Source organism: Callithrix jacchus, chromosome 11, assembly GCF_049354715.1.
Source record: "Callithrix jacchus isolate 240 chromosome 11, calJac240_pri, whole genome shotgun sequence".
Taxonomy (NCBI): Eukaryota; Metazoa; Chordata; class Mammalia; order Primates; family Cebidae; genus Callithrix; species Callithrix jacchus.
The window spans coordinates 35,085,292-35,207,187 of NC_133512.1; the positions used below are offsets into that span (position 1 = coordinate 35,085,292).

Consider the following 121,896-nt stretch of genomic DNA (forward strand, 5'->3'; position numbering starts at 1 on the left):
TGGCAGCTATGGAGTTTATGTTTTTATGTATTTGTGGGGGTTGTTGGACAGCCAGGGGTGATGAGAATTATTGAAGGATAGGAAGGAGAAAAAAATTTGTCATCATCACATTACCTATCATTATGGGGCTAGGCGATAGGAATCCTTGTCTTGTTTATCATCCACCCTTCATTGCTGATCAAAAGATTTGCATTGCCATGATTCCTGTACCCTCTCTCTGTGGTGAGACCATAGGGTATACAGCTGTAGGAAAATAAGCTGCCACTCTGGCATTCAGCCTCTCAGAAGGAAATACATCTGTTCTACCAGTCCTCTGGGAAAATTAGGATCTTGACTAAGAATACTGTGTTAATCGGAGCCCTAATTCACAATGTTAATGCTACTTTTGATTTTCAGGGCTTTCCTGAAATGGAAACCATGTCATACCCATCATTCAGCTTATAAAATCCTACCAAGAATAGAGTTTTGTAGAATTTTTGGTAGGAGATTTCAAATCAATCTCTACCTCCATCAGGATTTGCTAAAATCTGGAAGATCAGCTGATTTGTCCAATGAGAGGGAAAGGTCATATCTACTGCTTCTATTCTCTTATTGTCCTGGCACCTGGGGTTAGCAGATACACCTTGATAACAAAACAGTCTGATAGCATCATGCCTTGTGGAGTGATATGCTGAGAGTTTCAGCCTTTTTGGTAGAAGAGATGATTTCTTTTATCTCCCTCCCTGGACCTTTAAAGTCTTTTTAAAACTCAGAATCATATTGATATAAACTTTATGGGACAATCTAGACTCTTAGATGGATTATCCAGTCAAGAGGAGAGCTGCAGATATTTTAGAACCATTCTAGGCAAAGACAGAAACAGCATGTTAGAGACTGCTTCTGTATTACTCACTGCTCTCAGAAATATTAGCTTACTTGGCATGAGCATTAGGTTGGTGAGACTAAGGTTGTGTGTTTGCACCTCCAGACTGCAGTCATCTTGATGCTGTTTTATGAACTTATATGAGTATCTCAACCCTAACAAGCTGCTTTTGGTCACAAGGAAAGCAAGCAAGTGACTGAAATGATGTCTCATGTTCATGCCTTACTGATCTCCTAGATTCTTACTCATTTTATGAACCAGGGAGACCCTAATTGTATCATGGCTTCAGTGTCTCAAGATTTTCAATTTTTGTTGCAAAACTTGTCAAATTCAGTCACTGCTTACAGGTCTCCAAGGTTGAATATTCTGATGTAACTGAACAGAGATCCCTACTACTTCTTGATTCCAGGCACCAAATTTAGATGGATTCAGAGATTCCTCAGACCCCAGGAAGAGCCTCAAGAAAATTTAATATTTTTAATATATGAAAGAGTGATCTTCCTCAACTGGATGGGGGGTGTGCACTGTTCTTGAAAGAGCCATTTAAGAATCTGTGAGAGAGAGCCAGGCACAGTGACTCACGCCTGTAATCCTAGCACTTTGGGGGGCTGAGGCAGGAGGATTGCATGGGCCCAGGAGTTGGAGGTTGCAGTTAGCCATAACTGTGCCACTCCAACAGGAGGTATTAATTTTACAACATTGCTTTACACTATAATGTATTTTGGGAACAGGATATTAAATCAACTTTTCCTTGTTGTCTCAGAGTTTTGGCAGAGGTTTCAAAGGGCAAAAATAATACAATAGGTATTATCTATTCTCACATCCTAAAGAAAAGGTTGGCTACCTTGGACTGGCCACATTTATTCTGCTGTCATCTGCTCATGACCCACTCCCAGGTTATCTCAGAGGATGGAAAACATTCACATTTCAAGAGATTTAGAAAGCGGGGCAGTGTATTAGTCCATGCTTGCATTGCTATAAAGAACTACCTTAGACGGGGTAACGTATAAAAATAAAAGAGGTTTAATTGACTCAGAGTTCCACAGGCTATACAGGAAGCATAGCTGGGGAGGCCTCAGAAAACTTATAATTATGGCAGAAGGCGAAGGGGAAGCAGGCATGTCTTACATGATCAAAAAATGAAAAAGAAGTCAAGCAGGAAGGTGCCACACACTTTTAAACAACCAGGTCTCGCGAGAACTCACTCAATAGCATGAGAACAGCGAGGGGGAAAGTCTGCCCTCATGATCCAGTTGCCTTTCACCAGGCCCCTCCTCCAACACTGGAAATTGCAAATGGATGTGAGATTTGGGTGAGGACACAAACCCAAACCATATCAGGCAGGTTGCTGTGCATTTCTTCTCCTTCTCTCCAAGGAAGTGGAATTCAAAGGGGAGATACTTCACTTACTTAATATTTATCTAAAGCCAGTGAAATAGGCTGCAATGGAGCCATTTGGAGAACTTGAGTTGGAGGGACACAAAGACTAACATTTGATACACACCCAGGAAGTCTGAAGTTCAGAGGATGTATCCAAGTCTGACAGAGTAGAAAGCACTTCAGCAGGTCAAGAACACAGGCATATTTTCCCTAGGCCAGAGTAAATCTGATTAAACCTGGGCATGGGTTCTATCACTGTCTTGAAATGGGCCATGGTCAAGTGGGCTTCCTGATAAAGATGAGGCAACCATAGCAGGGAGAAGTCGCAGGTGCACTTTCAGACTCAGAGTGGGGGCAGCGCAGTCTGAGGGTACAGAGGCAGAAAGACGGACAGGCAAGGGGTAGGGCTTCACCCAAGATCCCAAAAGCGGTGTCCCAGGGAGAAGGAATAGGTATTTGGAAACTAGCACACTCAGGCCACAACTGTAGTGGTCAAGTGGAATTGCTCTGTCCTTATGCTTCTTCTCTCTTGTCCCAAACCTGTAAGGGGTTCTGACTGCAGCCAGCAGGTGTGGGAAGGGATTGCTGGAGACAGAGAGAAGAAACTGATGCAGCACCCCTGCTACATCCACCTAAGCAGAAAGAAGGGGAGATGTTTTCAATTGGATCAGCGTTTAGACTTTTGATATTTTACTGAACTAAATTATTTGAGAACTGACAAAAGAAAATATTCCCTTATTACCAGAGAATGGTGTCTCCTTTTCCTTTTTTTCATATGCATCAGTAAGTTTTGGATATATGACAACATAATGTTAATATGAGCCCAGTTAAATTATGTATTTTTCATTTCTCCATAAATACCATTTTTTATAGAGAGCCTTAAAAACTCTCCTAACTCCAATAATCAATGATTTTTTATTATAAAACCTAATGGATGGTGCTGTGAATTAATTAGAAAGATTTTGATTGCAAATAACAGAATACCTAAATATAACTTAAATAGGGGTTTATTGTCTTACATTAAAAATAACTATAGATGTGGGAGGTTCCAGAAGGGTTAATGATGCCAATTATGCTGAAATTCTCTTGGCTTCTTCCCATGTCAACAAGATAGCTGCCACCATTCTAAACATTACACCTTCAATCTGACAACACCAGCAAAAGGAAAGGATTTTCTTCTCATATGACTCTCCATTTCATCAGGGGAAAAAAAAATCTGGCTGGGCACGGTGGCTCATGCCTGTAATCCTAGCATTTTGGGAGGCCAATGCAGGCAGATCACTTGAGGTCAGGAGTTCAAGAACAGACTGGCCAACATAGTGAAACCCCATCTCTATTAAAAATATAAAAAATTAGCCAGGTGTGGTGGTGTGCACCTGTAATCCCAGCTACTCGGGAGGTGGAGGCAGGAGAATTGCTTGAACCCAGGAGGCAGAGGTTGCAGTGAGCCAAGATTACACCATTTCACTCCAGCCCAGGTGACAGTGTGACTCTCCATTTCAAAAACAAACAAACGACAACGAAAAACTATTTTGCAGTCTTCAGCAGATTTTGCCTTGTAATTAATTCACCTTCATTGAGTCACATTCTCATCCTTAAAACAATGACTAGTAAAAGGAAAAGAGAATACTGTGATTGGCTTAGACCAATTATGATTCATTCCCAGAGGCAGAATCTACCTTTCTCAGCATATCAGTGCCTGGTACTTGAACAAATTTGACAGTCTAATAGCAATGGAAAAGGGAGGAATGGCAGTTGCACTCCCAATGTCTATGCCAAAGGCTTCTAACAGTGGAACTGTGTGGACTGAGTCACAGTGCTGACTCACTGCACTTATGTTTTGAAGATCCTCCTTAATAACAAATGCCTCTGTCATCTCTGCCCCAAGGCCTAATGTGAAAAGTTGGATTAGAGTTTTCAATTGAGAGAAATGACTTTTCGATTGAGAAAAATAACTAACATACTGTGGTACATGATGTTTTAATATAAAGCATATCATTGTTCCATATTATTTCTACTTTGCTTCAAGTATTTTTGAAGAAAGAATAATGTATTGTTTTTCATAGGAATAGAAATGTGATTAACTCCCTTTGAATATAGCGCACAATTATATAACGCAAAATGGTAAGCACTCTTATCGTGTTTTATGTTTTTGGTGTAACAGTAGCACAGTTATATATAATGATGATGATGATGATACGTGTTGAATGGTGCCAGCCACTGGGCTGAGAATATTTATGCACACACAGGCTCACATATATTTTTTCCAGTTCTCATAAGGCTTTTTATTTTTTTAACTTTTATTTTAGGTTTGTGGGTACATGTGAAAGTTTGTTACATAGATACATACATAATATTATGTCTGCAACAATGTCCCTTCCCCCTGTTATCATTTCCTCCTATTTTGGTAGGTGTCACTTTGGTACCAAGTGACTTATTAAAATCAAGTTGATGCTGCGTTGAGTATAGCAACTCAGACTCCCCTTCTTCCAGGACAACTAGACCTCAGGTTAGGATCAAATAATATGTGGTCAAAGAATTGTCAAAAGTAAAACATTTAGTACTAAAAAGAAGTGGGAAACATTGGGAAGGGTGATGGCAATTATTTACTAGGTATTTTATTTTCTGAATTTCTCAGCAAAGGAATCTAGCTATCTGAATAGGAGGCAAACATATGTGAATATTTCCTATTTCTACTGGTGCTTATGATAACCTGAAGCAAAGGCGCTGTCGCTGTAATGAATTCGGGCAATCTCCTGAGTGTCCTGCTTTTTCTTCTTCCAAAATTACTTCTCCTCCCTATCCCCAATAGGTATATCAGATTATATTTAATTTCTTTAGGGTCTTGTTCTTAGCCAAATGCCATAAAAGAGAGAAATCTGACAAATGAACTCACCCAAAGGTGTTGGTAACCTCCATAACTGCAATTTATAGTGACTGACTGAAAAAAACTGCAATTTATCAAATAAGATTAAAAAATGAATTTGTTTCTTTTTTCTTTTTTTTCTGAGACAGAGTCTTGCTCTGCTACCCAGGCTGGAGTGCAATGGTGCAATCTCAGCTCACTGCAACCTCCGCCTGTTGGGGTAAAGTGATTCTCCTGCCTTGGCCTCCCAAGTAGCTGGGGTTACAGGCTCCCACCATCATACCTGGCTAATTTTTTTATTTTTAGTAGAGATGGGGTTTCACCATATTGGCTAGACTGATCTCAAACTCCTGACCTCAGGTGATCCACTTTCCTTGACCTCCCAAAGTACTGGGATTACAGGCTTAAGCCACTGCACTCAGCCAAGAAATGCATTTCTAATAAGAGTTTAGGCTGGTAGAGATTTTAGGGTTAGGAGACACATCCAAGGCCCCTCATAGCCCACATTGTCTGCTGTCTTGGTTAGAAAGGTCCTGGAAGCCCTGGTGGATTAGGTTTTAGTATATGTACCAAGTTACAACCTGAACAAGGCAAGTACAACATAGGTCTCCAATGGTGAGGGGACAAAGATTCACTTCCTTTATTTTTTCTTTTTTTATTTATATTTTTCTTCATGTGGGGCAGAGTCTCTTCCTTAGACACAAACCAAGCACATTGAATTGCATCAGACAAAAACAATATATTTTAACCTGGATAATAGGAACAGTTATGGCTATAATCTTGTCCTACAATTATTGTTATTTTTTTTTCTGAGGGCTAATGTTAGGCCTACTCAATAGTGCTCAGTAGTGAAAACAGGAAGTTGTTTTGTGAAATTTTTATTATCACAGATTTAAACTCCAACTCAGATCAAAAGATAAACTGCTCTCCTGAAATCACTCAAGCAATTGCCCAAATGTCCACTTCCCCTTGAGCTTTATGGAGATGGCCTAAAAATACTTTAGCATTGGTAGGAATCAGGGGTTCAGATTAGTACTTTTAGGGATCATGATTTGCTAGGCTGCCATTCTGTTCTGGGATAAAATGGTATTCAATTTTAGAACCTAAGACTTTTTACAACTTAACTGACAGACCAAAAGCAATTTTCAGTTTTTCACCAGGATCTGGGGACTAGAATTCCCTACCACACTATTAAACATTTGTTGGCAGCGGCTCATGGGATGTAGCTGACAGCTCTTGGCAGAAGCTATCATAGAATCGTCCTTCTTCCTTCTATCACTCTAGCAATTCACAGTCGATTTATAGTACTTTCTGGGAAAGGCAATTCTCAGTCCTAAGGGACGTCAAAATGAAAAGCACATCAAATGAAGTATTTAATTTCATCAACCCGAGGATTAAGTAAAAAGTCTTTTTCTCCTGTGGGCTCATAATAGAAAAATAGCCTTCTGTTAGAGAGACTCGATTATGTGAGCACTTATAAAATAAATTCCTGTCATAGATTACATGTCATTTAAAACTGTAACAGAGAAAAGCATTTAAATGTAAACATGGTTGTTGATGAAAAGAATCAAACTATAAAATATTTTAAAAGATTTATTCTGAGCCAATGTGAGGGACCATGGGCCGTGACACAGTCCTAAGGAGGTCATGAGTACATGTGGCCAAGGTGATCGGGGTACATCTTGGTTTTATATGTTTTATGGAGGCATGAGACATCAATCAAATATATTTAAGAAATACATTGGCTTCATTCAGAAAGGTGGAACAACTCAAAGAGGGAGCTTCCAGCCTATCAGTAAATTTAAATATTTTCTAGTTGATAATTGGTTGAGTTTATTTGAAGACTTGGGATCAATAGAAAGGAAATGTTCAGGGTAAAGGATTGTGGAGACCAAGTTTTATTGTGCAGAGGAAGCCCTCAGATAGCAGACTTCAGAGAGAGCAGGTTGTAAAATCTTTCTTATTGGACTTAAGAGAGTGCCTGGCTCTTAGTCGATTACTCCTGGATATGGGAAGAGAAGAAGGAAAACAAAGGGGAAAGGGGCTTCTCTATAGAATGTGGATTCTTCCCACAAGAGGCTTCGCAGAGCAATTTCAAGATATGGCAAGGAAATATATTTTGGGATTAAATATTTTGATCTTCTTCCTTGTCTCATAGTGTTATGCCAGAGTCAGATTGGAAAGTAACCCACGATATGTAGGGTTAAAAAACACGCATCTGATAAGAATTTATGGTTTGTAGGGCATGACTCCCCAGAACCCTTAGGTAGGAATTTGGGCAAGATAAAAAACTGGAGCTTAGTTTTCATGGTCAACTCATTCTTTATGGGCTGACATGCATTTTTAAAAACAGTGACAAATAGATACGTTCGTCAGTTTGCTCCTTTCTGCCCATGGACGCCGACGAAGCAGCATCGTTAAAGTCTCTCTTCTCCCTGCAATCATGTCTAAGTCAGAGTCTCCTAAAGAGCCAGAACAGCTGAGGAAGTTCTTCATTGGAGAGTTGAGCTTTGAAACAACCTATGAGAGCCTGAGGAGCCATTTTGAGCAATGGGGAACGCTCACAGACTGTGGTAATGAGAGATCCAAACACCAAGTGCTCCAGGGGCTTTGGGGTCATCATGTATGCAGCTGTGGAGGAGGTGGATACAGCCATGAATGCAAGGCCACACAAAGTGGATGGAAGAGTTGTGGAACCAGAGAGCTGTTTCAAGAGAAGATTCTCAAAGACCAGGTGCCCACTTAACTGGTGAAAAAAAATTCGTTGGTGGCATTAAAGAAGACAATGAAGAACATCACCTGAGAGATTATTTTGGACAGTATGGAAAAATTGAAATGACTGAAATCATGACTGACAGAGGCAGTGGCAAGAAAAGGGGCTTTGCCTTTGTAACCTTTGACGACCATGACTCCGTGGATAAGACTGTCATTCAGAAATACCAGACTGTGAATGGCCACAACTGTGAAGTTAGGAAAGTCCTGTCAGAGCAAGAGATGGCTGGTGCTTCATCCAGCCAAAGAGGTCGAAGTGGTTCTGGAAACTTTGGTGGTGGTCGTGGAGGTAGTCTCAGTGGGAATGACAACTTTGGTCGTGGAGGAAACTTCAGTGGTCGTGGTGGCTTTGATGGTAACCATGGTGGTGGTGGATATGGTAGCAGTGGGGATGGCTGTAATGGGTTTGGTAATGATGGAGGCAATTTTGGAGGTGGTGGAAGCTACAGTGATTTTGGAAGTTACAACAATCAGTCTTCAAATTTTGGACCCATGAAGGGAGAAAACTTTGGAGGCAGAAGCTCTGGCCTCTATGGTGGTGGTGGCCAATACTTTGCCAAACCACGAAACCAAGGTGGCTATGGCGGTTCCAGTAGCAGCAGTAGCTATGGCAGTGGCAGATTTTAATTAGGAAGCAGCTTAGCAGGAGAGGAGAGCCAGAGAAGTGACAGGGAAGCTCCAGGTCACAACAGATTTGTGAACTCAGCCAAGCACAATGGTGGCCAGGCCTAGCTGCTACAAAGAAGACATGATTTAGACAAATACTCATGTGTATGGGCAAAAAACTCGAGAACTGTATTTGTGACTAATTGTATAACAGGTTATTTTAATTTCTGTTCTGTGGAAAGTGTAAAGCATTCCAACAAAGGGTTTTAATGTAGATTTTTTTTTGCACCCATGCTGTTGATTGCTAAATATGATAGTCTAATCGTGACACTGAATACATGTCTTAAAAAAAAAAGTAACAAATAGATCCTAAAATATATCTCAAAACAATAGAAGCTTATTTCTCTATTTCTTTTTTAAATGAATGGGCTATGTTTTAAAGCAGTTTTAGATTTGCAGAAAATTGAATGGAAGGTATAGAGAGTTCTTGTATATCCCACTTTGCAGCCTCCTAGGCCCACTTCCCACCTTCCCCTTCCTTATGATTTACCCTGCTATTCACATCTTTCATTTGTTACACAGTACATTTGTTACAATTGATGAGCTGATGTGGACACATTATTATTAACCAAAGTCCATAGTTTACATTAGGATTCACTCTTGTGTTATACATCTACCAGCAAATGTATGACATTCCTCCACCATTACTATCATACAGAATAGTTTTACTGCCCTAAACATCTCTTATGCTCTCTGTCATCGTCTGTCCCTCTCCTCAAATCCCTGGCAGCTACTGACCTTTTTCTGTCTTCACTGTTTTACCTTTTCCAGAATGTCATATACAGAATCATACAGTATATAGTCTTTTCAGCCTGGCTTCTTCCACTTAGCAATATGCATGTAAGTTTCTTTCATATCTTTTCATGACTTGATGGCTTTCTTTTCATTTTATTGCTGAATAATTTTTTTTTAATTGCATTTTAGGTTTTGGGGTACATGTGCAGAACATGCAAGATAGATGCATAGGTACACATGTGGCAGTGTGTTTTGCTGCCTTCCTCCCCTTCACCCACATTTGGCATTTCTCCCCATGCTATCTCTCCCCAGCTCCCCCTGCTGCTGTCCCTCCCCTATTCCCCCCAATAGATCCCAGTGTGTAGTGCTCCCTTCCCTGTGTCCATGTGTTCTCATTGTTTATCCCCTGCCTATGAGTGAGAACATGTGGTATTTCATTTTCTGTTCTTGTGTCAGTTTGCTGAGAATGTTGTTCTCCAGATTCATCCATGTCCCTACAAAGGACACAAACTCATCAATTTTGATTGCTGCATAATATTTCATGGTGAAAATGTGCCACATTTTCCCAGTCCAGTCTATCATCAATGGGCATTTGGGTTGATTCCAGGTCTTTGCTATTGTAAACAGTGCTGCAATGAACATTCGTGTGCATGTGTCCTTATAATAGAACGATTTATAGTCCTTTGGATATATACCCAGTAATGGGATTGCTGGGTCAAATGGAATTTCTATTTCTAGGTCCTTGAGGAATCGCCACACTGTCTTCAACAATGGTTGAACTAATTTACACTCCCATCAGCAGTGTAGAAGTGTTCCTATTTCTCCACATCCTCTCCAGCATCTGTTGTCTCCAGATATTTTAATGATCGCCATTCTAACTGGCGTGAGGTGGTATCTCAATGTGGTTTTGATTTGCATCTCTCTAATGACCAGTGATAATGAGCCTTTTTTCATATGTTTGTTGGCCTCATGTATGTCTTCTTTTGTAAAGTGTCTGTTCATATCCTTTGCCCATTTTTGAATGGGCTTGTTTGTTTTTTTCTTGTAAATCTGCTTGAGTTCTTTGTACATCTGGATATCAGCCCTTTGTCAGATGGGTAAACTGCAAAAATTTTTCCCTATTCTGTTGGTTGCTGATTCACTCTAGTGACTGTTTCTTTTGCCGTGCAGAAGCTGTGGAGTTTGATTAGGTCCCATTTGTCTATTTTGGCTTTTGTTGCCAATGCTTTTGGTGTTTTGTTCATGAAGTCCTTGCCTACTCCTATGTCCTGAATGGTTTTGCCTAGATTTTCTTCTAGGGTTTTTATGGTGCCAGGTCTTATGTTTAAGTCTTTAATCCATCTGGAGTTAATTTTAGTGTAAGGTGTCAGGAAGAGGTCCAGTTTCTGCTTTCTGCACATGGCTAGCCAGTTTTCCCAACACCATTTATTAAATAGGGAGTCCTTTCCCCATTGCTTGTTTTTGTCAGGTTTATCAAATATTGTATGGTTGTAGATATGTTGCCTCTGTTCTGTCCCATTGGTCTATATCTCTGTTTTGGTACCAGTACCATGCTGTTTTGATTACTTTAGTCTTGTAGTATAGGTTGAAGTCCAGTAGTGTGATGCCTCCCGCTGTGTTCTTTTTGCTTAGAATTGACTTGGCTATACGGGCTCTCTTTTGGTTCCATATGAAGTTCAAGGTGGTTTTTTCCAGTTCTGTGAAGAAAGTCAATGGTAACTTGATGGGGATAGCGTTGAGTCTGTAAATTACTTTGGGCAGTATGGCCATTTTCACGATATTGATTCTTCCTAACCATGAACATGGAATGTTTCTCCATCCGTTTGTGTCCTCTCTGATTTCGTTGAGCAGCAGTTTGTAGTTTTCCTTGAAGAGGTCCCTTACGTTTCTTGTGAGTTGTATTCCTAGGTATTTTATTCGCTTTGTAGCAATTGTGAATGGCAGTTCGTTCTCTCTTTAAGTCTGTTATTGGTGTATAGAAATGCTTATGATTTTTGCACATTGATTTTATATCCTGAGACTTTGCTGAAGTTGCTTATCAGTTTCAGGAGTTTTTGGGCTGAGACTATGGGGTCTTCTAGATATACTATCATGTCATCTGCAAATAGAGATAATTTGGCTTCCTCCTTTCCTGTTTGAATACCCTTTATTTCTTTTTCTTGCCTGATTGCTCTGACTACAACTTCCAGTACTATATTGAATAGGAGTGGTGAGAGAGGGCACCCTGAATAATGTTTCATCATATGGATGTACCACAGTTTGTGTATTCATTCACCTATTGAAGGACATCTTGGTTTCTTCTGAGGATTGGCAATTATGAATAAACCTGATATAAACAGTTGTCTGCAGATTTTTGTGTGGATATGTTTTCAACTCATTTGAATAAATACCAAAAAGCATGTCACCCCATCAGATAGTAAGATGAGTAAAATTTTATAAGAATTGCCAAAGTGTCTTCCAAAGTATCTGGACCATTTTGTATTCCTACCAGCAGTGAATGAAAGTTCCTTTGGCTCCACAAAATCCTCACGAGCATTTGGTAGTGTTAAGGTTTTGAATTCTAGCCATTCTAATAGGTATGTCGTAGTTTCTTACTCTTGTTTTATTGATTTTATGTACTTCAAAGTGTATTAAAACATATTTCTACCTCCTGTATCCAAGTTTCTTAACCTTGAGTTGAGAGATGGAGTTCATTCAGGAACTTTATGAAGTTGTGTTTAAAATTGTGTGTGATTTTCTAGACAATGAGTGGAGCTTATTTTTCTCATTAGAATTTAAAAGAGATTTATCACTCACGAAGACAAAGTACTTTAGTTTTAGACAATTTTATTATTATTATTATTTTAATATAAATCACTTTTAACAGTATTGTTCCAATTTAGATTCCATACTGTTTGAGAAGTTAGACCATAGGCAATTACACATATAATTCAACAGGTTACTGGGGAATCTTTAATGTAACAATCACAATATTAGACATTGGAGATACAGAGCTCAAGAAAATATGGCATCTGTTCTTGGGAAATTCACACTCCTGTGATTTCTGTTAAAAGCCAATAATCAAAGAGGAAGACCAAAGGCTGCCCTGTCACTTTGAAGATTACTTCTGGGTGCTCGGTCCTGGTTGTGCCAGTAGATGTCGTTGTAATGTAGGACAGCTAACCTGATCAGTTAACATGAAGGCATGGAAGTCAGAAATTGCTCTCTTTTTGATGCATGATGTACATTTGAAAAAACATCATGTAGATTTTTTCTTACTGACACAGACACAGAGCTGCCATGAGTATAAAATTATAGTTGTTTAAAAATTAGAGGATATTTTGAAGCATAACTAAAAATATTTCTGCAAAGGAATATGCATAGCCAACAATATTATAATTTAACATACAATGTTTTAAGCTGGCAATTTGAAACTTCTAAGCTTTCAGCATGATTTTAAAGGTAATTGAAGCATTCACATTAAGCAAAAGCCCAACGACAACCATTACTTATATTGGTTAGCACCTGGCATTTCTCTTATAAAACCCAAAGACAAATTGAATACTTCTAGTAAGAGTGAGAGATTTAAATTTTAGCCTCTATGACATGTATCTTGTTTCAGAGAGTTTTCTGTTATGAAACAAGAAGAATTCTGTGTAAGAAAAATCTGAACTAAAAATCAAAAGTCTTGGTTTAATTTTTAAAGTGCTTATTCATCAATTAAATTATGCTCATACCCAATATTTTTATGCCTTGTATTAATATTGGGAATACAAAGATGAATATGTCATACGTTCTATCCACAAAGAGATTATATTCTAGTGTGAGAGACTTTTTTTTTTTGAGAGGGAGTTTCGCTCTTGTTACCCAGGCTGGAGTGCAATGGCGCAATCTCTGCTCACCGCAACCTCCGCCTCCTGGGTTCAGGCAATTCTCCTGCCTCAGTCTCCTGAGTAGCTGGGATTACAGGCATGCGCCACCATGCCCAGCTAATTTTTTGTACCTTTAGTAGAGACGGGGTTTCACCATGTTGACCAGGATGGTCTCGATCTCTTGACCTCGTGATCCACCCTCCTCGGCCTCCCAAAGTGCTGGGATTACAGGTGTGAGCCACCGCCCGGCCTGAGGCTTTTTTTTTTTAAACAAGATAGGGCCGTGCTCTGTTGCCGAGGCTGGAGTGCAGTAGTGCATAGTGTTGCAGCCTCAATCTCCTGGGTTCATGCAATCTTTCTACCTCAGTCTCCTGAGTAGGTGGGACTATTGGCACATGCCACCACATCCAACTAGTTTTTAAAATTTCTGTAGATAAGAAGTTTCACTATGTTGCCAAGCCTAGTCTCAAACTCCTGAGCTCAAGCAATTCTCCCAATTTGGCCTCCCAAAATTCTGCGATTACAGGTGTGAACCACCACGCCCTGCTGAATTTTCTTTTGAAACTAAAATTTGAGTAGCAATTGGATAGACTCAAACTCAATTACATTTAATGTGGGTTTATTTTGACTAGTCCCAAACCATTAAAGACCAATGCGATAAACGAATACACATTATGCTGAGGCATAGAAATTTTTCTTTATGCCAAAGAGCAAATGTTCTGGATTCAATCACTCAATGAGAATGTTTAGCTTACTTTTTGGCATCTATATCCCAAAGGGAGTTTGTCAGTGCAAATTCCTTTTCATATAGAAAGTCACTGTGAAGATGTCTTTTGTTTTCAAATGTTCACGCCAATTAAGTGGGTGGAAATTGAAAAGCTGACTAATTTGTACTAGGAAGGTTGGCATGGGAAACTCATTTTATGAGGCCAGCATTACCTTAAGATTGAAATCAGGCAAAATAAATTACTGGTAAAAAAAATGCAGACTAATATCCTACTTAAACATAGATCCCAAAATTCTCAAGAAAATATCAGCAAATTAGATGCAGCAATGTAAAAGGATAATGCGTTATGACTAAAGGGGGTTAATTGCAGGAAGGCAAAGTGGCTCAATATTTAAATCTAAATCAGTGTAATTCATCATATTAATGAAAGAAGCAAAATTATAGGATCATCATCAATAGATGCAGAAAAAGCACTTAATAAAATTCAATATTCATTCATGATAAAAACTGTAAGCAAATATCCTCAACTTAACAAAGGACATTTATGAAAATCCTATGACTGACATCATTCTTAAGGGTTGTCTCAGTCTGGTTTGTGATATGGTTTGGCTCTGTTCCCACCCAAATCTCACCTTCAATTCCCATGTGTTGTGGGAGGGACCCAGTGGGAGGTAATTGAATCATGGGGGCAGCTCTTTCTCCTGTTGTTCTTGTGATAGCAAATAAGTCTAATGAGATCCCATGGTATTATAAGGGGGGAGTTTTTCTGCACAAGATCTCTTTTTGCCTGCTACCATCCATGTAAGACATGACTTGCTTCTTGCCTTCCACAGTGATTGCGAGGTCTCTCCAGCTATGTGGAACTGTAAGTGCATTAAGCCTCTTTTTCTTCCCAGTCTTGGGTGTGTCTTTACCAGCAGTGTGAAAACAGACTAATACAGTAAATTAGTACCAGAAGTGGGGTGCTGCTGAAAAGATACTCAAAAATGTAGAAACAACTTTGGAACTGGGTAACAGGCAGAGGTTGGAACATGGTTGGAGGGCTAAGAAGACAGGAAAATGTGGGAAAGTTTGGAACTTCCTAAAGACTTGTTGAATGGCTTTGACAAAAATGCTGATAGTGATATGAACAATAAGGTCCAGGCTGAGGTGGCCTCAGATGGAAATGAGGTACTCATTGGGGACTGAAGCAAAGGTGATTCTTGTTATGTTTTAGCGAAGAGACTGATGGCATTTTGCTCCTGTCCTGGAGATTGGTGGAACTTTGAACTTGAGACATGATTTGGGGTATCTGGCAGAAGAAATTTCTATGCAGCATTCAAGATATGACTTGGGTGCTGTTAAAGGCATTTAGTTTATAAGAGAAAGGGGCATAAAAGTTTGGAAAATTTGCAGCCTGATAATTTAATAGAAAAGAAAACACCTTTTCTATCTGCTTTTCTTTCCCTTTTCTATTTGCCAGATCTGATATCTGGCAAAGGCACTCTTTCTTGTTTGCAGATTTTCTGAGGAGAAAGTCAAGCTGGCTACAGAAATCTGCATAAGTTACAAGGAGCCAAATGCTAATCCTGAAGACCATGAGGAAAATATCTCCAGGGCACGTCAGAGGTCTTCATGGTAGCCCCTCCTATTACAGGCTTGGAAGTCTAGGAGGAAAAAGTGGTTTTGTGGCCAGACCATGGGCTAGACCCAGGGTCTCTGTGCTGTGTGTAGCCTAGGGACTTGTTGCCCTGCATCCCAGCTGCTCCAGGCATGAGTGAAAGGGGCAAAAGTACAGCTTGGGCCATGGCATCAGAGGGTGCAAGCCTTGGCAGCTTCCACCTGGTAGCGATTGAGTAGCAGTTGGATAGACTCAGACTCAATTACATTTAATGTGTTTTTTTTTTTTGACTAGTCCCAAACCATTAAAGACCAATGAGATAAACTAATATACGTTATGCTGAGGCACAGAGGGTACACAGAAGTAAAGGACTGAGGTTTGAGAACCTCTACCTAGATTTCAGAGGATGTATGGAAATGCCTGGATGTCCAGGCGGAAGTTTGCTGGAGGGATAGGGTGCTCACAGAGAACCTCTGCTAGAGCAGTGCAGAAGGGAAATGTGGGGCTGGAGCTTCCACACAGAGTGCCTACTGGGACACTGCATAGTGGAGCTACAAGAGGGCCACCATCTTCCAGATCCACCACTAGCTTGCAGTGTGTGCCTGGAAAAGCCACAGATACTGAACACCAGCTTGTGACAGCAGCCAGGAAGGAGGCTGTACCCTGCAAAGCCACAGAGGCAGAGCTGACCAAGACCATGGGAACCCACCTCTGGCATCAGCATGACCTGGATATGAGACATAGAGTCAAAGGAGATCATTTTGGAGTTTTAAGATTTGACTGCCCTGCTGGATTTTATACTTGCATGGGACCTGTAGCCCTTTTGTTTTGGCCAATTTCTCCCATTTGGAACAGGCTGTATTTACCCAATGCCTGTACCTCCATTGTATCAAGGAAGTAACTAACTTGTTTTTTATTTTACTGGCTCATAGGCAGAAGGGACTTTCCTTGTCTTGGATGAGACATTGGGCTATGAACTTTTGAGTTAATGCTGAAGTGAGCTAAGACTTTGTGAGACTGTTGGGAAGGCATGATTGGTTTTGAAATGTGAGGACATAAGACTTGGGAGGGGCCAGGGGCAGAATGATATGGTTTGGCTTTGTTCCCACCCAAATCTCATCTTGAATTCCCACATGTTGTGGGAGGGACACGGAGGGAGGTAATTGAGTCATGGGGCAGGTCTTTCTTGTGCTGTCTGTATGATAAAAAATAAGTTGTATGAGATCTGATGGTATTATAAAAGGTAGTTTTTGTGCACAAGCTCTCTTTTTGCCTGCTGCCATCTATGTATTACACGACTTGCTCCTTCTTGCCATTCACCATGATTGTGAGGCCTCCCCAGCCACATGGAATTGTAAGTTCATTAAACCTTTTTCTTTCCAGTCTTGGTTATGTCTTTATTAGCAGCATGAAAATGGACTAATACAGTCTGCTATAACAGGATACCATAGATTGAGTAGCTTAAACAATAGACATTTATTTCTCACAGTTCTGGAGTCTGGGTAGTCCAAGATCAAGGTCCCAGCAGAGCTGGTGTCTGGCAAAGGCATTCTTTATTGCTTGCAGATGGGTGTCTTCTCACTGAATTTTCACATGGCCAAGAGAATGGTGAAAGACTAAGCACTTTCCCCTAAGCTCAGGAATCAGTAAAAATTATCTACTCTCACCACTGTTATCACATTATCAGAGGTCACGGACTGTGAAGTAAGGAAAGAAAAAGAAAGGAAAAGAAAGAGATTTGAAAAGAAGAAATAAAACTGTCTCTATTTATAGATGAGAGAATTTGTAACATAGAAAATCCCAAAAGAATATGCAAAATGGCTACTGCAACTTTTAAGGGAGTTTAGCCAGGTTGTGAGATACAAGCTCAATATTCATAAATCAATTGTATTTATATAGATTCATAGTGAAAAATTGGAAATTGAAATGTAAAAATCACCTTGCAATAGAACTCAAATTATTACTTATGCATAAGTTTAACAAAATATGTGCAAATGTGCAAATTTTCTGTGCTGAAAACTAAAATAGTGATGATAAAATCCCAATCTTTAAAGAAAGAAGTATCTGCGTTCATGGATTGCAAAACTCAGTATTGTTACGGAGCCAGTTATTCCCAACTTGATTATAGATTCAGTGCAATCCTAATGAAAATTTCAGCAGACTTTTTTCTTTTATAGACACCAGCAAACATGCCCTACATTTATATGGGAAAGCAAAAGATAGTCAAAACAATTCTGCAAAAGAAAAAAGTTGGAAGACTCACACTGCTAACTAATTTCAAATCTTACAAGCCACAATAATCAAGCCAGTATGGTATTGGTGAAAGGACAGACACAGATTAATGGAGCAGATAAGAGCAGGAGCTGTCAAACTGTGGCCTCTAGGACTAATCTCACTTGCTGTCTGTTTAATAAATAATACTTTATTGAAATAAAACAATACTTTGTTAAAATACAGCCATGCACACTTATTTCCATGTTGTCTATGGCTGCTGTTGTACTATAATGGTAGAATTAAGTAATAGTGACAGAGACTGTATGGTCTGCAAAGTCTAAAATCTTTCTTATTTTTCCCTTTACTGGAAAAGTTGGTGAACACCTCAAACAGAATCCAGACATAGAACAACATATACATGCTTAATTGACGTTTTTTTTTTTTTTTCCTTCTCTTGAGACAGAGTTTCACTCTGGTTGTCCAGGCTAGATTACAGTGGCACAATCTTGGCTCACTGCAGCCTCTGCCTTCCAGGTTCAAGTGGTTCTCTTGCCTTAGCCCCCGGAGTAGCTGAGATTAGAGGCACACACCACGATGCCTGGCTAAGTTTTGTATTTTTAGTAGAGATGGGGTTTAACGATGTTGGTCAGGCTGGTCTAAATCTCCTGATCTCAGGTGATCCACCCAACTTGGCTTCCTAAAGTGCTGGGATTACAGGCTTGAGCCAATGTGCCCAACCTGTTAATTGACTTTTGGCAAACATGCAGACATAATTCAATATAGAAAGGATAGGCTTTTAAAAAATGCACTGGAACAATTAAACATGTGTGCAAAAATATGAACCTCAATGCATACCTCACACTATTCAAAACTTAAGTCAAAATGGATCTGAGCCCTAAGTGTAAAACCTAAAACTACAAAACTTCTAGAAGAAAACACACATGAAAATCTTTGTGAGTGGCCGGGAGCTGGCGGTGGCTCACGCCTGTAATCCTAGCACTTTGGGAGTCCAAGGCGGATTGATCACGAGGTCAAGAGATTGAGACCATCCTGGCCAACATGGTGAAACCCTGTCTCTACTAAAAATACAAAAATTAGCTGAGCGTGGTGGCATGCACCTATAGTCCTAGCTACTCGGGAGGCTGAGGCGGAAGGATCACTTGAACCCAGGAGGCGGAGGTTGCAGTGAGCTGAGATTGCACCACTGTGCTCCAGCCTGGAGACGTCTCAGAAGAAGAAAAAAAAAATCTTTGTGAGCTTGGGTTAGGCAGAAATTTCTTAGCATCCCAAAAGCACAAACTAGAAAAATAGTAGACAAATTGGAGTTAATCAAAATCAAAAACATCTACTCTTCAAAGGACACTGTTAAGAAAATGAAAGAGACGCCAGAGTCTGAAAGAAATATTTGTAAAACACTGTATAATAAAAGACTGATATCCTTAATATGTAAATAACTCAATAAAAAGAAAATGGGCAGGGCACAGTGCCTCACACCTGTAATCCCAGCACTTTGGGAAGCCAAGGTGAGCAGATTACTTAAGCTTGGGAGTTCCAGACCAGCTTGGGCAACATGGCAAAACCCTGTGCCTACAAAAAAACACAACAATCAGCTGGGTGTGGTGGCACATGCCTGTGGTACCAGCTCCTTGGGAGGCTGAGGCAGGAGGATTGCTTGAGACTGAAAGGTGGAGGTTGTAGTGAGCTGAGATGGCATCACTGGACTCCAGCCTGGGTGACAAAGTGAGACCTTGTCAAGAAAGAGAAAGAGAGAGAGAGAGAGAAGAAAGGGAGGGAGGGAGGGAGAGAAAGAGGGAGGGAGGAAAGAGAGGGAGGGAGGGAGGAAAGAGAGAGAGGGAGGGTGGAAGAAGAGAGAAAAGGAAAGAAAGGCAGAAACAAAGGAAGGAAGGAGGGAGGGAGAGAGGGAAGGAGGGAAGGAAAGCAGGAAGGAAGAAAGAAAGAAGAGAAGAGAAAGCAGCCTGGGTGACAGACTGAGATGAAAGAAAGAAAGGAAGGAAGAAAGAGAAAAGGAAGGAAGGAAAGAAAAAGAAAGAAGGCAGTCAAGCCCATTGAAAAAAATGGACAACATGTTTGAGCATTTTATGAAACACAAATGCCACAGAAACAATGAAAAGATGAATTAGTCATCAGAGAAATGGAAATCAAAACCACAAAGAGATATCACTACGCATCCTTTAGTGCTGATGAGTATGCTGTGCTAATGGAACTCTCATACATTTTGGAGTGGGATGTAATAATGGAGCAACTTTGAAAAACAATGTGACTATTTCTTATACAGTTAAACATATTGTATGACCCAAATCATCTTTTAGATTTTTACCCAAAAGAAATAAAAACATATTCAAAGAGCTATATGTAAGTATTTAAAACAGTTTTCACCAAAAAACTGCAAACAACCTAAATATTCATTAGCTTGTGATGGTACATCCATACTGTGTACAGGTAGATTCCACATGACAGAATTTCATACAGTACAGCACTACAAAGTGATAAAATTAGCCAGGAGTGGTAGTGTGCACCTGTATCCCAGCTACTTGGGAGGCTGAGGCACAAGAATCGCTCGAACCTGAGAGGTGGAGGTTGCAGTGAGCATGAGCCGAGATGGCACCACTGCACTTCAGCCTGGGTGACAGAGCAAGACTCAGAACACACACACACACACACACACACACACACACACACACACACACACACATCTAGATTCCATTCACTTTCCCAGCCAGGGACGTGTGATATATATATATATATATATATATATATATATATATATATATAATCACACAGTGTTCAATTTATACCTGACCTGTTTCACTGGTGAGACAATGGTTACCTTAGAAATGAGCTAAATAGAAAGTTGTTTCCTTTTGTGTTTGGAAAAATTGTCTTGTTGCCTAGGAAGATACTTTCTAACCTCAGGCTCTCAGTGAAAGGTTACCACCTCTTCCTCTTTGTTAGTTTATTTCAATTCTGCTTTGAGATTTTCACCGAAATCTAAAGACATGTTGTTCCAAGTTTGTTTGAAATGCCTCTATCTTTAATAGCTTCTACAATTATAACAATAGTTACTAAGTGTCTACTATGCACCAGACACTGTGCTATGTGATTTAGTGATGTGATTTCTTTTCTTTTAATTCCCCAAATCCATATGAGATACAAGTTAGTCTGGTCATTTTGAAGATAAGAAGTAGAAGTTTGGTTAGCTTAAGAATCTTGCGCCGGGCGCGGTGGCTTTCGCCTGTAATCCCAGCACTTTGGGAGGCCGAGGTGGGTGGATCACGAGGTCAAGAGATCGAGACCATCCTGGTCAACATGGTGAAACCGCATCTCTACTAAAAATACAAAAAATTAGCTGGGTATGGTGGTGTGTGCCTGTAATCCCAGCTACTCAGGAGGCTGAGGCAGGAGAATTGCCTGAACCCAGGAGTCGGAGGTTGCGGTGAGCCGAGATTGCGCCATTTCACTCCGGCCTGGGTAACAAGAGCGAAACCCCGTCTCAAAAAAAAAAAAAAAAGAATCTTGCTCCAGGTCTCCTAACCATTTAGCAGAAAAACCAGTATTTATATATTAGGTCTTCCTGACTCCAAAGACCTTGAAATGTCCATAGTCACACTGTCACAGAGTCACACATAAAATAATAAAATTTTTAATGAAAAAATTTAAATATAAACCGAAGGGAAGGGAATAGTATAATAAATCCCCACATAAGCTCACTCAGCTTCTGCAATTATTTAACTCATAGCCAATCTTGTTTCAGCTTTGCCTTCTACTATTTCCTCCCTTCTTCCCCTACTATTAACTTATTTTGTAGCAAATCCTAGACATTGTATCATTTTATTTGTAAATATTTCTGTATGTAGCTTTAAAAGATAACTATTCTTTTTAAAATCCCACTAACCTTAATACTATTATTGCACAAAAGAAGTCGGCAATAAATTCCTTAATATCAAATATACACTGTTCATATTTTCCTGGATGCCTTATACATTCTTTTTACAGTTGATTGTTTGAATTAGGATAGTTAGAGCTAATGTTTTACTTGAGACACATTGTTTAAATTAGTTAAAACCTCATTTGAGTTCAATCTATTTATTATTGTATCCACATGCATAAGAACTAGGAAGAACTCAATGAAAAATTGTGAATGAATTACTGAATCAGTGAGTGACCAGCTGGTCTCTATTTTTGATATAGACCAGGGCAGACAAGGCTGGTAGTCAATCCCATTGGTGATCTGAGTGAAATAAATCATCACATTGATTCCTTAACCAATGTGCAAAGTTTCACAATGTTTGACTGACTAAGACACACCAGATTATTGTGGCTTCCTTGGCTAACTGAGATCAGCAGGGCCTCCCTTTTAGGGACCTGTGGACCACCCCACAAGCATAAAATTTTTAAACAAAAACCTTGAGTTCCTTCAAAAAACCTTTAGGCATCTACCTAGCCCTAAAAAGTAAACAAACAATAAACAAAAATAATAACAACAGCTTAAAACAGTAGCCCCCAAAATAAAAATCACAGGATGTTTATTTCTCTATAAAAAAAAAATGTAACAACTTAACATTATGTCTCTGAGCCCTTTTCAGAAACCCAGACCCCACCAACAAATCCACCGGCACAGAAACCTCAAATTAAATAAAACAAACAAAAAGAAAAAAAAACAAACAAACAAGGACAAGGACTAAACTCTACCACCCTTTGTTCTAAATTTCTTCCTCAGGGCCCTATAAAAAGTCATACCCATGAGCCAGAGCTAACATTCTTTTGTGTTGACCCAAAATTGTAAACAGACCTTCTCTTCCTTTACTAATTGCAAATCAGAAAATCTTTAAATCTACCTAGGACCTGTAAGCTCCCATGTCAAGATGGTCTAGCCTTTTTAGGCCAAACCAATATGTAACTTTTAGATACTGATTTACAACTTTTGCCTATAACTTCTACTTTCCTAAAATTTACCCTGCCTTTAAAAACCCTTACTTGAGGCCGGCATGGTGGCTAACACTTGTAATCCCAGCACTTTGGGAGACAGAGGAAGGCGGATCAGGAAGCAGGTGGATCACAACTAGGTCAGGAGTTTGAGACCAGCCTGACCAACGTGGTGACCCTGTCTCTACTAAAAATACGAAAATTAGCCTGGCATGGTGGTATGCCTGTAATGCCAGCTACTCAGGAGGCTGGGACAGGAAAATCACTTGAACCTGGGAGACAGAGGTTGCACTGAGCCAAGACCATGCCATGCCATTCCACTCCAGCCTGGGTGACAAAGTGAGACTCCGTCTCAAAAATAAATAAATATAAATAAATAAGAGCTGCCTATATTTAGTTTCTACACAACACTAAATCATGCAAATCAAGTCAAAATTCATTTAATGGTGCTCAAGTTTTTGAAGTAGGTAATGCTTGTCTCTAATGCACGCTCTCTTTCTTTACTTCTACCCCAGCTCCCTTGTGGCTGGGGTCCGTGTTTCCCTGTCTTCCTAGATTTCTCTACTAGAACGCTTATTTAGGACTGGTCTGACTCCAAATTCACACCTTCTCCAAAATTGGTCATTCTCTACCTCACCCTCCAACCAAAACCCCTTTCTCTCAGGACAAGCTAATGTGGAGGAAAGCTTATAGGCTCTGGAGTCCAAAAAGTGTGGGGTAGAATCTCTTCTTGACCTCTGTGTGACCTTGATCAAGTTGGTTAACTTCTCTAACCATATCACAAACCAGACTGAGTTGTAAAATAATAAAATCACCCACAGGGTTGTTAAGAAGCATAGAAGCATTTATGCGTCCTGCAGCTTTTTTTTTTTTTTTTTAGACGAGTCTCACTGTTGCTCAGGCTGGAGTGCAGTGGCACTATCTCAGCTCACTGCAACCTCCGCCTCTTGGGTTCAAGCAATTCTCCTGCCTCAGCCTCAGGAGTAGCTGGGATTACAAGCACCCACCACCACACCTGGCTAATTTTTGTATTTTTAGTTGAGATGGGGTTTCACCATGTTGGCCAGATTAGTCTTGAACTCCTGACCAGAGGTGATCTGCCCACCTCGGCCTCCCAAAGTGCTGGGATTACAGGCCACCTCATTGGCCGCATCCTGCAACTTTTAGCCACCTGCCTCCAAGCTCTCTTTTGTAATGAATCACAAAGATGAGTCAGCGTTCCAGACCCTGAAGGGGGACCCAGCAGACTAGTGGTGGAGCCTCAGGGGTGGCCAGAGAGGCAACCAGCTATCAGATAGCATTTTCCTCTTTTGTTTCATTTTCAACAAATACCAAGTTTCATTTGTCAACTGCCTACAACCACTTCCCCAAATCACCAAAGCAAAGTTGTCAAAACTATGCTCCCTCACTCCACACACTCCTTTCAGGCCATAGGTTGCCCTTTTGTAATTGGGTATCCCTTTTTGATCCCTTGAAATATTTACTGAGACCTGATTTGGAGGCAAGAGGACAGGAGATAAGAGGGTGGGACCACACTGTAAAGCTTGCTTCATTTTTCAACCATTAGAAAAGTCTCTGCTTAGAACTAGCCATTCTGGGAGTTGGAGGAGAGCCATCTTCTAAATTTCTGCAGTTATTGGTGTTTCATAGCATGGCCATGGGCAAGCAGAGACCGATCAAGGAGTGTTGCATTAATTCAGCAGATTGTTTTGGGGGCCTTTCCATCACATTTGAAATGGGACTTCTCTTGGCAGCCACTCAGTGAAACAATGAAGTTCTCTACTGTCTGAGAGGCAGGTTAAAAATGGTACTTTGGGGCGGGGTGTGGTGGCTCATACCTGTAATCCCAGCACCTTGGGAGGCGAAGGTGGGTGGATCACTTGAGGTCATGAGTTTGAGACCAGCCTGGGCAACATGGCAAACCCTGTCCCTACTAAAAAACTACAAAAATAAGCTGCATGTGGTGGTGCATGCCTGTAATCCCAGCCACTTGGGAAGCTGAGGCAGGAGAATCACTTGAACTCAGGAGGTGTAGGCTGCAGTGAGCTGGGATTGCACCATTGCACTCCAGCCTGGGTGACAGAGACAGACTCTGTCATAAAATAAAATAAATAAAATAAAATAAAATGGTGCTTTGAGAATCCCTGGGGTTCTGATGATGAGGGAGAAGGAATTGGAGAATGGAGGGGCTCGAGGCCCTCCCCGCTCCACTTCGGGTCTGGTCAGTTGGCTTTGCTCACTGTCATTTGTTAATCTGAAGGAAATTTCATTTGGAAAAAGAACAAAAAGCTTTGCTACTACTACTACACACACACACACACACACACACACACACACACACACGTGCCAGCAAACCACTGTCTTGGATATTCTGCTCAAAGGAAAGTTAAAGAGGAATCATGGGGAGAGGGGGCAGGTGGGGAGCAAACAGCCAGACCTTGTGTGTACTATCATGCTATTATTACTAGTAATAGCTATTCCCAGTGAAGTTAAAAATATATGTGTTCAAGTGCAGTTGGTAGAACCTTTTGATGAATGATTCTCAACCCTGACTGCACACTGTAATCATCTAGGGAGTGTTAAAAAAATTCTAGTGTCTAGGTTTTATCCCATAGTCTCAAGATCCTTGGTTACTAACCCAGCTCTGATCGTTAGTAATTAAAAACATTTATCAGTACAGTAACATTAGAATAATTATATATTATATAAATATAGATTATAAACATAAAATAAACATATACAAAAATTATAGGGAAGTGGCATAATTATAGAGTTGAATTGTTAAGAATGACTACAAATAATGACATTTTGGGATATCTTCTCAATTTTATACTCTTCTTTGCTCATGAAAACACAAGATAAATAACCATCAGCTTTCCTGGTATTGTATCAGAGAACAAGAGATCATGAAATGAACTTTTATAATTATGTATATATTAACCAGAGAAATAATGACATTCATCTTCATAATCTATTACTGCCTCTTAGTTAAATAAAGAACATTTTAAAGGGTTATCCTTTGGGTAAATTATCTGGTGTTAAATACTTTCTCCAAAATGTGACTATAAGAGGTATTGGTCTTGGTATTGGAAAACACAAGGCTGTAAATGTCCACTCTGCTTGAAAAATGTTGCAAGAAAGAATACACATTAAATAGCTTTAGAAACCATTTATAGTAAATTTACTCTAGAGTGTGTGTTATTCTTCAAGATGACAAAATTAAATGGCCCACACCAACTATAATATTAAAATATATATATTTTAGTATTATATTATTAAAATATAATTTAGTAATATGACATAATGTAATATGAGTGATTTTATAAATTAAAATAAAAAACTAGGAGCTTCTGACTTTTCAAGCATTTAAAATGGATGTTTCCTAATTTTCCTGCTTTTCACCATTAGAAATGGTATGATGATAGAGCCATAAAATAAATTGTCCTAAAAATCCTTCAAAACCCATGGGTGTGAAACAAAATATTATAACACACACCCTTCTGAACTCACAGGGTAAAATTATTTCCTCCTTGATGCAACTGCTTTAAAGGGAGGATTCTTTCCTTGGGAACCATGGCCTTTGTTGTTATGCACCAAATAGCTTTCCTGAAACTCCATCTGTGGGTTCTGGTGCCCTTCCATCAGGAGAGCATTGTCTGTGAAAGTGAAGAGCAGACTCCTTATCCCATATATACTGCTTCATTTTGAAAGTAACACAGGTTAAGAGGGGCACTTCTGAAATTTGAAAATGGTCTTCCGGATTCAAATGTGGACAATGTGTGTCCCACTTGAATAAGCCTCTGGGAATTGATGGTTGGGAGAGGGTGGCTGTGAGGAGGCTGAGGGAAGGTAGTAGGGTATTTTTGTACTAGACAAAGTCATCTGTCTGTATTCTTAGGTCTAGAAAAGTTTGAGCCAAGAAGATTCACGCAGAATTTTTCCATTCCTAGTAATACTTAATAAGGTCACTTATAAATGGAAATATTTATTTTGAGAAATAAATAGATGTTCCAAAACATTTCACTCTTGTGCATCAAATAACATTTTCCATAGGGCAATAGGCTGGGGAGGAAATGAACATTTACTGAACACCTGTTGTGGTCCACACACTATGTAAAGCATTTTTATGTGTATTATCTCCTTTAATGCCAGGTAGAAAGGTTATTCTATGGATTACAAATTAAAGTTTCAGAGAAACTAACTTTCCCAAAGTCATCAATCAGAGTAGTTGATGCCAAGATTCAAATTATAGCCTGAATTCAAAGTTCACATTCTATAATTTCACCAAACTGTTTTTTTTTTCTAAAAAGCGTAATGAACTAAACGACATGAACAAATGAATACACAAATGATTGACAGAATCAGAGTCTGATGGGGCTTGAGGAGAGGGCTGCAGTATAGTGTGATGACTAAGTAAATGGACTTAGGAGTCAGATAAACCTGAATCCCGGATTCTTCACTCAGCAGCCCACTGAGTTTGGGCAAGTTATATCCTTCATAGGAACTATTCTAAGTATCAAATGACAAAGTAATAAATAAAATCTTTGGCAGATGCCATCACAAAGATAAGAAAAAACAACTTTGGCAGAGAATGGCACATGGTAAGTGCATGATAAATGCTGGCTATAATTGTTTTCATTTTTAGAAATTTAAAGACTCTGTTCCAACACTCTTATGATAAAATAAAGGTTGAAGTCCAGAGAGTCTAAGTGAATTTCTCAAGGGGACGAGATGAACCACTGACAGAACTAGAATGGGAATTCAGCTCTTTTGTGTCCTGGCATAGTCTCACCATCTTTCTAAATCATTGTGCCTCAAAGGAGGATTTCAAGAGTTTTTGAGCTAGTCATCTTAATGGCCATATTTTGCAAACCACATGGAACAGAATATTTGAAACCAATACTATTCTTGAAAAATCCAGGATGTGAACACTGTTATGATCCCAATAAACATAACTTCCCCTTCTTCCTTTCTAACAGAACCTCAATTTTCTCCATGTATCCATTCCTTCTCCATCTCTAGAAGTAAATTCTATTTAGTCTAAAATGGTAGTCCTCAGACTATCGAATACATGGAAGACTTGTTAAAACTCAGATTGCTGGACCCCACCCTTAGCATTTCTGATTCCATAGACGTTCATTTCTAACAGGTTTGCAGGTTCTCAGCAGCTTAAACTGCTGCTCTGAGGACCATGTTTTGAGAATCATGTGTTTAGGACCATCAACGTCAGTTCCCTGTTCTGGGACAGGCAAGTGTAGTAAGTTGGCCCAATCAGACTAAAGGCAAAGATTCGTGTCCCTTGGTAGGAGGATTTCCTCTCTCCTGTTGTACATGAATAGTGAACAATGTTGCTCCAGTCCTTGCAATTGGCCATCTTGGCTCACTGCAACCTCTGCCTCCTAGGTTCAAGCGATTCTCCTGCCTCAGCCTCTGGAGTAGCTGGAATTACAAGTGCATGCCACCACACCCAGCTAACTTTTGTATTTTTAATAGAGACGGGTTTCACCATGTTGGCCAGGATGGTCGATCTCTTGACCTCGTGATCTGCCTTCCTCAGCCTCCCAAAATGCTGGGATTACAGGTTTGAGCCACCATGCCTGGCCCTGACCATCTTATCACTATGAGAAGAGAACTAGCTTCGGTAAAAAGCCAGCACTGTAGATGGAAGAGCAGAGAGATGGGTAGAACCCAAGGGTTTGATGACATCGTTGAGTCAGTGAATCAGCCAAGCCTGAAGCTTGATCTTCCTCTGTACCTTCTGGTATGAGAGGATGTACAAATGTCCTAGTTTAAGCTAGATCAAATCAGAACTTCTGTTACTATGGTCACTCTTAATAACCTAAAGTCAAATACATTCCTAAGACAATAAAATGAACACGTATATTTAAAATAAGAAAGATTTTAACTTAATGCCAGCTTTTTTTCATCCAAATAGCTGGCAACTCTATCTTTCATTAATGAGATAATACACACTTAAATACAAATCTATTTCAAGCACAGCCCTATTCTTAATGTTTTCTTGATATACTGTGGGCAGGAAAAACAATTCTCTTTCAAAAGATTCAATGTGATTAGTTAGTAGTTGTCAGTGAGAAACATGCTTCAGTGTATTACTAAATTAGGAAACACTTGAAATTCTTAGACAAGATAAATTCCTTCTATGTCAGTTGAGTCACATAATCTTAACTATTGCCAGCTTGTTAGAACCTCTATTCTGTTTAATAAGTCTAAGTAGGAGTAAATAAGTTAATTTAATTCCTTTATGTTATTATATTGTTACTGTAAATAACTGTAACTATGGCAAGGATATTAAAAAGAAAAAATGTTCAAATAATTCAAATAACATACTAGGTCCTCCTTCTAATATCACAGAACTGGAATATATCCATATATATTTACCCAGTCCATTTCTTTCTCAGAGAAACATGAGATCGTTTATGACTGTAAGCAAACAACATATTTGTCTACGATTCTGATACATTTCCATTTTAGGCTTATTGTGTAAAAGGTCATTTTATTGTGGCATAATCATTTGATTCTCTTTCAGAAAAGGTATATTACCTGAGGACAGAGCTGATCTAAGTCTTTACGTCATTTGGAAAGGGATCAATAACAAATTTTGAGCTTTTCTGTTTCCCCTACACCAAAGAACAGGGTGAGTGGTAGTAACATTTGTTGCTGCTATACTCTGCTTCAAACATTGTGCTAAGTATTTCACAGTGATTTTTGTTTCATTCAATCATTAATTCATTCAACATACATTTTTGGAACACCTAATATTTGCCAGTGTGTTCTGTCAGAATAGAAGGTTTTCTGCTAGAATGTTCATCAGGGTGAAAAAGAAGAGCAGTCTAATTTTGGATTCCAGGGCAAAAGTCATATTGCCCAGGATATAGGCAATGAAGAAGATAGGAATCATGTTTCCCTCCTTTTTATTTCCTGAGTTTCTGCTCCCAGCATGATATACTGTGTTTCTCAAAGGGTATTCATTGTAATTTCCACAATATGATGATAATAAATGTTGTTTTAAAATTTTTCATGGCTAAAATTTTGGGGAAGAAACATGGGAGTTCAACTATTAAACAGGATTCTTGCTGCAGAAGTTCTCAGTGCCTTTAATAAGCTTTGGGGCACTCCAAGAAGGAGTCACATTTTGCACTATTTCCTAAACTACTTTTTTTTTTTTAGATGGAGTTTCGCTCTTGTTGCCCAGGCTGAAGTGCAATGGTGCGATCTTGGCTCACCACAACCTCTGCCTCCCGGGTTCAAGCAATTCTCCTACCTCAGCCTCGTGAATAGCTGGGATTACAGGCATATGCCACCATGCCTGGCCAATTTATTTTGTATTTTTAGTAGAGACAGGGTTTCTCCTTGTTGGTCAGGCTGGTCTCAAACTCCCGACCTCAGGTGATCCACCTGCCTCAGCCTCCCAAAATGCTGGGATTACAGGTGTGAGCCACTGTACCCAGCCTCCCAAACTTATCTGACCCCACCGATTCCCCCATGGGAGGGGCTTAGAGTGTTAGGGTTTCACGGTATACACTTAAGGAAAGGGCTGATCCAAGCTATTTTTTGCTCTTAAAAGTTTGTCATTTCTCCTTCCACTTCTAAGCTCTTCCATTCTCTAAAATCTCCAGGTTTTATTCTGCACTACTGCAAACTCATCACCTTCGCGCCAACCTTTAACATTTTCAACATATCTAGTTTTCAGACCACACAGACATTTCACATTTGGCATACTTATAATAGATATTTAGCTATGATACAGGATGCAGAGCAACAGAGCAGGGAGGAGAGACTCTCAAGGGCTAGAGCAAATGAGGCTTTCAGGAGGAAACAAAAAATACCCAGGCCTCCTTTGCCTCACTGGGTAACAACCTGGTAACAACTTTGAACAAGCCCCCTGTGTTCAATGAACAGAACCTTTTACTTTCAGATCTGAGTCTAATCCCTTCATTTTATGGATGACAAACTAGAACATACATCTTACAAGAGCTTTGTGAATTTTCAGCTCAATCCTGACTTCTGGTTCAAGGCTCTTTCTACTCTCCCATTCCTCACACTCTGCAACTTTTATAATCTATCTGGATCTTCTCATTATCTTATTTCAGCCTCGAAATTCTACTTGCTTAGATCTCTGGTATCTCCTAGGCAAGGAAAAAGAGGGATGAAGATTTCCTCTGCAGGCACACATATGCTGCGGACACTAGGCTATTCATCTGAATAAAAAAGATATTCTCAGTTTCTGCAAACACAAGGGGCAAATTGCACAAGAATAAAAATAAGCTTATATTAAAGCCTAGCTACATCTCTTTGGCTGAGCTGGATGGATCTGAAGAACTGGCTCACCAGGAGAGGTCAACTTGATCCATTCGACTATACCACAGGTATTCTGTGTGGCAATCTGAATGGGTAATGTAGGTGGCCAAAATTAGTTTCTACTAGGGTTAGTGATGGCTTGGGGCTGCCTGAGGAATGTAGGGCACTTAAGGTTTCCATGCTTCAGGGCCAGCCTTGGGGAAATTGGGAATTGGGAATTGGTTGACTTTCTTTTAGGTGACCTCATACCCAGACCTTCTTCCAAGCTTCCTTCCTCCCCTTCCATCTCTAGGCCCTGGTTCAGTCACTTTCTCTCTTTGAATCAGGCTTCATTGAATGTGGCCCCACATTTCAGACTGTCCTTGGCCTTCTGCTGAGTTGAGTCTTAACTATCCTTTAGGGTTTCCCTCTCAGTGTGATTTCTGTAGGGGATCTGGTGTCTAACTGTTCAGGGTGGCTACTTAGTGTATAATGTGTTACCCTTCCCAAGTACTTTCCCCATTTCCTCATTCTTGGCTACTCTCTCCACATTTACAGTATCTCAATGTGATAAATAGACCCTGTGATGGAATGTTCATATACTCCAATCAGCCTGTAACATAGGCAGCAAAGGCACACCCACCTAGCATTCCCTCTTGGTTAAGATGCACAGGAAGGCAATTCAGAGCCTCTTTTTCTAAAACAGAAAGAGCCTCCCATCTTTGGACAGATGCCACTGTTGCCATCTTTGGACAAAACTCTGCCAGATGGGATTTGAGGTTAAGTAAACCTATCTGTCCCTCAATAAACATCATGTTACCAGAGGTTCACCCACATTTTCAGAGAACCTGTTCTTTCTATGAAGTATTCAGAGAAAGATCTTTCTGGGAGATTTTTATTTCATAATGTCATCAAACAACCGTTATGGCTTGCTTTTCTTTTGTTTATAAGGACTGGTGTTATCTGTAGCAGTATTAATCATTATCCTATTTTATGGTTGCTAGGTTAAATTATGTAGTTGTAGAAACTGTCATCAAATATTCTTAAGCTGGAAATCTTGAACATCCAGCTGGCTTTCATTCTCTACACTCAATCCCATTCCCACCCTCCACCCTCAGCCCTGCTGGGATGTTCTTTTCCCAGAAGTGCCCTCTCCACAATGTCAGTGATAATATATCCTACAGCAAAACCAGCAGGACAGACCAGAAAACACTTAGTCCAGAAGATAACTTTCTCACCACCACTTTCAGGCCAAGTACATGGAAGCATTAAACGTATGTAGACTATGACTCACAGTAGGGAGCTAATAAATGGTTGTCAGTTTTAAATCTCAGTATGGCCGAGGAACAATTTACAATGAAACAGACATGCAGGGTTGCTTTAAAATTTCAGAGCATGAAAAATTCTGTGTGAGTCATCAGGGAAATGCAAATTAAAACCACAATGAGATAGCACTACACACCCACCAGAATAGCTAGAATTTAAAAGACTGATAATACAAATATTGGCAAGGATGTGGAGCAACTGGAACTCTCATACTCCACTGGTGGGTGTGTAAGTGATACAATTACTTTGGAAAGTCATTTGGCAGTACTATATAAAGGAGAGCATATGCCTACCTTCTTTTCAACAACACCCCTCCTGGATATATACCACAGAAGAGTATGTAGATGTGCACCAAGAGACATGTACAAGAATACTCCAAACAGCATTCTTTTTAATAGTCCCAACTTAAAGCAACCCAAATATCCATCAATTGTAGGACTATCAAATAAATCATGGCATATTCATACAGTAGAATACCTTACAGTAATGAAAATAAACAAACTACAATTGCAATAAGAAATATAGATGAACTCCACAAACACAATATTGATAGAAAAAAAGCCAGACACTACAATACCACTGATTTGATAAATTTGATAATTTTGAAAAAAGAAGAAGAAGAAAAAAGCCAGACACACAAGCATATATCCCATATGATTCCACTTACATGACATTTAGCAGGCATAGATAAACTAAAGCATCATGAGTCAAAACAGATGTTGTATTTGAGAATAAGAGACAGGGTGATGATTGGGAGTGGATCCAAGGGGGCTTCTGGATTGCATTGATATTCTTTTTCTTGACCTGGTCACTGCGTTTGCCTGTGAAGATTCACTCAGCTAATCATATTTTTCTTGTCTCTATTTTCCTATATGTATATTCTACTTCAATTTTTTTTTTTTTAACAAAAGTTGCAGTTGTAGAGCTTGTAGGACTGATCCAGGTCAACATAGCCTGCCCTCTTTGACCCTTTGGATTAATCTTATTTCCTTCAAGAGTTGCCTTGATTCTTCTCAGTCCTGGTTGTGCCTTCGTGTTCATGGTCTCCAGAGCTTGAGTCCTCCCTGGATACTGATCCAGGCTCAGGTATCTACATTTCCTCCCACTGCCCATCCCATTTTCTTTCTTAAAGCTCCACAGTTTCTCAGGGACGTAACCAATTAATCTTAGCTAAATTGTTGATGACTAATGTGGCTTCTCCTCCTGGTGTAATTCAACTTCAAAAAACGCCCTCAAGAGTGACTTTAAGGGTCTTATGGTCCAACCCACAAGAGTGGATGATGCCCTTTCAATGACACAGGGTAGCTGGCCCTGGACATGTCTATGCTGAGGACTTGCTTCAGGTAAGCAGAGAAGATGAGAGAATGTGTGTTTTGCCTCTGCCAGCAAAACAGCGGTTTTGATGATGGGCTGTGTCACCTCCACATGGTGGTAGAGGAAATGGAAGCCACACTTGGTGATGTACTCTCTTGCCGATTTTTTTTTTTTTTTTTGGCCTAAGTAACAGGGTGTGGTCCTGATGACTAAGTAGATGAGAACAAAATTGAAAAAATGGAAGTATTATTTATATATTGGACTCCCTTAGCACAGAGTTACAAACCAGTGAGAGCCAGCTGGCAAAACTCTTTGGGGTTATGCCTCATTCTGGCATATCATCCCTCTCCTTGCAGCTGGGCCCTGAGTTCCCAATCTCACCCTCCCTTCATCCAGTGCTTGTGCTTGTTGAATTGCTTTGTGGGAACCAGTTAGCAAAGAATCCAAGGAAATGTGTGCCTTGATTGCTGCCTCTGCTTTCTGGGTGAGGGGTTAACACATGGGAAATGATTTTGGAACGATAAAAGGTGATGCACAATGAGGTGTTAAACTACAAATGCAATTGAAATTCATTGCATCTGATGAAGGCAGCCAGTGGGTCAGAAAGGGGAGAAGTCACATTTTCCATAAGCTTGGGGACAGTTGTGCAAACCTGAGAAAGATTCAAACCCAAGCAATGTGAGATGGAGGAGGAAAATGGCCATCTTTACATGTGCTCTTTTAACCTGTTTTTGAAGCTCCTCCATGGGCCAAGCACTATATTATTGCAGGGGGTCCAAAGAGGACAAAACAAGTTCACCTTCTTCTTAGGAAGTCAGTTTATCACATTTACCCTCATATTTTCCCTGTCTTATTTTCTGTTCTCTGGGCCATCATTTGTCAGAGAAAATTTGTATACAAGTTCATGCTTCTATACTAAATACTCATTAGCAAGGTCTTTTGCTTGTCAGCAATAACCAGAGCTTCTCTGTGGAATTTATGAGAACATTTTAAAGAATTTTGAATAATGCATTAGCTAAAAGTGAAAGGAAGATGTTTAACTGAGGTTCACTTAGGCAGAATTAACAATAAGCAAGGTACACTCTGCTGTCTCTTCATCTTAAGAAATAATGTGCAATTCTGCTTTTTTTTTTTTTTTTTAAATAAAACCAACACTTGTTTATTGTGGAACATTTGGTAATTTTAAAACATGTAAAAAGAAGAAGATAAAATTCGTCCATGATTGCTTCATGCTTAAATACTGCTGATATATCCTCCTGCCATGAACATTTGCCAGATAGTGACCATGTCATATACTATGCGGTTTGTAACCATCTGTTTCATCTAACGTGATGAAAGAAATGTCTTTTTCCCATGCCATCAAATATTTTTCAAAGACATGATTTATAAAAGCTGCATAAGAATTCTATCCCAACAGTAATTCTTCTAGAAGACATTGGTTAATAAAATGCCTTAGGAGACACACGTGGATATTTGTCATTTCCAATTACGTGAGGGGAGCAGTTAGTCTTTATGTTTTCCACCCCTATCTATATGACTTGCTCATAAATATGAACCAGGTTGGTGCAGCCATTAAAAGACAAGAGAAAAAAAGACTTCATTTCCCTTTAAATATAACGTTATAAAGTTTTAATTTATGTCTTCTTTTTTAAGATGTGAAGGATGTTTTCTTCTTTTGAGAGCTGTTATTCCTAGAAAAATCTGTAACAAATCCTGAAGGATAAATTTCTCTTCACAAAATGCAGTTGATCCAGCTTCTTTCACTGAATGCATGATTCTGGAAATCTATGTACTGGTTTATACAGGGGCAAAAGATATAACAATTCACTTAGAATAGGTGATGGAGATGGGAATTTTGGGAACTCTGGGAACAGCTGCACTTGGACCTCACAGATGCTGAATGCAAACATTGGAAACTGGAGCGATTCAGTGCAGCTGCAGGAAATGGATTATCTCATTGTCCTTTCAACAACAGGACTTCATTGACCCCATTTTTGTTACCGTGACTCATTCCACTGTCTCTACTTCTGCTGCTCCTTTGTTACCAATTACTCCATCATCCACTTTATACGTCTTGTTGCTACCTAATGGCTTCAGTTTACTGAAAACGTGCCCTTTTTATGGCTTCTCAGGGCTTCTTTCTACTGACTGATTTTTTAGCTTTTGCCTCCACCACATGATTTTCTCTTCCCATGTCCAGTTCAAATTCTTGAAAGAGAAAGGGTGTTCATGTCGGATCATCTCTGAAGATTGGCTGCCCTTAGGTTATACAGTTCGTGAAGGGGGTTATATGGTATAGATCACGGCTCAGGCTGCTGCTTCAGTGGGGACGTTGTCTGGTGTAATTCCCTTAAAAAGCGAATCTGATATAGCAAGCCCTTGAACAGCCCTTCAGTCATAGTTTTTTTGTTTTGATTTCATTTCTTTGGTGTTTTTTTTCTTAAAGTATGTTTAATATACCACAAAAGCAACATTTTGATATAATTTTCCTTTTGTTTTTTTTTTTTGAGACAGAGTCTCGCTTCGTTGCCCAGGCTGGAGTGCAGTGGTGCGATCTTGGCCCACTGCAACCTCTGCTTCCCAGGTTCAAGCGATTCTCCTGCCTCAGCCTCCCAAGTAACTGAGAATACAGGTGCTTGCCACCATACCTGGCTAATTTTTTGTATGTTTAGTAGAGATGGGGTTTCACCATGTCAGCCAGGATGATCTCGATCTCCTGGCCTTGTGATCTGCCAACCTCAGCCTCCCAAGGTGCTGGCATTACAGACGTGAACCACTGTGCCAGCCAATGTTTATTTTTTAAAAGACAAAATTATTTTTAATTTAAAACAGTCATGTTATCTATTTCAACATGTTATCTATTTTTACTACAGTTGTCCAATTGACTTTAATAGAAATATAAAATACTTGAACTAGGCTGGGTGTGGTGGCTCATCCCAGCACTTTGGGAGGCCAAAATGGGCAGATCATTCGAGGCCAAGAGTTCGAGACAAGCTTGGCCAACATGGTGAAACCCTATTTCTACCAAAAAATACCAAAATTAGTTGGGGGTGGTGGCACACGCCAGTAGCCCCAGCAAGTCAGGAGGCTGAGGCATGAGAATAGCTTGAACCCAGGAGGTGGAGCCTGCAGTGAGCTGAGATGGTGCCACTGCACTCCAGCCTGGGTGACAGAATGAGACTCTGTCTCAAAAAAAAAAAAAAAAAAAGGAAGAAACGGGAAAAATATCTGAACTGAATTTTTCTTACAGTTTTATTTAATGTCATAGGGACAATGTTTATAATGTTCAGCTGGCACTTTTATACAGTTATTTGCAAGAAGGGAAATGTATTTTAATAGTTTAGGATTATGCATGTGGATATCAGAGACTAGCAAAGATGAGTAGGAAAGATCTGGAATATGTTGACTTTTACAAAGTAGGTTAAAAGCATTTTCCTGTTGAAACAGAATGTTCTCTTAGGCATTTTTTTGGTGCTTTGCTATTAAAATATAAATGGTTCTGTGTAAAACTTAACTGCAGACTGTTATTGTTAGAAATTATTTTTATATGCACAAATTGTGATGGAAAGGAGAGTAGACTGCAAACATAAATTTGTGCTTTGGTTTTACTTTGACTTAGAGGGAACACAGCTTAAATTGCCTTCTATACCATCTTACCACTGCAAAATGGGAAGTGAAGTCAGGCAGTAAACTGCTTCCTGTCTTCTTGGAGGAAGGAAACAAATTATATATAAATATCCCTAGTCAAATGTCAGTTTCTCTCCACTCAATCTATCCTATGCGCAGCCCTGATTTGGCATTAGTAAAATGTTATCATTCCCCTGTTCTCAACCTTGAGTGCATATTAGAACCGCATGGGAAGTTTTTTAAAAACCTGATATCCAGCCTCACCCCCCAATTTTTTTATTTACTTAGTGTGGGGTGTGGTTTGAGTATTAATAATTTTGAAAGGCATCCTAAGTGAGTCTAATGAGCAGACAGGAAGCCACAAGGCAAAAGGAGAAAATCTGAACAATTGAGCTTGTCTTCAAGGTTCTCTGTCGTCTGTCTGCAACCTAGCTTGCCAGGCTTGGCTGACCCAAATTGCCTCCTATGCCCTCTCAACATTGCTTGTGCTCCCCCTCTTGTGTTATTTCTCCAGGCATTCTACGAGTTACTTCCTTGTACATTTTATCTGATTCAATTTCCTCCCCATTTTTGTAGACCCAACCCACTTTACCTCCTTTTTGAAGCTTTCCCTGACTCCCCTTAACTGCAATGCCTGCATCCTCCTCTGAAAACACACAGTGGTTATTGCCTAGAAACTCATTTGAACAGTGAATCAATTATGTACTGCCTTACATAATCTCTCCTGCATTAAGTAATTACTTTAATCTTTGTTTAACTTTTCGTTTGTTTGTTATCCAGCTACCTATACTGTAAGCAAGCTTCTAGCACTCATCTATATCCTTGACAAGCCATGTGCCTTGTACAGTACAGGAAGTGAATAATATCTATCCCTCCCTTCCATTCTGACTTCCACAGGTTTGATTCAAAATTCTCTCCTGGAATCTTTTCCTGGTCTTGGTTGGCCTTCCTGCCATCAGACACTTTGGCTCTTCAAATCAGGCCAACACTTCACTGGCACACATGGCCAAAGGCCAGTAAAACTGACGGGGTGTGTGTGTGTGTGTGTGTGTGTGTGTGTGTGTGTGTGTATGTGCACGCATACGCAAACGTGTGCACTCTTTTGCCCACTCTTATTTCCATCTTATGATCTAGCTGACTGGCTTTCTTTCCTTCCTTGGTCCCTCACTCTCCTACTCAATGAAACTTGACAGCAGAATTTAACTTTTTGACTGCTTCTGTTCTCTAAGATGAATAACATGCTGCCTGGATCTTCCTGTTCCTATTCCTTTGAGTAAACACTTATCCCAAACAGGCTCTGGCCAAGGGGACTTAAATTATGTCAATCCTCCCCCAGCACCCTGGTTTGATCTGTCAAGAGTTTCCTCAAAGAGAATATATACTCCAGCCTGTTTCTTTCTTTCTTTTTTTTTTTGGATTCCACCATTTAAAAGAAACCTGATTGCATTGTCCACATGATTAAAAGCTGCTTGTTGCCTTTAGAAAAAAATCTAAACCTGAGCTATCCAATATGGGGGCTGCTAAAATTAAAATTAAAAATTAATGCTTGTAATCCCAGCACTTTGGGAGGCTGAGGTGGGCGGATCACCTGAGGTCAGGAGTTCAAGACCAGCCTGGCCAATATGGTGAAACCCTGTCTCTACTAAAAATACAAAAGGTAGCCAGGTGTGGTGGTGGGTGCCTGTAACCCCAGCTACTGGGGAGGCTGAGGCAGGAGAATTGCTTGAACCTGGGAGGTGGCGGTTGCAGTGAGCTGAGATCCCACCACTGCACTCCAGCCTGGGTGACAGAGGGAGCCTCTGCTTCAAAAAAAAAGAAAAAAAATTTTTTAATTAAAAATTGTGTTATAGTCAGGTATGGTAGTTTATGCCTGTAATCCCGGCACTTTGGGAGGCTATAGTGGGAGGATCACTTGAGTACTATACCCCAGTCTGGGTAACAGAGTGAGACCTTGTCTCAAAAATAAATAGAGTTCCTCACTCCAACATATTTCAAGTACTTGATAGCCACATGTGGCTAATGGCTACTATTTTGAACAACACAAATAAAGAACATTTTCATCACTACAGAAAGCTCTGCTGGACAGTGCTGGTCTGAATATCTTAGTGTAACTTGCGAGGTCTTTTACAACCTCACCTCAATCTTTTGCTCTAGCCTAATTTTTGGCTGTTCCTCATCTTTTAACCCCATCTTCTTTCTCAGTGTTCTGAAACGGCTCTGTGCCCTTTCACACACTATGCCTTTGAACATGGTGTTCTTCTGAAATGCCCTTTGACTTTCTTCTCTGGCAAACTCCTATTTACCTTTTAAGATCCAACTCAAACATCACCTTCCTTGTGAAGTTCCCTGATTTTCCTAAACGGTCATTTCTTGTCCTCTGTTTCCATTGCTCATTGAACCAATCTCTATTGTACTTATCACTGTAGTTTGTTATTATTTACTTATAAATCTGATCCTCTCTTTGGAGGGGGGATTCTGTCTGTTTTAGCAATCTGCCCTAGTAATTACCTGAAATTGTTTGCTTGATACCCTTTTGATATCAAGTAATGTATCTTCTTATTTGTGTGCTTGTTATTTATGAATTCAGCATGTTCGAAAAGTTCACTTAGTGTTTCTAGAGAAATTCTCCTATTTCTAGTGTAAAGCTAGAAGGACATCCTGTCTTCCAGGGTGGAGGTCGCTTTTTCTTCTAATTAATCCTGACCAGGCTTGAGAAGGAAGTAGTAGGAGGAGTTTGCAAGGTCAAAAACAGCAGGACTGCCTGCAGGAGCAGGTTCAGGTGTTCTCAGGTTCCAGTTCTTATACAAAATATTTACTATATGTTCAGAGAAAAAAACAGGAATGATGGAAAAAATAAAAACAACCCCTATGGAAAGAAAACTGGAGAATCGTATTTGACTATTTCCAGGCTAAGCCCAAAAGCAATGATGTAGTGGGGAGGAAGTTTTTATTTCCATTTTGCAAAAAAAGTAAATTTTTTTCCTCCTGGAATTTGATAAGAATTTGATAAATTCTTGTGAATTTAATTACTGGGAAGTAAATCCTACTGACTAGTAAATTATCAATTTGTTTCTCTTTTCTCACAAAAAACAAATTAATACACTTCACATCACCCGGTAAGGCTTATTTTTTCTGAGAAGGCCATAAGCCCCAACAGCTCAAAATCTAAGAGACCTTCACTGATTGCCATCGCCTAGCGGCCACTGCAAATCTTACAGTCAATCATCTTCCCTCAGGCGCTCCGATCACGCCCATTTCTCAGGCCACGCCCACCCAAGGCGCCTCATGGCTCCGCCCCAGGCGCAGCAGAAGACTCTCATTGGTGGAGAAGTTGTTCTGATCCCGCCCCGGAGGACGGCGATAGGCTGAACCGGCGTGGGGCGGTGGTGGTTGGCTGCCTGAGGACGGGTCCCTGGTGGTGCCTGTCAGAGAGGCTGGCGGTAGTGGCGGCACTCCCAGCAGGGTTGTCAGTCAGTGAGAGGAGGGGGAAGATGGCTCTCCCGGACCCGTTCTGCTAAGAAGAAGGGGAGCAGGTGGTGCTGCTACTCGGGAGGAAGCAGAGCAGCCGCCCTCGCTGGGACCCTCACTGGTCGAGGTCCTGAGGGTGGAGGTCCAGCAGCCGCTCTGGTGAGTCCATCCGAGAGACCCACGCCGGGCCCCCAGAGCGGCCGGGGACCGATAACTTTTTTGTCAGGGAGGAGCCGGGGCGAGGCGGCGGTGAGGAGAGGACCCGGACTTTGTCCCCGGGGCGGCGGCTCCACTGTGGGTAACGGCTCCAGCGCGAGGCGCCGCTGGTGGGCGCGAGGCGGAGCTGGGCGCGGGGGGCGTCGTGCGGGAGGGTGGGCTGCGGCCGGCGGCTGCTCGTCCCGAAGTTGGGCTCAGCCCGCCGGCTGCCAGGAGGACGGCAGCTTTGTGCGCGCGCCTCGGGTCTCTCTTTCCCGGCGAGGAGCGGTCCAGCCTCCTGGCGTGACCCGGGTGCCGCCGCCTCGGCCCCACTGGCCGTACTTCTGCGGGGTGGGCCTGGGGCGGGAGCCTCCCGTCCCCTCCCCGCCGCGGCTGATGCTCCGGCCTCTGCCTCCGCTCCCACCCGCGCTCTCTACTCCGGCGGGGCTGCCGTTGTCCGTCGGGTCTTGTGGCCACAATGGTCACTGTCGACCCCCCGCCCCCTGGAGAGCAGTGTTGGCCTGAGTCTTCCGTCTCCCGCAGGGCGGAGAGGTTCAGAAAGCAGCTGCGTTTCCTTACTTGGTTACTACGCTGAAGATCTCTTCTTGAGCCCTTACCCATTCTTTCTATGAGTATTCCTCTCCCGAGGCTCATTTTAACAAACTGGAATCCTCCGGGGTTTGGCTGAAAATTGTTGCATTAAAACACGCCAAGTTTGTACGCTTCAGCGAAATTGGGTGTCCACCTCTCAATTTGCACATGTGTGCTTTGTGCCTTCAGAGTTTAGACATTCCTGAAAGATTTTAATTTTGCCCAAGTGGTTTAGTACTACACAGAATCTGCTCTCTGAGAAATACGCTATTACAAGCCTGGCAGCCGCGGCGCTCTTCAAGTAGGGGGAGTTTGTTCCACTGTCACCTGCTCCTTACCTTAGAGACTGCACTACCGGCAGTAGAGCCAAGCTGCCCTTTTGCAAATTATTTACCCTTAGGTCACACAGTTTTTGGAGCAGGTGGGCCACCTTTTTGGTTCATATAACACTTTATAGCTTGCGGTTTTCAGCTTTTAAATCTTATTGGCATAAAGTCAGAAAGATTGGTGTAACCTTGAGCCAATGTAATAGTACTGGGAGGCTCGTTTTCCATGAGAACATTCTACTGCTAACATCCACAGGCACCCCACCTTCCCCGATAGTTCTCATTTTTTTTTTCTTTAGGTGAATACATTTTAAGGTTTACAGGATGAATAGTAGTCTAAATCACCATATTTTTGAAGTGCAGGCAAAGGCAAGGAAGGAAAAGCATTTAATATCTGCTTGACCAATAGTAGCTTCAAAGTCAGCTATTCAAATAATCAGTTCAATCAAAGTGGCAAGGGGAAAAGCATCACATATTTAGGAAACAAATTCTGGATTTGGCTCGTTTATCCTTATTCGATTTATTGAAATTACCATAGAGTGATTAGAAGGATTAGAAACCTTCTTAGTCATCAGCATTATTAGCACTACCTGGAAACAGATACCCGATGAGGCATTAGCTGGGTCAGCGTTTATCCTTGCTCTGCCTCCTTTCTGTGTTGTATTTCTGTTTTATGAAATTTGCTTTGAGTTGTACTTTTTAGACTGGTGTCTTTTGCACAATGAGTTTAAATATATCTACTGTTTTGTTCAGCATCCTGTTGCCTAATATTTATTTTATAATGGATCTTAAGAATATTTTTAAAAATCTTAGTATTTAAGATCTATTTTGGGATATCGACTTTATATTTTATAAATAATTGAAATTATGTCAAACATAAATTTATTTTTCCACTCCTCCAGGCTGAGTAGGTACTAGGGATACAGAAATAAATGTCATAGCTCTTGTCTTCAAAGAATTTACTATCTAATGTACAAAATGTTAGTAACATTACAGTAAAGTAACAATTATAATGTTACGTAGTCAGTGGGAATAGGGATATGCCTAGTGTAGTAGGAGAGTTTAGAGTAGGAGATGGTTAACTTGCTTTGAGTGTAGGTGGAGTTCGGAGCACATAGCCAAGTTGAGAAGGATGATATAATTTTGCCAACGGCAGGAGGTAGGTAACTTCTCCAGAGGAGGATGTAATAAATGAGGAGGCAAGGAGGCCTGAGAAACTGTGGCAATTTAAATAAGTCATTGACAATGACAAGTCAGTGTCAGTAGACATTGACAGTTGACAAAGTCAATAACATTGATATTGACATGGCTTGAATGCAGGGGTTAGTAGGGAAATGCTGCCAGTTGAAGACAGTGAGGGTGGTAGAGGGCCAGATCAGGAGATTATATCTTTAGCTAAAGGGATTGGATTGAAGGTGATAGATGAGAAGCCATTTATTGGATTTGTATTTTAGACATTTACTGTGGCAGAGTGAGGGAGAAACTGACAAGTATTAACCACCTATGAGAAGAAAGGAGAACCCAGGACTCTGAGGGTTTGACTTGGGGTTCTGTTGATTGGAAATGAGGAACACATAAATGGAAGGAAGATGATAAATTCTGTTTCAGCTATTTTGAATTTGAGGAAGCAGTGGAACTTCAGGTGAAGATGTAGATAGATGTATCTATAGATGTGAAAGTCAGGATTAGAGAGACGATTGGGGGTTGAACTGAACCATATTGATTTGGCTATGTTGAAATGACTCAGGGAAAGCCTTTAGCATGATGAGAGTGGCAGCCAGAGAACAGAATAAATAGCAGAAGTAGGGAGAATAATAGTCTGAAAGAGGTAGAGGAATAGTAGCTAGAAAAGTAGGTGGACCATTGGGAAAGATGCCAAGGAGAGATTTTCAAATGGAGGAGAACCAGGTTAACACCTTTGAATGCTTTAAGGAGGTAACAAGTTAGGAGAGGGCCCCAGTGACCACTTTGTCAGGAGTCCATAGGTAACTTCAAGAAGAACAGTTTAAACTGAGTGGTGGTTCAGGAACCAGTCTTCAGAAGATTGAGGAAGAATGAGTGTGATAAAGTAGACATGCTTGAGTGAGGCTTTTCAAGAAAACTGAAATAAAGAAGGGAGAAAATGATAGCTATAGCTATCATTGAGCAGTGGTTCTCAACCTTGGCTATACATTTACAGTAATAAAATAATAGTTTACAATAATCTCAGGAGCTTTAAATAATTTTCTTTTCCAGAGGGAACTCTATACCAATTTGGTGAGGGTGGGGGTTGAACCCAGATATCAATACTTATCTCAACAGCTTTTCTATGGAAATGTAATTGACATATAATACACTACATATAAAGTGTACAATTTGATATATGTTTATACCTATAAAATCATCACCATAATCAAAATAATATTCATCACCTCCAAAAGTTTCCTGTGTTCCTTTATAATCTTTTCCTCTTGTCCCCGGGAACTACTATCTACTTTCTGTAACTAGTGATTACTTGCATTGATACTTTTTTTATGGTTCCTGAAGTAATTCCAGTGTGCAGGCATGGTTGAAAACCACTGCAGAGGTATATAGTTTGAAGGAATGTTCTGTTTGTTTGTTTACATGCATAAGGAAAGTGAGAGTAGAGACAAGTAGGAAGAGATTCTTAAGGAATTCTGGAAAGATGAGATAATTTTTGGAACTAAGACCCTGAGGAGATAGAAGTGGATGGAATTCAGAGCTTTGACTAGTAAGAAAGGAAGACATTTCTGGAAGCAACCTCTCTAAGAATATAATGTTAAAGACTGTATTATTTCTTTGTTATCATCATCAAAGTTGGCATATAGTATCCAAATTGGTTCCCTGAAGTACTTGAAGTAGAGAGCATTTTAATATTGTGAAAATAAATGCCCCTCAGGAAAATTCCTTAAATGGAGCCTGAGATCCCTGGCATCATCATGTAACACTTTGTCGTTTTTTGGAGGGGAGCAGATGGAATTAGCAGTTTGACTATTGCTTATTGTTGAGAACCAAGTCCTGCCAGAGCCTTTTTTGGCCTTCTCAGAGTTAGGTCGCATATCTGCACTAAGGAAAAAGAACATTTAGCACTTGAAAGTCTGTTTAAAGTATCTTTGCTCAGAAGAAGTCTTGTTTGCTTGCCCTTTGGATATATTCCTTATAAATACATTAAAGATAAAATCATTCCTCTGTCTCCTAAATGAGAGAGAAGACAAGGAATTCTCAAAGGCTCACATTTTTTATCTTGAGAAAGGTAATATCACCACCTATTTTTTTTTTTTTTTTAATTTCTGGCTCAGGATTTAGATATAGGTAAAATCTGAGTCCTGCTTGTTCTAAAGTCCGGGCTTGTTTCTCAGCCTTGACTCTTAGCTTTCCTAGGAGGCTGAAAACAGAATAGTTTATCCAAATATTATTTGGCATTGTAACTTGATCATAAAGACGAAGTGAAGTTTTGTGTGACTGTCTTCTATAGTTTTGAAAATTTCTTTCATTGTGATTGAAGATTTGAAGTATGATTCTTTTTGAGAGAGGGAAAACATCCCTAATTTTGGTGCAGCCCAAGAGTGGAAATATCAATGTTAGCATGATTTTGGATATTATTGTTATTATAGTCACAGCCATATTGTAAACATTCTTTATTTTCTTAATTACTAATATAATACAGAATCATTGTAGGAAATTTGAAAAATTCAGGAAAGCATAAATGGTAAATAACACTTATAATGCCTTCACCCAGAGATACTTTTTTCTTTTGTAAATTATCTATTAGTGTCCTTTGTCTATTTTAATATTGGAAATTTTTAAAAACTAAGTTATAAGAGCCCTTTGTATATACAAACTATTAAGCCTTTGTCAAATTACATTGCAGATCATTTCTCTAGTTTGTCATTTTTATCTTAATTTTGTTTTTGATATGAATTTTCTTTTTAAACAGATTGCTAACATTTTAATGTGTTTAAACGTCTCAAATTTTTCTTTTATGATACCTCCCTACTTAGAAGAGCCTTGCATTCCCAAATTATATGAATATTCACTTGTATTTCCTTATATTAATTCCACAGTTAAAAAAAATTTACATCTTTTATCTGTTTGCGATGTATTTTAACATAGGGTGATGGTTCAATTATTTAATGCTATTTATTGAAGTTATCTTTTTCAGAGGTTTTAAATACCAAATCATGTGTGTATATCTATAGATATGGATATATGACTTTTTCTAGGTTTCTCTATTCAGTTTCATTGGGCTATTTTTTTTTTTTGCTCTAGTAATTCCAAACTGTCCTAATTATTGTGAGTTTTTAATGTACTTCGCTAAATAGTTGTATGAATCCCTGTCATTGTCTTTGTCAAACCATTTTCACCATTTCTCTTACATTTCTTAATTCATGTTACATTAAATGCAGTTAAGATCCTAAAAGAACCTCATTGGAATATCTGATTTAATTTTCTCAGGAGAGTTGTAATATCTCTATTACTACAATGTTATCTTCTTTTATTGAAGTTACCTTTTATGACTCAAAGATGTAGTGTTGAGTTTTCTTCACGTATTTTAAAGTTTGTAGTTTTCTTCATGTGAGTTCTGCCCATTATTAAGTATTATTTTTGATATTTTAAAACTTATTGATCCTATTGGGAACAGAACATTTCCATTATTTTATAAAGAAGGTAAGATGTACCTGATGGAACATAGAAAGAATGCTGATTCTCATATACCGTTTTCTAACTGGTCATCTTATGAAACTCTTAATTCTGATAGTTTTTATTGGGTTTTGTAGTAACTCAATTATATAGCATGTATAAATGATGATGATTTTGTCTTGCCAAAATTTAATCCTTGTTTCTTTTTCTTAGGACATTGATCAGAACTTCTAGAATAATGTCGAGTTATATTATAGCGGTGAACAGTGAGCATCCTTGGATTTTTTCTCATTTAAATGGAAATGACTTTAGGGTTTCATAGTTGTGTTTTCAAAATTTTTGTTTATGGTATGTTAAGGAAATATAGTTTTCTATGCCTTTTCAGTGGGAACTGAGATAGATATTCAGTTTGATCACATGCACTTTTAATATACCTTGAGATGATCATATAGTTTTCCTTCTTTTACCTACTGGTTGATGAATTGTGTTAGAAGATTTCCAAGTAGATTTCATCAAACAACTGCTGTCTTAGGGATAAAGGCAACTTGATAATAGTATATCTCTTTAAAGTAGTGTTACATTTGATTTGCTGTATGAGATTGATCTTTGGTGTTCCTTTTGTATTACCTTTTTAAGGTTTTGATTTCTGAATATGTTTGCTTTGTAAAAAGAGAGACTGAGAGACAAGCTTTCCATCTTTGTATATGCTCTGGCAATTACTCTCTTCCTTGGAAGATTTGAAATAGTTTGGCTCTAAAAATGTCTGGTCTTTTTGGGCTGAATACAATTTATAAATATCTTAATATATGCTTAAATACTAAGTATTTTGCATAATTAACTTCATTTAATCCCTGTATAACTTTATAAGGTAAGGATTATTATTTCTATTTTATAGATAAACTGAGACTGAGAGGTTTAGACAGCTGTTCACCGTCTATAGTGTATACAGAGTTTAAACTCAATTCCTATCTGATGTATTAGCCCATGTTTTCTAATCAGTACCCTAATGTTTTTCCTAAATAGGACTCTTTCTTCACCCCATATTACTGAGAAGTAAATTTAATCATTTTATTCGAGCATCTCATTAGGTATTCTTCCTCTTTGCACACTTAGTTTTAATTTTTGGTAACTCTATTATAATTATCACTGGTCTGTTCTGTGTTGATGTGTCATATCTTTTGCTATTTTAATAAATACTGTGATCTTGGAGTGAGGTGGAATAGGGTTGGGGGTAACTTAAAATTGTTGTTCTTATAAGGCACTTAATATAATTCACATTTTAATTTGTTGAGTGTTCAAGATCAATTTGCATTCCTGAATCCTGTTTGTACCTTGTAAATAATGTCATGTGAAGTGTACCACATATAAGAGATCAAAGAATTTTGGAAATACAGTACTTTTCCATTTTAGTTTCAATTACTTTTGTTGTGAGTCTTGTATCAGGGTAGCTTTTTAGCAGTAATGTTAAATAATATTTGTTTGGTGTGTGTTTTTTTGAACAAAGAGTGTTTTTTTCTTCTTCTTCTTCTTTTTACTTCCTCTAACATGGATCATAGGAAACAATTTTTTTTGTTTAATTTTTTTCTTACAGTCTTTTGATTAGTTGACAAATGTTAGTTCCTTTCTCATATAAATACATAGAATTTATTCAGTCATTTGTACTTCACTACAATGAAACCATTGTATATGCATTAAACTGTACTATAAAAATTAGGTTTTAGCTACTGGAATATTTATATTTACTCATGTTGAGTGATGTATAGGCTTAGAAATTTAGAAGAATAATGTAAACCTTAAAAGTGCTTTAAATTGGGAAAGCAATTGTAAACTCTATATTTATCTTTTTGAACTCTTCGGTTTCTCCCATTTAAATGTAAATTAATATTTAATTAATTCAGTTAGGGTTTTGGTTATAATCAACACACCCAGACTGCACTCCCCATGCCCTTCCTGTGGGTACAGTCTGAACCTCTTAAACCTGTCAGACACATACATGCTCTTTTGTTCTAAATTTCAAGGTTCCTGTTGATTTGATAATCAGTAGATGTCACAGTAGTGGACGAGGTGATGAATAGCCCCCACAGCAGTGCACACATTAGTAGTTAAGGAGAGGGAGAGACTATTTTGGAAAATAATGAAACTTCAAGTGAGTCCTCATAGTGAAATGGAGAGGAAGGTGAAAATATTATAGAAATGGGGCTTGGGGCTGTGGCTCAGGCCTGTAATCCCAGCACTTTGGGAGGCTGAGGCAGGTGGATCACCCAAGTCAGGAGTTTGAGACCGTCCTCACCAACATGGAGAAACCCCATCTCTACTAAAAATATATATTAAAAAAAATTAGCTGAGCATGGTGCCACATGCCTGTAATCCCAGCTACTCAGGAAGCTGAGGCAGGAGAATCACTTGAGCCTGGGAGGTGGAGGTTTCGGTGAGCTGAAATCACACCACTGTACTTTCCAGCCTGGGTGACAAGAGTGAAACTCCATTTAAAAAAAAAAAAAGAAATGGATGGGGGAAGAAGGGAAGTTAAAAATGTGTAATTCGAATAGATTGTTGGAGAAATGTAGAAAATAGGAAGAATGATTACATGGGTGATAGAACCAGAATATTCAAGTCAGTGAGGTCAAGAAGTAGAGTTTCAGATAGGAAGACACTTGCTTAAGGTTACAGAAAATGAATGGCCATAGAGAAAGAGCTGATAGAGTTGTCATTTATAAGGTCATGGAGAGTAGATGATGAGACCCAAATTTATACTCTAAAAGGGGTTAAGGAATAAATTAATGGTGAGCAATTGGAAGTGGTGGTAGTAGATTAGGCTACTAAATCACAAAGTTAATCAGTGAAGAGTAAATAAGGATGGAGTAACTAGGGCATTAGAATCTGATGAAGCCTCACTCCTGTGTCCCCTATTTTCAGAACTGTAAGATTGTGAAATACATTCTCAATTGTCCTAGTGATATTTTGTTAGTGATGATTAGAGGTATCATTTATTGAGTACGTTTTGTTTGCCAATGCTTTATTTGCATTATTTTTAATCCTTAAAACATCCTAAAAGATAGATGTTATTATCTATCTTTCATAGTTGAGGAAATGGAGACTTAGAAAGTTTAAGTTACTCGTTGAAAAGTGGCATGGGTTTTTTGGACTTCCATGTCAGCATTCTTTTCATTATGCCACGTTGTTTCCTTTATTTATTGAGCTGTATTAAAACACTGGGGGTTGTAAGAGGAATATAGGTGCTATTCCTCAGCTTGTAGAAAGTGGTAGAAGAGGCCAGGCACAGTGGCTCACATCTGTAATCATGGCACTTTGGGAAGCTGAGGCGGGCGGATCATGAGGTCAGGAGATCGAGACCATCCTGGCTAACATGGTGAAACCCCATCTCTGCTAAAAATACAAAAAATTAGCTGGGCATGATTGCATACACCTGCAGTCCCAGCTACTCTGGAGGTTGAGTCAGGAGAATCTCTTGAACCTGGGAGGCGGGGGTTCCAGCGAGCTGAGATGGTGCCACTGCACTCCATCCTGGGCAACAGAGCGAGACTCTGTCTCAAAAATCAACAAACAAAAGGCAGTAGAAGAGAAATCCTAATTCTGTTTGCTGTAATTTGTGTTGATTACATTTTTATTTAATATATTTTTATAAAGGAAATCCTTCTAGTAAGCTCCCCTACTATACTTGTAATATCTAATTTTTAACAATTGCTGTTATTTGGAGATGAGATGTTCTTTTTACCCATGATAATGATGGGTTGAGAGGAAAGAAAGAACAGGCCAAGAAAAAGCATGTAAAGAAAAATAAGGCTAAAACTTGTTATTTTCACTATGAGAACTTCAAATATGTCATACAATTTTAGGTAGCAACTCAGAAAGGCCAGCCTCTTCATGGAAATCATATTGAGCTAGTCACAAGATGGTAATTAGAGCAGATACTCTTCATGTCACCAGATTATAAAGCTCCAAAAAGTTTATCGTAATATAGTGTGATTTATTGAATTTAGATTTCATCAATCAGGAATTAGTTATTGGTGAAGGGGTCTAAGCAGATGTTTGGTTTTTTTATAATAAACCCTTTCTTCAGAAACAATGTATAATTGAAAAAGAAATGCTTAAAATACTTTAGGGATTAAACATTCTTATAAGACTTTCAAGTACTTTGGGAGGAACCAAGATAGAAATTTTTGCTGTGCTAATTTTAGCCTCATATTCAGCTACAAAACAACGTCTGGGTTACATTCTGCTATACTAGTATAAGACTGTATTATTGCAAACTTTATTTTAAAAGTAATTTTATAATTCAGCCTCTGCTAAAACAAGTTGACTCTTAGCCCAGTTAATATGAATCAGCGTGGTCATACTGAACTATTTATTTCTGCTTTGGTTACTATAATGTTTTTAAACCAAGAAAAACAACTATATTCATAACATCCACTGAGTTTCTGATTGGAGAGAATCAAATAGAATTTTGTACAGTCAAGATCTGTTGCTTTTATTATTATGGCCCTATTAGCACGCATTGTTACCACCATTAACTGAGTTTACTTACATTCTCTCATTGCCCTTCCCTCTTGGCCCTACTATTTTCTATTGATGTGAGCCTCTATTGGCAGACTTGATTAACAGTTGAAAGGCTCTTTCCAACTTAATTAAAGAGCAGTGACTCCCTCTTAAGACATTAACTCCCAAGCTAATTGGAATTTGGTTCTCTTAACATTTCTGTCTTCCTTTGTCCCCAACATTGCAAAAAGGAAAGCATTTAAAATGCAAAAAACTTCAAGGAATCAAGGTAAAACTGTGCTTTGGAAAGTATATTTCCATATGCTATTACGTTTGGGAGAGAGGAAAGAGGGGTTATTGATAGCCAAATGAATAAAAGATAATGTTTACATTGGGCTTTCTTTTAAATTCCTCCACATTTTTTTCTCCTAGCATTTATTTTTATTATTTTATTTTATTGCTTATATTCTGATTTACCTTGATTTGTTTCAAAAGGGCTTAAGGCACACTCATTTCTACTGTTTTAGGTTTATTTGTCTCTCCTAATAGACTGTGAATCCCCTAAGTCAGCTATGTCATATTCATTTTTATAAATCTACTATCTAGGACATAGTAGACATTTAATAGTTTAAGAATTAATGGTTGGTATTTAATCACCTTAATATGAGAAAAAAATAGTCAGATTGGTTGCTGGACCCTAGCTTACCGCAGCTTTAGTGGTGTCATGGGCTGCATTAGGTCCCATCCAAAATTCCTAAGTTGAAGACCTAATCCCCAGTACCTCAGAATATAGCATCACTTGGAAATAGGGTCTCTAGAGGGGTAATTAAGTTAAAATGATGTCATTAGAATGGGTCCTAATTCAGTACAGGAAATTTGGATAGGCCATACAGAGGAAGGACAATGTGAAGACATAGGGAAGGGACCACCATCTACAAGCCAGGAAAAAAGGCCTCAAACTGTTCTCTCACAGCTCTGAGAAGGAACCAATCCTCCGGAATCTTGATCGTAGACTCCTAGCCTAGAGAACTGTGAGAAAATAAATTTCTATTGTTTAAGCCACCCAGTCTGGTACTTTGTTACGTCCACCCTAGCAAACATATGTAAAAGGCTTTTATACTTGAATGTAGTAAAATCTCAAATACCCTTACTTTGCCTATTCCCAAGAAAAAACAGTTTGCCAAGGCCAATGTCAAAACCTCAAAAATTTATATACTTTCCCTAGGTAAAACATGGAAAAGAAAAATTTGGATAGCTTAATGAAGAAAGTAATAACTGTTTGCCTCCTCCTTCACATTTCCCAGTACAGTCAATGGCAAGCAACTGGCTAATCCCTTAATTTAATTGAATTTGTTTAGTTTGGCACTGAGAAAGTGTTTACGGGGTTCTTAGGTGTTCGAGAGCCTCTCCCAATAGATCTGGTTGCTTTTTCATGGTAGAAAATGGAAGAGGAAGACTAAATAAAATACTTTTTAATATGATGTTAATTTGAGTTAATTGCTTGTGTATAATCTTAGTCACATTATTTTACTTGTGTTATAGTTAACAGGGGCAAAACAGTATGTCTTTTACATGCCTCTTGCTGTAGTAGTTGCTGTACCCTTTGATCATCAACTAGTCATACTGAGTTGCCTAGCAGTTTTCAGCATTTTTTCATTACATGCTGTAGCCACAAACTATATATATATGTATATATATACAAATCTTATCCATATTTCTCCTTGTCATTTTAAATTGAGGTATATATCAAATAGTGCTGTGTTGAGTCAGTTTTTATAGTACTTTGAGATACTTTGCTGAAGAGAAAATTTCAAACATATACAAAAGCAAAACACTTGCTCTGTTGTCATTTGGAGGCCATTTTCCCTGAGTTCTAAAAGTAGGGTAAACTCAATTAGAGGACTGAACAAAGGTCTCAGCCCTGGAAGTTTAAAAAAAATGTTTGCCATAAAGCAAAGCAAACCAAAACCAAACAGAAAACCTCTGACTTAGGGGCAAATAAGAATTTTGGCATTTCAAATTCAGTCACACCCCTAGGCTTTTGGACCACTTGTGTTACCAGTATGTGGACACTGTAATAAATACCAGTTGATAGATTATTCTCATCTCTTTCCCTTCTTTCAAATTGAGAAAAATACTGGAACCAAGAATTTCCTCAAAATCGCATGCTAACAAGTGGCAGAGCTGAGTCTAACTAAATTGAAGACTTTCTCTTCGGTAACCTGCTGGTCTTTTATGACCCTATAGTTCTCAAACTGGCCACCAAACACAATCACCTTAATAATTTACTTTTCCCTATCAATTTATTTTAAAATGAAAATATCCTACTTTTCAATGTAGAATGAAAATATTAGAGGGAAGAGAAGAGTAAACAAGAGTAAATTATTTATGAGACAAGAGAAAGGCTTTGAACTGTTTTAGGTGCCATGGTAGGGATTGCTGCTAGCACAGTTATTAGAATGGGGTCTCTGGAGTTCGGCTGCCTGGGTTCTAACCCTAACCTAACCACATTGGTAGTGTGTGATCTTGGGCAAGTTATTCTTTAAGTTTTAGCTTTCTTTTTTGTGAAATAGATATTATGCTAATTTACCAGCTAGGATGGCTAAGAGAATTAAATTAAAATTCCCATAAATCACTTAGCATAGTGCCAGAAACGTAAGTGCTTGAGGAATGTTAGTCATTATCACAACATTATCCATGGATGTCTACCATTGCTATGTATGACACATTTGGTCACACTGAGTGTTTTCCAGACTGTATTCCCAATGATGCCAGTTGTGTTTGGACAGCAAAGAATCCTATGGTCAAATACATTTGGGAAAATATTTCATTCTAAATAACTTCCTTGGAGATTAATAATACAAATTTAGTGTATTAAAGGCTCTGAAAAGTCCTTTCAGAAAAGGACTTTTGAAAGTCATTTGATTTTTTAAAAAAAAAAAACTTCTTTGTCTAGTTAAATTTTCACGAGGAAAGCCTTTTTTTCTCCTGTCCTCTAGGGTCTGTCTTCACGGGGCTTCTCATGCAGATGTCTGTCCCTCAGCTCTTATAGCATGGTGGCCACCTTCTAAGTGGGAGTATTCAAGAGGACAGGTCCCATGTGGAAGCTTTTATTAAGCCTTTTCTTGCACCACGCTTGTTAAAGTCCACTGGCAAAAGCATGTCACTTTGCCAAGCCCAGCATTGATGCGGAAGAGGACTACACCAAGGTGTAAATAACAGGAGAGATTATTTGTTGAAGGTCATAAATATAATAGTAACAGTGTACCACATGTTTTTTAAAAAGGTCCATTATATATTAGGTGAAAAATAATCAAGTTTTGATAGAGTGTGATTATATTTTTATGTTAAAATCAAAATATAAATGGACTATGTATACATGTATGTGTATGTGTATATATACATACACACACGTATATGTATATGTTTTGATAGAGCAGATATATTTTGTTTTGGTTGAGCAGATATCTATATAGATATAGATAGGTAACCTATCTTTATAAATATATTGTTTGGTTGATATATTTTTCTTGGTTGAGAAGATATATTTTGTTTTGGTTTAAATAGACTGCTTAATACTTTTTAAGAGTAGAGAGTTTTCAGAACTGCTGATTTAGTTTGAAATAATGTAAAATTAACAGTGTTTTCTTTTGAAGAGTGGGATAGCAGCAGTGAGAAGGATGATTATTTCTTTTTTTTAAGTGCAGCAATTTAAAAAATTCTCCAGTAAAGAAAAATATTAGCAGGGATGGAAGATCAGTTTTCTACCTAGGTGTTCATAGTTTTTTTGTGTGTTATATTTTTTTTTTGGTGGAATATTTATAATCTTTTATAGTTGCATAGTGAGCAGAACCCTGTTTCAAACTCTTCATGTTGATTTTTTGTATTTCTAATAATTTTCTGATGATTGCCCTTGCAATTATTCCTCTAGAAAATGTAAGTTGCTACCTTGATTTATTTTCCTCTCATCTATTTCCTACCTTTCCTTTGCCATCCGGATTGCAATTGCCTGAAAGACACAAATCATATTTTACTATTTGTTTGCTAATACTGCAAACTAATAGAAACACTTCGCATTATACTCAGTAGGCACTCAAGGGCTTGCTGAATTATTAATGTTGCAATTTGAACATATAGTAATATTGACTTTTTGCATATATAAAAATATTGAATGAATTACTCCTTAATATGACCTCCCATTCTATGTTTGTTTTGGCTACTCCTATTTCTTTGTTCTTATTCTGACCCTGCCCAGCCTTCTGTCTGGATAAATTATATGAACAGTTTGTCAACTTGACATCCTGTTCTAGTGAATATGTAGAAAGCATTTCTAATCACTATGCTATTTAATATGCAGTTGTGCGATAATCAATGAATGCGATTGAGGTAATTATTATAGTTAAAGATTTTTACACTGATCTCTTAAAATCTTTTAACATAAACTATAATTTGCATCTTAGTTATCAGGGCTTACTGAAGTTCGAGTCACTGAAGTAATACTTGAATCACTTAGTATATATTAGAATTATATTTTGTAAAAGGTTATACAAACATTTTGGAAAACTTTATGTCAGCAGTAGCCACTCTTGTAGATTTTTACCTAATATTAAATGTAAAATAATTTGTGATATTTTATCTTTAAGGAAATATATAACATATTAATGGACTTTTAAGTTTTCTTATAAAATTCTAATAAGAGGTTTTCTAAGTCAAGAATAACAAGAGCCCCAAGTTTTTCCGAGGTAGGATGTAAAAGCTGAGATGCAAAAGGAAGATTGAGTAGAGAGGAGAAGCATAAGCAAAGATGTGGAGGCTGGAGTGTCATGGAGTATTTTGGAGAATAGTGTTAAGTAAGATTTAGATAGGTAAATTATGATCATATTATAGAGAAGGTTTGATGTGGAAGATTTGTTAGCTCTGATGTAATGGCATGTTCAGGAGGAAAGTAGTTTTGGCAATATTATATGGCAGCAACATGCATGGTGCATTGGAAAAAGGAAGAAACGAGGAGCCAGAAGTCTGTGTGATCAGCACATGCAGAGGAAATAAAGGCCCAGACTCAGGGTGTTGCTGTGGAGATGGAGAGCAGATGGTAAATTTGACAGGCATTACAAAGAGTGAAATTTATTCCTCTATTCAGTAAATATTTATTAGCTCTTGCTATATGTTACTTATGCTTAAAATATCTGAACTGAAATTTGTGTGTACTAATATAATTTAAAACTTTAAAATTATGTTACATAATTTTTATTTGAAAAAAATTTTTTAAAAATGTTGAACCACTGACTCGTGTTATATTAATGTCAGTAAGAAGTGCTCATCTTAGTTCCATGGTCCCCAGAGATCTCACCATTCTGTCTGCTCTTATCTATAAACTGTACATGATCTTAGGCTATTTGAATGCTAGCTCAAAAAAGAGGGAGAATATTTGCAAAGAATCCTTTAGAGATCCAAGACCAGTAACTGCTGGCCTCATGGTTCACAGCATTGTGTTTGCTATGTTCTTTTGGTCAAGATGGTTGTTGAAAAATAGTTCTTCCTAACTTCTCTTATTAGAGTCTAAATCAGATATCCTTTCTCTGGACAAATATTCTTCTGAAGTCCTGGAGGATCTGAGAAGAATAGGAAGATGGGAAATTAGGCGAAAGAACTTCTTACCTTCTAATTCTTCTAGCTTTTCCAACAGAAACACACTGGACTGTTTGCCATAGCACATTGATATCCCAACATGATCTTATTTGTCCTTGGGGTAGGCAAAAGATGCTTTAGCCAAAAACCATTTTATTGAGTAAAAACCTATGTTCTATTCTTGATAACCAGACACTTGTTTTGTGATTTTAGTCTTTGGAAAGACTTCCCAAACATCTCTTACTGGCCCTATGAATTATATACTTCTGGTGCCTTGAGAGGCAGCTTTTTTCACTTGATGACCCAGGTAGGCAGTGTGGCATCAGCAACACTTCTTTTTAAGTGGCAGCACAGATATCCTCCTCCTTCACAGTTGATTGGTCAGTATCTAAGCAGCAAAATCCTAAATCAAATTAATTTTATTCTGTAACATAATCTGAACATTTCTCTCTGCTCTATTTTCCTGAAATTCACCTAAGAATTCTTGATAATCTGCTGGCAGTCCTTAGTTTAACTACAGCAATGGCCTCACTGCATAGGAGAGAAGTTCAAAATTTCGTGATGTGTCACAATCCATTTATAGAAATTTGGTTGCTCTATAAATTTATAGAAACTAGATTTTCATAATGATAGATAAAGCAAATGGTTGTAAAAAGTTGTATAGTAGTTTATAGTTAGTACTTTATGATGAAGGGGATGATGTAAAATAATAGTAGGAATAAGGATGTTTTTAGAGTTTTACAGTGACAGTTACAAGTACTTTAAAAATATTCTTATAAGATAATTATAATGTTATGTGTCTCTGATGACAACACTAAAAGATAAACTTTGGTAATTGGTTATTAAGATTAATAACATAATGTGGGAATTGAAGAATAAGACATTTGACTTAGAAAGGTTTTATTGGCCAGGTGCAGTGACTGATGCCTGTAATCCCAGCACTTTGGGAGGCCAAGGCGGGCAGATCACCTGAGGTTGGGAGTTCGAGACCAGGCTGACCAACACTGAGAAACCCCAACTCTACTAAAAATACAAAAAAAGTATCTGGGTGTGGTGGCACATGCCTGTAATCCCAGCTACTGGGGAGGCTGAGGCAGGAGAATGGATTGAACCTGGAAGGCGTATGTCCTCAGTCTATTGAGTATAAACATGGGTAGAATTTCTGGGTTCATAGCGTATATGTGTGTATCCTCAAGTTTAGAGGACATTGCTAAAGGATTTTCCAAGATATTGTACCAGTTTGCATTCACATTAGCTGTGTCTGAGTATTGATTGCTCCATATCTTTTTCAACACTTGGTGTGATCTGTCTTTTATTTTAGCTACACATATATATGTGTATGTGTGTGTTTGTATGGTGTGGTTTTTTTTTTTTTTTTTTTTTTGGTCAAGACATTGTTGCTTTGGATTCACTGTGGGTTTTAACTGATGTGTCCCTGATAACTAACACAGTTGAGCACCTTTCATGTGCTGTTTCCATATGAGTAAGTGATGGTCTTGTTTTTCCTACAGGATTGTTTACCTTTTTCTTAATAATTTATAAGAGTTCTTTATATATTCTGGATATGAGACTTTTGTCATATATATGAATTGCAGATATCATCTGCCACTCTGTGGCTTTGCATTTTCATTCTCCTAGTGGTATCCTTTAGTGAGTAGAAATTCTTACTTTCAAGGAGTCCAGTTTATCCTTTTTCCCTCCTTGTAATTAGTGCACTTGTGCCTCTTGTTTAAGAAACCTTTGCCTAAGCTAAGATTATGAAAGTACTCTCTTGCATTTTCTTCTAAAAGCTTTATGGTTTACTGTTCACAATTAGATCTGCGATCCAACTGAAACTTTTTTGCATACGGTATGAGCTGGGGTGTCATGGTTCTTTTTGTCCTCTCCATGTAGCTATCCAGATAACCTAGCCCCATTTATTATACAGATCACTCTTTCCTCACTGGATTGCAGTGCCATTTTTGTCGTAAATCAGGTGACCATGTATGTGTGGGTATGTTTCTGGCCACTCTGTTCTATTTGTTGTTTTCTGTCCTTCTGACAGTGCCACCACTGGCTTAATTACTATAGTTTTTGGTAAGTTTTATAGAAACCTTTGCTATCGGAAGTCCAGGTCCCACAGCTCTGTTGTTCTTCAAATTGTCCTTAACTGTTCTTGGCCCTTTGTATATTCCTCTTGCTTTTTTTAATTAAAAAAAAATTAATCTTAACTGGAGAGTTACTTTGAATTTTTGTAGAAATTTTACCTTCTTAGTTCTATGTAACTTGATGTAGTGTGGTTCTAATTTATTACATAAACAGTGAAATTTATACAAAAGAAAATTTTAGTGCATTTATATTGGCTTTGCTTCACAAATGTGCATAGCAGGATAAAATGAAGTAGATACAGGCAGACAGAAAATAAGAGTAAGACAAAGAGAATCAGTTATGAAACTCACAGTATCCATAATATAAAAACAAACAAGTTACTACAAAGGAGAGGTTTTCCTGGTACTGAAAACTTAAGATGTGAATTTTCTACTCTGTTGGCTTTTAAGGAAGATAAATGTGATATAGCAGTGCTTTGGTAACATTTTGGACATAGTTTCAAAGCCCAGTTTATCCAAGCAGACAGTTCTGTCATTCCATATATGTGATTTTCTGTTAGTCTGACTTGATCCAAGGAGAAAATGGGCTATTTTATATTTTAAAAATAAAATGCATATTACTCAAGTAATCTTTTATGAGTGAATGAATGAAAAAAATTTTAACCATGTTTTTTATAAGAATTAGACAGCAGGAACTTTAGAATGTATCTTTGATAAGAACCTGTGTTGTTCATTAAGGTATATCTGTATACTTTGGTAGACAGCTGAGCAGAGTTTATAAAAATTAGTAATAATAATAATAATAATAATATTGCATAGTAATAAAACTTTGTTGCCAGGAACTGAAATAACTACTTTTATTTACATTTTAAAATGTATTCCTCACAATATCTCCTTGCATATAGGTACTATCATTACTCCTATTTCACAGATTAAAAAAAAACAAGGCAAATATCTTGCCCAAGGTTATACTGCAAGTAAGTAACAGAACCAGAATTCATTTCTGGCTACTCTACCTCAGTTTCTACTACATTATAATGCTGATGAAAATTAAGAAGCCTAATGAAGGATTTGTGACTGAATTTGGAAGTTACGAAATTCAGATAGAGCTCAAGTTTACTATCAGGAAATAGTTTCCAAGTCTACTCCCATACAAATGCATGGGTAAAGAAAAATACGTTGTATTTTGGCAAACATTTTGCTTGAGATAAAACAATTCTCCATTTCCTCTAGCTTATTTCTTTAAATTTGTACGCAAGTAAATCCCAATCTTCTGAATAACTATTGTCAAATATCGTCATTTTGAATATTGTTCCTTTTAATTTTTAAAAAATGAATATTACACTTTCAAGACACCAAATGGCTTGCCTATTTACTGCTGTAAAGAACTGAAATATAAGCAAATTAAATTACTTTAATGCTTTCTGTAAAGTGAATTTTGGATGCATGTCTTCTTATATTTTCACAGTTTTGAAATATTTTCTGACTTATTTTAAAGATAAATGTTCTTTTTTGAAATTGTTTTATTGAAACTAGGGAAAAATGTCCATTTTTTTTTTTTTGCAGCTGGCATTCCTAAAAACTAAATGAAAATTACAGAGCCACTTTAGTCATGTTATGATATTTATACTTTTGTCAAAATTCTTGCATTTTAAGGCTTGTTTGTGCACATTGGTTTTGAAATGAATTTAGTAATTTATGTTTGAAACTCATTTCATAAATATGAAGTAACAGCTCTATGGGATTATCTCTGTTCATAGTAATCTGACTAAGTAAAATGTATTCAAAACATTAACATTTTTCTATGTTAATTTTCAGGTTGAAGGTTTAGAACAGATGTGGAAAGATGTTTACTTCAGAGAAAGGAGTTGTGGAGGAATGGTTGTCAGAATTTAAGGTAACATTTACTGTTGTACTGTAGTAATTATATTCCAAAGAAGTTTTATCTGGGGTTTAAATTCCAGTGATTTTTGCATTTTATATGACTGAAAGGCTAAATATCTGTGGGAAGAAATATTTCTATCAAATCTCAATAGAGAGTTATTACACATAGTAATCTTTTCTAGAAAATTGATTCTTTTTTTCTCCCAAGTGGTTCAAAGAGTTTGTTTGTTTATTTTCTTTCTTTCATGGCAATACCCCAAAGTTAAAATCTCTGAATGTTGATGTCACTCTTCAACAATCATCAGTGATTCATTGTCAAAATGTTTCTTCCAATTTGAAGGGCAGTGGAACCAGGCATGACCAACAATGAGGAGAGGATGGCAAGATATTTGCTCCACTTTATACCAGCGGATCTTTCTCTAGTTGACTAACCCAGTAACTATATAAGGGGTGTATAACCTTTGATTAGTTAATGAAGAAAATAAAACTTATATTTGCTTGTCTCATGAACCTTTCTCTAGGATAGCTAAGACACTGTTTCTTAAATCAAGCTAATTACTTTTCTCTGTCCTTATGTGACACATAATTACATGCGCTTGCATGATCATGAACCACGGGAATAAAGAGTTTTTAGGCTGCAACTATCACTTTGATTTTGTCCAGCCCGATCAGCCCAAGACCTTTAGGGATAAAGTTACAGTCTGACAAAGTTGGGGTTATTGGCTTTTTGCAGTGAGAGAGTTTGCCCAACAGATACCATGGGACCATCTCACCAAACTAAAGAAAAAATAAAATTATAGTAATTTGGAGGAAAGGTAGAGTTTAGGTGAAATTTAAATGAACTGGTATTCTAGTAGGCTCAAAAAATAAATAAATAAATAAAGCAGAGCTATTTATAATGGGGTGAACATCTGGTCTGGCCTTCAAAGTAGAGATCTTGTTGTCTTGAAAACTACAAAGTTAAGATAGATTTGAAATGTTGTGTTCAGAAACTCCGTGTTTATATCTCTGCACCTGGGTCGAAAATCAAGGCTGCTTCTCTATGTCAAAGTGACTTAGATGCTCTAGGCAAGAGTGGAATGTTTTGTTCCTACTGATATGTATTCAACAACAAACTTTTTTATAATCTGTAATTTTAGACAACAAGGCTTCTTAGTGAGTAAGAATTTAGTAGTCACTCAAAGAAGGAGATTGTTATGACATTTTTCAGTTGCAGTGTATATTTAGGAAAAGCATTGTTTCCTGTTAATTTAACAGCTGACTTTATCTGTCTCTGTTATCTAATCCTGACTTTTACTTTCTCAGCTTTTATAGTCATGAATGGAGCATCCTTCTGTGGATTCCCTAAGTCATCATGAAGTGACGTAGAATGTTACAGAAGTGCTATCTGCTATCTACATGTTTTAGTAGTTTGTGGTCAGATTAGAGGCTCATGCCTCTAATCCCAGCACTTTGAGAGGTGGAGATGGGAGGATTGCTTAAGGCCAGGAGTTTAAGACCAGCCTCTCTAAACATAGCAAGACCCCCTCTCTAAAAAAAAAAAAAAAATTAGCTGGGCATGTTGGTGCATGGCTGTAGCTCCAGCTACCTGGGAGGCTGAGATGGGAGGATCACTTTAGCCCAGGAATTCAAAGATGCAGTGAGCTATGATGGCACCACTGCTGTCCAGTCTGGTGACAGAGCGAGACTTCAGTCTCTAAAAGAAAAATAAAACAAAAAAACCTTTGATTAAATCTTATATGTATGTGTATTTTAACATTTTTTTTCTTTTTTTCTTTTTCTTTTTTTAAAGAGACAGGGTTTCACCATATTGGTGAGGCTGGTCTCGAACTCTGAACCTCAGGTGATCCGCTAGCCTCAGCCTCCCAAAGTTCTGGGATTACAGGTGTGAGCCACCATGCCTGGCCTTGTGTGGTTTTTTTCTGCATATGTTTGAAATAGTCTGTTATGGCTTTTTTTGTCAGATTGATGGAAATTGTCAAGTTTAACAGTTGAGTGCTATTTCTTCTAGGGCATTCTTATGTTTAATGATGTAGTAAAATATGCAAAAGCAAATATAGCCAGTTATCCATTCTTTAAGATGGGAGTTGTGGAAAGAGGGAATGTTAAAACATGGGTTGTAGGGGTAAGATCAGCTATTAAGGTAAATAACAAAAAACTGTGACTGATTTCCTTCCCTTCCCATCTGTTCACTGACTCCCTTCCCCTCCTGGTTTGCATATATAGACACCTAGGAAGTGCAGTAATGAGGAGGGCCAGAGCAGTGGTTATTGGCAGTAGAGTCTGAGGAAGCAGGTGGTTGGGATAAAGGGTTGCAGAGATGGCATGTAGAAGAGTAGCCAGAATAGTTATATTGGTAGATTGGTTACATTGAGCAAATAAGTTGACTGAACAAATAAGTAAAATTTTGAGGATAATGGGAGTTAGATTTCTGTCTGTCTGAAAAAAGGAATTAGAATCACGGAATGGGGAAAGGCAAGAAAGAACTCTAAGGTGTTGTGTCGGAATCATTATGAACTCATGGGTTCTAAGTATGTATATGTATATGTATATATCTGTGTATGTGTGTGTGTCTGTACATATATGGATACATGTATCTCATAGCTTTGTTCACTGGGAGGACCTAGAAACAATGGCACCCCGGTAGCAATGAGAACCCTAAGCACCCAGATCTTCTTTTCCAAATACCATCTTCTGCTACAAGAAAGCAGAGAATGAATAAATAGAAAGTATTATTTAAGAAATATTTTATCAATATAACATATTATATGGGTAGCAGTATTTAATTAACATTTTAAATAAATTTAATGCAAGCATAGGATACTTTTCCTTTAGGAGGAGGGAGTGAAATCATGGCCTGCAGGAAATAAAATGTAGTTTAAGGAGTTTTTCCTACCCAACCCCAAGATTAAATTTACCCACTTTTAAATCAGTTTGATATTCAAATGTTTTAAATTGTCTTCAAATCTGTGTTGTAGCCAGATCAAGAAAGGGTATCTCCTATTCCTTGGTTAATTTGGTAGGCATTCCTGAGAATTATTTTGAATGTTATTCTAAATTGGGTTAATGTGTGTTGAATTCAGCTCTATGTTTGACAAAGAGAAGTTTATCAGGCAAAATCAGCAGCATACCAGAGGTAATGGAATATAGAAAAGTGCTTGGGAACATGTCTACTAAGTACTTTTAAAATTAGAGTAACATCTCTTTTGAAATCTCTGATCTTAAAGTACACATTTTTGTTCAAATATTTCAGAAAGGAGGTTTTAGTTACATACATATTTCTAGAAAAGCTGCTTGGTTTGATTTACTAACCATGATGCTAATAAGGCTAAGTCATCATGATTGATTAAGTGAGCTGAAAGTCAGAAACCCTTTGATTTAATTCTAATTCTCCTCCTAAGTAGTTTTATGATGTTGGGTCTCATATTTTCGTCAGAAAACTTGAAGTACTATAAGTGGTTTATGAAGATGGTTTTTGGCTCTACACTGTACCATGGTCACAATCTGAACTCCTAACCTCACTCAACATCTCTCAAATGTGTAGAGATGACACAATTTGCTTTGTGCAAATGCTTTATTTAAAATTTTTGAAATTCATGGCATAATCATTGAAATAAAAAAAAAGTGAAAAATTTTCAAAACTGAAAATTTGGTAAAATTGTTAAGTATCTGTTCCAGTTATGGACTCTCATTAGTATTTTCTTTTTTTAAAATTTGAGACAGGGTCTCACTCTGTCACCCAAGCTAGAATGCTGTGGCACAATCTTGGCTCACTGCAACCTCTACCTCCCAGGTTCAAGTGATTCTCATGCCTCAGCCTTCTGAGTGGCTGGGAATACAGGTGTGCACCACCACCACACCCAGCTAATTTTTGTATTTTTAGTAGAGATGGGGTCTCTTCATGTTAGCGAGGCTGGTCTCAAGCACCTGGCCTCAAGTGACCTGCCCATCTTGGCCTCCCAAAGTGCTGGCATTACAGGCATGAGAAATTGCATCTGGCCTAATTTTTTTCTACATGAACTAAATGATTAGTCCAGGATTTCATTATCTTAAGATTTCATGGAGAGTTTAGGATTGTTTTATTTACTAGTTCTTCACCCATCTGTCCATCTTCGTTAATTCTTTTCTGCTCAACCCATATCACCTCCTTACATTTTTGAAAAAGCATCTGTGAAATGATGCTTTAGTATGGCATCTGTCTTCAATTTTTCTTTTTTTTTGAGATAGAGTTTCGCTCTGTTGCCCAGGCTGGAGTACAGTGGTACAATCTCAGCTCACTGCAACCTCTGCCTCCCAGGTTCAAGCAATTCTCCTGCCTCAGCCTCCTGAGCAGCTGGGACTGCAGGTGTGTGCCACCATGCGCAGCTAGCTTTTTTCTTTTTGGTAGAGACAGGGTTTCACTGTGTTGGCCAAGCTGATCTCAAACTCTTGACCACGAGTCCACCTGCCTTGGCCTCCCAAAGTGCTGGGATTACAAACATGAGCCACTGAGCCTGGCCTCAAATTTTGCCAAGAATAATATACCAACATAATTTTCCATTATTACTTTTCAACTATAGTTTTACATCCTGAAATGTGAGAAAGCTATGCTGGCATTTGAGGTCAGTATCTTTGAACAAGTACAGTGCAAGAAAATTTACACGTTTTTGCTATAATAGTATTTAAATTCATTTGGCTCTTTTAAATCCTGTTTTTTAAAGCACCATTTATGAATACAATAGTTACATTTTCTCCCTCTCTACAGACAAAATTAACTGTTCCCACATTTATCAAATGAAATAATGACAGAATTGTGAATAAAATGTAATATTATTGCACTAATTTTTAGGAAACCCTTCCTTTCATTTAGCAGTGGTAGCCTAGGTCCATGGTATTTTCCAAAGCTTGTCTTTTCATAAAAGAGCTGTCTTTTTGCCTTTGGCTGTTTCACAGAAAATGTTTTACCTTGTGAGAATCAGCTAGTATTTAAGCTGAACATTGTAATTCATTTTTTTAATGAATGTTCTAGATTTTACCTAGATCATAAGTATATTGTAATCTTTCTTTCTTTTTTGTTTTTTTTTTTTTTTGAGACAGAGTTTCGCTCTTGTTACCCAGGCTGGAGTGCAATGGCACGATCTCGGCTCCTCTGCCTCCTTGGTTCAGGCAATTCTTCTGCCTCAGCCTCCTGAGTAGCTGGGATTACAGGCACGCGCCACCATGCCCAGCTAATTTTTGTATTTTTAGTAGAGACGGGGTTTCACCATGTTGAACAGGATGGTCTCGATCTCTTGACCTCATGATCCACCCGCCTCGGCCTCCCAAAGTGCTGGGATTACAGACTTGAGCTGCCACGCCTGGCCTGTAATTATAATCTTTCTGTTCACCAACAATTTTCAAAAGATTTATATTTTGATTTATTTATTCTTAAAATTTATAGACATGTATATTAGACATGTATACATAGATATATTAGACATTAATGTGTTTTAAATATATATAATGCACTTTATACATAATTTAGATTTATTTTTATTCAGAGGATTAGAAATCTGTGTTTATTTGACTATTATTTCCTTTTAAATAATTTCCCCAGTATTAGGTTACTCTTGATCAAATGACAGAAATGGAATGTTGCCTGGAGATTTTTGTGTCGTGCTTTTGAAATATTGAAGAATGCCTTAATCTCTTCTTTATGTAAACAGTTACAGTGAAACTTTTTTTTTCTTGCCCCTCTGGAGAATTGTGAAAGGTTTCCAAATAGTTCACATTTGCTTACCCTTCTGGTAAATAAAACTCTCTTATTAAAGTAAAAAAAAAAAAAAAAAAACAGATTCTATTCACTTATGTATCCTAAGGTGAAATATGACCCACTTTTAAAGAATCTATCGAAGTATAAACAATGGCAATTTTTATTTCTTATTTTGTTTTTCTATATTAAGTTCCTTCAGCAAAGATTTGAGTTTGAGGCCTTGTGCCCAGTGCCATGGATGGAGAGATGATAAGGCAGTTCTTGCCCTCAAGGAGATCATAGTAAAGTGAAAATGAATCAAATGTGTTCATTGTAAAAATTTATGTTTAATTTGTGCACACATACACATATATAATAATCATAACCCATATTAAATTTTGAAATACTAGGATATGAGACATAAAGGGAGTAATGTATATTTTAAAATGAGTTAGAAATATCCAGAAAAATGGTATATATGGCAGGATTGGCATTGATTGATTGGTTGAAGGAAGAATTTGGGTGAGTTAGAATAATGACTTAGGAGACGGATATTGCTGAGGAGAAGGTGTGCTCTAGAAGGAAAGGCTTTTATTTTTATAATAATGAAATTTTTTGTTTGTTTGTTTGTTTCAGATTTCCCTACTCTTTTATTCAAAATCATCTGACTTACTACTGGAGTTTTATCTTTTCCCATTCCTCTCTGGTCATGGTGTTCGTTCTGAATAGGTGGTGCTGGCAAGCTGTGACTCATTGTCCATGTTTTAAATGGCGTTAGGAAAATTAGTTTGTTGGCATGTGGATATCTTTTTCTCTAGCTCTTAAAAGGCTGAATTTCCCCCTTAATTGGTAAAGTAGAACAGCCTGCCCATGCTAAACAGTCATGGATGTAACTTAGGAGTTAATTTGATCAGATGATCTCTGGCTTTTAGGTTTGAAATGCTATCAGATCTTTATATGACATGAATATTAAGGAGCAGAGTCAATATGCTAATGAAATTTATAACTTATATAATGCTATAGAAATATATCTTCAGCTTTACACAGAGTTTGTATTCTTATTTCTTTTCTTTCTTCTTCTTCTTTCTTCTTCCTTCTTCCTTCTTTCTTCTTCCTTCTTCCTTCTTTCTTCTTCTTTTTTTTTCTGAGACAGCATCTCAATCTGTTGCCCAGGCTGGAGTGAGTGCAGTGGCACAATCATGGCTTGCTGCTGCAGCTTTGACCTCCCAGGCTCAAGCCATCCTCCACCTTAGCATTTAAGTAGCCAGAACTACAGGCATTTGCCACTATGCCCAGCTAATTTTGTTTATTTTTTGTAGAGACAAGGTCTCACTGTATTGCTCAAGCTGGTCTTGAACTCCTGGGGTCAAGCAATCCTCCTGCCTCAGCCTGCTAAAGTGCTGGGATTACAGGCATGAGCCACTGCACCTGGCCTATATTTACATTTCTAATCCCAAACTATGATCAAAGATGAAGTGTTGATGTTAATTTATGTTCTTGTTGATGATAAGAGGATAAAATACATTTTTTGTTTTATTTTGAATTTTTGTCAAGATATAATTAACACAAAATTTACTATTTTAAGGTAAACACGTGTTGTTTTTTGTTATATTCACAGTGTTGTACAGCTAACACCAATATCTAATTCCAGCATATTTCTATCATCACGAAAAGAAACTTTATACCTGTTAGTCACTCCTAATCTTCCTCTTCCCTCTGCAGTCTCTGGTAACAACTAATTTACTTTCTGCATCTGTGGATTTGCCTATTCTGGACATTTCATAAAAATAAAATGTATTTTTTTAAATTTGTTCAGACATTACCAGAAACATCTTTACCAAATTATGCCACAAATTTGAAAGACAAGAGTTCTTTAGTTTCATCTCTCTATAAAGTTATCCAGGAGCCACAAAGTGAGGTAAGTACTTTTGACTTGATTGATTTTTAATTTTTTATTGTGAAATATATATAAAGAAGTAAGAAAATGTATATGATGGTTAAAGAACAATAATGAAATGAACTCTAGTGTACCATTCCCCAGGCCAAGAAATATAATTTATTACCATATTCCAAAAGGCATCTCTGAACATTTTCTCTTTTTTTCTCTCTTGTTAGAGGTAGCTTTGAAAAGTCTGGGTTGCTACATTTCATTTTATTCATTCAGCAAGTATTTGAGTGCTCATTATGAGCCAACAGCTATGTTAGGCAATAGAGAATCAAATTGAGTAATACCTGGTCCTTATCCTGAAAGAGGAAAGTGAGAGAGAATAAGCAAACACATGGTTTCAAGGCAATCCTTAATTAAGTCTACAGATAAGCACAAGTTTTCTAGGTGGCAAGGTCAAAGAATATTTCATGCAGTGGGGATAGTATATGGAGGCCTCAGAAAATGCAAGGCATTCAAAGAATGGCAAATAGTTTAGTCTGGCTAGTGCCTTTCCCAGTCTTTTCTCTTGCCCACAGTATTTTCTTTCTTCAGATGGCTAAAAAATATATATTTTTAACTTATGTATCTATATGTATAATGTATGTATTAAATACATTTATTTAATACAATGTGCTGGGATTTACAATGTATTTAATACATACATTACACATAATACATATACGTGTGTGTGTATATATGTATATATGTGTGTGTATATATACACACACACACACACACACACGTATATGTATTTTATATACACACACACATATGTATATATTTATTTTTTTTAAGGCAGGGTCTCACTTTGTTGCCCAGGCTGGAGTGCAGTGTGTGATCATGGCTCACTGCAGTCTTGACCTCCTGAGTTCAAGCAATCCTCCCACTGCAGTCCCCCCTGTAGCTGCGACTTTAGTCATGTGCCATTGCACCTGGCTATTTTTTGTATTTTTGGTAAAGACTATGGGATTTTGCCATGTTGCCTAGACTGTTCTCGAACTCCTGGGCTCAAGCGATCCACCCATCTCAGCTTCCCAAAGTACTAGGATTACAGGCATGAGGCACTGTGCCCCACTGCTCATTTAGTTTGAAGATAGTAAAATAATCTATACTCCAGATTCTGGTGCTTATAAATCCTACCATTAATAGTATTTCTGGTGGCATTTACCAACACCAGAATCTGGAGTACAGATTATTTACTATAAAATAAATAATCTATAAATACTAAAAATACTATAAATACTATAATACTAAATACTAAAATACTATACTATAATACTAAATACTAAAATACTAAAAATACTATAAAACAACAATCTATAAATAATATTTCTACTATTAGTAGAAATACTATAAATGGTAGGATTTACAAGCATACTCCAGAATCTGGAGTATAAATTATTTATAGATTATTTAATATAAGAAATACTATTTTATTTTTCATCGTATTTCCAATTTTGTTTTGGAAATACTAAAACAAAATTGGAAATACGATGAAAAATAAAAAGTTACAGCATTCGGAAAAAAGTGAATAGGTTAATGCAGTAGTTAACAAGAGAGGGTAAGGCTGTGATAGGAGCTGAAGCTAGAAGGCTAGGTTTAGGATGTAACCATGGTGGGCCTCAAATCCCATCTTAAGTAGCTTAGACTGTTTTTGTACTGAGGGATTAGGAAGGTGGCTACGAGGAGGATAGATTGACAAATGAAAAAATGGAATACAAGACTAGGAAGCTATGACAATAGCCTAGGAGGGAGCTGTTGAGAACCTGAACACGTGCAGTGTCAGGGGGAATGGAAAGAGGTATGAAAGAAGAGAGGGATTTGAAGTACATAATTCCTTTTGTGCTTGAGTTTGCACATTTAGTGGTAAAGTAACATACCCTGAAGTCCAGTCCAACATGAATCTGTGTATCTCTGGGATGAAACTACTAAAATGAGGCAGAATCTTCTGCTATTTGAGTAGTTAACTTCTTTTGGCAAGGGTGTAGAAAAGCCCACTCCTACTGGTTATGCTATAGTGTATATTATGAATTTTAGGTGATGAAGGGATTAGGGAGTAGTATATTGACAAGCTAACAAACTTTAACTGGAATAACTGAATTGAACAATCATATTTGTCTTATCTCTTCCCTCTCCCCAAAGCTTCTTAATTTGTATAAAATGCACAGGTAGGCTGTTTTCTTGAATGGTTTTACTTTTTAAAAATTTGGGTAAAAGCTGTTTTCCATGTTTAGTTTAGAATCATTTCACCAAATAGGATAAATATAGCCATGTGCTTTATGTTTTTTAACAAATTAAATCTTGTTGATCATTTATTATTTATTATTTTGAGAGGATTAAAAATTATTCCTCTGATGAAGTATGTTTTAATTAGGCTACTTTGGAAAGTGTTTGTAGGATTGGCTAGATTAGTTTATAGCAATTCTTCTATTCACATAACTCTAGTGAATATAGCTCTAGTGGTTCAATACAATATTTCTCAAATTACTAGTGATGATGGACCAGTTTTTAACAAAAATTGTCATCTGTCACAGACAAATATGAGTATCTAAAGTGCGTGACTAACATGCAACTCACACCATGTGTGAGGCACCACACAAATTGGATATTTCCTAACTGATGTATACTTTGACAAATCTATCTGCTGATTACTTACTTGGATGTTGTAACAATATTAAGTGCTATAAATTTTTTTTTTTGTAAAGATCTGGTTTCACCATGTTGGTCAGGCTGGTCTTGAACTCCTGACCTTAGGTGATCCACCTGCCTTGGCCTCTAAAGTGCTTGAATTACAGGTGTGAGCCACCACACCCAGCCAAAATTTTTTTTTAAAATATATATTTTATTGCACTTTAAGTGCTATGAAATTTTCTAAATGTTTCCTCTCAATTTCTACATTTATATTGTTGGAGACTGGTAACAGTTTGTGAATGATCCTCAGACCACACTTTCAGAAGAGCACTGGTTTGGTCTTGCATGTTAGTTTGCATGCTTTTATTCTGATCCATGTGGAGAAGACAGTGTGTATTCTGCATTCTTAAAAAAACCATTCACTCTTTCAAATATATTTGGAAGGGCTTCTAAAATATAACAGTGTAATCTGTTTTAAAATTGTAACCTCCTTTTTGCTGTTTAGAATATTTTGTGTCTCAATTTGAAAATATTCCTAACAAGTTGATATTATTGTTTTCCAGAATTTTAGAAATTTGAGACATTGTTTTTGGTATTATTTGAAGTTCAGCAAATTTGGCATTTAAACTTTACTAGTAATACTTTTTCATTATTTAGTTTTATTCACTTAATAAATATTAAACACATATAATGTGTCAGGAACCACTTAGGAATTATGAGAACAAAAGACTAAATTCTTGATGTTGTAGATTAAAACTTATTTTCTAGTTAGTGAGATAGACATTAAACAACTATCTAAACATATAATACTATGTCAGTTAGTGATAAAGCTGTAAGGATAAATAAAACGAAGTAAGGGAAATATGTGTTGGGACTGAGGAAATTGGTGATTAAATCAAGATCCAAATGAATTAGGGGTTGAGGTGGAATCGGGGCAAGAGCCTTCCAGGAGAGGGAACTGTAGGTGGAAAGGCCCTGGGATAGGTATATGTGATATGTTCAAGAAACTTATAAAGAGGCAGTTTATATGGGGACAGTGCAGTTGGCTTAAATGGCACTTTTAGTTGACTGTAACTTTGAGACAAGCATATGAGTAGAGGTTAATACTGCTTAAGTGTGTTATGAAATCAGCTGTTTTTTGAAAGACCCACATAAAGTCTCCTTGGAGTTCTAGGAGTCGGGAGTCCAGAGAGGGGAGAGGTCAGGTACCGGGAGCTGCTGGTTCCTGAATAGTAGTGTTCTCCAGCTTTTGCGTATCCTTTTCTTACCCATGTTTCTCAGTAATTGTTCAATACAAAAAATCTTGTAAGGTTTTCCTTCTCAGTTTACCCAAACTTGACTCTTTTCCTGCTTAGTCATTAAAGAACGTTTTCCTTACTTAGTCACTAAAGAGAATTTTTGAGTCATATGCCTATTACCACTAGAAATCTCTCTTAGGTTACAGACTTCTTACTTATGAATGGATTGTTGTAAAAATCCATTTGCAGCTAAGTTGTTTAGAACTCAGAATATATTTTACAATGGAGAGATGACACATGGTGACTAGGTTCTCATTAAACCTATAAAAGCACATTTAACACATGTAAATATACTTGAGGTACAGTCTTTCTTAATAGTACTGTAAGACCTAACCACCATAAATGACACGGTTTCTATGAGAAAAAATACACTGAAAAAATGCAACCCAGACAGTAGGTACACAGCAGGTTCTAATGCTCCTTTGCTTGCTTCAAATATAGTCAAGTTAGGTATGTCAAGCACTGTCCATATTTCCCACACTTTATATCATTTTATTCTTTCCTGACACTTTGCAGGTATGTTAGTAAAGAAGTCAAAATACCTGGCTCCAGGTGTGACCCTTGTGAGCCATGTGATTTTGGTCATAGGGGATAGCCTTTTTGTCTCAGTTTCCTTCTGTGCAAAGTGTGGATAATGATATTTTACCTTACAGTGTTGTGGGAATTTAATGGATTTATCTATGTGAAAGTACTTTGCAGTCTGTGATGCACTACACAGATACTGATATTTATCTGTATTAATTTCAAATGCATAATTTTATCTAATCTTGTTGCAGTATATTTCTACTTCCCCTTTGAATCTGTCTTCATTAAGTTATACTTTCATATGGCAAAAACTCTAAATTTTGGATTTTAAATGGGTTACAAAGCCTTTTGAGTATGTTTTCATTAAAATTATATGTTCATACAAACTGTCTTGAATAAATTTCCAAATAAGATTTCATAATTTTGCAATAAACTATCTCATTTGATTTAGCTTTCTGAGGGATTTAGAGATGAGGGATGTTATGCCACAATTCCAGATTATTGATGCGGGTCCACAAAGAAAATTTTAACAACTCCACCCTGAAAGCTAAACATCCCTGACAAGTCTTTCTTTCTTCTGGCCACCTCTAACCCCATTCTTCCAAATTCCTATGCTAAAAACTTTGCTATCTATGAATGGGATGGCTTTGCCTCTTGCCCCTGTTTTTCTGTTATCCTTTGATGACCTCATTGGACATCTGTTGCCCTCTAAAGACCATTCAAGAATGGAAAAAGGATTCCTTTTAGAAGTTTAACTGTCAGAGTTAGGTAATTTTTCAAGAGGAAAGACTAGTTAGTTTGACTTAGTCAATGTTTATTGAAGTATAACTTTTTGTTATACCTTTTATAAACAGTATTGTCTTTAACTTATATTCAGTTTACATATTTCACTTACTTGAAATCAAAACATCCACTGTAAATTAGTTTCTGTTCAATACCATTATTGGTAGTAGAAAAGCTGTTTAGTAAATTTATTTAAATTTATTGCCTTTGAGGCCGGGCACGGTGGCTCAAGCCTGTAGTCCCAGCACTTTGGGAGGCCGAGGCGGGTGGATCACGAGGTCAAGAGATCGAGACCATCCTGGTCAACATGGTGAAACCCCGTCTCTACTAAAGGTACAAAAAATTAGCTGGGCATGGTGGCATGTGCCTGTAATCCCAGCTACTCAGGAGGCTGAGGCAGGAGAATTGCCTGAACCCAGGAGGCGGAGGTTGCGGTGAGCCGAGATCGCGTCATTGCACTCCAGCCTGGGTAACAAGAGCGAAACTCCGTCTCAAAAAAAAAAACCAAAAAAAAAAAAAAAAAATTTATTGCCTTTGTGAAGTATAGTTCATTGGATATATATAATATATAGCCTGATAATTTGCTTGTAAAATCAGTACCTTGTGAGCAGTACCTTGTGAATCTCTTAACATATTTGATTACGACTGTGTGTGATCATTGTGTATGCTTTAAAGATAATACTTACCTATAAGAGGGTCTTACCTTGCCTGTCTGATTTTTTAAAGCCCATTATAAAGATATAGTCAGCTCATTAACTGGATAATGTTGAGAGTGTGGTCGGAGAGAAAAAGGTTATAGGTGACTCCAAATTATGTTTAAAATAAAATTACAGCATTGTTTAGATTATCCGGGGCCAATTAGTCATAGTTACAATAGGGATCTAAATCTAGGGGCCTCTGTAGTTATGTAGCCCCCTTACACACCAGTCATTGCTGTCAGATGCTGCCTAATTATAAACTCAGGAGGGAGATAGGACAGTAACTACCCAGGATTCCCATTTCAATTTCTTCAATCCCATAGTCAATCCTATATATATTGACATGTATTTTACCAGGAAGAAAGGATGTTTTAAGAAGAAACTCCAACAACTTAGCTATTTTAAGAATTTCTACCAATCTGAAAAACTTTTTATACTTCGTGTAGTAGTTGCATTCAAATACAGTCCAGTTCTTGAATTAACATTTTGTCTTTCTTCCAGTTGCTAGAACCTGTCTGTCACCAGCTGTTTGAATTCTATCGCAGTGGTGAGGAGCAGTTGCTTCGATTTACGCTGCAATTTCTCCCAGAACTGATTTGGTGCTATCTTGCAGTTTCGGCCAGCAGAAATGTGCATAGCAGTGGATGCATTGAAGCTCTTCTTCTAGGGGTTTACAATTTGGTTTGTATTTAGTGGGGTTAACAAAATCTTTTTTTGACAAATCAAATATATAACCTGTGCAACTGCTTTTCATTTTAGTAAAGCTAATGTTTATTTTTTCATACATCAAGTGACTCATAGCTCATTCTTCCAAATATAACTTTCTGGGGGTTGGGAGACATACAAGTATACATGTAATTATGTAACCATACTTATGGATTGATTGAAGGTTGAAAATCGACCATTTCATTTCTTTTATAGAGATATCTGAAAATATCAGTGTTGCATTTTAAATTTTGTAAACTTAAAAGTCCATTGCCTATAAATGATCTGTTTCTGACCCTTACAAAAAGTTTGGGAGAAAAGATCTACTCTAATATTCACCAATCATAGTTGAATAAAATCTAGACTGTCTCCAGAGTGTACAACATTGTTTTAACATACAGCTTGCATTACTATAGAGTTTCTATATTAATTAGTATGGTATTCTAGATACTTAAGTTTTGTACCTTTCAAAATGCAAAAGAAATGTAAGGTCATTTTCTTTACATATTTTATATTTAAATGATCATAGCAAATATAACTTGTAACATGAAGAAATTCAAGGATTGTTAAGACACTGTATCTGTATCTCAGCCATCCTGAAAATTATGTTACATATATTTTTTAAGTGGAAGGAGAGAGTTTAACTACTGGTGTTTATGAATAATAATGGATTATCATGGTTTAAGATTTTAATTAAAATTCCTTTCTATTCAGGTCTTTAAAAATTTTTTTTAGACTACTTAAATTTAGTTTGTAAATTTATATGTAAAAATATGTATTTTAATCTATTTTCTTTCACTTCTATAGGAAATAGTTGACAAACAGGGACATAGCAAAGTATTGAGTTTTACAATTCCATCTTTATCCAAACCATCTGTGTATCACGAAGTAAGTGACATTTTGTCATAGTAAGTTTGTTCACCCTAAGTTTTGATATTGCCACAAGTTATAATCCAGTTATTTAGGGAAAAAAATGATCAATTTATTAGTACCTTCAAAAGTATAACACCCACAAAGCATTTACTGTTTCCAAATTGAGATTAGAAATAAAATAATTGAACATCAAACCAAAATCTGATAATAAGAGATCTACTGAAAGTATTCTTTTTGAAATATTTTTCACTCCTCCTGATGGATAGCTACGTGTGTGTGTTTGTGTGTGTGTGTGTGTGTGTGTGGCAACTGTATTTCATGGCAGAATTTTTGAAATTAAACTAATTTTTATTTCTCATTTTTGGTTTGTTTTTAAATTATTTATTAAATCTTTGAGAAGAAAATTTTACAGGTAGCCTAAATATGTTTAAGATACATGATGTTGTTCTTCATGGTAGCTATTTTAGCAGTATATATATTCTAAATATCACCTTTTCAACAGAATAGCTTTTTTTTTTTTCTTTATTCAAATGTCTTTTCTCTAGCCTTCCAGCATTGGGTCCATGGCTCTTACTGAGAGTGCTCTATCCCAGCACGGTTTGTCAAAAGTTGTGTACAGTGGACCTCATCCTCAAAGGGAGATGCTGACAGCACAGAATAGGTATGCTTTGGGGATAAACCTTCTTATTTACTACACTAATTTTTTAAGAAAATTATTTCAGTATACTTATAAATAGTGTTTAATGAGTTGTGTGTGATAATTTATTTGAGTATTGAGTCATTTTATACAAGAAAAAACATCTAGATTTGTTCCTGTACTTTGCTTCAGATATCAGCTGGAACATTGAATTTTAAAGACAAGTTTCATATGGCTGCTACTTGGAAAGTCTTTTTTCCTTGTAGTTTTTCATTATTGGTGTGCCTATACTGTGCGCATCTGTTCTGTAACGTTGTATCTCTCCCCGAGGAGTGCCATCTCCCCTTTTATAGTTGACTTCTTAGAATTCTAGGGATTTGTTAATATTCTTTTTGTTTGTCTTTAGGTTTGAAGTGTTGACATTCCTTTTGTTGTGTTACAATGCTGCCTTAACCTATATGCCCAGTGTTTCTCTTCAGTCACTGTGTCAAATTTGTTCAAGGTAAAGTAAAATTCAAGTGTTTCTAATATTGAAATTTATGAGCCCAGGTGCTAAAGACCATCCTGGGCAACATAGCAAGACCCCCATCTCTATAAAAAGTTTTAAAAAATCAGCCAGGCATGGTGGTGCACTCCTGTAGTCCAAGCTACTTGGGAGGCTGAGGTGGGAGGATTGCTTGAGCCCAGGAGGTTGAGGCTACAGTGAGCTGTGATTGCAGCACTGTACTCCAGTCTGGTCAATAGAGCAAGACTGTATCTCAAAAACAAAGAACAAAAACAAAAACATTATAAAGAATGTAAAACTGAATAACATTTAAATGGAATATTTAACCAGAAAAGGATTATACTGTATAGCTAAAGGATAGAGATGTTATGACCTTTCCAGTTTTAGCATATGGTTGGCTTTTTGTTTGCATTTATTTATTTATTTATACTCTGCTCTAATTTGGAGCTAAGAAATAAGTAAGAGATACTGGTTCTTAAACTTTTCTTGTTAAAAATAAATTGAGCCAAGGGGTTATAAAGTAAATTATATCATTGAGTGTAGTCTATTCACATCTTAAAAATCCTGATTTAAAAGAGTAGTTAATGATAGTATATATGGTATGATTTCCTGATTGGTTGAATATGACCAGAATATTAACAATGATTATCTCTAGTTGGTGGAATTATGGTTTATTTTGATTTTTCACCTTTGTGATTATTTTGTGATTTTCTAATTTTTTTCTAAATTTTTAGTAATGTGATTGTTGCTTTTTTTTTTTAAGTAAAACAAAAATGGAATGCTTCGTGTATTTGCATATCATCCTTGCAGAGGGGCCATGCTAATCTTCTGTGTATTGTTCCAATTTTAGTGTATGTGCTGCCGAAGTGAGCATAGATTGTTACTTAAAAAAAAAATCGGAGAGAAAACAAATAAATATGACAGAGATTATTGCCCTCAATAATTCAAGTAAATAAGAGATATTATACAATAAGGAACTTTTAGAATAATTTTTATTTGAGGAATTTATTTAGAAAATGCAACTTATCCTGAGTATATTAGTTCATTTTCATACTGCTATGAAGAAATACCCGAGACTGGGTAATTTATAAAGAAAAAGATGTTTAATGGACTCACAGTTCCACATGGCTAGGGAGCCTCACAGTTGTGATGGAAAGTAAAGGAGAAGCACGTCTTACATGGCAGGAGGCAAAAGAGTATATGCAAGGGAACTCCCCTTCATAAAACTATCAGCTCTCATGAACTTATTTACTATCAGGAGAATAACATGGGAAAACCTGACCCCATGATTCAATTACCTCTCACTGGGTCCCTCCCACGACATGTGGGGATTATGGGAGCTACGAATCAAGAATAGATCTGAGTGGGGACACAGCCAAACCATATCACAGGGGGAGGGATCATTGAGCAATACTTAGAAATCAAATGAAAACAAAATAAATAAAAAATCGGAACTTGATGCTGAGTAGGATAGAAAGCCATGCAGAACCAGCAGAGGAAGATCATTAACAAGACAAATGACTTGACAGAGAAGATAAAGAAGTGAAGTCTTTCAGATGATTTCCAAATTAGAGCAGAATTACATTTCCTAACCTTAAAAGATGATACCAATGGGCCATCTTTCCCACTTACTAAGTCTTTCTAAGACGTGTTTTGCTTTAAATTGTTTAAAGACAGAAATGTCCAGACTTTTGAATTTCACAGATCTGTAAAATCTCAAAAAAGGTGGAACACCTGGGTTATTTACATAAGTGTTGCCAGCTTTTTATTTTGCCAACTTGTTATATTATAAATATCTACCATCAACATTATTTAACAAAAGGGAGACCATTTTAATATCCAAAAGGTGGGAAGGTGGAAGGGAAGGAAAATAATTTATAAATTAAAAATGTGATGTTTAGCTTTCCTTGCTTGTCATTTCACTGTGGTCTAGTGAAAATTCTGTTACTGACTAAAATGGGTATAAGGACCAACATTCAGAAATAATGGTTTAAGGAGTAACAATGCAGCAATTTTCACCTCTAGAACTTAGAACACACTGAAGCAGTGTCTTAGATAATAGGATCCAGGAATGCCTATATATATATGTATATAGTTATATTTTTATGTATTATATATAAATGTATTTTTTGAAGCTCCTTAGATATTCTAATACAATTCCCAACCACTCTTGACATTTCCCTGAAACTACTGATGGAAAAGTTAGAAAAGAATATGTGCCACTGATTTTTGTCCTGTCTAACTGTAATGTAGAACATTCTAATATAATTACTTTTACATTATGAGTAGGAAATTGCTAATACATCAATTTTACCTCACCAGAGAGCTGAAAAATTCTTCAACAAAGAATACAAGTAAAAACTGGGTTTAAACATAAAGAGAAACATAAGATTATTTTAAAACTACACGATATTGGCCAAGGAAGATTTTGGTAGAAATAGATTATGCCACAAGAGAAATTAATTTCATATAAATGTCCACCAGCTATAAAAAAAAACAAGGGTGGGGGAAAAGATCTAAGTAATGTAAAAGACTTAAACTATTTAAATATGCTAACTTTTAAGCCACAATGTATTATATAAGAGGAACTCTATCAAATGTATCGTTCCTGTCATTTTTAGTTATTTATGTTTTTTAAATTTTTATTTCAGATTTCCTATTAACTGTATCCTCAACATTAAAATCCACTTATTTATTTCTCTTAACTACTGGCTTTCTTAATCATTTATCAGATATTCTAATTAGGAGATTTTCTAAATTTTTAAGATGAATAGAAAATAATTAGAAAACACTTCTGCTAATTAAACTAAGCCTAGTTCATATCTATGGAAAGAAAATTGATTACAGAACTCTGGTGATAAGTAAGTTAGAAACAGTTATACTGTTTAAAGTACAAGAGCTCCTTGATGATCTTAGCAATAACGCAGGTCTTCCTGAAGGTGAAAGTGATCATACTTTCACCTTCAGGTGAGACAGTTATTTTAGATTGCTGCTCAATTTGGTTGAGTATTATACCAAAATGATTGACTGGATCATTTAGGAGAAAGGATACACAAATACAACCAGAAAAGTTAATGGGATATATGAACTAGATTCAGTGATAAATGTGTTTCATTCTTTTTAAAATCTTCTGATTATAATGAGTTATGAAAATAATTAAAACAATCTTAAACACTTTTCGTCCTCCACCTATGCTGACACAAATCCATTCTACTGAGCAAAAATCTGTTCAGTTGCTATAAGATTTGCCTTCCTGATTCAGACTGATTGATGGCCAGCTTGATAGCCTGTTTTCTTCCTATATAGTGTGTGTAAACCACTTGAAGAAGAGATCTGACAGTAAGCAAGAGCTAAACTGAATAAGTTTTAGTCAAGAAGCTTTTATTCTCTGCTAGTACTGAACATATATGGTACTATGAAAAGAAATATAGTCACCAATGCTACAAATAAGTTTTGCGGGTATATACCAGAGTTCTCTAAGTTTGAGGAAATGATTTCTTTCTGTTGGACATCTCTCTTAATACACGGCTGTTTTCAGTTGCTTGTTATTTTATTTGGAAAATTCTTTTTGCCAATATCTAAATATTGTCCATCCTTCACAACCCAATTAAAATAATCTTTGCTCCAACTATGTGAGCACAAGTTTTGTGTGTGATCTTCACTTGAGAAACTCGACAGGAGATGCAGCCTTTATTAAGCTCTTAATTTCAAAGAACAGAACAAGCAGGACAATACTATTCAGGTAATTCTTCCACTTTCTCTTTTCTCCCTTCCCCTTTTTCTATTCTGGACTTTTTATCTCCACTTTTGTCTGCCTCCCCCACCCCCACTTTTTGTTTTTTTTTGAGATGGGGTCTCGCTCTGTTGCCCAGGATGGAGTGCAGAGTCCTCCAAAAAAGTCTGAGGAAAAGATTTCTTTCTGTTGGAATCTCTCTTAATACAAGACTGTTTAACAAGTGGCTTATCTTCTTTTTTGATGTGGAATGGAAATATTAAGAATGAAACTATGCTCAGCTATTAAGTTGAATTCTCTCCCATTGTCTAAGGGACGGCTCTGATTTTGTTTAGCTAGTGAGTCATCTAACTGACGAACTTGGATGTGGATAACTATGAGTTCCTGGTCAGTGTATTTGTTTATGTGTACCTATGATGAATCCCTGCCCCTCTCCTCACTTCTAGGTCAATTTTTCTGACCTCCTGAACAGCTTGTTTTCTGTCATTTAATGGCAGCTTTGTTATCAGTAAGCCATTTTGCTCCTGACTAATAAAATTTATATAAATATAAAGCACTTAATGCAGCTTCAGCCACTTTGTTGTCATTTAGCAAATGACAGCTGGCATATTATTGCACCCCATTAGTGAGTACACACATTCACTATGGATACACCTAAGGCATTGCTTTCTTTTTTTTCCTCACCTGTTTGCTATGACTATACCAACAATTCTAGAACATAATATCTGATATTATGTCATCTCTAATTGAAAGAACCTATGGCACATTTTTCAATTGCTTCTTATTTTATTTGGAAACTTCTTTTTCCCAATATCTAAATATTGTCCATCCTTCACAACCCAATTAAAATAATCTTTCCTCCAACTATGTGAGCACCATTTTTGTGTGTCATCTTCACTTGAGAAACATACAGGAGATGCAGCCTTTATTAAGCTCTTAATTTCAAACAGCAGAACAAGCAGGACAGAAAAGTGCTCACTACTATTCAGGTAATTCTTCCTCTTTCTCTTTTTTCCCTTCCCCTTTTTCTATTCTCCTGGACTTTTCGTCTCCACTTCTCTCTGTCGCCACCCTTTTTTTTGAGATGAGGTCTCGCTCTGTTGTCCAGGCTGGAGTACAGCAGCATGATCTCTGCTCACTGCAACCTCCGCTTCCCAGGCTCAAGCAGTTCTTGTGCCTCAGCCTCCTGAGTAGCTGGGACTACAGGCACATGCCACCATGCCCAGCTAATTGTTTGTATTTTTAGTAGAGACAGGGGTTCGCTGTGTTGCCCAGGTGGGTCTCAAACTCTTGAGCTCTGTCAGTCTGCCTGCCTCAGCCTCCCAAAGTGCTAGGATTACAGGGGTGAGCCACCATGACTGGCCTGTTTCCCCTTTTCAGCCAAGTTTCTACTCGCTAGCCTGATGATCTGAAGATCTGATAATAATAATTAACCTTTCTTTTCTAGTTTTGGTTCTGGTCTATCATGGATAAATAAACTCACTGGAGTGGGTCTTCTAATTATTGTATGGTTTGTAACTCAGGCTATATTAACAATCTCAAAAGTTTATTTTTATTCTAAGAATGACTATATAGGGAAAGACTAGTTCCTAAAGGGAAGATGGATGGCAGTGCTTTTAAGTGAAGACAGGGATGGTGTCATGGCAGACAAAATTGATAATATACCACATACTTAAAAATCAACATATTTGAAACAGCATATTCCAGTATTCTTATTTGTCCTAACTAGTTATGACACCACCATGTAGCAAGCTATTCAAACTAAATGTGGAATTAATTATCCACTCTTCTTATTTCTTTGGCCTAACCCTCTTTATACTTCCTAGATACAACTCCAAACCTACCCTTCCTCCTTTGACCCACCAATATAGCCAGAGCGATGTTATCAGAAGACCAATCTGATTTTGGTACTCCCTTGCTTAAAACAAAACAAAAAAATCCTTAGTTGCTTCCCAGTGTCTACATGGTAAAACCTAGCAGGTTATAAGATGCTCATGATTTGGCTCCATGATGTGATGAGCTTCTCTAGTATTTTCTAGTGTCCTAACCCTCTATCCTGCTAAAATGTCCCCAGTCTCCTCCATGTCATGCTGTTTCATCCCACCTCTGCCTTTGAACTTTCCTGTGTTTTCCACTTGGAAAAATATCATTATTCTTCAAGATTCAATTCAAATGAATCTCTTTTCTGAGAAGTCTTCTCTGACTCTCTACTTCTTCCATCTGAGTTTGCCACTCTCCTTTACCATCTCTTGAACTTGTTCATTGAAAATATTTCCTTATTACACAGTCTCCATGATTAGATTGTGAGTCCCTGTGGGAGCTACATTCATCATTTATATCTCTAGAGTCTGACACAATGTCAATCTTTAATAAGTATTTACAGAATGAATTAATTGAAAATTTCTTTTATCCATTGGTTCTTTACTATTTACAACCATACAGCCATCCTGTCATAAAATTTTAAGGTGTAAGAAAGTAAAATTTTTTATTTTAGTTAATAAGAGTGAGAGGAGTCTCTGTTCTAGTTTAGGCATACATTTTTGTAAATGCAAACAAAACTTGAGTTTGTTTTATTTCACTTATAGCTAATTTTTCTGTTTCCCTGCTTACTTATTACTCTTGGTTCTAAAAAGTTCTGGGATCCTCTAATATCAAATGCATTTATGTTTATTTTTAAAAGTTGCTCTGAATTAATGACATTCTTGGGGAGTATTTTTGAAATGGTCTGTGGCATCCTGGGACCTTTTAAAGTAAAGGCTTAGATTCATTGAGTAGAGGAAATACTAAGTTCTAGGTAGTAAGTATAGGGGAAGAGTGAGTAAACAATTACAGTCTGTTGGCTAGTACTATATTAAGTAAAGCTCATATTATATCAAACATAGAATATTATGTGAAAGCATCTTTTTTCTAGTAAATTTATTATTAAAAATAGAATCTTACAGTTTATTTTAAAAACAGTGCATGCTGACCAACATGGTGAAACCCCATCTCTACTAAATATGGTGAAACCCCATCTCTACTAAATACAAAAAAATCAACTGGGCATGGTGGTGTGGTCCTGTAGTCCCAGTTACCTGGGAAGCTGATGCAGGAGAATTGCTTGAACCTGGGAGGCTGAGGTTGCAGTCAACCAAGATTGTACCATTGCACTCCATCCTGGGCAACAAGAGGAAAACTTCGTCTCAAAAAACAAAAACAAAACAAACAAACAGTGCATATTCATCATAGGAAGTTAAAAAAATACATGTCAATATAAAGAAGAAAATTGATTTATAATCCTACAGATCAGAGATAACTATGACTTTTTAATCTTCTTTTTGCAGTGATCATACTATACGTCTATTTGTTTATTGCAAATTATGCTGCATCTGTTTTGTATAGTTTTTCTCCCTGTCATTTAAATAGATATTCAAATATGTTTAATTTTTAAAGTATTTTCTGAATGATTTATATAATTGGTCTCCTGTGTTGGACTCGTAAGTTGTTTCCTTTTTATTATAGTAAATACTCCCTAACTTTAGTATTTCTTAAATATTCCTCACTATTAAGTATTTCTGGAACTGAGGGTGATATGTCATGCCTGTAATCCCAGTGACTGGGAGGCTGAGATGGGAGGATCATTTGAGATTGGGAGTTCAAGACCAGCCTGGACAACAAAGCAAGACCCCCATCTCAAAAAAAATTTTTTTTAGAAAACAGCTAGGTGTGGTGATGTGCACTTGTACTCAGGAGGCTGAGATGGGAGGATTGCTGGCACCCAGGAATTCAAGGCTGCAGTAAGTCATGAACATGCCATTGTACTCCAGCCTAGGCAACAGAGCAAGACCTTGACTCTAAAAAAACTAATTATAAATAAATATTTTTCTTTTTATTTTCCTTTTTTCTTTTTTTTTAAGTTTCCATGACCTTTTAAAAAATTTTTATTTTATTTTAGGTTCTGGGATACATGTGCTGAACTTGCAGGTTATTACATAGGTATACATGTGCCATAGAGTAAATATTTCTTTACATGTCATTTTGTTTATAGTAGTTTATTGAAAAAAAAGTAAAATCTATTGATCTTTCTTTAGGGTTCTACCTTCGTTGTCATGTTTAGGCAGCATGCAAAGCGTATGTAACTATTTGCCTATGTTTAAATCCCTTTTTGGTTTTTAAACATTAACAATTATAATGTATCTGAAGTTTATTATGGTATATTGTATGAGATTTGAGTCTAATTTATAGAATTCTTTTGGATCCTGCAGTTTGTGTCAAGAACTTTGTCAGGAATTGAGGATCATACCACACACCTGTTTATGACAAATAATGCAAGTTTCTTTCTTTCTTTCTCTTTATTTTCTTTCTTTCTTTCCTTTGTTTCTTCTTTCTTTCCTTCGTTTCTTCTTTCTTTCTTTCCTTTTCTTTCTTTCTTTCCTCCCTCCCCTCCCCTCCCCTCCTCTCCCCACCCCACCCAACCCCACCCCACTCTTGTGCGATCTTGGCTCACTGCAACCTCTACCTCCTAGGCCCAGCCATTGCCAAGTTTCATGTAATAGGTTTAGCAGTTCCCAAAAATTATTGATAATTGACCAAAATTAGTGAACTAACTAGTAAGTGAATCTGGTTCACTTTCTGTAGATATCACCTTACCTCCAGCTTTATACATTTTTTTTTCCTGGCATAACTTACTCAGGAATATGTTACAGACAAATGTTATGTTTGGAAAGACTCTTTGTTTTACAGATATTAAGTTTGTTATGAAAGTGTACCTAGTACATTGTTGGCTTATAAATGTTAAAATAAGTTACCTACATTTTTACCAGTTTTACAAATACATTTGTTTTTTTTTAGAATCTGTGTTTGTGGATATCCTCGACAACATGTAAGAAAATACAAAGGTATAAGTAATAGGATACCAGTTTCTTCAGGATTCATGGTACAAATGTTAACAGGGATTTATTTTGCCTTGTAAGTATCTTACCATATACAAATTACATATTACCATATATAATTTCTTTGGAAAATTATAGTTTGTTAATCTATTGTCACTATATTATAATGTCAGTATACAAGTGATTTGCATACTTTTTGTGAAAGAATATGAAGATCTTGATAATAGCTTTAGTACTTTAAAACATATCTAAAAATTATTTTATCTAAAAAATATGTTTAGTTTGAAACATACCTTTAAAGTTCTGAAGAATTTTTAATCAATTAAAACCCTTTATCATCTTTCTTAAATTCAAAGATGGAATGAAAATTAGTAACACTTAAATATATTCATAGTCCCTTTCTTCATTACTTTTTTTTTTTTGCCATAATTCCCAAATAGTTTTTTTCCTCAATAAATCTTTTTCCATTGCCAGAAATTTTAGCTCTTAAAAAACATTCAGAGACTCTTTGATTAGAAATAGTTTATATTAGCTTTCTATTAATTTCTTTTTTTTTTTTTTAATTTTTTATTGGATTATAGGTTTTGGGGTACATGAGCAGAGCATGCAAGACAGTTGCGTAGGTACACACATGGCAGTGTGCTTTGCTTTTCTTCTCCCCTTCACCCACATTTGGCATTTCTCCCCAGGCTATCCCTCCCCACCTCCCCCTCCCACTGGCCCTCCCCTTTTCCCCCCAATAGACCCCAGTGTTTAGTACTCCCCTTTCTGTGTCCATGTGTTCTCATTTTTCATCACCCACCTATGAGTGAGAATATGCGGTGTTTCATTTTCTGTTCTTGTGTCAGTTTGCTGAGGATGATGTTCTCCAGATTCATCCATGTCCCTACAAACGACACGAACTCATCATTTCTGATTGCTGCATAATATTCCATGGTGTATATGTGCCACATTTTTCCAATCCAGTCTATTATCAATGGGCATTTGGGTTGATTCCATGTCTTTGCTATTATAAACAGTGCTGCAATGAACATTCGTGTACATGTGTCCTTATAGTAGAACGATTTATAGTCTTTTGGATATATACCCAGTAATGGGATTGCTGGGTCAAATGGAATTTCTATTTCTAAGGCCTTGAGGAATCGCCACACTGTCTTCCACAATGGTTGAACTAATTCACACTCCCACCAACAGTGTAAAAGTGTTCCTTTCTCTCCACATCCTCTCCAGCATCTGTTGTCTCCAGATTTTTTAATGATCGCCATTCTAACTGGCGTGAGATGGTATCTCAATGTGGTTTTGATTTGCATCTCTCTGATGACCAGTGATGATGAGCATTTTTTCATATGATTGTTGGCCTCATATATGTCTTCTTTCGTAAAGTATCTGTTCATATCCTTTGCCCACTTTTGAATGGGCTTGTTTGTTTTTTTCCTGTAAATCTGCTTGAGTTGTTTGTAAATTCTGGATATCAGCCCTTTGTCAGATGGGTAGACTGCGAAAATTTTTTCCCATTCTGTTGGTTGCCGATCCACTCTAGTGACTGTTTCTTTTGCCGTGCGGAAGCTGTGGAGTTTCATTAGGTCCCATTTGTCTATTTTGGCTTTTGTTGCCAATGCTTTTGGTGTCTTGTTCATGAAGTCCTTGCCTACTCCTATGTCCTGGATAGTTTTGCCTAGATTTCCTTCTAGGGTTTTTATGGTGCCAGGTCTTATGTTTAAGTCTTTAATCCATCTGGAGTTAATTTTAGTGTAAGGTGTCAGGAAGGGGTCCAGTTTCTGCTTTCTGCACATGGCTAGCCAGTTTTCCCAACACCATTTGTTAAACATGGAATCCTTGCCCCATTGCTTGTTTTTGTCAGGTTTATCAAAGATTGTATAGTTGTATGTATGTTGTGTTGCCTCCGGTGCCTCTGTTTTGTTCCATTGGTCTATATCTCTGTTTTGGTACCAGTACCATGCTGTTTTGATTACTGTAGCCTTGTAGTATAGTTTGAAATCCGGTAGTGTGATGGCCCCCGCTGTGTTCTTTTTGCTTAGAATTGACTTGGCTATGCGGGCTCTCTTTTGGTTCCATATGAAGTTCATGGTGGTTTTTTCCAGTTCTGTGAAGAAAGTCAATGGTAGCTTGATGGGGATAGCGTTGATTCTGTAAATTACTTTGGGCAGTATAGCCATTTTCACGATATTAATTCTTCCTAACCATGAACATGGAATGTTTCTCCATCTGTTTGTGTCCTCTCTGATTTCATTGAGCAGTGGTTTGTAGTTCTCCTTGAAGAGGTCCCTTACGTTCCTTGTGAGTTGTATTCCAAGGTATTTTATTCTTTTTGTAGCAATTGCGAATGGCAGTTCGCTCTTGATTTGGCTTTCTTTAAGTCTGTTATTGGTGTAGACGAATGCTTGTGATTTTTGCACATTGATTTTATATCCTGAGACTTTGCTGAAGTTGCTTATCAGTTTCAGGAGTTTTTGGGCTGAGGCGATGGGGTCTTCTAGGTATACTATCATGTTGTCTGCAAATAGAGACAATTTGGCTTCCACCTTTCCTATTTGGATACCCTTTATTTCTTTTTCTTGCCTGATTGCTATGGCTAGAACTTCCAGTACTATATTGAATAGGAGTGGTGAGAGAGGACATCCTTGTCTAGTGCCAGATTTCAAAGGGAATGCTTCCAGTTTTTGCCCATTCAGTATGATATTGGCTGTTGGTTTGTCATAAATAGCTTTTATTACTTTGAGATACGTTCCATCGATACCGAGTTTATTGAGGGTTTTTAGCATAAAGGGCTGTTGAATTTTGTCGAATGCCTTCTCTGCGTCAATTGAGATAATCATGTGGTTTTTGTTTTTGGTTCTGTTTATGTGGTGAATTACGTTGATAGACTTGCGTATGTTGAACCAGCCTTGCATCCCCGGGATGAATCCTACTTGATCATGGTGAATAAGTTTTTTGATTTGCTGTTGCAATCGGCTTGCCAATATTTTATTGAAGATTTTTGCATCTATGTTCATCATGGATATTGGCCTGAAGTTTTCTTTTCTCGTTGGGTCTTTGCCGGGTTTTGGTATCAGGATGATGTTGGTCTCATAAAATGATTTGGGAAGGATTCCCTCTTTTTGGATTGTTTGAAATAGTTTTAGAAGGAATGGTACCAGCTCCTCCTTGTGTGTCTGGTAGAATTTGGCTGTGAACCCGTCTGGACCTGGGCTTTTTTTGTGAGGTAGGCTCTTAATTGCTGCCTCGACTTCAGACCTTGTTATTGGTCTATTCATAGTTTCAGCTTCCTCCTGGTTTAGGCTTGGGAGGACACAGGAGTCCAGGAATTTATCCATTTCTTCCAGGTTTACTAGTTTATGCGCATATAGTTGTTTGTAATATTCTCTGATGATGGTTTGAATTTCTGTGGAATCTGTGGTGATTTCCCCTTTATCATTTTTTATTGCATCTATTTGGTTGTTCTCTCTTTTCTTTTTAATCAATCTGGCTAGTGGTCTGTCTATTTTGTTGATCTTTTCAAAAAACCAGCTCTTGGATTTATTGATTTTTTGAAGGGTTTTTCGTGTCTCAATCTCCTTCAGCTCAGCTCTGATCTTAGTAATTTCTTGTCTTCTGCTGGGTTTTGAGTTTTTTTGATCTTGCTCCTCTAGCTCTTTCAATTTTGACGATAGGGTGTCAATTTTGGATCTCTCCATTCTCCTCATATGGGCACTTATTGCTATATACTTTCCTCTAGAGACTGCTTTAAATGTGTCCCAGAGGTTCTGGCACGTTGTGTCTTCGTTCTCATTGGTTTCGAAGAACTTCTTTATTTCTGCCTTCATTTCGTTGTTTACCCAGTCAACATTCAAGAGCCAGTTGTTCAGTTTCCATGAAGCTGTGCGGTTCTGGGTCTGTTTCTGAATTCTGAGTTCTAACTTGATTGCACTATGGTCTGAGAGGCTGTTTGTTATGATTTCAGTTGTTTTGCATTTGTTGAGCAGTGCTTTACTTCCAATTATGTGGTCAATTTTAGAGTAGGTGTGATGTGGTGCTGAGAAGAATGTGTATTCTGTGGATTTGGGGTGGAGAGTTCTGTAAATGTCCACCAGGTTTGCTTGCTCCAGGTCTGAGTTCAAGCCCTGGATATCCTTGTTGATTTTCTGTCTGGTTGATCTGTCTAGTATTGACAGTGGAGTGTTAAAGTCTCCCACTATTATTGTGTGGGAGTCTAAGTCCTTTTGTAAGTCATTAAGAACTTGCCTTATGTATCTGGGTGCTCCTGTGTTGGGTCCATATATGTTTAGGATCGTTAGCTCTTCTTGTTGTATCGATCCTTTTACCATTATGTAATGGCCTTCTTTGTCTCTTTTGATCTTTGTTGCTTTAAAGTCTATTTTATCAGAGATGAGAATTGCAACTCCTACTTTTTTTTGCTTTCCATTAGCTTGGTAAATCTTCCTCCATCCCTTTATTTTGAGCCTTTGTGTATCCTTGCATGTGAGATGGGTTTCCTGGATACAGCACACTGATGGGTTTTGGATTTTTATCCAATTTGCCAGTCTGTCTTTTGATTGGTGCATTTAGTCCATTTACATTTAGGGTTAATATTGTTATGTGTGAATTTGATACTGCCATTTTGATGCTAAGTGGCTGTTTTGCCTGTTAGTTGTTGTAGATTCTTCATTGTGTTGAAGCTCTTTAGCATTCAGTGTGATTTTGGAATGGCTGGTACTGATTGATCCTTTCCATGTGCAGTGCCTCTTTTAGGAGCTCTTGTAAAGCAGGCCTGGTGGTGACAAAATCTCTGAGTACTTGCTTGTTCGCAAAGGATTTTATTTTTCCTTCACTTCTGAAGCTCAGTTTGGCTGGATATGAAATTCTGGGTTGAAAGTTCTTTTCTTTAAGAATGTTGAATATTGGCCCCCACTCTCTTCTGGCTTGTAGTGTTTCTGCCGAGAGATCTGCTGTGAGTCTGATGGGCTTCCCTTTGTGGGTGACCCGACCTTTCTCTCTGGCTGCCCTTAGTATTCTCTCCTTTATTTCAACCCTGTTGAATCTGACGATTATGTGCTTTGGGGTTGCTCTTCTTGCGGAATATCTTTGTGGTGTTCTCTGTATTTCCTGCAATTGAGTGTTGGCTTGTCTTGCTAGGTGGGGGAAATTTTCCTGGATGATGTCCTGAAGAGTATTTTCCAGCTTGGATTCATTCTCTTCGTCCCCTTCTGGTACACCTATCAAACGTAGGTTAGGTCTTTTCACATAGTCCCACATTTCTTGGAGACTTTGTTCATTCCTTTTTGTGCTTTTTTCTCTGATCTTGGTTTCTCGTTTTATTTCATTGAGTTGGTCTTCGACTTCAGATATTCTTTCTTCTGCTTGGTTAATTCGGCTATTGAAACTTGTGTTTGCTTCGCGAAGTTCTCGTATTGTGTTTTTCAGCTCCTTTAATTCATTCATATTCCTCTCTAAGGTATCCATTCTTGTTATCATTTCCTCGAATCTTTTTTCAAATCTTTTTTCAAGGTTCTTAGTTTCTTTGCATTGATTTAATACATGATCTTTTAGCTCACAAAAGTTTCTCATTATCCATCTTCTGAAGTCTAATTCCGTCATTTCGTCACAGTCATTCTCCGTCCAGCTTTGCTCCCTTGCTGGTGAGGAGTTTTGGTCCTTTCTAGGAGGCGAGGTGTTCTGGTTTCGGGTGTTTTCCTCCTTTTTATGCTGGTTTCTTCCCATCTTTGTGGATTTGTCCGCTGGTCGTCTGCGTAGTTGCTGACTTTTCGTTTGGGTCTCTGAGTGGACACCCAGAATGTTGATGATGAAGTATTTCTGTTGCTTTGTTTTCCTTCTACCAGTCTAGCCCCTTCGCTGTACGACTGCTGAGGTCCGCTCCAGACCCTGCTTGTCTGGGGTGCACCTCTAGTAGCTGTGGCACAGTGAGGGATGCTACCAGTTTCTTTTTCTGTTCTCTTTGTCCCAGGATGATGCCTGCCTAATGTCAGTCTTTTGGATATAGAGGGGTCAGGGAGCTGCTTGAGGAGACAGTTTGTACTTTATAGGGGTTTAATTGCTGAGCTGTGCACTCTGTTGTTCATTCAGGGCTGTTAGGCTGCTATGTTTTATTCTGCTGCAACAGAGCTCATTATAAAACCCTTTTTTTTTTTTTTTTTTTTCTCAAATGCTCTGTGTTGAGGGGTTTGGGCTTTATTTTTGGATGTCCGATCAGGTGTCCTGCCCAGCTAGAAGGCAGGCTAGCCACTGTTTGGCTGTCGAGGCTCCGCCCTGCTGTTGTGTGATTCGCGCTGTTCCTGCCGGCTCTGCTGTGGTCTCCGCCACGCCCTGCGGTGGAGTCTCTTCATTGTAGCGTGTTGCCTCAGCAACGGCAGGCTGCGTCAGCAGTGGGCGTGTATCTCAGTAGGGACGGGTTGCCTCGGCAACGACTGGCTGCGTAAGCAATGAGTGTGTATCTCAGTTGGGGCGGGTTGCCTCGGCAACGGCTGGCTGCGTCAGCAGTGGGCGTGTATCTCAGTTGGGGCGGGTTACCTCGGTAGTGGTGGACGCCCTTCCCCCACAGAGCGTCTCGAACCGTCTGCTCGGGATAGTTTGAAATCGCGGTTTTGTTCGTCCCACTGGGTATCCCAATCCCTGCAATCCCCTGGGCTGGCCTACTGTCCACGTCTCGTTCAGTCTCAAGTCCAGCCCTCTCAAGTCTCAGGTTGCTGGTTCAACAGGGCACCCGGACAAGCGCGCCCTGTGGGGATTGCTGGGTAGGGCCGGCCGCCGCCGCCCCGGCTGCCGGCTTCGCCAGGCAGACCTACTGCCTGGCGTCCCGTGTCTTTTTTATACTTGGGAGTTTCCCCGTTCTGTGGGCAACAAAGATCAGTCTGGAAATGCCACTCTGACTCACCGTTTGCGGATTCAACGAGAAGAGCTCCAATCCTGGGTTGTTCTCACAGCGCCATCTTGAGTCCTCCCCCCGCTTTCTATTAATTTCTAATATTAGTGCTAAGTTTCAGTCTTAGGTACTGGTATTTTTCTTTGAACCCTATCTTTTACTTTATAATTCTCTTATTATACCTATCTCATTGTACTTTGCATTATATCCATTTGATACTTACAATTTTCTCTAGTAGAGTATAAACTTCCTGAAGGCAGAATTTATGGTCTGAGGGCCAAATCTGGCCTCATGCCTGTTTTTGTCAAGTTTTTTGCAATACAGTCATGCCTGTTTGTTTATGTATAGTCTATGACTGTTTTTCTGTTGCAGTGGCAGAATTGAATAGTTGTGGTAGAGACTGTATGGCCCACAAGCCTAAAATACTTGTTGTCTAGCCCTTTAAGAAAAAATTTTCTGAACCCTGTGTTAGACCATTAACATTATCCCACAGATCTTGGATGCTCTGATCTACTTTATTCTTTTTCTTTTTGTTTCAGTTTGAGTAATTTCTGTTGGATGTATCTTCATGTTTACTGATTTTTTTTCCTTGACTAGGTTAAGTCTAGAAATGAGACCACTTAAGACATTCTTCATCTCTGTTACTGTGTTTTATTTCTAACCATTTCATTAGACTCTTTCTTGTAGTTCCTTTTTCTCTGCAGAAATCTCCATCTGTTCATGCATATTGTCCATCTTTTCCACTAGACCCTTTAGTATATTAGTCATAGTTATTTTAATTTCCCAATTAACTTCAACATTTAGGTCATCTATGAATTTAGTTCTGTTGCTTGCTTTATCTCTTGACAGGGTTGGTCTTGTTTGTTTTGCTTTTTATGTGCCTTGTAATTTTTAAATGTTCATGATTGTGTTCAGGGGTAGGACAGTAGAGACTGAGGTAAATCATATTTATGATGAAAATGGGCATGGCTCTTCTAGGCTGCTAGTGGAGTTATTGTAAGTAGAGGTGAGCTAGAATTGGGTTTGTTGTTATGGTTACCCTCAGGGCACCATCTACGTCAAATTCCTCTAGTGCTACCTCTACTTAGGTGGAGAGCTGGATTGCTGGAGGGGTTTCCTTAATATTCCTGCTTCATCTTTAGTTTTCTGCCTTCCTTATATGCCTTCACTGCAGGTAGGTTTCTTTCCATGTTCTTGCCCCTTCCTCCAGCAGCAGAGTGCTATTGATTGGTTCTGGGTGTGCACTAACTGGTGGTGGTCCGGGTTGAGGGGAAGGGCGGGAGATAGTGTTCTCTGTTGTCCTGGTCCAGCCTCAGTTTTAGACTGATTCCATGTCCCAGGATCTCAGGGATGGGAGTTTCTCAGTGGTCCTGCCCCTTCTTCAGTGATGACACCTCTACTGATCTCAGCATAGAATGAGAGGTTTTTTTGCTTTTGTTTTTTCTTTTTCTTACCTTCAGAGCCGAATTAGTCTTCACTTGTGCCCTGGGGGTGAGAGGGTTTGCTGCTCTTTCCCCAAAGGCTTTAAAAGTTTTGTTCCATATGATAAAGGCATAGGGCTGGGTCTTCCTACTATTCTTACAGGAGTGGTCACTCTTTTCCTTCAGGCCTATACCATCAAGGGCAGTTTTCTGTGACCTGCCCTGTTTCTAGTTGTTCTTGTGAGTGCCTAAAGAAGGTTTATGGAGAAGAGCCTATGGTGGATACAAGATCCCACTTGTTTGTGCTTTTAGAGATTCTGTACTCTCATGCTAGCCCATGAGGTACACATTTTGGCTTTTAGGAATTTGTTAAGAAAGTTAGCTAAATGTTTCTTACCTGCTTGTATTGTGGCCCATCTCTCCTTAGAGGCACCTGCCTCCTCTTAGGGTTCTGGCTACTTGGATTCCCTTGTCACCTTGGCTCTTTGATGGATTTATGAGAATTTATAATTTTGAAGATCGCTTGGCTTTATCTTGGTTTTATGGTGGGAGCAATGTTCTTGGCAGTTTTTAGGCTTCATTTGCACTCTTGATGTAATTTATACCTCTTTATTTTGTTGGCAGTTGACCAAGCCATTATATCTCTGTTCATTTTTGTAATTTAGCTGATTTTTGGGAAGGGTTTGGCACATCTTCGAAAATTATGCACATACACACACACTGACATGTGCATACACACACGCACACAGGCTTTTTCCCTCATATTGCTCTGCTATTTGTAACATGTAGCAAATATACTTCTAAGTGACTATCAAAATGCAAAGAAATAACTATTCAGTATACTGCAAGCCACATTACTTATAGATTCTCATTAAAAACTGTGGGAGTTACAGAGTAATTTGACCATAAAATGTTCTGAACATTATTCTAAGGTATATAATTTATTATTCTCTGATTTGCTTTGAAAGTATAAAATACTTTGAAATTACCTTAACTTTCTTTATTCCTGTTCTATAAATAGTCATGTTCTTTAGCGAAGAAATGTACATCTGTAAAATTTTCTTTGCTATTAATAGGCATTTTGATGCAACTGAAAGGAATTCAAAGATTTAAAAATACATTTTTAAAAGGAATAGAATGTAAAGCAATGTGCTAATAGGATTTTTTATTTTCTTCAGTAAAGATAGTTTCTCATTGTATTTCATTAGTTATAAATAATTATAATTTCTTCATTTAATTCATCTAATTTTATAGTTATAATGGAGAATGGGATCTAGCTCAAAAAGCACTGGATGATATTATATACAGAGCCCAGCTAGAATTATATCCAGAGCCTTTGCTGGTAGGTGCCTGACTTATTTATGTAAATTTTATAATTTGAGATTTCTCATTTTAGAACTATAAATTGAGAGATAGCCATTCATAGTTCATTATTATATCATTAATGCTCAGTGTATTTATGCTTTTGTTATACATGGAAGTTTTGTAACTTAGAAAAGTAAAAAACAAAAATTTTTATTAGACTTACTTCCTAGACACCTGACAGTCTTTTTCAGTTACAAGAGTTGTTCTCCTTAACATACTTTAGCTGCATTTATTAACATTTGGAAATCTAATTGAATGTTTTGAAATTTTTAACTTTATCATTTACATATTTTTTAACCATGAATTTCCTTTTGAGCTCCTATTCTTATCTTAGAGGATTTATGGATCATCTTATAAAATACTTGGGGAGAGCATCTTTGTACAAACCCATTAACAGTTAGCGTCATGTTTTATCTAAGGGTAAGATAATACATCTGCTAATGTTGATCTTAAACTATATTTTTTCTTCTTAGGTTGCTAATGCAATAAAGGCTTCATTGCCTCATGGTCCCATGAAATCTAACAAGGAAGGTACAAGGTGTATTCAAGTTGAAATCACACCAACTTCCTCTAGAATATCAAGAAATGCAGTAACCAGCATGTCAATAAGGGGTCATAGGTGGAAAAGACACGGTAAGAAATATGTAACTCTTTAAGTTAGAGCATTGTTGATTCTCTTACATTTTTCACTGTACTTATGGTGCTATAACATCTAACTTTAGTAAATAGTAGTCTAGAAGAAAGAGCTGTGGAGTTGCCCTTAACTCCTAATTTATTATCCAGGAGCAATAGGCAATAAGAAAAATGAAGCCCCTTATGTTACACATATGAATGAAAATTTATTTTAAAATTATATTCATTTTTAAGTTGTATTTCAGTAGGAGAATAAGGAAAATGCATTTTAAAACTATTCATACATTTTTGGTTTTTATTCAAAAGTATTTGGAAATGTTCCTTACTTAATGTTTCTGATTTCTCAATTACCTCTTAAGCAAGTAAATTTACATATTGAAGTAGAACAACTAACAGGGACTTTAAACATTTTCTCTGGACTTCTTGGTAAAGAATGCTGTAGTATTGATGCAACAATAGTTATTTTTATTTTTATTTTCTTGAAGTTAATTTTCTTTCAAGATTCTGTGTGTGTGTGTGTGTGTGTGTGTGTGTGTATGTGTGTGTGTGTATCCCTTTTTGTCTGCTTCATTTTATTATTTTAAAATTTTACTGGAGGTCAATTTCATTTACTATGGCTTTTTCAGTGCTTTCTCATTTCCCTCCCTTCTTTTTTAATTTATTATTCCTTATTTAATTTCTTTTTTTGTGGTCTTTATTTAATTTCATATTCGTTTTATAACTTCCCTCCTATCTAGAAGTTACTGTAGTGTCAGCAACCAGTCTAAGAAGGGAATTACTGTCACCTTCTTCAGAAGGTAACCATGGTGGGAAGCAAAAAGCCACTTCTTTACCCCAAGCAAACATGTATATTAGAGGTAAAACAAAATCCATTCTCTGTTTTCTTCTTTCTGTAAACTGAGATGAAAATGGTAGTTGCTTTTGGTATATTTAGTTCCGGTTGTGTTGTGGTTTCTATAGAGAAAATGGGAAAGGAGAAGAATGGAGCTATTCATGGTAAACTAGAAAGTTGATGATGAGAACAGTTGCCATAGTTTTCATTCAGAGAATCTAGGGGATTGTATGTCAAAAAAGAATAATGATTATCCATCTTACCTAGTGATCATTTTTGGTCTTTTTAAAGTGTGACAATTCTTGAAAGTTCCATAGGAAGGCAAAAGAGTGATGTTTGCCAATAGCAAGACAAATTATGCTACCATTTAAAACATATAGTCTAAACATACTTCAGCTTCTTCAGTGAAGATTATGCTACTGAATGGGGCTAGATTACAGGTAGAAAGTAATTTAAACAGATGTGGTTTACCCTGAGATTGTTTTTTCTGTTTTGGCATTAATGTGTGAAAACAGGCACAGAGGCAATGAAGTAGATCATAGTAATCACTGTGGCTGTAATTGCTCCCAAACTCTGCTACAGGAAGCACAAGAATGAATTTTAATTTCTTTTCCACTGTCCTTCTTGCTATTTAGGTAGACATACTGGGAATTAATGGGGGAAAATATAGGTCCTGCAGTTAAAAATGTGAAATATTGATGTTCCCTTGTATTTGTGCATGTGTGTGTGAGAGAGAGTATATATGCAGGTCCAGTCATGCATGTAAACAAGGAGACCTATGCCCTGCAATAAGATGGAAGCCATTTCCTAGAAATATTTTATAGGAAAAAATTACGAAACAAGAGAAAATACTGCTTGAATGTATTGTATCTAGCAGATTCTTATGTATCTTCTAGATTCCATTTTGGCTGCCACTTGAGGGGTTAGCACTCTGTCTCAAGATTATACCCTCATTAAAGCAGCATTCTTATCACCTGTCCCCCTTCACAATTCTAATACTTGGGAAACTCCTGCTTATTATAACCATAAAGTCACAGATAAGAATATAGAAGAGAATCAATTATAAAAAGCAAGTCCCATGCATGGAATAGATGCAGAATACAGCTTAGCTTTGTTCATCACTCTTCTTTAGTGTGAATTCCCTTTATCCAGTGGGCTCTAAAATACGCCTGTCTAAGGCCCTTCTTATTTGCCTCTACAGGTAGGTTGCATTCTCCCTTTTTAGGGTAGTCTTGGCTTTCGCTTCTAGAGCAGTATTTTAAGTTACTAAGTTTGGCTGAATTTCAAAGGTTTCTATTTTCCAGTTTCGTGGTCCTGCTTCCTACTTGAACACATTATCATTCTAGGCATTCTAACAGGCACTGGCTTCCTGTGGGGAAAGTAGATATCTTTGCTGTAGTTCTTAGACATAGAGACAATTCTCAAATTATAAATAGATTTTTAAATTTAATTTTGTTTATATATAAATTACATTTTTAATATTTATATATAAATCATAACAAAATATGTTTATACATTTCTTTAGAAACGTTAAAAGGCTTATAGGTCCCAGGGTGAGCCACAACAACCTTTTTATTTCATGTTTCTGAAACACAGAACTGTAGAATAAGTTCAGTTTATAGCTATGTGAAAATACATTTAGAGTTTCTATATTTAGTGGAACTCTAAATGTGTTTCTCATTCCACCCACTCATATCCCTACGTTTCCCTCACCACACCAACTCTTGCAGTAGGAAGAATTTCTTCCCAAACCCTCAACTGTATCTATCATACAGTGGAAACAAGGAATATTCCACCCTAAGCCAGTGGTGATATGGGTTGGGAAAGGAGAAGGAACAAGACCCATGAACTTTAAGAAATCTTCTTTGGGCTGGCTATGGTGGCTCACGCCTATAATCCTAGCACTTTGGGAGGCCAAGGTGGGCAGATCACCTGAGGTCAGGAGTTTGAGACCCAGCCTGGCCAACATGGCAAAACCCCATCTCTACTAAAAATACAAAAATTAGCTGGGCATGGTGGCGGGCGCCTGTAGTCCCAGCTACTCAGGAGGCTGAGGCAGGAGAATCGCTTGAACCCAGGAGAAAGAGGTTGTAGTGAGCCAAAATCGCACCATTGTACTCCAGCCTGGGCAACAAGAACAAAACTGTGTTGAAACATACATAAAAAACCCGGCAGAGACCCAACAAGAAAAGAAAACTTCAGGCCAATATCCATGATGAACATAGATGCAAAAATCTTCAATAAAATATTGGCAAGCCGATTGCAAGAGCAAATCAAAAAACTTATTCATCATGATCAAGTAGGATTCATCCCGGGGATGCAAGGCTGGTTCAACATACGCAAGTCTATCAACGTAATTCACCACATAAACAGGACCAAAAACAAAAACCACATGATTATCTCAATTGACACAGAGAAGGCATTTGACAAAATTCAACAGCCCTTTATGCTAAAAACCCTCAATAAACTCAGTATCGATGGAACGTATCTCAAAGTAATAAAAGCTATTTATGACAAACCAACAGCCAATATCATACTGAATGGGCAAAAACTGGAAGCATTCCCTTTGAAATCTAGCACTAGACAAGGATGCCCTCTTTCACCACTCCTATTCAATATAGTACTGGAAGTTCTAGCCATAGCAATCAGGCAAGAAAAAGAAATAAAGGGTATCCAAATAGGAAAGGTGGAAGCCAAATTGTCTCTATTTGCAGACAACATGATAGTATACCTAGAAGACCCCATCGCCTCAGCCCAAAAACTCCTGAAACTGATAAGCAACTTCAGCAAAGTCTCAGGATATAAAATCAATGTGCAAAAATCACAAGCATTCGTCTACACCAATAACAGACTTAAAGAAAGCCAAATCAAGAACGAACTGCCATTCACAATTGCTACAAAAAGAATAAAATACCTTGGAATACAACTCACAAGGAACGTAAGGGACCTCTTCAAGGAAAACTACAAACCACTGCTCAACGAAATCAGAGAGGACACAAACAGATGGAGAAACATTCCATGTTCATGGTTAGGAAGAATTAATATCGTGAAAATGGCTATACTGCCCAAAGTAATTTACAGACTCAACGCTATCCCCATCAAGCTACCATTGACTTTCTTCACAGAACTGGAAAAAACCACCATGAACTTCATATGGAACCAAAAGAGAGCCCGCAGAGGCAAGTCAATTCTAAGCAAAAAGAACACAGCGGGGGGCATCACACTACCGGATTTCAAACTATACTACAAGGCTACAGTAATCAAAACAGCATGGTACTGGTACCAAAACAGAGATATAGACCAATGGAACAGAACAGAGGCATTGGAGGCAACACAACATATATACAACCATACAATCTTTGATAAACCTGACAAAAACAAGCAATGGGGCAAGGATTCCATGTTTAACAAATGGTGTTGGGAAAACTGGCTAGCCATGTGCACAAAGCAGAAACTGGACTTCTTCCAGACCCCTTACACTAAAATTAACTCCAGATGGATTAAAGACTTAAACATAAGACCTGGCACCATAAAAACCCTAGAAGGAAATCTAGGCAAAACCATCCAGGACATAGGAGTAGGCAAGGACTTCATGACCAAAACACCAAAAGCATTGGCAACAAAGGCCAAAATAGACAAATGGGACCTAATGAAACTCCACAGCTTCTGCACGGCAAAAGAAACAGTCACTAGAGTGGATCGGCAACCAACAGAATGGGAAAAAATTTTTGCAGTTTACCCATCTGACAAAGGGTTGATATCCAGAATTTACAAAGAACTCAAACACATTTACAGGAAAAAAACCAAACAAGCCCATTCAAAAGTGGGCAAAGGATATGAACAGACACTTTACGAAAGAAGACATATATGAGGCTGACAATCATATGAAAAAATGCTCATCGTCACTGGTCGTCAGAGAGATGCAAATCAAAACCACATTGAGATACCATCTCACGCCAGTTAGAATGGCGATCATTAAAAAATCTGGAGACAACAGATGCTGGAGAGGATATGGAGAAAAAGGAACACTTTTACATTGTCGGTGGGAGTGTAAATTAGTTCAGCCATTGTGGAAGACAGTGTGGCGATTCCTCAAGGCCTTAGAAATAGAAATTCCATTTGACCCAGCAATCCCATTACTGGGTATATATCCAAAGGACTATAAATCGTTCTATTATAAGGACACATGCACATGAATGTTCATTGCAGCACTGTTTACAATAGCAAAGACCTGGAATCAACCCAAATGCCCACTGATGATAGACTGGATTGGGAAAATGTGGCACATATACACCATGGAATATTATGCAGCAATCAGAAATGATGAGTTCGTGTCGTTTGTAGGGACATGGATGAATCTGGAGAACATCATTCTCAGCAACCTGACACAGGAACAGAAAATGAAACACCGCATATTCTCACTCATAGGCGGGTGATGAAAAATGAGAACACATGGACACAGAGAGGGGAGTACTAAACACTGGGGTCTATTGGGGGGAAAAGGGGAGGGCCAGTGGGACGGGGAGGTGGAGAGGGATAGCCTGGGGAGAAATGCCAAATGTGGGTGAAGGGGAGAAAGCAAGCAAAACACACTGCCATGTGTGTACCTATGCAACTGTCTTGCATGTTCTGCACATGTACCCCAAAACCTAAAATGCAATAAAAAATAATAAAAAGAAAAAACATACATAAAAATATACATATTAAAATATATGTGTATATATGTATCTTTATATATAACATATATAATTATGTATATTTTAATAATATACATAAATATAAAAATATATTAAAAACATATATATTGAAAAGTGTGTGTGTGTGTGTATTTTTTTCTTTCTTTCCCTTTCCTCTTTGTTTTCATAGTTTTTGGAAAGAAGAAAGCAATTGGCCTTTTTTTCCTTATACTTATTTGTCTTTATTATTGTGTTTCTTTTAATTTCTCCTCTTTCTGTCTTTTCTGGGTAGGAGAGAGGAAGGGTTGAGTGAGGTTTTCTCATGGAAGTAGCCATGTAGAACTTTCCTTTTTGCTTTTTTTTTTTTTCATCTCCCTTTACCATGAAAGAATATACATAATTAGGCCATGTGAATGTACTGGTGTGTCTGCATATCTGATCACCAAAAATTATTACACAGCCAACAAATACATTAAATTAGAGCAATTAGTGGACATTTATTCTCTTTTGTTATTAGTAACCAAAGAATCTTTCAATTATCTTTACAGGCCAATCTCATAAAATTAATTTTGAAAAGTTTTAATTATTTACATTTTAAAATATTTTAAAGCTATTCTAGAATGTATTTTAGGATTTTCTAACAGTTCATAGATTCGCCATTTTTTCCTTAAGGTTAAGAATTATTTACAATTTATATTTTAATAGAAAGTATTATAATGGAAATTTTAAAATTACGTTATCTGAAATTCTACAAATTTCAGAATATGCATCACTGGCCATGGTTTTGTTGTTGTTGGTTATCAACCCAAGTTTCTAGTGTTGTATTTTGACCAGTTCTATTATTTGCTTGTCTGTTTTTTTTAGTAAACTTTTTTTTTTAAGAACAGGTTTAGGTTAACAGCAAAATTGAGTGGAAAGTAAGAGAGTTCTTAAATACATCATGATCCCATATGCATGGCCTCCCCCCGTACATCAACATCCCACACCAGATTGGTACATTTGTAAGGCCCTGTAATTTAAATTTTGACTAGACAATGCATCCTCATGTCAACAAAATAGGATGATTTTTTTTTTTTTTTTGAGACGGAGTTTTCGCTCTTGTTACCCAGGCCGGAGTACAACAGCGCGATCTTGGCTCACCGCAACCTCCGCCTCCTGGGTTCAGACAATTCTCCTGCCTCAGCCTCCTGAGTAGCTGGGATTACAGGCACGCACCACCATGCCCAGCTAGTTTTTTGTATTTTTAGTAGAGACAGGGTTTCACCATGTTGACCAGGATGGTCTCGATCTCTTGACCTCGGGATCCACCCGCCTTGGACTCCCAAAGTGCTGGGATTACAGGCAAATAGGATGATTTTTAAAGAAAGATTGTTTTCAACGGAGGTATTATTTTGGAGAGATCTGTTTGACAACTAATGGTGTGTTTGCGTCATTTGCCCCACTTTTTAGTTTAAGTTAAACCATTGTACAGACATGGCTTAACTTAATGTGTTTTTCAAATTTTTTTTAACTTTGTGTTTAAATCTTTGAGACAGTTCTAATGACTTTATAATTTTATGTCAATAAATATATTTGGGAAATAAATTTGGAATGTAGAATTTCTGCTTTTGATTTTTAAGGATCATAATTTCAGAATTAAAAGCTTTACATGTTGCTTATTCTTTTATACATAATTGTGTTTAATTTCGTCTATGGATGGTGAATATTTTAAGACAAAGTTGTATTTCTCAGACATAGATTTTCAAGCCACCTACAAGTTGAAGACTATCTAGAAGTCATAATTTGAAAGTAAAACACACCTGGAGAAAGATAATAATAAAATAAACTCTAAAAAGCATTTCAATAAGTTTACAGAAGACTGAATAGATTATGACCATAATAGAAGTCAAAATGAAAATTCCAATAAGAAAAATGAGATAAAATTTAGTAAAATAATTCATTAATTTTTCAAATTAGTAACTAAAATTTTACTTAAATATTTATTTCGTTTTGAAAATAAAAGAAGTTAAAAGGAAAGTAAAGTATTTCTTTATAATTATGCTTTAATTCTGTAGTCATTCTTAAACGTCATTTCCAAATATAACTTTATCATCTACCATTTCAGCTATTTTAAAAAGCCCTTTATCTTAAGTCCCTGAAAAGTTTTCTCTCCAGTATTCTAGTATACAATTTATACGTATTTATTTCCTTGTGTTTTTCCATTCCTTCTCCCTTTTCTAGAGCAAATCTAATTGCTGTTTTCTCTGTTCTCCACAACTACTACTAACCATTATTACTCATTCTTCTAACACTTTTTAAGAAATTATCTATACTTGAAACAATATAAGAGATTTCCTTCTTTCTTTTAAAATAGTTATTGTGATACCAGTCATTCATTTTATTAAAGTCCCCTAATTAATTTATAGTTGCAAATAATGAGTGCTTACAATTTTTGCCAACTAATCAAAAGGCTTTTCCAATGAAATCTCGATTTTTTTATTGCTGCCCATCATTCTTCCCACTTGTGCCGTTGTGAGATAATGAGACAAGTAAGTGAAAATATTTGGTATACTTTAGACTACTACATGAAGACTGATGATTAATTAAGAACTGTTTAGATTGTTTTACTAGCTACACAATAAGTATATTCTTAATAAGTTTTTACTAGCTCGTTTGTGATTCAAACTGTCCTGGGATTCTTTAGTTCTTTCACAAAACTAAGTTTTTGAAACTTGTAATTTGGATTTTCTCAATTTGAGTTAAACTTGTTTAGTTTGAGAACAGCATCTAACACAAAAGGACACATATGTTATATAATAGTTACAATTACTTTAAAAGATTTTTTTATGTTCTGTGGTCCTGAAGCATTCTGACTTTATTATCTAACATGTGTATCACTATTACAGTGAGGATTTTAAAAATGTTGTTTTACTACCTATTGTTTCAATATCAAGTTAACATAAAAATAGAAATTACATAGACTGAAATTCTGTTTCTTATTTACATACAGTTGTAACTGTAACCAATAGGCATTAATAATAAAAGAAATGTTTATAAACTAGATAGTTTGAATGTTTCCTTATTTTTGGTCTTGGCATATCTTAAATGGCTTATTTTAATAACGATGCATTTAATTATTTTCAGTTAGGGTATCCAAGATAACAAAATTTTAAGTATTGAAAAAGAATTATAAATAGGAACTATATATATATATTTTAAGGCATCTAACTTAATGATGCAAAATAAATACTGTGAGAATTTTAGAATATTTAATTCAATGTTTATGTGAAAAATCAGGCTAAAATTTACATAGTTGAAATGAAAAGAAAGTACAGTTTTATGTTGTTATAGAAGTTTTATTGCATTTTTCAGCATTTAAAATAACTGCTTCTATTTAATGGATACCATGATATTTAAATAAAGTTAATTGATTATAACAGAGTTCAAAGAGGCATTTTTTAAAAAAAAAAATAGCCAAAAGAGTGATTTGTTTCATAATTTTCTAATTCAGTGGTTTAGTACTAGTTTATTAGATGAAAAAAGAAAAGAAACAATAAAAGATTACAATTCATATTTGAAAACATTTAAAACTGGTTATTGATTTAGAAAATGTTAATAAACTTCTATTGTATAATAACATTGATAAAGCAAGAAAGTATTAATTGTTGAACAAATCTGAAAAATTATAATGGGTGTATTTTAGTAAGCATTATAAATAATAATTGTTTATAAATATTTTTAAGCATTTAAGGTTGTCTTTCTAGATACTGCAGAAGGTAAACTGTAATAAATCTTGAAATGGAACATTTATTTTGTAATTCTCATTTGACAACTATGAGAAAAGTCTTCAGCTGAGGAAAAATAAAGTTACTAACAGTTACAGGAGCATTTTGAAAAACAAAGAAATGGTAATAATTTAAAACCCCAAAGTAGCAAACTTTAAGAATTGTCTATTGGAATAATTTTTACATCTGTTACTAAAAATTTATAATGTGTATATTTTGATTTTAAAGATTGTGTATACTTATTAAGGAAACTTAGAAAATAATAAATTATCTGGCAATTTTATTTTTCAAAATATGAATGCTTTTAGTGTCATTTTGAGAAGCTCCAGTACTTTCAGATTCTAAAATGCTATGTGAGGAACAATTTTTTCCCCCAATATAGAAGATAAAACATTTGGATAAAAATAAGCTTTCTTTCTTACTAAAAATGTGAATTTTAACTGGCATTTCAATATGGAACTTCCACGGAGGACAAAATAAAATACTAGGAAATATTAGATAACTCAACAAAAAAAGACATATTAACCAAGGTGCTAAAATACATTGATATGTTTGACACATGTGGACTTTAAGTTTAAAAGTGGAAACACTGTGTACAGAATCCTGACTTAGACAATTTATGAGGAAAACAAAAAATCTCATTTTATTTCCAGGTACAGTGAAGTTTAAAAACTTTCCACCCAGAGACAGAATTAATGGTCTTATGAGGCAAAAAAAATTTGTTCATAAATTATTGTATTCTATGTTTTTACTAAGGGGGCCTTACATAATTCTTGCTGTAGTTAAGGAAGTTATTATTTATTTTATTGATTATTGAGCACTCCTCCTTTCTCCACCTTTTTATGAGCATTTGCTGCACATTGCACACCAAGGAAGAAATAAATTTTATAGGTAATTTTGTAATAGGTATTGCTGACCTGTTATTGTTCTGTGCTGTGTGGTTATGAGGATCTGTAATAATCATAAAGGATTCATCTGATCCCACAGCAGCCTTATGTTGGAATTCTCTACTGGATTTTTTTTTTTAAAGTTGAGACTTAATAAAGATGACAAAAGGAGTTCCTGAGAGTAATTAAATTCATCTCAATAAGGAGAATTCTGTTATTTACCATATATACAACTAAAACTAAAGATCTGACTGTTTTTCACTTATGGAAACTGCTAATAGCTCCTAACTGGTGTGTCTAAATAAGTCATCCGGTTCTAGACTTTTTCTGTATGCCCCAGGCTGCTCTCTTCTTAACTAGAAAGTCTACTTATGGCTTTAGGGCTCACATTTTGACATCTTAGTCTTTGTTTTTGTCTTTGATCAGAGTGCAGCCCTTTAACTGTAGGTAAAAGCCCTTTAACTGTAGGGTCCCATTCTGTGTTTCTATGACAGCTTGGCTTTCCTCTAATCTCCCTAGTAAATACTGGCCCAGGTTGAGCATTGCCACGGTGCTGTTCTTTCTGACTTGGGACACTTTATACTCAGTATTTTGTGTTATGCGAATGTGACTTCTAGTAATAAAAAAGGCTGGAAAAGTATGCAAACAACTTTTCTATGTGGCTGTCAATGGCTATTCAGTGTAATCACAATAAAATCCAGACTCCATACTATGGCATATGCGACCCTGGTGATATGACCTCTTTTACTGCTTTGACCTTACTTTAAGACCACTCTTACCCTGGTTTATTAGACTCCTTCATTCTAACACTTCAACATACTAAGCCATTCTGCCTTAGGGGCATTGTCCAGTTATTTGGAGTATTTGAGCTGAAATTTGAATAGTGAAAGATACCTTGAATTCCCTTACTCCAGATTGTTGTGTGGCTAGCAGTTTTTTTTTTGAGATGGAGTTTCGCTCTTGTTACCCAGGCTGGAGTGCAATGGCGCCATCTCGGCTCACTGCAACCTCTGCCTCCTGGGTTCAGGCAATTCTGCCTCAGCCTCCTGAGTAGCTGGGATTACAGGCATGCACCACCATGCCCAGCTAATTTTTTGTATTTTTAGTAGAGACAGGGTTTCACCATGTCGACCAGGATGGTCTCGATCTCTTGACCTCGTGATCCACCCGCCTCAGCCTCCCCATGTGCTGGGATTACAGGCTTGAGCCACTGCGCCCGGCCCATGGCTAGCAGTTTTTCATCATTCAAATCTCAACTCAGACATCTCTTCAAAGAGGTTTTCCCAGACCACTCATCTAAGTACTTTTATACCCTACTACCCTGTTTACTCTTTCCCATTATTCTTATTTTTAAAATTGCATTTGCTGCTATTGAAATTCTGTTGTTTACTTGGTTCTGATATTACAGTGTGAGCTCTATTCCCATATTATGTAATGAGGGCAGGCTCTATCTTTTTGGCTGTTGTATCCCCAGTACCTAAAACAATGTCTTACATGTTACAGGTGCTCAATAAATTTCAGTTGAATGCATGAATAAGTGAATGAATGATAAAGAAATGTATGACATAGGGTGAGCAAGTTGTTCTTTCTTGTGTTATTGAAGAACAGTATAACAACATGATAGTAAACTAGGTTAGGGGATATTTACTTATGATTCCAGTATTTTAAAAGTTTTCATTTTAGTTTTTTTTCTATATATATGTACGTACTTTTTCATGGTTGCACCCTATTTAAATGTTTTTAGTATTTTGTTTTTGTTTAGTTAATATTGTCAGACATTTTCCCTAGTTCTAGTAAATCCAGTTATTTTAATGGCTACATAATATCACATTGAGTTGATATTCCAACATTTGCTTAATCATTTTTCTAATATGTTAAGAAATTTTTTTCTGAGTTTTGCTATTATAAATAACATTGCAAGGAATAGCTTAATGACTAGAGATAATATTTTTCTCCATTGAACAGACTACATTATAAACATAAAATGACTATTAAGGGCTACTTTTTGAGGTATTTAATGGCATTTAAAATATCTACATTTCATAAATTGTAAAAGAATGTGTCCGACTTTGTTTTGGGGTTTAAGTTAAAATATTTTTAATAATTCATGTCAAAAATTGTATGATGCAGACAAATAATACATTATATTTTTAAAGCTTCAGCTTATTTTATTATTTTCACAAATAAGTCTGTAAGCACCCCACATCATACCAGATGCCTTTATACTCAAAGTAATCTGAGTACAGAGATGTATAAATTCTATGAATAAGTAAATTGTTCTTTTATTAAGATTATTACCTTTAGTAAATAGTAGGGCAGCCATAAAACAAATGAAAACAAAAGCTAAGGTGGTTTCGTAAGTGACAGAATAGATATTTGGGATTATAAAAAGACATTTGAGACCGGGTGCGGTGGCTCACGCCTGTAATCCCAGCACTTTGGGAGACTGAGGCAGGTAGATCACGAGGTCAAGAGATCGAGACCATCCTGGTCAACATGGTGAAACCCTGTCTCTACTAAAAATACAAAAAATTACCTGGGCATGGTGGCGTGTGCCTGTAATCCCAGCTACTCAGGAGGCTGAGGCAGGAGAATTGCCTGAACCCAGGAGGCGGAGGTTGCGGTGAGCCGAGATCGCGCCATTGCACCCCAGCCTGGGTAACAAGAGTGAAACTCTGTCTCAAAAAAAAAAAAAAAGACATTTGAAAAGAAATCACAACTTTTCATGATCAGTTTAATCAGTAATAATATTTGCAATTTGCTTCACTTTTTTCCCTGAAGCTGGAAGAAATTTTTTAGGGAGAAATAATACTTGAGTACCTTTGAGAATTGATTTGTAAATGTCTATTAAAAGTATTCTTTAACTCTCATTTTGACATGTGGAGAGTTTACTTATTTATGCATATAGGTGGTTATACAAATAAAATACATCCTGAGAAGTTTCTCTTTGGATCTTTTTTGAGCTTTTTGAATTATTTGAATCAAATATTGATTTTTTAAGATGTAGATTAATCATAACTCCATTTGCATAGATTGTTAAGTTCTGGGGAAACCAAAATCTATTTTATTATGCATTTATATTCCCTTACAGCATCTTCTATGTGATTTTCTTAAAGGATTAAGTTCTAGTCTTTAACTATATATGCTATCTTCTGGATAACGTAATTAAAAAACAGATTTTAAAAATGATCTTTTTTGACCTAAGCATCTTGCTAAACGTCCATTTAGAGATGGCTCCTTCACTTTTCCAAAACAAAGAGTCTTGTTTTTCTTTGCCATGTAAAAATTATTGTTAGCATAAGCTATATATATTTCGTTTATCCAGTCAAGTAACGCATTCACAGCTTACCCTTCTCATGTATTCCATATGTTTTTCTTTACTTTTACTTATTCTAATAATTTAATCTCATATCAGAATATTTATTCAATTCATCAAAAAAAAAAAAGATTTATTGAATGCCTACTGTACACAAGCTACTTTTCCAGGTACTAAGTATATGGTAGAGACTAGAAGAAAATTTCAAAAACTCCTTCCTTGTGGAACTTAGGTCTAGTAAACAAGATAAATAAATAATTGTAGGTTAGAGAGTGTTAAGCACGAAGAGGAAGAAGAAACAAGGAAGAGGGTATGTGAAACATGGGGGTTATTAAACCATTGGATGGGTTGACCAAGGGAGACTTCACTGTAAAATAAATTTTAGAAAAAAATTTGAAGTAAGGAAAGAGCCATTCCGCCATCAGGAGAAGAGAACAGCCAGGAGAGCAGAAGTGTTGGGTCACAGAGTTATACAGGGAAATGTTGGGTCACAGAGTTACACAGGGAAAGAAGTCGGAGAGATAACAGAGAGCAAGATAAGGTAACAAATGTTTATTTGGATTACTTAATTATCTTTATTCTGTAATTTTCCTGAGTATTACATTTCTGTTCTTTCTAGCTCTGTACAGAATTACTTGCTCTTATTATAAATTTAATAAACAGTTTAAAGATCTGCCATTGTTACCATTTTTGAGTGATAACATATCAATTAGTCAAAGATTTGTGCTCATGGGAAAACACATGATCTCATTTTTCTACTTGCCATTTAATTCCATGATTTTTAAAAAGTAATATCGTTGCTTCTTGGGCTGTAGACCTTTATCACTATTCTGATAAATGTGATTACATTTCAGTTGCCTAGTGCTGCTTTATGTAATATTCTCCTTGTCATTTTCTAATCTTTCTTACAAAATTCTAAATTTCCACCATTGAAGCACCATTTTAGATTAAGCTTTCATTGGCATCTTTTAAAAAATTAACCCAATTAAAAAAAAACATCTAAACTCAAAAGTTACTACTTTCCTAGGTTTTCCTCCAGACTTTTATTTTCTCTGGCTCTCCATTTAAGGTAAATTATTTGCTTTTTATAAAATGGCCAGGAATCTACACAAATAAATTAAACCTAATTGTGGGGGCCGGGCGTGGTGGCTCACGAGGTCAAGAGATCGAGACCATCCTGGCCAACATAGTGAAACCCCGTCTCTACTAAATACAAAAAAAATTAGCCGGGCATGGTGGCATATGCTTGTAATCCCAGCTACTTGGGAGGCTGAGACAGGAGAATCGTTTGAACCCAGGAGGCGGAGGTTGCGGTGAGCCGAGAATGCACCATTGCACTCCAGCCTGGGTAACAAGAGTGAAACTCCGTCTCAAAAAATGAAAACACCTAATTGTGGGATGTAGAAGATTCAACTCAAATGGACTCAAAGAATTGAAGAATTAGTATTTTTAGTATGTTAAAATAGACATTTGAAGTTAAAAGATTTTACTGGTTGGCTTCCCCCACTGAATAGTTGCATAGCTCTTTCTGAACTTCAGTTTCCTTGTCTGTAAATGGGAATCAAACTTGCCTACTTCAGAAGCTCACTAACAGATTGTTTTGAGAATATAATTGAATAACATATGTGAACACTCTCAAGAAAGTGACTTAGGGCAACTCAGTGTAAGTATTGTTCTGTATTCTATTAGGCCACCTATGCTTAGCTTTTAAAATTTTAATATTAATTGCCTTTTTTATGTCTGGATAATTTCCAAAGTTTGATTTTTTTTTTTTTTTTTTTAACTGAAGATACCTGCAGTAGATCTTTTGTGAAACAGCTTCTACAATGTAAATAAACAAGTCTTGGCTGTCACTCCATAGTGCCATGGTGATTTTATCTCAGTTGCAGTGACCTCTGGCATGTACCTCAGTAAGAATTTATTTGCCATCACTTGGAAGACAGTTGTTAGCAAATTGGAAACAGGCTTGGTTGGAACTTTTTAGTTTCATTAAACCTTTAATAGAGAGCACCCAGAAGCAGCAGTGCACTACTACCTCACCAACATTTTTTGGCCTATCTGGGAAATAAAAACTTCATTTAGAGAACCTTTAGTCAAAAGCCTAATTAAGGGGAAATAATTATACCAGCACATTGGCTCAGAAGCTCGGGGCACCATGAAGCTTTGAGGAGGGGCTTCCAGAAGTGCATATTGCTGCTGGGTATGGAGTATCCAAGGCACCCTTAACAACTTCTGTCTTAAGTTTTTAAAATGTGCAAGAATCAGAATAGAGCTTTGGTTCCCAAGCTTTCTTACACATTAGTCATTTGGGGCTTTAAAAAATCTGATGCCTTCTCCTTCCAAAGTGCAAAATAAAAAAAGATAAAAATCTTACGCCCAGGTCATACCTCACAGTAGCTATAAGTTAGAATGTTTGGGGGTTGGAGCCAGGCATCAGTAATTTTTAAAGATGCACAGGTAATACCAATGTGCAGCTAAGTTAGGGAAGCATAGGAATATGTGGCTCTGGCATTCATTCTTTTACTACCTGTTACGTTTCTCAGCTTTTAGCGTCATTAATGGGATTTTGACAGTCCTATCACTAAAATATTTGAAAATAATCCCATAAGCAGGTTTGTGGTCTACATTTTTAAAAAAGTATATGCTGTTTTACATAGTCTTATGTTGCTTTGAACTTTGTTTCACTACTGTTACCTTCTAGATATATTTATGTTACTTTTTCCCATTTACATGAATAACTCCATGATGACTTTAAATAACATTATGCCTTTGTGATTTAAGACCAGAATAAAATTGTGTCTACAGGTATTAACTAGTTAGGAGTTTTGTTCCTTTGTTTCATTTATAATGGTTGTTTTCAGATAAAGGACTGACAGCCAATTTGTTTTTCCAAATCCATTTTTATTTTTCTCCAGTCTAGTAATAAACTAAATTTATGAAATAGGTATGAGTCTGAAGAAATCAACTGCTTAACTATATCACAGCCACATTAATATTTACTATTAATAATATATAAGATGATGTATATGTGAAACAAAAACTATACCTGTGGCATTATAACCATGATATGATAAATGAATAAGCATTTTCCCAAATATCATGGTTTATTAAGTCAGTCTCAATGTAGCCTAATAAAAAAATTAGAATTTTTAGAGTACAAAGAGGAACTTCTATGTGGCTTCGTTCCTAATGTTAACCAAAGCTAAAGTTTCGGCTGTAGATCCTTGAACATTTGCCTAAGACTTGATGTAAATTCACATGGTCTCCATATTAGCTTAAAAACACTAGAAAATTACCCAAAGAACCCAAAAAGTACAATTTAAAAACACATTTTATTTTGATTTATTAGAAAATTTCTGTCATGTTCCATGTGAAATATATGTGTGAAAAAATGCAGAACGTAAATTGATGCTCTGTGAATTTTTTGTTTGTCATTTAAAATTAAAGAATATGACCCTATCATCTCTGATGCTGTCAGAGTATTATAAATTATGGAAATCACTAGTGCAAATATTTGGCTTAATTTATAACATTCAGTCATCTAATTTTTGTTTCGAGTCTTTTGCTTTTCTTGTTTCACATTTTTGTTTTGTTTTCATCCATCATTTTGTCTTATCATCTTCAATTCTAGAGCAACCTGACAACAATATTGATACTACTGAATTGGGCATCCTTGTCATTCCTGAGATTAGTGTCACAAATGTGGCCGGAGAGAGAACCGGGAATGGGGAAAAAGGCAGAACACTAGGAGAGATTGATGCTCAGCATATACAGGGTGTACAGGAAACAGCCACAGATCCTAGAACTGAGAGCAAAAGCTTGCCAGAGATCAGGAGGCAAAAATCTGTAAGAAAAATGATGGAGGATGGAATAAACTCACCTGGCAGAGTGCAGTTTTAGCAGAGCACTTTATAGCTGCACTCCAAGGTATCTTAAGGCAAAGGGCCACTGATGCATGTTAAGCAACAGTTGCACAGTCTCAAAAATTTTGCATGTGATCTAATAATCCAAATGCATGAATTATGCACCACAATTTCTCAATGACTCTTAAATGCTCTTCAGAATGATTATACCTATATTATCTTTAAGTAAATTGTCATGGAAACTGAGGCAGAAAATTTCTTCCAAAATAATTTTCTGCTTATGTTTGGAGATCTAAAATTACTTTTTCAGCTTTGTCTTTTTGCCATCTTTGACATGCAGGATCATGTATATAGAATTTTACATTTGAGCTTGTGATATTTATAGTCTATATTTTTTTAATTTGATAATCTACAATATAGAATGCAACCTTCTAAAAATGTCTTTAAAGTATTCTTAATTTCAATTCTTTAAAAGTTTCTTGGTAAGAGCTTTGATTTTATACTGCTTTGCTACTGAAGGAGAGTTTGCCCTAGTTTTACTGTGTGATAATATTTCTAATTGTTTCTTATCTTTTGCATGAATAGGAGAATTCTTTCTAAAAACATAATGGGGTATGGTTTCTGGCATGCTTTTTGTTTAGTACAGTATAAATTACTGTCATTTAATTACAGTGAACTTTTTTTACATTTTTATAATAAATGTTTTGATTTATCCTTTGATTTTGTTCTATAATCGTTTGCTTTATAAAGTTATGCTAAAGCTTAATTTATTTAAAGTGTAACTGATTTGGTGTTAATCATTTAAAAAAGATTGCTTAAAATACTTAATGTTAATTAATCTTTGTCATTTTTTTGTTTAGGAAATACAGAATTAACAGGTCAAGAAGAACTGATGGACATATCTGAAGTTGACGAGGGATTTTATTCCAGGGCTGCGTCTAGTACCAGCCAGTCGGGTTTATCAAACAGTAGTCACAATTGTAGTAACAAGACAAGTATAGGAAAAAACCAGAGACGGTCAGGAGGAAGCAAAACAGGAGGAAAAGAAAAAGAAACTACAGGGGAATCTTGTAAAGATCACTTTGCTCGAAAACAAACTCAGAGAGCCCAAAGTGAGAATCTTGAGCTTCTCTCTTTGAAGAGACTTACTTTAACAACCAGCCAATCCCTACCTAAGCCTAGTTGCCATGGTTTGGCTAAGACTGCAGCGACTGTATTTAGTAAATCCTTTGAACAAGTCAGTGGTGTCACAGTCCCACATAACCCATCATCTGTTGTTGGTTGTGGGACTGGGGCAGATGCCAATAGGTTTTCCGCGTGTAGTCTCCAAGAAGAAAAGCTTATTTACGTTTCAGAAAGAACTGAACTTCCAATGAAGCATCAATCAGGTCAGCAGAGACCTCCTAGTATTAGCATTACTCTGTCCACAGATTAATTAGTAACATATTTTTCTACCATAACCCAGTGAACCTGGAAATACAACTTTGCTTCTTGATGAAAGTGCCCTGGGTCTTTCATCCATATTCCTGACAGAGGAGCCTGGTGTCTTAAATTCGGAAGGCTCCCTTGACTTTATGAAGGGAATGTTGTCTAGGTTGAAATATGGTTTTGTTGTTTCTTGATTACGATTTTTTACCTTTGGTTTGAGTCTTTTTTTTCCTTCTTATTATTGTTGCCCTAAGATTGTCAGTGACAATAATTTTGACAGGTTTTCTGATCAAGTTGGTTATATCTCATGTGAGGTTGTAAGGTGGGGTTTTTTTTGTTTGTTTGTTTGTGTGTGTGTGTATTTTTTTAAAATAGCTCCTATTTTGGTGGCTGTGTGTTTGGCCTTCAGAGTCAAAGGGAGTCTCCATATATGGGAAATGTTTTTATAGAGGATAGGGCAGAGGCACGACTCCAGGAATTCTGCAGTTCCTGGTCAGGAAGCCAATCTGAAAAACAGGCATGCAGAAAAACAAAAATGATGTGCGTGAAAAGCACCTGATGAAAATGTTTGTAACCAGATCATCTTTAAGATTAGAACAATTTGTTCAAAGCCCTGGAAAATGCCTGGTAACCCAGTTCTTAGATATTATATGAGGTAGAGGCATTTCTGTTATCTTTGAAACATTTTTATATCAAAAATCAGATTGCAGGTAGGTGTGTTGTTTTGAAGTGTTTGATCTGGATTTAGCAGGTGAAGGTCCCTTTCAGTTCTTAAGATATAATAAAGGGTATAGCTGATTTGCCCTACTGCTCGACTTTGGAAATCCTAGTTAGTTTGGACTCCTATAGTTCAGAGCATACGTCATTGAAGACTTCCTGGAAATCAGAGTAAATCTTGCAACACAGCTCTCAAGATACCAGTATCAACTGTATAATATGGAATTGTTTGTCTGCAAATGAAGGAAATTAGATACATTTTTCATCTATAAAATGTCATGAAAGAAAATAAAGATTGTGAAATATGGACAAAGGACATTTATTTATTGACTAATTTAGGGTTGTTTCTGTTTGTGTTCTTAAATTTAAAATATGAAGAAAAATGAAATGTGTTTATTGTTTGTGAACAGGCCTATTTTAAATATCTTAGTGTGTTATCAAAAGAATAATCAGTTTAGTTACCTCACAACTTAAAAAAGGCAATATGGCAGAAGTTAAAACAAACTTGTATGTATCTGCAGGTGACCTTAGATGGACATAAAAATTTGGTTTGCTAGCGGTGGTCCTTTTGCCTATGGTTGCGGTTCCTTTGTAAAGCAAGTGTACTTAAGTCATCATTCAGAGTGAGAGGGAAAGCAGGGCTGAGGCTGAGTCAGTTGACTGTTGAGGAAGGCCTAAGGAGCTGTCCAGTTCTTGGCTCTTTCACTGTCAGTACACAGCGATTTCCTTCTTCATAGTCCCTTGCTGTGGTTACCAAGAGAGCATGCTAGTGTTTTCCTCTTGTACCTGCTTATGCAGAGCTCAGAAATGTGAAAAATTTGTATGTTTGGAAGACTGCCAAAGCATTTATACTCTGAACATAGTTTTGACTGCAACTGCTTTGGCTACCGTTTTAAACTAAATTCTTCAAAAAGTATGAGCTGGTTTTCATTCATTAGCCCTGATTACAATGTGTTTTTTGGCATAAATGAATTTAATTTGTTTTCTTAGCTCCAGTAACAGAATGGAATAAGATCTATTGGCATAAATTGTAGTTAAGAACTTTAAGGCAATCAGGCAGTGAAACTTGATATTGTATTAACTTAATAGGAATCCTGTGTACAATTTATAATATTTGTAAAATGTCACTGTGAGTTTACTAATATCTTTTTGTCATTCTTTAACAATGAATTTCCCCTGTGCATAGTTATTAATAGTATTGGTATTATTAAAAACTAATTTGTAAGATTGACATTTTAAGCAAGTTGAGGTGCTTAGGAAACATTGCAGAATAAGTTTGAGGAAATATTAGCTGACATAGCTGAGAGATCAGATGTTAATATTCTACTACTGTAATGGAACCTCATTTGGGTATTCTTCTAGACCTTTGGTAGTTGTGTGGTCTGAAGACCAGTAAGTAGGATTGGCATAATCTGATGTCTTGTTAAAAATGCAGAATTTTAGTGTCACTCTAAGTCTACTAAATCAGAATTTGCATTTTTAACAAGGTCTCCAAGTGAATTTTATGAAAAGAAAGTGTTAGATTGCAAACAAATTATCTAATACGTAGAATTCCCAGTGGTCTCACAGCCCTAGATCAAATGTGTCAGATCCTAGATCATTATAATCTTCATTGGTTTTGACAGCTAATTAATAAATGTAATAATATTTGACATATGGCTTCTTAAGTCTGAATTCTAAATTGCAAATGATCCTTAATTTTACAATAAAAAATGTGACACTTTATATTTTTCTTGTTAACCATAAATGGAATCAGAGCTGTAAATGCCTGAAATTTTAAGTATGAAAAGAGGTGCCACCCATTTATATACTGTACAACAAATTTGCATTTGTATATTCTTTTAAAAAAATATCTGAAGGCTTATTCAGTAAAATGGTTCTGAATTTTTGCTTCAAATGATTTGCACTAACTGATTTTCTGGGGTGTGAAGTTATGGTAACAACATTCTTTCATAGTTCCTTTGATACTATTTCAAATAAGGATTACACATTGAAAGTTTTTATAGAAATTATGAAAATTGGATAATCTTAACTGTGGTTACAATTACTATTATCCATATTACTATCTCCCCACTCATCTTTCAAATTTAAAAGTTGGGGTAGCTTTTGTAGGTCACTTTCTTATAAAGATGCTGATAGTGTTTTCCTAAGACAGACCTCCTAAGTCTCCAGAGTAATATTTTTATCATGAGAAGGACTCCACACAAAATTGGGGTATTGCACTTAGTAGTTCAGAGAATCTGAACAGAAATTGTGGCTCCATTGCACATTTTAAATCTCTTGAAATCGCCCCACCTCTCACTTTTGAAAACCCAATGGCCTGGGGTGTTCTGGTGGCATTGGAGCCAGCACTAGCTTTTTGGAATCCCAAATGGGGAGAGAAAGTAGACTTTTCAAGGGACTGCCCCAGAGTACCCAGGGCAAATGCTTCCTTTCCTTTCCCTTCCTAAAGCCACAGGAAAGCACCCTGGAGTCCTTTGTATACCACCGTGGAAATTTTAAAGGCAAGCTCTCTAGACTTGAAGAGTTGGAATTCTCAGCATTTAAATGATGACTTAAGAAAAAGCAATACTTCATTGCTCTTTTCAATTGTGAAGCAACTGGTTGGCAAATATTACTCAGTTTTTTTTTAAAAAAGTTGAATTAAAGGGAAATATATTTTTAAAACCAAAATAGATCAAAATGATCCCAATTTTAAGGGATTTTGCCTATTTTGGAAGAATAAAACTAAAATGTTAAAACGAATTATGGAAAAGAGATGTACTCTGAGACATAGTTTTAAACAAATGTTTAAAATAAGGCAGGTTAGCATTATTTTAAGGGAAGCACATCAAGGAAATATGTATGTTGAATACCTGAAAAATATTTTTAAAAACCACTTAAAAAAGAAAGATAATTTGATAGGTACTTTAAGCATTGTAGATACAAATTAATGTACAATAGTGTCTTCCCAGCCTTCGTATGAAAAATTAAAACTTTCTAGTCCTTTAATGAGCATGAATTTATACTTCTAGATTTGTTGCTTAGTAAAATTATACGCAGTACTTTGAGTTATTCAGATTTATGTTTAATATTATTAAATTCATCAGAGAACATAAATATATTGTCTTCTATACTTTGTAACTTGTGGATATCTAAAGAAACTAGCAATGAACATTGGTGTTTTTTATAGTAGAGTTTTAGAGTACATGTGTCTTAATAGGAAGTTTTTACCATAAACTCAAGATTCTATATCACGTATTGTTGCTTTCTCTTATATGGAACTTACTGTGTGCCTCTTACTTTATTTCTAATCATGTAGTGATATTAATCTTTTCATAGTAAATATACTTGTTTCTAATGGTATTCCTAGAGTTTACATTCCTAAAGAATAAACTATGACTTTGGATATTTTTATGTGTTCCCTACCTTCTTAAGGCTATGGAAATAAACTGGAATTTAGTTTTTTGATTTTTTTGTATATTTGTGCAAATGTTCTCCATATGCAGTACTGTATATATGTGTTGCTGCTTGTTTTATTGAAATAAAAACTGAAAAAAATATTTTTTCCAGATCAGTTTACTCATTTAAAAAATTGTTATAAAAATTTGCAAAAGTTTTGACATGGAGGAAGAGAGTAAAGGAGGAAGACTTAGGTGAGTTGAGCCACTGAGAACTTTTTGGGGTAAGTGATAGGATAGTGACCTCATTCCTGGCTTTGTGCTTTACATTTCATACAGGTAAGGAGTATGACAGGTCCGCTCACATTTATCCAAAGATGAAGATGAGCTCTATGGGCCATGCATCAGTGGTGGATTATTTGTCCTATCAGGAGCACAGGCAAATTTAGGTAACATCACTTTGTCCTTCCAGCTTTAGAATCTTCATTGCCAGGAGTGGTGAGTAGTAGTCCCAACTACCCAGGAGGCTTGCTTGAGCCCAGGAATTTGAGACCAGCCTGGGCAACATAATGAGATGCTATCTTTAAAAAAAAAAAAAAAAAAAAAAAGACAAAGAAGGAGAAAGAGTCTATATCTCGAGTACAGAGAGTATATGTCCCTAGTACCTAGATAGGACTTTGTACATGGTAGGTATCTAGACATTTAATGAATAAATAAATGAGTTAGGTAGATGTTAGCTTTGGAAAATAATCAAAGATAAAGTCTTCAGTGTGTTCTTCTACGGTACAATTTTGGAATTTTATTTGTTGGCTTCAGGAAATCTCAGCGGCATTACATGAATTGCATGACAGTGTGCACTTAGAAACAAGAACCTATGGCTGGGCTGGGTGGCTCACACTTGTAATCCCAGCACTTTGGGAGACTGGGGTGGGTGGATCACTGAAGTCAGGAGTTCAAGACCAGCTTGACCAACTTAGGGAAACCTCATCTCTACTAAAAATACAAAAAATTAGCCAGGTGTGGTGGTGGGTGCTTGTAGTCCCAGTTACTCAGGAGGCTGAGGCAGGAGAATTGCTTGAACCTGTGAGGCAGAGGCTGCAGTGAGCTGAGGTTGCGCCACTGCACTCCAGCCTGGGTGACAGAGTGAGCCTCTGTCTCAAACAACGACAACAAAAAAAACCTGTTAGACACTTGAAAAAATTCCTGGCTTGTAGTTGATTATATATTTGGATAATTCCATTTCATCTAAGGAACTAAGTAATTTAGGAAATGTGTTCTTAACTCCTCTTAGAAGGGTACTCGTAGAGAACCAGAGTGGTGATTTTGTAAGCAGTGTTTTAGCCCTATGCAGTATGCACTCTTCCATAACTTCAGTAGTCCACGTAGTTGACTCACTACAATCTGACTTTGTTAATATCAAGATAATTGTTTTATCATTATGAAGATTTTTTTTACAACCAATTCTAGTTACTATTTTCTTTGCATTATATTGTTGTGATAGTAGTGCTAGCTAATATGTGTAACTAAAATGATCATCTTATCTATAATCCTCAAAATCATCTTATAAAGTGCATAGAATCCCCATTTTACAGAAGAGGAAACTGAAGCTCTCAATAGGGTAGAGGACTTGCCTAAGGTCACCTAGATGGTGAGTGGCAAAACTAGGCCTTGAACACAGGTCTTAGGACTTTCACTTTTATATCAATTGGTAAAAGAAGATGCTAATTAAATACTACCTAACTGACATTTATTTAAAATTCACTCACCCCGTCTGTCTTACAGGTGATAGTTTTAAGGTAAGATAAAATCGAAGTATTCTAAAACTAAATCACAATACATTTTACAGAATTAGAGATAATTGTGTTTTAGTGGTCAAACAATGCTGGTTATTCTGTTAGTAAAAGCATAGTAAAATGCAAATTAAAATAAGATTTCTCTCTCTTTTTTTTTTTAACCTGTCTGATAAAGATGAAGAAGATTGATTCTAGTATTGACATCGGTATGGGGAAATCAGTCAGTGAGATGATTAGCAGAACTGTAAATTGGTACAAATGAATTGGTGGGCAGTTCAACAGGATCTATCAGACTTTAAGGTATACTTCATACCCTCTGAAGCAGCAATCCTACTCTTCTATATTTATTCTATTCTCTGTATTCTACTGAAAATTTAGCACAAACACATAAACATAAGAATGCAAGATATTCCTTGCAGCATTGCTTGTAATAGCAACAACAAGCCTGTAAATCTAAATGTCTATTAATAAAGGAATAGATAAATTATGGTACATACATATAGTGGAATATGATGTAGCCATTAAAATGTGCAGATCTGTATGTGATGATTTAGACAGATAATATGTATGTATAGTGTGATCCTACTTGCATTATAAATGTGTGCAATAGCTAAATATGAGTGTGTATATATATATATAAAATACACACTTACATTAGTGTGGGGAGAGGAAAGCATTGTGTCTCAAGGTGTGATCTATAGAGAGCCTGCATTAGGAAAAAACTGGCATGCATATATATATATATATATATATATTTTAATGGAGATTCCTGGGCCTTGTGCTAATTTCTCTGAGTCAGGATCACTGAGTGAAGCATGGAAACCTGTATTTCTAACAGGTTCCTCAGTTGATGGCTTATACAAATGTAAAATATGATCTAGTAGCTAACAGCAATGAATTGGATATCTGGTAGTGGATTGTAGTTAGAAAGGGCAAACTTCTTGAAGAGATCTTGTATTTTAAATGAGGCCTACCTAAGATAAAGTCAGTTAATTAACATTATCAACAGAGACCTGTTAATGAAGGTGAATTGGCCTGACATAGAAAAATGATTGTACTATACAGGAGTACACACCAATTAAATGAGCAAGCCTTTTAAAAAATCCTTGTTGAACTTCCCAAATATCATCAGATTCTTGTTAATAAAGCACAATTAAATAATAGGACTTATTGTGATAAGAGAAAGTGCCACCTTGACTTGATTAACTGTGTGTCAGAACCAGAAAGTAAGATTATTTGTAGGGCTTTGGGATCTATGCGCAAATGGTTTAAGGTATGTCTGTCAAGGGAGGGAGCTGATTGGGATTAGTAAAGCTGACAGTTCAGGATTAGTGGACACTGCAAGCAAGGGTCTTGAAAATTTCTGATAAGTCAACTGTTAAAGTTTGAGAAACAAGCTGTTTGCCCAGGTGAGCAGGGCTTCACCTGTAGAAATTGTCTTCAACCTGTAGGAATTTCCTCTACAAACAACAACCACAAAATATAAATTGTTTTTGTTTTTATTTGCTTTATTTACAATCTTATCTTTTTTGGGCAAAGATTTCTTGGA

The 121,896-nt window shown here is 37.0% G+C and overlaps 1 protein-coding gene and 1 non-coding gene across 4 annotated transcripts; one reads left to right on the forward strand and one right to left on the reverse strand.

Moving 5' to 3' along the window:
- Nucleotides 1-40,651: 40,651 nt before the first annotated feature.
- On the forward strand, nt 40,652-118,065 carry HYCC1 (hyccin PI4KA lipid kinase complex subunit 1). Of its 3 annotated transcripts, none has more exons than XM_035253664.3 (12): nt 40,652-40,809; nt 46,617-46,669; nt 60,434-60,512; nt 68,026-68,127; nt 74,573-74,752; nt 75,584-75,664; nt 76,195-76,310; nt 76,693-76,788; nt 85,355-85,471; nt 94,948-95,035; nt 95,532-95,691; nt 113,890-118,065. In XM_035253664.3, exons 3-12 carry the CDS (start codon nt 60,462-60,464, stop codon nt 114,462-114,464), a joined length of 1,566 nt encoding a protein of 521 aa, XP_035109555.1. In that variant the 5' UTR covers nt 40,652-40,809; nt 46,617-46,669; nt 60,434-60,461; the 3' UTR covers nt 114,465-118,065. The 3 variants fall into 3 exon arrangements, with proteins under 3 accessions (XP_035109555.1, XP_078198697.1, XP_035109552.1); XM_078342571.1 differs by lacking the exon at nt 46,617-46,669 and adding an exon at nt 112,798-113,093; XM_035253661.3 differs by lacking the exon at nt 46,617-46,669.
- Nucleotides 77,559-77,665, reverse strand: LOC118143924 (U6 spliceosomal RNA). Its single transcript, XR_004728409.1, has one exon. It is a non-coding gene; the product is annotated as a U6 spliceosomal RNA (small nuclear RNA).
- Nucleotides 118,066-121,896: the final 3,831 nt, after the last annotated feature.

Bases quoted from the DNA above. Each gene is read 5' to 3' on its own strand.
- HYCC1 (XM_035253664.3), top strand. From the start codon at position 60,462: ATGTTTACTTCAGAGAAAGGAGTTGTGGAGGAATGGTTGTCAGAATTT. The intron at 68,128-74,572 runs GTAAGTACTTTT...TCTTTCTTCCAG, and splicing joins TCCAGGAGCCACAAAGTGAG to TTGCTAGAACCTGTCTGTCA. The intron at 85,472-94,947 runs GTAAGTATCTTA...CTAATTTTATAG, and splicing joins ACAGGGATTTATTTTGCCTT to TTATAATGGAGAATGGGATC.